Here is a 104,170-nt window from a genome sequence, read left to right as displayed (position 1 = left end):
ATGGTTTCTCCATGGACCTCCAAACCAGAGCAGAATCAGAACCTGGCACAGGTGGGTAGCTGGCATGTAGAGGACAGTGAATGGCGTGGCTAGAGCTGCTACGGCAGTTCCTGGGGCAGACCTGGGAAGTCTGGGGCCAGACAGAAGAAACAGAGACACCTTCGCTGTGATTTGGCATAGAATTGGTTTCTTTACATTACAAACGTTCAGACTCATTTAACTCAGACACTGAAATTCTCCTTAAAACAACAAGTATTGTAACATTCACACACCTCAAAATTGTTCAACATTGTTCACAGGATGAATTCACAACTCATTCAGCGATTCTCTTGTCTGCTGTCCAAACACTTAAAGTGAAAAAGTTAAGGAAGAAAAAAAAATTAAATACAGAAATATCTATCCATTAAATTTAGAGTTTGTTTTTGTTTGTTTTTTTAAAGATTTTATTTGTTTATTTGACACACAGAGAGAGAGCACGAGTAGGCAGAGCGGCATGCAGAGGGAGAGGGAGAAGCAGGCTCTCCGTTGAGCAGGGAGCCTGACGCGGGGCTCGATCCCAGGACCCTGGGATCATGACCTGAGCCGAAGGCAGTCGCTTAACCAACTGAGCCACCCAGGCGCCCCAAATTTAGAGTTCTTTTATTGCTGTTATTGGTAGTGTTTTTGGTCTCGTTTTGTTGTTTTGTTTTGTTTGTGTAATTTTACCTACGGAACATCCCTGGTCTATTGGAGCTCATAATCTACAAAACTGAATTTAGAGAAAGCCTTCTGTAAAATGATTTTCAAATGTCAAGCTTGCTCAAAGTAACAGGCCCTAGAAGATTTTACTCATTCTCCCTAGTCTTTCCAGATCCGACTATCTTCTATCCTTACCCACTGGAGGAGGAGCTGGGGATGCCCAGCCCACTCTTGCTCATTTATTCTCCAAAAATTGCAACACCACATTCTGCCAACACCACAAAGACAAGCCATGATCCACCACTGACACAACCTGTATAAACAAAGATTGGTGCCTCTGCCTTCTGACTGAGCAACCCCTACCCTGTGCCACCTCCATCAGATTGGACTCCATTTCTATCTAAGTCCCTCAAAGTGGGGATGAGTATGCTCAATGTTGGAGGAGCCAACACTGTTGGCCTCCATGTTGAGGGGACCTCCATGTTGAGGGGGCTAGAAGAGAGCTCCTTTTTCAAGCCCCCTTGTGGCAGGAATGTTAGAAACTCTATCCTGGTATAAAGCCCATAAAACCCCTGACAGAGACTCTCCTCCTGTCATCACTCCCGGACCCCCTGCCCAAGAGCCAATGCCACCTCAGGGTGAGGCAGAGAAAGAAGGAGGAAAGGCAGGGATCACACCCACCCACATAGCCCAATCCATCCTGCACCTGGAAAGCCTCATTAGTTCTATCACTCAGCCCTGCACTGTGGCCTGGGCTTGAAACTCTGAGCATGGCAGCTCAGGGCTTGTCCCAGGGTCAGACACATCTTGGGATGAGCCCAGGCCCTGCCACCTCTAAGCTGGGTGATCTGGCAGGAGTCACGCCATATCTCTGAGCCTCCATGTCCTTGATTGTAAAATAATCATAACATATCTGCCGCAATGGGGGAGGAGGGATTCCATGAGCCATTAATCAATGTGAGAGCTTGATATTGAGCTGCCACTTAACACATTTGACATTTTACTATGACCTCAGTCACATCATATACCTCCTCTGCTCCAACCATCTAGCTGCTACCTCTCTGCTTCTGCTCCCTCCTCTCTCTCCTGGGCTGCCTTGGCTCCAGCCACGTTGGCCTTCTTGCCATTCCTTGAATAAGAATGTGCCGGGCACCCTCCTATCTCAGGGCTTTTGCACTGGCTGTTGTCCCTGTGTGCATTTGGCTCAACCTATCACTCCCATCAGGACTTTGTTCATATGTCACCTTCTCAGTGTGGCTTTCCCTGGCCACCCCAGTTAAAATGCCAACCCGCCTTCCCTCTCCCGTCTTTATGTTTCCCCAGTGACTTTGCCATCTGACACACGGGACTTCCTGGGTTGTTATCTTCTCCCCTCTTAGAACATCAGCTCCAGGGAAAGGCTGTGACTGTATTCCTGCACCCTGCACAAGGCCCAGACAGAGTGGGCCCACAGTAAATATTTGCCAATGAAATAGATGAATCATGACAAGATTGCTCAGAGATGGTTACAGAGCCTGTGAAGGGCAGGACTTGTTCTCAGTGGGAGAGAAGGGGAAGGGATTAGGGTAATCAGGAAAAGCTTCTCTGTGGGGGCAGGGAAATCTGAGCTTTAGAGCACAAATGGGGCTTAGGGGGGCAGGGGACGGACGCAGAGGACAATTTCAGGGCAGGGAGCAGACTAGGCAAAGGTCTGGTGGCAGGATTGAATGTGGAATATCTGGAGAGCAGGGATAAAGCAGGTGGGCTCAGAAGTAAGGCTAGACTATAGGGTCACAAACATTGACAAGAATCGTGGGGATCGGGCTCAATGGGTCAGGGGGCCAGCCTCATGTCCCCTCCCAGGGCTGAGGGGAGCCAAAAGATACCCGCTCACAGAGGTGGCTATGATATCAGGACTGCCTGTGGTGGGAGTGGTGCCTGCAGGAGGGAAGTCCCATTGCGATTCTGGGCCTCAGTCATACCCACTGTAGAAACGGTATGCCCCTGCAGGTCAAACTTCTCTGAAGACAGGCCATACCCCAAGCAGGGAGGAGTCTAAGGGGCCTCAAGCCTTCATCCTTGCTCATACCTGCTCCTCCATCTGACAGCATTGGCCACTCTGCTAAGAAGCCCACACTGGTGGGAACACTAGGGAATCCCTCTGGGTGAGCGTCCGCCTTGGGTCTGTCCTTCCATATTGCAAACAGTGAATGGCGTGGCTAGAGCTGCTACGGCAGTTCCCGGGGCAGTGACGTCAATGAACCTGGGACCAGTTTTCAGGAGGCGTGAAGAAACAGAGCTTGTTGGTAGCCACACCACACCATCCACTCAAGTCAGATGGGGAAGCCTCTGTATGCTGAGTCCTTCTACCCACATCCCATGACCAGTGCCCTCCCTCCCATAACCCCAAGCAACCCCTTGGGAGATGCTGGGCCTCCGTTTCACATTGTCCAGGAAAAACAGAAGAGGCCAGAAAAGCCCAGTGGGATAGAACAAATCCCACAAAGCTGAGGCCCCCTGACCTTGGCTCTATACAGGAGGGCTGGGGTGGGGTGCAAATGCCATAAAAGGTCTGAACTCAAACCTGAGAAGCTTCCTGGTAGATAATGCAGACAGGGCTTCAGAGCAGCAATATTCAGCCCCAGCTGCTGTTTAGAACCTCTGCAGGTGGAACCAGCACCAGTGGCTTAAGAGTTCCCCAAGTGAGTCCATTGGGCCAAGGCTGCTCTAAACCAGGGGCACCAAGAGAACTTTCTATGATGATGAGAATGTTCTGTATCTACACTGTCTAATACAGTAACCCTTGGTTACATGTGACTATCAAACACTTGAAACGTGGCTACTGTGCCTAAAGAACTGAATTTTAAGTTGCATTTAATTTTCATTAATTTAAACGTAAAAGCTGTATGTGCCTACTGGTCATCGTATTGAACAGCACAGCCCTAGACTATGAATTGGCTCTGTGGTCTTAGGCAAGTCACTGGGACTCTTGGACTTTAGTCTTCTGGTGAGGCCGTGAGAAATATAGGCCCAGTCCACAGTAGCCAAGGTAACTCTTTGTCCCTATGCCCCATTGCCCGGCTGCAGGGGAGAAGGGGGAGAAGCCGGCAGGGTGGGTGGAGATACCAGTCCAACCCCAGGGACAAGGAGCAAGACCGTAGGATGCAGGCCATAGCCCCTCGGGCCCCATAGCAGGACTTCGCTGGCTGGCCCCAGAGCATTTGGAGTGAGAAGACGGGGCCAGGGGCCTGAGAATCAGAGGATAATTGGATTTCCCTCCTCCAGGGAATCCTGAATTGTGGTGCAGTGAACCGGCCTAGAAGGGGGTCAGCAATAAAGTAACTGACAACTTTGATTTACCACAGAGTCACTCTACACCAAATGTCACATGAAATCTCAGCCCTGAACCCAGGAGTGATGTAGCATTTTGCCCATTTTATTGATGGAAAAACTGAGGCACAGAGTTAATAAGTGGGGAGCCAGGATTAGAACCCAAGAACTAAGAACTCTTAAATAGTTCAGGCCCCAGTAGAACTAAAAAGGGCCTCAAGACTTTCACCCCCAGGGCACCTGGGTGGCTCAATTGGATGTGTCTGACTTGATTTCGGCTCAGCTCAGGATCTCAGGACCCCGCGTCAGGCTCCCTGCTGGGCATGAGTCGGCTTGAGAGTCTCTCCATCTCCCTCTGCCCTTCCCTCACTCCCCCTCTGCGGCAAAAAAAAAAAAAGACTTTCACTACCAGCAGTGGAGATGGGACCCAGAGTATCCCAAAGTGGCCAACCCCCACATTAGAAGGTCCCTTGTTGTCTTATAGTTCATCTTAAATAGGCAAGTAAGTTTAGCATCTACTTCTCTTTTAATAACTTTTTAATATAAAATTAATGTTTTGATGATGGACCAGTTAACTCCAAGTCATGCTGATACTCAGGAGTGTGCCCTGCGGTTTCATGTCCCCCCTCTACCAGCCATCAGTGTGAGAAGCAGGCTGTAGAAGAGTCTCTCAGCTGGTCGTCCAATGAGGTGAGCCTGTTCCTAGGGCCTAGAGCTCAGGGCTTCCAGAATCCAGGGTGCAGCTGGTTTAAATACCTATTCCTAGGTCAGCTATAGAGCCTGACTCCATGGGTCTGGGTGACTCTTATGTGATGGTCCTCGTACCTTGCCAAGAAGCCCCAGGCACAGTGGGGGCCTGGACAGCCCTGCCCTGCCCTCAGGGGGAGCTCTCACCCATCTCTGATCCTCTGGGACCCAAGACTAGACAAGTCTCAACTCTGACCCTAACTTGCTCTGTGATCCCATCTCAGGCCTCAGTTTCCCCATTGTCCAATAAGGACATCCATAGGGGACCTCAAAAGCCCTTTTGGTCTCAATGGGTATATGTGGTTGGGCAGACTTCCTGAGGCAAGGGGCTAGAGGCACACCTAGTGAGGCCTCCTTTGTTTCCTCTTCCTCATTGTGCCACTCTGGCCTCCCACACTCCAAGCTCAGGCCCTCCTGGGCCTTTGCACTGGCTGTTTCCTCTGCCTGACCTGCCCTTCCCTGAGATCATGGCTTGCCTCAGGCCTGGACCTTCAGGCCTCAGCCTGAACATTAACTCCTCAGAGACACCTCTACTGGCTCTCGCCTGCCTCCATCCTCCTCATGGTTATATGCCATTGCTTTCTCACGCACCTTCCCTGGACTATGAGCTCCAGGAGAGCAGGAAACCGCCCCCCCCCCACCCTGCTGGTCACATTGGGGGTGCTGGGCACTCATCCCTGGCCTGACACAGGGAAAGGTCACCCAGACTTTGACAGTTCAGTCCCGGGAGTCACAGGATCTGAGGAACACCAGGAATTCCCTTCAAGGGCCCCAGTGATGCTCGGACTCAGGGACGGCCTTTCTATCGGGTTGGGAAGCAAGCAATTCAATTCTACAAGCATCGGTGCAGTGCCTGCTATGTGCCCAGCCCTATTCTGGCACCACCGCCTTATGGAGAGTCAGATGTATAGCTGCCCTCGTGCCCGGCTCCTCCGGGGAGGAGGAGCTCCATGAGTGTCCTCCTAGGGGTTCCAGCTCAACACTGGGGTGTCCCTCTGTTGACAAGATGGGGGGGCTTCCAGGAGGAGGTAAGTGGGGAAGGGGCCTTGAAGAACAAGCAGGTCTTCCACAGAGAAATGGCATCCTAGGCCCCAGAAGGGGACGGTATGGGTTGGAAGAAAGACACAGCCCGTCCAGGCTAAGGTGGGCAGTGACAGGCCTGCGTGGTGTGGACTCACCTCCACCGCCTAATTGACCACCCGACTGCTCCCATGCTCCTTGAGGAGCTCCCATCCCAGCTGCCAGGAGCCAAGAGGTTCATCCAGGTGACAAAGGCCTCCTGTGGTGAGTCATCCTTGGACCCCAGGTAGGTTCACCCCCCCCCCCCCCAGATTACTCAGATGCTCAGGGCCAGAACAGCCACCCTGTGCAGGGGAGACACTGAGTTCCAGAGAGGACGGGGCTTGTCTTCTGTTCCTGGTGGCGGGGGAGAAGGGGTTTGGCGTAGATGTGGGACCATTGCACTTGTCAGTCAGTATTCCCTGGGGCTTTCCCTGTGGTCCCTCACTTAAAACACTTCCATGGTTCCCCACTCTCAGAAGAAGGCCAGGTTCCCCATAGCCCCTCTGCCCTCCCCTGCTCCAGGCTTTCCTCACACCCCACCCCACCCCATAGACCAGACCTTCCCACCCTTGCACCTGGTCTACACTGTTCCCTCTGCCTGGGAGGCCCCTATGTTCAGCCCCTCAGGGAAATCCTATCCTCTACCCTTGGTTCAAATGCCCCCATCCTCCATGAACAGAACGAACGGCGGCCTCTCCTCAGGCCCCCACAGGGCTCAGGCTGCTCAGACTCCCTCAGGCCAGACCCTCCACTTTTATGGCTCCTGGAAGGAAGGTCTTGTCAGTGGATTCTGGTCCCCTCTCTAGCACACCTGGGTACAGGTGTGTGCAGAGCTGTGTGTGCACATGTCTGCATTGTGATTGAGGGTGCATGCGTGTGTCTGTGTGTGGGGGTGCATCTGTGTGCATGTCTGCGTGTGGCTGACCGTGTGTGCCTGGCTGTGTCACCGGGCCTGACAGAGTATGGTGGCAGGTGTCTGTTGCTTGCGTGTGTGCCTGCATATCTCAGTGCAGGTTCTTCCAGAAACTGACCCTGAGAACAGATTCAGGGATAACTCATTTACTTGGGAGGTGATTCTGGAAAACAGCCGTAGGGAGAAGGAAAGAGAGACAGAGAAGGGAGGGCGGCCAGTGAAGGGTGTGTTATGAAGCACGTGACCACTGTGGGTGACTGGGGCCCAGTCACACTGGAGCACTTGGGGACACAACACAGAACAGGCCTCGGGGCCATCCCTCTTGAGGATTGGGGAGACGGGGTTTATCCACACGTTTCTGACAGCCATGGTGGAGGCCTGGCATTTCCAGGCTCTCCTAGGCCAGGCCTAGGGCCTTCTGGGGGAAGAAAGCCCTCAGCACGGGGTCTTGGGTGCCAGCAAGGAAGTCAGTCTTGTGTGCGTGACAGGGGTCAGTGGCGGGGGGGGGGGGGACCAGGGAGAGCGCCCACACAAACTGTTACACCATGTTTGTGCTGGTGCCCTGTTATGCCACATAGACACAGGGACTCCAATCACCTCTCTGTGCAAACTTCTGCGGGTTCAGGAGAGGTCAGCACATCGGGCAACAATTGGCCTTGCCCTCCTTCCCTCTCCCAACCGATTGGCTCAGAATTTGCCAAATCATGCCAGGCCTGTGCCAAACATGGCCAAACAGATGCGCACTTGGTTTGGGCAGTGGCAATTTCTACCCTTGGGCCAGGGTAGGGAAGGGAAGTTGCTGCCCACGGGACCCTGGACAGTAGCGGGAAAGGCCATGAAGGCCACACAGGGGAACTTGGCCTCCATCCTATAGGCAGTGGGGAGTACTAGAGCCTTGGTGTGCCAGCAAGGGATACAGTCGGTGTTCCCCTTTAGGAGGATCACTCTGTGAGCCTGGAAGCCTGAGCACTCAGAGGAGGTGCTTAACTGGGCAGATTGGACAAAGTCCCAGGTGTGACAGGTGACTGGGCCAGGGCTCAAGGGAATGTGGATGGGGTGATACTGGCCAGCAAGCTGCTTCTCTTTGGGGAGGGCTGGTATCCAGTTACTGTTTCAGCAAAGGCAGTTACTGTCTCAGCAAAGTTTAGGAATTCAGGAGCTGCAGGACAGAGCTGGGGTTAGGGGACCGTGGGAATGGGGAAAGGGGAACTACCTGGTCTCATTGGCTTGGTCTGATGGCCATTGGTGAGGACCCGTGGGGTAAGACAGGAGTCTGAGTGACCCAGGGGAATTGTCCTTGGCGAAGAGAGAGCGTGGAGGTCCCAACAGGAACAGCCCTGAAGAAGCCCCTTCACAAAAGGGAGAGAGGTCTGGGAACAGAGAGGCCTGGGTCATTCAGATCTAGGGAGCAGCAGGAATAAGGGGTCCAGCTGCAGGGAGATGGGGACAGCACAGGGATGCAGCAGGAAGAGCGGTGGGGTGCTGGGCTGTGGGGCAACCAGAATTCCCACATGGGCTGGGGCCATTGTGGGGCCCGGGGGATAGGGAGGCGTGTCCCTGAGGCCTGCTGGGGAAGAGAAGGAGAGAGGTAGGGCTGGAGCTTGGGGAAGCCAGGACACTGGAACAGTCTGGGAGCTAGCAAAGAAGATGGGAGGCCACCAGCAGGGAGGGCATGGGATCTCCCCGGGGGCTGGGGGGTGGTGTGCTTTAGTGGGTCAGGGGATGGGGGCAAGGAAGGCGGTGACAGTTCTGGGGTCCATAAGGGAAAGCCTGGAGCTGTGCAGATCTGTGTTCTAATCCCAGGTACAACACTGACTTGCTGTGTAACTGTGAGTAAGAGCTTAACCTCTCTGAGCCTTGTTTCCTCATGTAAGGGAGATCCCGTGGAGACCATAACAGAAACTAGGTGAACCAGGTTCCTAGGGCTGCCATAACAAAGTAGTACAAATTGGGTGGCTTAAAACAACAAAAATTGATTGTGTCATAGTTCAGGAGGCCTGAAGTCAGAAGCTGAGGCATTGACATCATCATTCTCCTTCTGAAGACTTTAGCAGAAGACATTCTCTGGCCCCTTCTAGCTTCTGGTAGCCCCTGAGTTCCTCAGCGTAGGGCCACATGACTCCACTCTCTGCTTCCTTCTTCAAGTGGCTGTCTTCTCCATGTGTCCAAATTTCCCTCTCTTTGTAAGGACACCAGTCATGGGATTAGGGCCCGTCCTCATCCGGTATGATCTCATTTCAACGTGATTATATTTGCAAAGACCCTATTTCCAAATAAAGTCACATTCACAGGTACAGGGGGGAGGGGGTGGTTAGGACTTCAACCTATCCCTTTGGGGAACACAACCCTAGGGCATAGGGTTGCCGTAAGGGTTAACTATAGGCCTGGCACACAGTAGGTTCTCAATAAATGGTGGTTTAAAAAAGCAGGGTGGGGCAGGACGATTATGGGAGCTCAGACTGGCAGACTTCCCCTGCGGGTACCCACGTACTCACACATGAACACTTGTGTGTGCCTGGGCAGATACGAGTGCACAGGAAGCAAACCACTGCTCAGGGAGTGACACCCAGCCAGGAAGGCCAGGACAGGTGGCCCAGGGACCTCAGCCCTCAGTCTACCCACCAGGCAGAGCCATTCAGGGCAAGGCTCAGGGCCTACTGTCAGCTCACTGGGCAGGAGGCCCAAAGCCAAAGCCTTGTTTGTCAGAAAATTCCTTGGGAATCCTGAACAAGGCCACCACTGACATCATGTGCAAGTTCACCCTGTCCCTGTGGGGGGCTACTCAAGGCTACCCAAACACAGCCTTGGCATGACAGAGGGGGCCACAGGGGTACTGCCTGCAAAGCCTTTTGTGGGCAAGGCGAGACACAGAATCAGACCGGCCCCAGGGACCCCAGCGAAAATGCTGGGCAGCCACCCCCCACCCTACACCCTACACCCCCATCCAAGAGGAGGTGAGAGGAGAGTCCGCCACTCCCCCACGCCCTCCCCACAACTCCTCTGCACCTGTCAGACAGACCTGGCTAACCCCCAGCTGGGGTCGCCAGAGCCAGTGGACGGTGCAGTGGGGAGAACACCTGGCCCCAGTTCCTCAGAACCTTCTGGTCTCTGCCCCAGGACACCCTCTGAGCTCATCAGGATCACTGCGGGCAGCGGAGTTCATCAGCACTGCCATGACCTCTGGGGAGAAGCACCACGAACACCGAGTACTCCAAGGATAGGCATTGATAAGGCTCATTGAGCCAGTGACAGAGCCTGGCTGCCACAGGGCCACTCCCCACCACCTCAGCCTGGACACCTCTGTCCTCCTCCCCAGCCCCTCCCAGGGCACCAGACCTGACCTCGGACCAGAGAGCCCCATGCAAAGTCCACCTGTGAGAGAGTTCCCAGCTGCTCAGGCCTGCCCGGCCTGGGAGGCCCAAGCTTTAGTCCTGCTGGGGCTCTGGGCTGCTCTGGCTCCATTCACTTAACAGTCCTCCCCCTCCCCCGCGCCTCCCGCCCCCAACCTTTGCTGAGCACTGTGCTTGGTGCTGGGAACGGTCATGAGACAGCACGGCCTGGCTTCATGGAGCCAACACGCAGGGCTGTGGAAACTGCCGTGGTCCCCAGGGGGCCTCTTGGAAGGCCAGCGGTACAAGGCTGGGTTGCGGGGTGAGAATGAAGGGGTGGGGGGAGGGTTGCCCCCAGCAAGATCTGGGGAAGGAGCATCACAGGGCAAAAGGAACAACCACAGCAAAGGCCCCACGTGGAGACTTGCTGGGTAGGGTTAAGGGACAGAGAAACAAGTAGAGGGACGGTGTCAGTGAGGTGGGTGGGCCTTATAGACTCCATGAGGACTTGGCTTCTCCTGAGCGAGAGGGAGCCACAGGAGAGCTTTGCGCAGAGGAGGCCCTCTGGGGTTTTGCTTTAAAAAGATCCCTCTGGCTGCTCTGAGAGAAGATCAGTGGTTTTCCCAGTGATGTCCTGGCAGAACTTGCAGAAATGCAGATTCCCTCGCACGCTGCTGAATCTGGAATCCCTGTGTCCCTCAAGCAGCATTGCTCAAGGTCTCCCACCCCACCAGAGGCTTGGAGAAGAGCGCAGGGTGGGAAAGGAGACCCACGCCATCTCCCCACCCACTCCCTGAAAACCCTGTTGCGGCACACAGCCTGAGAGAGGCTCTGCTAAAACCCACAAGCACGAAACCGGTTTGCCTTCGTTCAGCCCAGCTGAATTATATAATAGGCTTTCCTAACTTATGTGACCACAGCATTTTCCCCCCCCCCCCAGAGAACACTGTTAAATGTCCTGCACAAATGCTACTCCGGGCGCACTTTGGTTTATTTTCTCTGGGTTCCTGCACCCACTCAACAACTGCCCTTTGGAAAGTACACAAATCTCTCCATGGTGACCCTGACTAGACTTGGGTGATTTACAAACCCACTGACCTTTCCCGAGCTCCAGGGAGACGTACTGACTTCTGTGTTGCCCTGGAATCCCGGGGATCTGAGAAGATCAGGAACAAGAAGGGGAAGAGGGAGGGGCTGCCACTTGGCCCTTCCAGAACAATGACCCGTCTCTGGTGCTGAGACACCCTGCCTGAGCTCGTGGCTGAGTTACACGGCAGCTTTTCTAGAAGGTTCTTTTTGCCAACGTGTTGCTCGTAGAAGGCTTGCGTGAGTCCCCACAGGTCAGTCTTGACGGCCCCCTAGCTCCAAGCCGGGTGCCTCCTCCTCAGGCTCTGGCAGACAGCCAGGTGTCAGGCCTGCGTGAGGGGCCCCTTTGAGGCCTCAAGCATAGCCGGCCTCTCCTTTGTTTCCAAGGAAACTTCACTAGGGGCCCATTCATTAGTGAGAGGCATCTGCCTTAAAGTTTGAGTAGAGACTCGAGTGCCAGATGGTTCCAAGGAGCGCACGGCCCAGGAAATGCCAGAGGGGCCATAGGATCATAGCTGTCCCTATCACGAGTGCCAGAAAAGACTTGGAGCCACCAGGTCCATGCCCCCGTTAAACAGGTGAAGAAATTGAGGCCCCAAAAGAAGAAACTGTTATTGTCACCCAACTTGACTGTGATGCCCCAGGGAGCTCCCTGAGGCCACACAGGTTAGTTGGGGACTTCTCAGAGTTGTGCAGGGCCATCTGGGCATCCATGAGTAGGAGGGCCACCAAAAAGGCAGGCTGAGGGAGGGACAGTCAGGGCTCATGATAGCTTTGACCTCATCAGGGATGCGGGTGGGGAAAGCGATGGTGATGCCCCATCCCAGGGAACTAGTAAGCACTTGGGGGGGGTTGGATAGCGGCAGGAGGAAGGGGTGAAGCAGTGTGGACCACCCCGTGACCCTGTGCGACACCATGTATGACAATGTCACAGCAGTGGTGTATTGCTGCTGCCTGGGTGTTTGCCTGTAACAGTGTGACTTCGTGCGGATGGCTGTGAGCACGGGTCTGCCATCCCTCTGATCAGAGTGGCTGGGCCTGTGGCCAGGCACAGGGGTGTGGGTGACTCTGGTGCCCATGGGCCTGGGACCGCTGGAGAGATATCCAGCGTGTGCACCTCTGAATGTGACTGGCGGGTTGCTCCGGCAGGAACTTGGCCCTAAGAACTCACAAACCTGATTTGTCACTTCAGAACTATCCGCAAAGACAATGGGCCGACTGTGGAAAGCCTATTTTGTAAATGTAGCTCCCCGGGGGTAAAGGGAGAGCCTTCCTGCGGCACGGCCACGGCCATCCGCCACGGCCATCCTCTGACCCTCTGACGTGCTGGCCACAGAAGGCAGCAGGAGAAAGACCAAGAGAAGGGGTGAAGGCCTGGGATGGGGAAGACCGGCCACCTGCCCCGTGGTTTGTCCTGCAATCCCCACCCCAGCTCTGCCCCATGGGGCTCAGGGGGCTCCTGGCCACACACACAGTCCACAGACCGGGCCCAGGATCAGAGATGGCCTGACCAAGGACGAGCGCAGGCATGGAGGAGGACTGCAGGGACACCCGTGAGGGCCCATGTGTGCTTGTATCTGGATGAGAGGAGGTGTGGTGGCAGGATGCTCAGGACGGAGGCGCTCACAGGTCTCCCCAGGGCAGGCTCCTGCGAATGCCCAAGCAAGCAGGTGCCTGGTCAATGACCTTGCGATTTCCCCTGCCCATCTCTGGGCTATCTCCCGACCAGCCATCTGCTTCTTGCTTTCCACACTTGCCTCTTTGCTGACACAACCTGCCTGCAAACTGCCCCATCTCTGGGTCCTGAGAACCCACCCACACACATGCATTCACACACAGTCCACAGGGAATCCTCGTTTATTTACCCATTCGATTTATTCATTCATGCATGCATTTGTTCGTCCATCCATCCATCCATTCAACAAATGTTCATTGAGGAGCTCTTGTGAGACACCCCCTGAAGCCACCCCCCCCAAGTCAGAGCAATGAAGGCAAAATCCCAACGAACCTCGATGTGAGTAGCTCAGAAAAGAGGAACCTCAGGGCTAGACACCATGGCCGTTAGCTGGAGGGAAGCACTGAGTCGGTGTCACAACCCAGCGGCCGCATCAAGCCGGATGGGCTCTGGAGGTTGGGTAAATGTCATGGGGTGGCATCCTCCCATGCCAGGCCCCCCTAGCTGGGTCCTGCCACTTTACCTGAAGCCCAGGGTCTGTCTCAGCTGAGGTTGAGCCCCAAGGCTTCAGAGCCGTCCCTCAATCTCAAACCCCACACAAGGTTCATCTCCAGGCTGGCTCTCAGGGCCCCTCCGTTGGGCCCAGGCAGCCTTGGCTGCCCTTCACGCCCCTTCCTACCAGCTGCACCAGCCTCCGCGCCTTCACGGAGGGTTCAGAGGACCTGGAGTCCTCCCAGCTTCTCCCTACTCTCCCTCCTCAGGGTCCTCAAAGGTCTAGAGAGCCCATCTAAGTGCTACCCACCTCCCCCAGACTTCTCGCCCAGGCCTCCTTGCTCACATCTTTGACATAATAATAGTAATATAATGAAATATACCCACACCTCCTTGGTCCAGGGCCTGATGGCTGGTGTTCCCAGCTTCCCATGTTATAAAGCGCACTGGCCAGAGCTGGAGGTGCCAAGAGCATGGATTCCCCGGCCTGGCCTGCTCCACCCCTAGTCATCACCAGGTTGGCTCCTTCCCATCCATCAGGACTCACCTTGAACATCCCCTTCTCAGAGAGGCCTCTTCAAGCCCCCAAATAATGCAGTCTCTGTCCTTGTCACTCAGACCACCCATGTGAACACTCACTCTGTGATCACGTTTGCATGGGCTCGTATTTAATATATAAACACACACACACACACACACACACACACACACACACACACACACACACACACAGTCTCCCCCACTAGACCATCCATCCCATGAGAATAGGACTACATCTGCCTTGTTCTCTCTTAAAACATAGTGGGTACACAGTAAATATTTGCTGAATAAATAAGCCTATTTATCCATTTCGTGAAAGCTACCTCACTTCATCAACGGTCTGAGGCTGCTTATTACAAGAACACATACAATTCAATATGAGAGGAAAAAACAATGTTGGAATCAAAGATTTTGACCTGTGACCTAGTGATTTCCTTTCTAAATATCCCACACCCCAATGGAAGGAAGCATGTGATTTCCTTTCTAAATATCCCACATCCCCACAAGGAAGCATGTTCAAGAATTTGTAGGGGAAACCTACTAGAAACCACCAAAGGACTGGTGAGGAGCTAGGCCAGTGAACTAGGAACTTCAGGGCAGTGGAGTACTATGTAGCCATCAAAAGGCTCCCTGCTCACAATGGGGCCCTCTCCAAGCCATAGTGTTAAAAACAAAAAGCATGGAACAAAGAGGAATATGTTTTACATACGGAGCTCATTTATAATAGGCAATCAACTGATAAATGTTGAATGAATGAGCAGGCTCTTTCTGGAAGGACCCATGAGAACTTGGGAACAGTAGCTGTGTCTGGGGACAGACCTGGATGAGGGAAATTTCTTTGTTTACCATGTCATACTATTTGCATTTTAGCCATATGCAAATATTATCTACCTGAATAAGGGTGAGCGCTGTGAATTGTGTAAGACTGTTGAATCATAGACCTGTACCTCCGAAACAAATAATACATCACATGTTAAAAAAGAAGAAGAAGAAGAAGAAGAAGAAGATAGCAGGAGGGGAAGAGTGAAGGGGGGAAATCGGAGGGGGAGAGGAACCATGAGAGACTATGGACTCTTGAGAAACAAACTGAGGGTTCTAGAGGGGAGGGTGTGGGGGGATGGGTTAGCCTGGTGACGGGTATTAAAGAGGGCACGTTCTGCATGGAGCACTGGGTGTTATGCGCAAACAATGAATCATGGAACACTGCATCAAAAACTAATGATGTAATGTATGGTGATTAACATAACATAATAATAAAAAAATACATAAGAATTCCAAGTGCTCACATAAAAATCTGGATGTGAGGTTTTTCTTGAGAAAGGGGAAGAAGGCCTGGCCACACTAGGCTGTGTTCCTGGGGATTGACAGTGAGCAAGGCTGAGATGTAGGAGGGCCCAGGGTGCCCGCTGCCCTCCCCCAGCTGGCCCCCGTGGGCCCCGGTGCTGCAAACCCCAGGTGCATACGCAAAGGAACTAGCTTGCTAGGTCTGCAGGGTGGAAGCCAGGCTAAGAAGACTTCCCCAGAGCGAAGCGGTGGTTATTTGCCCATCACTCCTGTGCTGATCTCATTCCAACACTCCAAAGGCCACTGCAGGGCCACAGCAGTTGGGGGGCTGGTGAATGTCACCCTGTCACAAGCCTGCTAGTCTTGCACAAGAACCTGTTAACTCAGTCCCAGCCAGGCCCCAACAGTGCCTCTGGTCTTACCTCCCCCACCAGGGCCTGAGGGCTTTCGCTCAACCCCAAGGGAAACCCTGGAGAGAGAGGGAGCCACAAGTGGCCCCTTGGGCACCCTCCCCAAGGTTTTTGGCAAGGAGGAGGGTGACAGGGCAAAGACACAATGAGAGAGGTAGGAAGGCAGGACTGGCTCGAATACTGACTCCAGCTCTGACACTTGGGACAAGTCACTTTTCCAAGCCTCAGTTCCCTCATCTGTAGCCAGCAGTTACGACGAACTGCGTGCTATTGCAGGGGCTGATCCCCGCCCCCCACCACGGAGGCTGTGTCCCAGTGAACCCCTGTGTCAGCCTTGCATGCAGGAGCTGTATCAGTCAGGCTTCTCCAGAGAGACAGAGGCAGTAGACAGATATAGATACATGAAGAGGGAAATTTATTTCATTTTAAGGAATTGGCTCACATGACGGTGGAGGCTTGCAAATCTGAAATATGCAGGGCAGGCCGGCAAGCCAGAAACTCAGGTAAGGCTTCCTATGTCACAGCCCACAGCAAAAGCCCTTCTCCAGAAAACCCCGGTTGTTATTCTTTAAGGCCTTCAGCTGATTCTATGAGGCCTACCTACATTATCACGGCCTGGTCAAGGGGACACATAATATTCAACCATCCCAGAAAGGACCACTCCCTTTTTGTGCATGAGGGAACAGAAGCTCAGAGAGGCTGTGCCATCTCTGAGGGCCGGGGAGAACACAGAGAACGGAGCTGGGAGCCGAACACCAGCAGGAGCCTGCCTCCACTCCCTAAGAATGGGGCTGCTCATTGCCACTTTGAGGGCACGTGTGGGAATTAGATGCCAAGACACGCACAGGGGCCAGGCAGAGAGGCAGAACTCAACAAGGCAGGAGCTGTTCTTAGGGGTTGCTGTTAGCACTGACGAAGGTTGGAAGGGCTGAAGGGGGTCTGGGAGAGGAGGCAGAAAGGAGGTGAGTTCTAGAGTATGGGACAGAAAACCTGTAGGCAGGGCCCCCTTTCCTCCTTCCAAGGGCCCCAGGGAGAGAGGAGGGCAGTAGGAGGCCTCTGCCAGGCTGTGAGCCCTGGTGCAATGCTCTGGGTGCAGAGCCATTCACCCAGGTATAGGGGATAGAGAGGGAACGCAGTGTCCACCAGGGTGTGGGTTCTGGAAGGGCCCTGAGGCCATGGCTGGCTGCCCAGAGGTCCCTGAAAATAGGTGACTCCCACTAAGAGTCAGGCTGGCTGGCTCCTTGGCTGGGCACTCCCAATGCCTACCCAAACTAGACCTATGTCCTGGAAGTAGAGAAGAGCTTCCACTCAGACCTTGACCCTTGATGCAGCCCCAGTCTCCACCCAGCCTCCTCATCCTCCTCGGGGTGGAGCACTAGACCGGAAAGCACAAGGCCAACAGGTGAGCCATGCTCTCCACTTGCTGGCTGTGTGAACTTGGGCAGGCTGCTTAACCATTCTAGGCTTCTGCCCCGTGTATGGGGCTCATCATTCCACTGACCTATGGGGTTGCTCCAAGGGGACCTGAGGTTGTGCATATCATCACGGCACCAGGCCAAAACGTTGAATAGAGCTGTCCTTGCTGCCGTATTTGTTCACCGTATTGTTATCTTCCCTGGCCTTCTCCTGGTTACCCCTGCCCACCCAGTACCACTTCGCTGAGCCTCACTCACTCTTTCCCACTCCTCCTTTGTTCCAGCTCCTCAACATCTGGACAGAAGGGGTGTGGGGCAGGCCTTTAAATGCCTCCGGGGCCAGCGAGAAACTAAGGGCCTTGCCTTGGTTGATCATCACATTGTTGATAACGGGGAGATCCTGGTAGTAGTTGGTTGGGACTCCATTCTCCCCCCAGCCTCCACCACACACCTTCTCTTTCTCCTGCTGAGCCCCGGCCTCCCTGGCCCCCAGTGTCCCTCCTCCATACCAGCCTCCTCGAGCCTTCACTGGGCACCCCTCAGCCTAGCTGCCTGTCCGAGGAGGCATCTCTTTGATACCAGGCTCCAGTTTTGAGGTGGGTCTCCCTCCCTGCCATTCTCTGTCCCAGCACCCTTGCTCACACTGGTCATAGCCTTGAAAATAGCTACTTTCCTAGCATCTGTCTGTACAGCAGCCCAGGAGGGCAGGGAAGGAGGCTCCTCCATGCTGTGCATCCGACATGGGCCAGAGGGGCAGGGGCTCAGCCTGCTCTATTCAACACCAGCCCATCACCTTACGGGGCTTGCCCTGGCCTGATCCACATGCAGCAGCTGAGGGTGGGGCATGAAGGAGGACAGCACCAGGGAACCCACCTCTTGGTCAGTCCCTTCCAGAAAGTCCCTCACAGCCAGCCTGATCTTTCCTCTAAGCCCCTGCCTCAGACCGTCCCCTAGAGGCTGTGAGGGCAGAAGAGCCTAGCGTGTGGCCTAGAAAGCAGGACACCCGTGTCCCCTCACAGCCCAAACCTCACTTGCTACGTGATCTTGAGTCTTCCCCCCTCTCCGGGTCTTAGTCACCCTAGCTCTAAAATGGGTTAGGGCTGCAGACACACACTTGGGTGCCTAGAGAGCAAACGTATGTCATTGCCTAGACATCACATGTCCTAGGGTTGGGACCCACTGACGGGAGGGCTGGTAGAGAACTGGAGAGAACACATCCTGCCTGGGCTGGCTCAGGGGCTCCAGGCCTGCTGATCCCTCAAGAGAAGTTGGAAATCTTTGAATTTAACAATCTCCTGACTGTTGAATGTTGACAACTAATTCACATTTTTAAAAAGCCATGTGTGGGTCAAAGAGAACATGTCTGGACCACAGTCTGTGGGTTCTGTCCTGGAGGACTAGGTTCAGGGGTCCTCTGGGGCTTTCTGGGAGAATAGTGTTTGCTCTTTGCGGGGTGATGTTATTTCCTGTGTACAATCCGCCCACCCCTGACACACACACCTGGAGCATTTGATGGCTTTGCCCCAACCCAGCCCCTCTCTCCCCTAAGCTGGTCAGAGCCCACCCCTTGCTCCAAAGCTGGCTTTACCAAACCCAGGCCCAGGCCTGTCCCTGGTGGGGGCCTAAGGAAGGGCCAGCACAAGGCAGGTGTTGGGGACTTCAGGACCCTCCTACCCTGCCCAACCCTTAAATTCCATTTCCTATGGTAATTCTTGGACCCTATTACTGTAAATCCTGGAGCTCACATTTCCAACCCTCCAGGGCAGAACTGAGCTGTTTCCAGAATCTCTAGCCATTTTGCAAGGCTGGTCTCCCGCTCATTGCCAGCCACCCCAAGGAGAACAGCTGACTCACAGCCAGGGCTACACGGAGTGAAGCAGCACCAGGCTGGAGGTTTTGCCCATCTTCAAAACTGTCCAGGGAAGCCTGGGTGGCTCAGTCAGTTAAGCAGTTAAGCGTATGCCCTGGGCTCTGCTCGGGTCATAATCTCATGATCTCAGGGTCCTGGGATCCAGCCCCCCCCAGCGCCCAGCGGGACAGGCTCCCTGCTCAGCGGGGAGTCTGCTTCTCCCTCTGCCTCTGCGCCACCCCCCTCCCTGCCCCACGCGCTGGTGCATGCTTTTCTCTCTCTCAAATGGATAAATAAAATCTTTAAAAAATATTTTAAAAATTAAAAAAAAAAAACTGTCCCATGTCCATGTGGATCTCCTTGAGGTGGGGGGCTGGGGGGATTTTTTTGCCTGACAGATAGAGGTTGAAACTGAGGCCCAGAGGAAAGCAGTAAGCTTGTCTAAGGTCCCTTGTCGGCTCCTTGACCTTCACAGAGGGGCACTACTACAAGTAGCTTCTGGGGCCCAGAGTGGAAAAGGCTGAGTTCTGGGGCTGGGGTTGACATTTTCTTTCTGCCTTGACTGCTGGATGAGTGCTGTGTGTAGCAGCCCCTGACGGTGACCGTGACGACAATGATGATGACGCACACTGGGGTGGAGGGAAGAAATGGGGGAGGCCAGGCCCCAGCATGGGGTCTGACCTTGCCTGAACTCCAGCAGCCTGGGCTCCACTGCCCAGAAGCAGGGTGATGAGATGAATTTGTACTGCAGCTCTGAGGGAGGCAAGCCAGCAGTGAGGGAGAAAAGGGAGGGAGGAGCGGAGGGAAGAAAGGAAAAAGAAGGGGGGAGGGAGAGGAGCGGAAGAAGGCTGAACCCAGGAGAGGGGTCACAACTCCGCCAGAATGGGGCCCACCCAGACTCCTCAGCGAGGCAGATGGGCTACTTTCACTTCCCAGATGCAAAAACTGATGTTGCAAGGCAGAGCCAGGATTAGAACCCGTGGCTTTAGCACTTGGCCTTCAAAGTCTCAAACTGGAAACCGCTTGGCAAGCATTTCCCAAAATGTGGCCCTAAGATATGCCACCCCCACATTACCAAGAGAGAGCCCTGGTGAAAATGTAGATTCCTGGGTCAGGATCAAAGGGGCATTGTCTGGGAACATGTACTTGACCAGTGCCCTGGGTGGAGGTTCTTGAGCCCTGACACCAGAATCTCTGTGGTGCTTCTATGGCCTCTGTCTGACCTCCTGACCTCACATTCTGGCTGCATCCCTGAAGCCCAGCTATCCGGGCTGACTCATACTACCCACCCCAGGACAGGCCTGGGACCTTCCCACTCAAGACTTCAGTTACCAGTCTCCCGGTCCCATGTAGACCCACCCTTCCGGCTGGCACCTCTTTTCCGGAAGCCTTCCTGGTGGCTGGGATCCCCCCTCCTTCAGCGTCTGCAGAGTAATAGCCTGCTCCATCTGGAATTGTTTACAACATTTCTATTTCACTTTCCATGAGAGTTTCTTTATTTCTTAACCTTTCCCTCTACTAAAGAGGAAACTCCCAGAGAGCTGGAGACGTGCTGGTTTAAACAATAAGCCTCTGAAATCCATGACTTCACCTAACGCTCCTGCCAGCCACAAGTGGCAGGGCTGACAGAGCTTTACAATGAGGACAACGAGCCTCAGAGAGATTGAGACCTGCCCAAAGCCAAGTAAGATTCAGAGCCAGGGTTGGAACCCATAGTTAGTTCCAACATCCAGTTCTTTCTGCTTCTGTTTTGTCTCTGAACACTCAAACAGATCTGTGAGGCAGTTAGAACAGAGATTATGATCCCATTGCCCAGATAAGGAAACTGAAGCTCGAGATGGACAAAGCACCCAACACCATCTTTACTATGTTTTCACTTCTAGCTGCACTTGGGTATGAGTCCAACTGCTGACCTTTCCTCATGCCTCCTCTTGGGCTAATGGGCACTTCCCAGGGCCCCTCAGCAGGATGGAGCAGAGCTGGGCCCCAGACTCCCAGGCCAGAGCCCTCTTCCCGGCCCTGGACTGGTCCCAGTGCCAATCTGGACCCAGCTGCCTCCTCAGCATGTGGAGACTCACCTTAACTTCCCTCTCAGCTGGCTGGAGACTCGAAAGGGAATTGAGAAGTAACTGTCCCTTTTATTAATGCCCAGCTGGGGAAGGAGCAACCTGGATGGCCCCTTCTTCAAGAGTGGAGGAGGGTGGGCGCCTGGGTGGCTCAGCCAGTTAAGCGGCTGCCTTCGGCTCAGGTCATGATCCCAGGGTCCTGGGATCAAGTCCCGCATCGGGCTCCCTGCTCAGCAGGGAGCCTGCTTCTGCCTCTCCCTCTGCCTGCCTCTCTGCCTACTTGTTCTCTCTCTCTCTCTGTCAAATAAATAAATAAAATCTTTAAAAAAAAAAAAAAGAGTGGAGGAGGGTAGCTCTGAGCCTGGCACAGGCCCAGGCCAACCCAGCTCAAGTTAAGCTGGGAAGGGTGTTGGAGCAAGGAGGCCAGACAGGCATTCCTGAGAGGGGTTTGCCTAACCCTACCCTGCAGGTGTGGACTGGGGGAGACCCAAAGGAGGCATGGCCCAACTCTGAACTTTGGGTTGGAGTCCTGAGCCACCCAGTTGGTGCCCAGGGTGGCCGGCAAGGGACCTTGGACAGCCAGCAATGGAAAATAAAAATAATAGCGGTGTGGTTTTGGAATATAGGTGAGGTTCAGTGGGGTGGACTCCAGAGCCGACAACCAAGAAAGAATTCTTCAGATGTCTTTGGTGCAAAATAGTGGTTTTATCAGGACCTGTGGGCAGAAAGAGCTGCTGCACCCGGGTCTTGTGGAGTGGTGATTATATACTCAGGAGCTGGGGGGAAGTAATGAAAAGGGAGGTTTCAAACGAACTTTCATATGCTAAAGAGGACCGACCTACAAGGTACAGGAGGCCTTGCCATCCTCGAGTTAAGGTTGTTGTCCCCTCTAGCAAGTTGTTAACATTAAGATACTTAGGAGATTCCCGGAAGAATGTCACACTCGTCCCACCCAGGAGTGGGGGGTGGAGGGAGGTTGCAGGGTGTCAGCTTATGCTTTGTCTTCAGCTAACCTTCTGCTCCCTCTTCAATAGTATGTGTCAAACCCTAACCATGTGTCAGGCCCTGTGCCTCCAGACCACCCTCAGGTTCTCAGAGCTGTGTAGTCCACAGGTTCCATCCAGCCCTGCCCCTCCTGCCCCTTCTCTGCCTCAGGTTACGTCCCTTCATCTCAGACTAAAAGTGCCACAGGTGGGTCTCCTTCTGCTTCCGCGCCTCCTCACTCCAAGAACTCCCCCTTCAGCTGCCCCCCCCCCATCACTCCCAGAACCACTCCAGCCTTGGGTAACTACACACCCACCTCTTCCGGGAAGCCCTTAGTCACAGACGGGGCAGATCCTGCTTTAGACCATGGCCCGGAACCCCCTTCTTTACTCTTCTTCTTCTATATCCAAGGGACCCGTTTCTACAGCCCCATGACCCTCGAGTTGTCTCCACTGGCACTTCCCCTCTGACCCTGCCCTTTTATGCCCTACACGGAGGCGTAGGGTTCTAAAGTATAGGGCAGTTAGTAGGGAAACGAGAAGGGCGGGGTGGGTAGGATAAAGTCGTTGATCAACTGCCGTGCCCCTACTCCTCCGGGCAGGCGCTCGGGGAAACCCGGTCCCACACTCCCCGCCCTGCCCTGCCCTTTCTACTCTGGGAGCGCGACGCAGGGCGCCTGCGTGAAGGAAGTCCGCGCCCACAGCGCATGCGCAGCGCTCCCTCCGGCTGTATATTAGGAAGACGGCGCTCGCGGCCTGAGGCTTTTCGCCGACAAGGGCACCGGTTTGATTGGAGTTCGTTTGGGTGCCTGCCGCCGCCGCCGTCGCCGCCGCCGCCGCCTCCTCCTCCTCTGCAGTCCTCCGCGCAGGTGAGGGCCCGCGCTCTGGGTGCGGCGCCGGCCAGGGAAGCCCCCGCGTGTCCTGCCAGCCCGCGCGCCGCTTGCCCGGTCGTCGGGACCCCATCCCCCACTGCTCCCGTCACTCGCCTCCTTGGGGTCAGCGTTCCTCTCCAGACCCTGAGCCCACTGGGTTGCCTCAGTTTCCCCCATTCGGCCCCCTTCTTACATTCCCTTTTAACCGGCTGCTTCTTTAGAATTACTTTTTCCCCGTTATTCTTGAGCCCTTGACCCCGGATAACCTCTGATCTTCCCCTGTCCAGGGCCACCACCTAACTCCAGACCTAATGCCCTCGACTTTATAGCTCCTGCCTCTCTGCAGTTAGCCCCAGCCGCGTCCCTTCCTACCCCTGCCTTTCTTTATGTCTCCTCCTCTCTGAGTTTTGTCCTGTTGGGGCTGTGGGGGATGACCTCAGGGAAATCCTTGCCTCAGGGACCCGGAGCCCAGCTGGGTGCCTTCCTCAGGTTTGGGGATGTGAGGACCAGGAGCAGTTCAGGATCCCTGCGAGTCCTCTCTGCCTGGATGGATGACAGTGGCTTCTTCCCTAGCCTCACTTCACTCGGGTGTATGCCAAGGTGTCTTATCTGCACCGTGCATCTCCCTGTCCTCCCAAACCTGTTCCCGACTTGTCTGTCCTTCGTTGTTCCAGCCCCTTGGTTGTTAATCATCGGCATTTACTTCACTTGGTAAAGTTGCTTTGCAGGTGCTTTTGTGTAGAGCTGGGGAATGAAAGAAGAAGTTGGTGACCTGGGTAGAGTATGGTTACCACTCCTTAGTTGAGTCCCACATGAGTGCGGTCCTTAGACATTTTTGAGTGAGACTTGTTATAAGGGTACCCTTGCTATAAACTGCAGGTGACACCTGAACCCAGTGACCTTGCTGTGGTATTTGCCTGATTATTAACAAGTGTTGATGTCACTCATTGTCTTTCTATAGGATCAGTGTACCCTCTCGGACATGGAGACTGTTGTTCGCCGCTGCCCATTCTTATCCCGAGTGCCTCAGGCCTTTCTGCAGAAGGCAGGAAAATCTCTGTTGTTCTATGCCCAAAACTGCCCTAAGATGATGGAAGTTGGGGCCAAGCCAGCCCCTCGGGCCCTGTCCACTTCCACAGTACACTGTCAGCAGGTCAAAGAAACCCCTCCGGCTAATGAGAGTAAGTGTCATTGGCAATAACGTAGGAGGTGGCAGTGTTTGCATTCATCACTAGACTAGAAGCATTTCTAGTCCACAGCGGTGACGAGGGGCACAGTAACCGAGGGCGGTACTCTGTGCCAGGCTTGGTTCTTTGCATGGAGTATCTCATCCTAACCCTGCAAGTAGGCACTTTTAGTTTTCCCATCTTTAAAAGTGAGACGGTGGCCAGTGTGTACCTTATAGGTTTCTGGATTGCATGTTGGTGTCTTTTGGAGTTTTAGCGTTCATCACTACCTCATTTGTGTAAATATAAAGTTGGAATGTTCTGAAGCGCCTGGGTGGCTCAGTCAGTTTATTCTCAGTCAAGAATCATCCGACTCTTGATTTCAGCTCAGGTCTTGATCTCAGGGTCATGAGTTCAGGCCTGCTCCACACTAAAAAAAAAAGTTGGAATGTTCTGTTTCAACCTTTTCTTCATTAAATATTTGGGCCTTTGGCTTTTTTTATTATTATTATTACTAATAGACTTTACTTTCTGGAGCAGTTTTAGGTTTGCAGCAAAATTGAGTGGAAGCTTTTGGCTTTTAAAGCTCTGACTTAAAAAAAAGTGGTGACTTTTTTCTCCTTTTTTCTTTTTAAGATATTTTTTTATTGTGGTAAAATGCACCTAACATAAAACTTACCACCTCTTACCAATTGTACAGTTCAGTGTTATTAAGTACATTCATATTATTGTGCAACTGTCACCACCGTCCAATTTCCAGAGTCTTCCAACATCCCAAACTGAAACTCTGCTCCTTCAACTCTAACTTCCCCTCCCCCACCCCCTGGCAGACACCATTCTACTTTCTGTCTCTGTGAATTTGACTGCTGTAGGAACCTCAATAAATGGAATCATACAGAATTTGTTAGTGATTTTTTTTAACACATGTATCTTTATTTTGTATGTGAATTTTTAAATTTTGTTTTTAACAAAGAGATCAGAGTTGGCTTTTGTTTTGGTCTGGCTCTACCAGGAAAGGATGAGGCTTTTCAGGTTTCACTTAATCCTAGAGAATAATTTACCTTACAGGCTCTTTTAGGTGTATTCTCTGGATGTGTTCCTTGTAAGAAAGGAGTGTTTTATTTTGTTTTGTTCTGTAAGCAGAAGGGATTTAATCCTTTGTAGGATTTCTTTTCCTCTTTTAGGGGTTATTTTTTTTTTACTGAACAATCAAAATACTCTTTTACAATTCTGTCCCAGCTATAGAGGATTTTGAGTAGAACATGACTTGTTCACTTGGTAGACTCTCAGGAAACCATTGCAAATGATATTCACAAACTATTTACTAGCTTAGATCTTTATAATGGAAAGGGGAAAATAAGCAAGCACATGCAGAATAAGTAAAACTTTTTTTAAACTTGTACATAGGGAAAAAAGATAACTACCAAGATGCCTGTAATGGTTCTTTTTTGAGAGATAGAACACTATTATTCTAGGTTTCCCACAGTGAATGTATATTACTTTTATAACGAATGAAATGAACTTCAAAGCAGTTTTTTTTACTTTGTAGAAGATTTTAATAAAAACTGTACTGAGACATCTTACCCAAGTTGTAGGCAAGGTTAGCCTCTGACTCACAGTATTCCAGGAGGATGCAGAATAAGGCTTTACGAGAAGAAAGGAGAATGAATTTGCTCCAGGGGAGAAGAAAGTCATTGTGACTAAAAGCATAATTACCAGCCAGCTTTGTTAAGTCAGTGCACTTTGATGCATTTAGATGAGCGAGTAGATGAAGTGTGTGAATGTGATCTTTCTGTGGTTTTTTTCTCAGCGTACTAGTAATTTGAACTCTATTAGACAACAATCGAAAGACCTCAATTTTAGCCCAATTTCTTTCTTTTTTTTTGTTTAAGATTTTATTTATTTGAGAGAGAGCAAGGGAGCACGAGCAGGGGGAGGAGCAGGACAGAGGGAGAAGCAGGCTCCCCACCAAGCAGGGAGCCCGATGTGGGACTCAATCCCAGGACCCTGGGATCATGACCTGAGCGGAAGGCAGACGCTCAGTGACTGAGCCACCCAGGCGTCCCGCCAATTTCTTTTGTTAGGAAGAAAATCAGTAGTTTATGTGTTAAGCAACAACAAAATTCTTCTTCTTTTTTTTTTTTTTTAAGATTTTATTTATTTGAGAGAGAGAGAATGAGAGATAGAGAGCATGAGAGGGAAGAGGGTCAGAGGGAGAAGCAGACTCCCTGCTGAGCAGGGAGCCCGATGCGGGACTGGATCCCGGGACTCCAGGATCATGGCCTGAGCCGAAGGCAGTCGCTTAACCAACTGAGCCACCCAGGCGCCTGCAACAGCAAGCTTCTTTGTCAAGAATCTGTTTCAAAAATATTAGCAGAGGAAACAATTGTATAAACGCTTCTATTTATCTTCAAGAGTGTGTCCTCTCATGAAATACGCTATGTGTCCTTCGGGTAGTTTTACTGGAAGTCCTCCAACTCAAGAACTCTAGGCAATCTGAAACTAGAAAATACTACTTTTTGGTGGATTTATAAGGGAGAAATAATGGGTTTAAGAGATAGCTGGATTGTGCCAGTTAACTCCTCACAGAAACATTGTTTCCACTGAGGCAGATGAGAAAACAGTTCAATTAGCAGAACCTAATAAAAATAAACTTGTGCCTGAAATGTGGGTGTAGAGTAAGTATAAAGCTTGTCTTTGAGGCAATAGGAGAAACAAGGGGCTTTCTTGTGTATTGTGCAACTAGATCTGATGCATCGGTTTTTCCATTTCACCCCCCAGAGGACAAAACTGCCAAAGCTGAGGTTGAGCAAGCTGCTGATGGATCCCAGCAGACTCCAGATGGCACGCAGCTTTCGTCTGGACATCCCTCCCTTGCCACGAGCCAGGGCACTGCAAGCAAATGCCCTTTCCTGGCAGCCCAGATGAGCCAGAAGGGCAGCAGTGTCTTCTGCAAAGCCAGTCTCGAGCTTCAGGAGGATGTGCAGGAAATGCATGCCGTGAGGAAAGGTAAACACATGACTGGAACCATTAGGAAGAACCAAGAGGTCCCTTTGGTTCTTTTGATCCTTCAGATTTATGTATGAGCTATTATTAGGGTAGCATTTGTATAAAAAACGTCCTCATTTAGGGCCAAGGAGGAAGGTCATCAAGATAGTCAAAGGACTGCTTGAGAAAATGTGGGACTTTCTTTCTTGGGTGTGTGGGTAGGATGTGACCACTTTTTTTTTTCAAGATTTTATTTATTCATGAGAGACAGAGAGAGAGAGGCAGAGGGAGAAGCAGGCTCCAAGGAGCAGGGAGCCCGATGTGGGACTCGATCCCAGGACTCTGGGATCATGACCTGAGCTGAAGGCAGACGCTTAACCATATGAGCCACCCAGGCACCCAGGATGTGACCACTTTTTGTAGTAATTGCTTCATTTCTGAAAATACCCTGCTGGCATAAGCTGTTAACCAACTGCCCTTTGTTTCTTTCCTGCCATCGGTGGGATAAAAGGTAAAAAATAGTGTTCCTGCAGTAACAGATGGTCTTCGGACTCCCAAGCTGTGTGTCTTACTGATGGTCATTAGGAGGCAACTTTAATTCCAGTTGCGGCTATAGCCACAGAGCACCAAAAGTCCCCAGAAAACCGCACCAGCGGAAATGATGCGTATGGCTGGAATTGTCTTCCATGAAGAAAATTGAGATTAGGGTTGGGTGGAGCGGGAAGGTGGGGAAGACCTGCCAACCAGCTAGAAAGCTTTGGACTCTAATATTCATTAAAGCTGTCTGGTAGCTCTGAAAACAAAACAACACCAGGCATTGGCCATTAAAATAGAAGGGGAGAAGAAAAGCCTCATACATTCAGTTACTACTAACTTTGGTTATGATCAGCTTTTTTTGGTGAACTAGGCAGTAATTCATTTCTGACAATATTTCTGGAAAGTATTATGAACTCAGAATAGAATTGTTTGTCCTCTTTTCTTGTTACTTTTGTTACAGAGGTTGCCCAAACCTCAGTGAACCCCAGTGTGATTAGTGTGAAGGCCGACGAAGGGGAGACAAGTGGATTGCTGAAGAACTTCCAGGATATCATGCGAAAGCAAAGACCGGAAAGAGTGTCCCATCTTCTTCAAGATAACTTGCCAAAATGTAGGTCTCATGGTTACTTGTCTGATGCATGAGAGGGTTTTTAACTTAAACATATGTTAGATTAAACACAAAATTGCATGGTGAGTTGAGGATTAAAAGCCATGTCTCTTGCTTGATGCAGGAAGGTGTTCTCGGCCATAGTAAATACAAACCCTGTTGGTAACCTGCCTTTTCTCCCTTAATACCTACTTTTTATGCCCTGGCCCTGTGCTAAACAATTGACATACACAGTCTCATTTGAGACCTTCACGGTCTCAAAATGAGGATGTCCTATAACTGGCTCACGTGAGTACTTCATTAATTTGTCCAGAATTGCCCTGCTGTTGGATGCCCAAGCTGGGGTTGGAACCCAGGTCTCTTGCCAAAACCCAGATGTGCCTTCCTAACCATCAGTTTGTCCTGTTTTTTGGGTTTTAGCTGTTTCCACTTTTCAGTATGATCGTTTCTTTGAGAAGAAAATTGATGAGAAAAAAAATGACCATACCTATCGAGTTTTTAAAACTGTGAACCGGAGGGCTCACATCTTCCCCATGGCAGATGACTATTCGGACTCTTTGATCACCAAAAAGCAGGTGTCAGTCTGGTGTAGCAATGACTACCTAGGAATGAGTCGCCACCCACGAGTGTGTGGGGCAGTCATGTAAGTAGCCCTCAGCTTTCAGATACCACTGACTTTATTTGGCAAGACATTGATGATTTAGAGGGATTGGATCTTTTATGGGGGCAATATTCAGCAGCTGAAAGTGTGCCATAACAAATACTATCTTAGCCTTCAAAAATATCTATAGATGGGGCGCCTGGGTGGCTCAGTCGTTAAGCATCTGCCTTCGGCTCAGGTCATGATCCCGGGGTCCTGGGATCGAGCCCCGCATCGGGCTCCCTTCTCCATGGGAAGCCTGCTTCTCCCTCTCCCACTCCCCCTGCTTGTGTTCCCTCTCTCGCTATCTCTCTCTCTCTGTCAAGTAAGTAAATAAAATCTTTTTTTTTTTAAGATTTTATTTATTTATTTGACAGAGAGAGACCGCGAGAGAGGGAACACAAGCAGGGGGAGTGGGAGCGGGAGAAGCAGGCTCCCCACTGAACAAGGAGCCTGATGCGGGGCTCGATCCCAGGACCCCGGGATCATGACCTGAGCCGAAGGCAGACGCTTAACGACTGAGCCACCCAGGCGCCCCAGTAAATAAAATCTTAAAAAGAAAATACCGACAGGTGACTTTTAGACTGGAATTGACAAGTAGGTGGTGGAGCCCCTTTGTGTGTGAGGGTTCAAGTGTATGGGCTCATTGACTACTCGTGTCCATTCACTTCCTACTGCTCCTCCAGTGGTAGGCCACTTTGCACAGGCAGATGGAGAGATACAAATGTAGCAGCACTGGAGGAAAGACATTAACAAGGATGGTAGATCCCCTCATTCATGTGCTTCTGGGAGGTTCACCATGGCTAGAGACACTTGAGAGAGTTGCTTCCCAAAATCTATAAGGAGGCTTGCTAAAGAGAGTCCAGTCTGAGGTGTAATAATAGATCTCTCCTAACATTATGTGGCTGGTAGAGACTGAGGTTGTGTTTGGAGAGAAGGATGTTTGTCAGAGAAAAGACGCCTTAGTAAATTAACTCAACTAATACTAAGTACCTAGTGATAAACACTTGTTCTTGATGATCCCTAGAAGTATTCAGGATATCCTCACCCTAGTGTTGACACCTGCCACCTAGTCTAAAGATGAAGGCAGTTGAAACTTGTGGCCCCTGGTTTCACCGTGAGAGACTTGCTACATGAATATAAGATTCAGTGTCCCAGCTCCTGGGGAGAGGAATGATTCACAGAGTATTTGGAACCATGAGATTTATTTTCTGTCTGCCCTTTTTTTTTTTTTTTTTTTTTTTTAAATAAAAGGGACACTTTGAAACAGCATGGTGCTGGAGCCGGTGGTACCAGAAATATTTCTGGAACTAGTAAATTCCATGTGGACCTGGAGCAGGAGCTGGCTGATTTACATGGGAAAGATGCAGCACTCTTGTTTTCCTCGTGCTTTGTGGCCAACGACTCAACCCTCTTCACTCTGGCTAGGATGATGCCGGGTAGGTTAAGGAGGCCTGTCCTGGTGCCTTAGAGGTTTTTGGATTTCTCAGGAATAGCAGGGACAGTGACAATACAGAGGGCTTACCAGAAACAGTTAAGAGCAATGAAAGTGTCTGGGAGCACTTTTTCTTTCTTTCTTTTTGTTTTTTTGTTTTTAAAGAGTTTATTTTTTCACAGAGACACGGCGAGAGAGGGAACACAAGCAGGGGGAGTGGGCGAGGGAGAAGCAGGCTTCCCACTGAGCAGGGAGCCCGATGCGGGGCTCGATCCCAGGACCCTGGGATCATGACCTGAGCCGAAGGCAGACGCTCAACGACTGAGCCACGCAGGTGCCCCTGGGAGCATTTTTTCTTGAATTGAGACATGAAGTGCTCATTGCACATGAGAAGATGCAGTAGAAAAAGATAATAATAAGGGGCTTGTCCTTAAGCTAATTGCTTCAAATGTGCTTTGTATTCGAGGAAAATCCTTTGGAGAATTCTCTTAATCATTCGTAGTTATCTTTTGATGGAGTTTGGAATGAGGTGGCCGGATGTAAAAGCAGATTGGTTGTCTGCCATTGGGTTATTCTACACCTATGGGCCTTCTCAAAGGAGAAGCACTACTCAGGATTTTCCTAGGAAGAAACTGGCCGGGAGTGTCTTTCCTACTGGGCAAAGCAGCACTTTCAGGGCAAAGTCTGTTGCCCCTGTCTAGGAAATAATTTGTCTTTGGTGCAGATGGCAATAAGTAGTGTTTTGTTTTTGTTTTTATCACGTTAGGCTGTGAGATTTACTCCGATTCTGGGAACCATGCCTCCATGATCCAAGGGATTCGGAACAGCCGGGTGCCAAAGTACATCTTCCGCCACAATGACGTCAGCCACCTCAGAGAACTGCTGCAAAGATCTGACCCTGCCGTCCCCAAGATTGTCGCATTTGAAACCGTCCACTCAATGGATGGTAAGTCTAAGTAGAGGCCAGTCTGAAACCTTGGATGAGAAACTAGGCCTGGACTCTTTGAAAGTGTGATGTTTATTTTGTTTTTGCAATTTCTTCTTACTCTGCTAGGATTTTGTATTTGGTGGACATTGTGTAGGTTTGGGTGAATGTAGACTTTCTATTCTGGCTCTTACTAGGCTCTGAGACCCCAAGATGACCTAGAAACTGGGGGAAGTTCATTATTTTTCCCAATATTAAAATAATGCCTTTAGAACAGAAGTTATTTTGTTCTGACTCTTACCGAAACAGAAATTTGTGAAGTAGCAAGCTCTTCAGAGGAGTGTGTGCTCTTTCTTCAGGAGCAGTGTGCCCGCTAGAGGAGCTGTGTGATGTGGCGCATGAGTTTGGAGCAATCACCTTTGTGGATGAGGTCCACGCAGTGGGACTGTACGGGGCTCAAGGTGGAGGGATTGGCGATCGGGATGGAGTTATGCCTAAAATGGACATCATTTCTGGAACGCTTGGTATGTATACTCCTGCACATTCTGCAATCTGCATTAAAATTTTATTTTCCTAACAAGACCAAGGACTAGCTAGGATCGGGTGAGGAGACAGGGTGGTGGCCTACAAAGCCTGGGCCACTTTCTGGATCAGTTTGTATCTGCTCAGTGGTGGTACAGCTTAGCAGAATCCCTTCAATCATAGAGGCATGGCTCCCAGAACCAAAGGAAATCTCACAGCCTCACCTGACAGAAATACTCTCTGTTGCCATTCGAGCTCATTGCAAATGTACTTGTGGTTCTAGCTACACGCCATGGCGACAGCCTTTACTCTCTCTACTTCAGATTGTTCCATTATATTAAAAAAAAAAAAAAAAAAAAAAAAGATGGAGTGCTGTTCTCCTAGAGCATTCGTGAGGACCTGTAGGTTCAGGTGGCGTGAAGCACTGAGCTCTACTTTGTATTTGCTGCTCCTGGGTGAGAAGCATTGTGTCACGGAGCTGGGCGCTGTTGCCGTGCTGCCTGCTGGCTGTGAATCCTGGCTGCCTAACTCCCACCTCTGTGACCTTGGGCTGGTAGTTCATCTCTCTGCCCCTCCGCGTCCTCACCGATATAGGTTTCCCCACGACCCAAAAGTGGAGTGTGTTCCTTTGAAACCTTTTGTAAGCCAAAGTGGCGTAAAGCAGAGACACAGGTGCTCACAGACCGAGGTCAAAGCTGTGGTGGCCTGCTGCTGGGGTGCCGAGTGGTTCCCGGAGCCGGGGCTCAGTGGGGCCACTCTCGCTGCTTGGGGTGCACACTGCCTCTCTCATGGCTCGCTGCCACACACCAAAGGCTATTTTCACTTTTCACCTTTCATCGTAAAAGTGAAAATTGGAGTTGGAGACCCAGGTAGCACTTAGCTAAAATGCCAGTTCACAGCCTGCACTTGGTGAAGGAAGGCCAGGCCAAAAAGAGTGCCCTTCGGCACTGTCGGGGCTGAGAACCTTGGGGAGACCAGGAAGGCCCAGGGGTTGCAGGGCAGAGCCTTGTCAGGAAGAAAGCACTCGTTCACGTGTCTTACTTCCAGCAACGCTTTTCTTTCAGCAGGCTCTGGTGACGTGGGCCTTGGGAAGGTGTAGTCGCTGTGCACTGGGGCGGGCTGCAGAGAGAGACTGGCCGCTGTAAGAGCTTATGCCAGCCCAGCCCCGCATGGGGTTCAAGCAGGGGTGTTCCTTACAGAACACAGCGTTGACATCTAGAAGGGTTCTTTTGCAGTCCTTAACCCTGGAACTTGAGATACAGATTATACAGAGGGATTTAAGGAGAATTGAGAAAGGAGGTTGGCCCTAAATCAGCCCTAACAGGTTCCGAGTTTTCATGTTTCTCCGGGTAGTGCTGCTTGTCAGTTTTGTGTTTACTTTGGAAGGAAATAATACTGGTCACACCAAAACAGCTCATGTCTTAGCTGGGTTACCTTCTGGCCCCAGGGTGATACTCATGGTGAGAGGACACATGCACCAGGCCCGCCGTGGGACATGGCACCTTACCTGCTGGCGGAACAGCGAGTCTAGGTGGGAAAGGCAGGGGGGACGAGAGGCTGCCGCTCGCTGTTGGGACACACGGGGACAGGTCCCCCAGCGTCAGGACTGGTGTGGAGACCTGTTCTTTGGTCCTCGTCAGACACCAGCTTGGTCCTGTGATTTAGGGGAGGACCCTAACCTCCACTTTCTCCCTTTCAGAAATGGGTGGACATCCCTTGACTTGAGTCTTAGGGCACACAGAGAGGATAAAGACAAAAGGGTTCTGAGGCTCTGCAGCATCCTGCTGGGCACATATAGGGGCCATTGCCGGAATAAATGAAGCTTTCTCCTCACAGGCAAAGCCTTTGGCTGTGTCGGAGGGTACATCGCCAGCACGAGTTCTCTGATCGACACTGTGCGGTCCTATGCGGCCGGCTTCATCTTCACCACCTCCCTGCCGCCCATGCTGCTGGCCGGAGCCCTGGAGTCTGTGCGGGTTCTGAAGAGTGCGGAGGGGCGGGCGCTTCGCCGCCAGCACCAGCGCAACGTCAAGCTCATGAGGCAGATGCTCATGGACGCAGGCCTCCCGGTTGTCCACTGCCCCAGTCACATCATCCCTGTCCGGGTAATGACCCATCTGGGACTGGACTTGCTGGGGGCCGTGCCTCCGCACGTGACCTGGGATGTTCTGGTTCACGCCTTCCTGAAGTTGGGCTGGCGCAGGGTGACTGCTGGGGCAGGGGGCTATATAGTCAGTGGCCCTCTGCTCTGTTCCTGCCTTGGGCTGACTTCACAGTGAGAATGAAGCCTTTGAACCCAGCAGGCTAGAGCAGAGGTTCCTTCTCCAGAGCACTAGCCTTAAAAGAGCTTCTGTGTAAAAAGTTCCAGAAGCCTCCACATGGTTAGCTTTGAAGTCTAGCTTTTTATTCAGTTAATTTCAAAATAGGTCTTGCCCTTTCCACTGTAAACGGTAGCCCTGTTGGTGTCACAGTTGAATTAGTAGAATTAATATAGCTAGTATAATCAAAGCTGCTTCATTCCCACAGTTACACACATCCCTGGGTAGGAGGATCAGCTGGTGGCACCTGGAGTTGAAGCCTGGGAGGGAGATCAGTGTGTGATCTCCTTCTAATGTGCTTTCAGTTCTCTGGTCTGTACTAAGCACTCCTGGGCCCTTTAAGTGGCAGCTTGCATCGCTGCTCGAGCCTGAGCCTCCCTCCTGAGTGCCGTGTTCATTAGAATCGCTGCTAAGGGGTGGTCCGTCCTGCGGTGACCTTACCTTCTGTTACAAACTTAGGTTGCAGATGCTGCTAAAAACACCGAAGTCTGTGATGAACTAATGAGCAGGCATAACATCTACGTCCAAGCCATCAACTACCCCACGGTGCCCCGCGGGGAGGAGCTCCTGCGGATCGCCCCCACCCCTCACCACACACCACAGATGATGAACTACTTCCTCGGTGAGTACTACAGAGCTCGCTAGAAAGTTGCACCAAGCTGTCCTTGCAGTCTGTGTGATTAGAGCCCTTCAAAGGCATTCAGATCCGTTTCTTCTCTCCAAGAAATTAAGAATGCTCTCAGATGATATAAAACTGTAAAAGACATTTAGTTGTTGGATTCGCTTGAGGGGGTGTAGACACGACTTAGAAGCTCTGAGGGCTCATCCCTGCTCATCCATCCACTCTTTCCAGTGCCCCCTTGTCGGGATGACTCAAAGATGCACAGGAATGGCTAGTGCAGGGAAGGAGAGAGAGGCCCCTGAAGGCCTCAGTCAGCCCTGGCCCTCTGGAGGTCAGCTCTGTGCTTCTCTCCATTTCTCTGGTGTATGGTCCCTGAGGCAACCCCCCACCTAACCTCTTCTCATAAGAGTAATTATTCTCAATGTTTTATAAGGCTTGCAGCTATGTTCAACCGTCCCAGCACCCTCTATGTCCAACCTAAAGGCAAAGATTGAGGTGCTGCTTTCAGCCACAGGTCACTTTTGCCTCCTGAGCGCCCCCAAGGTGGTCTTGCTGCCTTGCAGGCTTTGGGGCCATTCTGCCAGGAATGCTCAGTTTCAATGTAGTGGAATGATGTTGGAGCAACTTCTTCCCTGAAGCTGTGTGAAACAAAACCAGACTTGGGTTTTGTTTCTCGATTTTTGCTTATTTTTATAATAGCTTTATTGAGAGATAATTCACATATCACAGATTTCACTCTTTTGGTTTTTTTAAAGAGTCATTTAGAGAGCAAGAGAGAGTATGTGAGTGCGAAGAGGGGAAGGGGGACGGGCAGAGGGAGAGAGAAGGAAGAGAATCCCAAGCAGACTCCCCACTGAGCACAGAGCCTGATGACATGGGGCTCGATCTCTTGACTCTAAGATCATGACTGAGCCAAAATCAAGAGGGAGTCAGCTGTTTAACCGACTGAGCCACACAGGCACCCCTAATTTCACCCTTTTTTTTTTCTTAAAGATTTTATTTATTTATTTGACAGAGAGTGATACAGCGAGAGAGAGAACACAAGCAGGGGGAGTGGGAGAGGGAGAAGCTGACTCTCCGCCGAGCAGGGAGCCCAGTGTGGGTCTTGATCCCAGGACCCTGGGGCCATGACCTGAGCTGAAGGCAGACGCTTAACAACTGAGCCACCCAGGTGCCCCCTTAATTTCACCCTTTTAAAGTATACAGTTCCAGGACGCCTGGGTGGCTCAGTTGGTTAAACGGCTGCCTTGGGCTCAGGTCATGATCCCAGAGTCCTGGGATCGAATCCTGCATTGGGCTCCTTGCTCAGCAGGGAGCCTGCTTCTCCCTCTGCCTGCCACTCCCCCTGCTTGTGCTCTCGCGCACGCTCTCTCTCACGTGTGCGTGCAAATTAATAAATAAAATCTTTAAAAATATATACACAAAGTACACAGTTCCATGGGTTCTAAGTATGTCGTGATGTTGGGCAACCGTCACCACTATCTGATTCCAGAACATTTTCATCAGCCCAGAGAGAAACCGCATACCCACAAGCAGCCACTGCGTATTTCCCCATCCCCAGCCCCTATCAGCTGCTGACCCCCCTTCTGCCCCTGTGGAGGTGCCCAGGCTTTACTTTCCATGTAACACTGCATGGGTCCTGTGTGCTTGGCTTCTTTGACAGCACAGTGTTTTCGGGGCCCATCCACGTTGTAGCATGAATCCTCTCTTTCTTCCTAGTACCAACTAATCTTCTTTGGTGTGGATATACCACATGGTGTTTGTCCATCAGTCCGTGGACATTTAGGTTGTTTCTGCTTTTTGACTGTTAGGAAGATAACAGTGCTGCCAATGTTTGTGTTCGACTTTTTGCGTGGGCCTATGTTTGCACTTCTCTTGGATACATACTCCCTTCAATTTTTAAAAACTCCTCACAGAGAATCTGCTGGCCACGTGGAAGCGAGTGGGGCTGGAACTCAAGCCACATTCTTCAGCCGAGTGCAACTTCTGCAGGAGGCCACTGCATTTCGAAGTGATGAGTGAAAGAGAGAAATCCTACTTCTCCGGCATGAGCAAGTTGGTATCTGCCCAGGCCTGAGTGTGTCATGACCTCAGTTACTTAACCCCAGGCCATGTCATATCCAGATAGTCTCCAGAGCTGTCTTTATATGTGAATTAAATTATATTAAATTTTAATCTATAGTAAAAGCACAGTCCTGGAAATAAATTCTTGTGTGATGGGTCCTCCTGTTATTGGCCACTGAATCAAAGAAATCATTTTTTCCTCCCTTTCAATGCGGTCTATGTGGTGGCACTCTGTGAAGTGATGAGGAACATACACTGGCCCCTCTGGTAATAGCCTCAGCCCCTGCTGGAGCGGCAGGGCTTCCTCCTCGGCTTGAACGCAGCTACCTCTCGGCTGCCCGCCACGCCAGCCACCTGGCGGCGCCCCCCATCACTCGGCTTCTGATCTCTGTCACCCTCCCTGCTGTCCCTCCCCCGCCACCGCCTTGGCCTCAGGCTTCGCTCTGAAGGTAGGACAGTAGGAGGGAACGCTTGTCTGTCGCCACCTAGTCCTCCAGCCCATCTGCCCCTGCCACCTGTGATGGTGTTCCTTCCAGGGACGGTGCAGGTGTTCGCGCTCCTCTCTGACTCCTTCCGCGTGTGTTCTGTGTCCCCTGGTTCCTAGTGCCTTCCTACAGCCCTCTCTAAGCCCCTCGGTCATGGATTTGCCACCCTCGGCCTGCAGCAGGCTTTGTTGTCCACCTTAAAAATAAACAGGCTCTCCCTCCGCCTAGACCCCCTGCTGGCTGCTACCACACCCCTCTCTTCTGCCTGTTTTCTGCTTTGCTGCCCCACTTGCTCCCTCATCCTGTTCCCTGTGGAGGCTGCTCTTTTCTTACCATGTCTTGCCTCTACCTCGCCAAATCCAGTGGTTCTGGTTTCCTCTCACTGACCCCCCCCCCCCCAGGGGTCTTTGAGGTGGCTGGCTGTCCTTGGCCTTCACAGGTTCCTCCTCTAGCTTCTGTGTCACTAACCTTTCCTGAACACGGCCCTCCTGCTTCATGAGCTGGTCCTCCTTTGAAGGCCGAGCCCCCCCAGTTTCACAGTAACTGCCCGCGGCGCTCCCCCTCACGCCATGCGACCTCCCCAGCCTGGGTTCCCGTTCCCAGCTGTTGGCCGCTGACGGCCGGCAGACAAGCCTCTTGAGCCACACAGGCCCGGGGCAGCTGGTCCGCCCGCCTCCCCGGCCTCTACCAGCTTGTGCTGGCTCCTCACGGAGAAGAAGTCTGCTCTCTTTCCTCACTTGAGACTCACTTGAGTCCTCTTAAGTTCTACCTGTAAGCTCCATCTCAGGCCGGGCCAATTCTCGTCAGCCCTGCTGCTGTGATCCCGGGGGTGCCGCCATCATCCTGGCATCTGCCCCAGCCTCGACCCCACGTGGCAGCCTGAGAGAGCTTTTTAAAATTCTAAAGCGGATTGTGTTCCTCCCCTGCAGAAAACTTTCCTGGGCCTTCCAGTGGCACTCAGGTTAAGTTCTAGCTTCCTCACACAGGCTGACCGCATTCTCCGAGGTGGGGAGCCCATCCCACCTCCCATCTGCTCCCTGTTGGCGCACACTCCCAGGCCTCAGCTCCCCCAGGTGCTTCCCGGCTTCCAGGCCTTGGTGTTAGCCATTGTTTCTTCCCTGGGGTTCGCTACTCTGGATCCTGGCGCAGCTGCCCATCTTTCCACAGGGCAAGGGTCCTGAGGAGACCTTCCCTGAGCCCCCAGGATGAGGCAGCCCAGCCCCTCTGTTCTTCCCGTCACTTGACTTCCTCCTGTGCTGCCCTTCAGAGCACTGGTCACCACCCGCAATGACTTTGCCCCCGTTGGTCATCCGCCCTGTCCTCCCCCTTCTGTATCCCCTTTCTGTATCGGCCAGCAACAGCACCTGACGCAGCACACACTGAGCAAATGCGTGCTGAATGAAGGAGAGGGGGCTTTCTTTGCTCGGCCGCCCTAACCACTGCAGGCACCAGACACCCGGAGACCTCCATTTCTCACAGTTACAGAGGCCGGGAAGGTCAACACCAAGGTGCTAGCAGATTCATTTCTGGGCGAGAGCTCTCTTCCTGGCTTGCAGACCAGTCTCTCCTCGCTATAAATTCACATGACCTTTCCTCAGAACGGGGGTGGAGAGAGAGCACTGCTTTTTTCTTTCTCCTAAGGCCAGTAATCCCATCACAAGGGCCACACCTCCAAAGGTCACCACGTCGGGGTTAGGACTGTAATACGTGAATTTGGGACGTACGCATTGAGCCCATAACAGGGACCAGGGGAAACATCCAAGTCTACGTCACCGGAAAGCAGAAGTGAGCTGAGGAAACCACAAGCCGCTGGAGGACAGAGAACGCTTGGCCTTGCCCCCCTGCTCTTATCTCTAGGTGGCTGTGCTTTCTCCTCCCTGGACACAGTTGTCCTGGCACGCCTTCCCGGGGCGCCCCCTTCTCTGGACTGGGCCTGGAGAGAGCGGCCGAGTCCTGGTCCCATCAAAGCCACCAATCTAGGCAGGCCCCTGGGCCTGATGCAAGTCCCGTCACCTTGCAACCAGCACACGGTTCGTTTCTGCTCGGGAAACACGCCTCACTTGCTTTCCCAGCCCCGGTCCCTCCAGGGCACTGGCCGGGCTTTCCCATCGTCCCCTACACTCCTACACCTGGCAGGAACTCCCTCCGCCCCCTTCCTCCCAGGGTGACTTGTTCCCTCTAGTGCAAGTCCTGTTTCTCTCTGAACACTTAGCAAGATCCCCCCACTTCCTTCTCATAAGACCCAGAGTTTGCTGGGTCAAGGGGGTTGGTCACGCCCCTTTGCTCCTCACTGCTACTCATGGTTATGAGAACACAGGATGATGGAGCCGTCTGCAGGAAGTGGACAGGATTTGTGAACTGCTTCAAAATAAGGCGCTGGGCTTCTAATTGATTTGGTTTTAGAATATAGGTGAGGTTTGGTGGGGTGAAGTCCAGAGCCAACGACCAAGAAAGTATTCTTGATACATCTTTGGTGCAAAAAGGTGGTTTTATTAAAGCCCGGGGACAGAACCCGTGGGTGGAAACACCTGCTCCCCTAGGGATCTTGAGAACTGGCTGATTATATACTCAGCAGTTGGGGGAAGTAAGGAAAGGGGAGGTTTCTTTTTTTTTTTTTTAAGATTTTATTTACTTATTTGACAGAGAGAGACACAGCGAGAGAGGGAACACAAGCAGGGGGAGTGGGAGAGGGAGAAGCAGGCTTCCCGCAGAGCAAGGGTGCCAGTTGCGGGGCTGGATCCCAGATCCCAGGACCCCTTGAGCCAAAGGCAGAAGCCCAATGACTGAGCCACCCAGGTGCCCCGGAAAAGGGAGGTTTCAAAAGGATTTTCATATGTTAAAGAAGACCCTTAGGATACTAGAGGCCTGGCTATCGTCAAGCTAAGGTTGTTTTTCCCTCTGGCAAGGCATTAAGATAGTTGGGAGATTGCTGGAAGAGTGTCACACACCTGTCCTGCCAGGAGTGGGGGTGCAGGGAGGTTGCAGGGTATCAGCTTGTGCTTTGTCTTCAGCTAGCCTTCTGCTCCCTCATCATAATAAGGACTTGAGTATGGAAATGTATGATGTGATAGAAGTTTTCCAAGAATGTATAGATGCCCGGAGCATGAGAGTATCCTTGAGGGAAAAGAGAGAGTTGTCGTTTCTAATCTTAGCAGGGAGAATTTTCTTACATTTACGTTTTCCTCCTATCAGGCTTTCCTAAGTCTTGTGCCCAGACGTCTGTCTAGTACTCACTGCCCCCATGACAGCAAAAAGCACAGGAGGCAACCCCAGGGGCCCGCTCGCAGCTTCACGTGCCTCTAATTCAACCACATCTGCCTCTGAACCCCATTCAGTGCTCTGGGTGGAGGATCAGTCTCTGGGTTACAGAGATAAAATACCGAAGCCGCATCAGCTAGCTGTCCTCCGCAGAAGCCCCTTACCTAATAATGACGGCTGAGGGCTGCTAGTTTCTCAGACCTTCACATGCATTAGCATCAAGCCTTCTTAATAGCCGGCAGAGTAACCCTGGCCACCCCCATTTATAGATGAGCAAACTGAGGCTCCAAACAGGAGGTCGCCTGCCCGAGATAATCCAAATGGCAGAGCCAATAGTTAGCCCAGGTAGCCTGACCTGAGTCCCACTCTTCCCCAGCCTTGAGGGGCGAGGTCGCAGCTAGTGCTCATGGTCAAGGGTGTCCAGCAGCGCGGAGGAGAGGGCCTGGAGTCAACCACAAGCGCCCTTCCTGAGCACAGTGCAGGGGCAGCCGCCTCTCCCCCAGCCCCACCTGAGCCTAACACCCAGGATAATGGAGGTCTGCCCCTTCTGATCCTGTAGACAGCAGATCTTTTTTCTGCAGGTTGAACCAAGGACCATGGACCCTCAGACTCACTTAGGCCAAGCCAACTGTCCTACCATAACTCCGAGCTCCAATTCAAACATTCGGAAAATGCTCTTCTGAATCCGAAGCCCCAAAAGAACCAGGAGTGTGAGCATGAGTGGGTGGGTGGGTACATGAGGATTCTATCTGAGAACTGCCTGAAGGCAGACTCAGCTGTCCTGAGAGACAGGCAGATGGTGCTCCCCACATGCAAACTGTGGGGCCCTGGATAAGGCCCTGCTTCCTGCTCCTAGACGCGGCCAGATCAGCCCACGAGCCGTGCGGCCGGGGCTTCCCCTAGACTCCAGCCTGGCCGAAAGACAGTTCTTGTTTTCTTTTCTCCCCAGGCACAGGCCAAGGGAGTATGCGGGGCCATGCCGAGCCTCGGTCCTCTCCTCCAGAATCTAACAGGCCTCTCAAGACAGGACAGAGCCCATGTGGGACTTCCAGTTGGTGGATCAGACCTGTCTTTCTTCCTTTTTTTTTTTTTTTTTTAAAGATTCTATTTATTTATTTGTCAGAGAGAGTACAAGCAGGGGGAGCAGCAGAGGGAGAAGCAGACTCCCCGCTGAGCAAGGACCCTGACACGGGACTTGATCCCAGGACCCTGGGATCATGACCTGAGCTGAAGGCAGACGCTTAACCGACTGAGCCACCCAGGCGCCCCTCTTTCTGTCAGGCAAGCAGATAACAGGGGCCACCAGCCTAGCACAGGATTCCCTGTGCCCAAGTCAGAAAGAGGAAGTTGGCCTACATTTCTCTCCCAGCTATGCTCCCCCTCAAACCCCAGGGCTGCCCACAGTCAGGCTGTGTAAGGTTATAGCCAAGTCTTCGGCCAGCACCCACCTTCCACCGCAGAGACCTGAAGTGGCTGGGCCGGCCCCCAGCTGTCCTGAGCCAGCCGAGCTGGTTCCACTCTCCGGCCACCCCGGGCCCCAGCGTCAGCTGTCCGGCTGCACACGTCTCCTCTGCTCCTCAGAGGGCAGGTTCACTTGTGGGGACAGTGAGGCAGTAGTCCAGGACAAAGCAACCGCCAAGGCTCCGGGCCTGACGTGACCCACAACTCCCCACACACTCGGCTGTCTCCAAACACCAGTCATTGGTGCTCCAAGCAGTGTCTGGAACCCTACGCTGGATATCAGAACTAGAAATGTACACGCGTGCTCCACCCTCATCAGATGAGGCTCTCTCCCACCTAAGGGCAATCCGCGGTGAAATGCAGGGGCCGGGAAGGCAGGCCCCACCTTTGTAGCCAGGTGGTGGCTCACCCAGGTGTCCCTTTGATGTCAGTACAGAGAGACCCAGTATCCATTCTAGGTGAAAACGGAAAGGGACGGATTGTGAGCCCACTCTAGCATCTCTGTGGCTCCCAGCTCCCTGCTGCCGGGAGCTACTTAGAGGCTTCGCCCCAACCCCGGGCCCGCCTCCTGGGCACAGCACAGGCATGACCACCAGATGGCGCAAACGGCCCCCTGAACTCCGCACAACGCTTTCCCCCGCCGGAATGAACACTCACCAGGGCCGCTGCCCCTCAGGATTTTGCTGGGGGCCAGGAATGAAGCAGGCCTGCCAGTTCTCTGCCCTCAAGGCATTTTCAGGCGTGCGGGTGTGGGAGGCAGATCCTGAGGCGGGTATACGACCCAGCCTGCCCTGGGCTGCCTGGAGCGGCGGGGGATGGGGAGGGGAGGGCGTGTGAGGAGGGGCCTGGATGGGACAGGAGACCCAGCCTGCTCTCTGCGAAGGACCGAGACCACATTCAGGGACCTTCCTCAGACTCCCCTGAGAAGATGCTCGTCAACACAACTGTCCTCAGCAGCTTCCCTGCCCTGCAGACCTGCGGTGTCTGGGCCCCCGCTTCTCCTGCTTGGCAATTTCTCCCAAATCACCTCTTGTCCCTCCTCACTGCAGGCAGGAAAGCCTGGCGCAGTCCCCCTTCTGGCCTCCCGCTCACGCCTCCAGTGAGCTCAGGGTTAGCCGTTGGGCCTCCGAGGGGCGTCTGCTTATTGAGCGCCTGCTACATGCCCGGTGGGGAGCAGGGGAGGCCGGGCAGTGGCATGGCGGGGTGGCCTGGGCCGTCCCCGGGCTATTCGGCCGTTGTGGGGCCACGGCAGAAGTTCCGGTTGTAGAAGTGGCGGTTGTCCCTGGTCAGGGCGGTGCCCAGCTGGGCCCAGAAGGCGCGCTGGCCGCTGGGCTGCCGGGGCCACAGGAGGACGCTCTGGCGGCACAGGCGCTGACGCAGGCGCACGTAGCGGGAGCGGTGCGCATCGGGGCGCAGGATCACCAGCACCACCACGTCCTTGCGGTCCTCCAGCAGGCGCTGCTGGGCCAGCAGGAAGCTGGCACGCAGGAGGCCGCTGAGGCGGTCCGTGTGGGCCAGCACGAACACCGTCTTGCAGCTGCTGTAGACCGAGGCCCACAGGTTCTCGAAGAGCGTTTTGCCGGGCAGCCAGTCACGTTCCTCCAGGCACAGGCGCAGCGCCCGGCGCCCGCGGCGCTCCTCCAGCTGGACCCGCAGCTCGTTGTACACCCAGTCGGCCACCGAGCTCTGCTCCTTGTCGAAGACCACGAAGGCATCGTAGGGCAGGGCGGCAGCACCCCGCTGTCGCCCGCGCCACGGCAGCCAGGCCAGGCACAGGTGGAAGCAGTACCAGAGGTCCCAGCCACACAGGTGGTGCAGCATGGGCACAGCCAGGCTCAGGGCCACAGCCAGCAGCGAGAGGCCGAAGCAGTCCCAGGAGAGGGCCTCGTCCAGGCAGAGGCGCAGGTCCTGCTCGAAGATGCTGTGGCCCTGGAGCTGGCCGGGGCTGCCACACCGGACGTGGCTGGGCAGCCTGGGCACTGCGGCCTGCACCTCCAGCAAGAAGTCCACGAAGGCCGCCCCACAGGCGCAGTGCAACGGGTTGGCGGTCACGTCTAGGACTTTCAGGGCGCCTGCCACGGAGCCAAACCAGGAGGGCTCCACCGTCTTGAGGGCATTGGCGCTGAGGTTGAGCTCTCTCAGCCTCGTGGCCAGGGCGAAAAAGCCGGGGACCACGAAGCCGATGCTGTTGCTGCTGAGGTCCAGCCTCTGGAGCCGGGTGCCGTTCGGCAAGCTGCCGTTGCTCAGGGCCTTCAGCTGGTTCCCCGCCAGGTCCAGGGCCTCCAGCATGGGGAGGAGGGCCAGGCTGCTCCAGTTGAAGAAAGCCAGGTAGTTGTCACGAAGACGCAGCAGCCGCAGGCCCTTGGGGAGGTTGTCCAGGTTGCGGGGCAGGAGGGTGTGCAGGCGATTCTGGGACAGGTCCAGCCGGACCAGGTTCCTCAGGCCTTGGAAGAAGTGCAGGTAGAGGTCCCCCTCTGCCCACATCTGGCTCAGGGCATTGCCACTGAAGTCCAGGGCCCACAGCGAGGCGCTGCGGAGCTGCTGGGACACGCGGCTGTGGATGGCGTTGTGCGCCAGGCTGAGGAAGCGCAGGGCCGGCAGCTGCGCCACAAAGCTGAGGTTGTGGCCCACGCCGCGCATGCCGAAGGGCTGGCTGTTGTAGCTGAGGTCCAGGGCCTCCAGCCGCGGCAGCTCGGTGAAGGAGCGCCCGTGGTACAGGTCCAGCTTGTTGTGGGACAGGTCCAGCACCCGCAGGCTGCTCAGCGGCACGAACTGTGAGCCGTTGACCGCCTGAGAGATGCTGTTGTGGCTCAGGCACAGGCACTGCAGGTGCGAGAGCTGGGCAAACATCTCCGGCTGGATCGTCACTACGTTGTTCCGCGACAGGTCCAAGGTGAAGTTGAGGGTCCTGCAGCTTGGCATGAAGTCCTCAGAGCTCGGGGTGCCCGGTGGGCCCGCAGCCAGGTCCCTGGACAGCCACCAGACTTTCTCCACCCCGCCCGCCTCCCCCGTGGCCCCCGCCGCCCGCCCTGCAGCTCCGCTAATGCGGTTGTCTGACAGGTCCACGTAGCGCAGGCCCGGGAAGGCCCCGAAGATGCCAAGCTGGGCCTGGTTGATGAAGTTCAACTGCAGATGCAGACGCTGGAGCATGGGCAGGTGGGCCAACGGCCGGAGCGTGGTCTCGCTGAGCGAGCGGAAGAAGATGCCATGCATGTCCAGCTCCTGCAGGGACAGCAGGCTCCCGAAGGAGGGCGCCAGATGCAGGTGGGCGAAGGACACCTTCTTGTGGTAATTGAAGGACAGGTTGAGTCTGCGCAGCCGGGCCAGGCCATGGAAGGCTTTGGTTTTGGTGATGCAGCTGTACAGGAAGTTCTCGCTCAGGTCCAGCACCAGGAGGTTGCCCAGGCCGAGGAACCACCTGGGGTTCAGGCTGTGGAGAGAGCTGTCCTTCAACACCAGGCCTTCAAGGCGGCTCAGGTGGCTGAAGGTGTCAGGGTGCAGCTTGGGGAAGCCGTGGGGGCACTCCCTGCAGGGGTTGCGGGCGTGGTCACAGCGGCGACAGTTCCCCCCCACGTCAAGCACGCGCAGGGCCGTCAGATTGGCCAGGTCATCGGGGGCCAGGGTGATGATGTGGTTGTAGGACAAGAGCAGGTACTCCAGGCTGGGGGGCAGAAGGCGGGGCACCACGGTCAGGTTGTTGTACTTGAGCGACAGGTGTGTGAGGTTGCCCAGGCCCAGGAGGGCGCCTGGGGCCACGTGCAGGGCCTGTCGGCAGGGGTTCTTGTAGTAGCAGTTGCCATCCAGGAAGAGGAAGCGCAGGGCGTGCAGGCCTGCAAGGTGGGCAGGGTCCAGCACCAGGATGTTGGTGCGGCTCAGGGACAGGGACACGAGGGAACTGGGCAGGGCGGGCACAGTGGTGATGCCGTTGTAGCTCAGGTTCAGGTCCTCCAGGGTGGGCACGGCCAGGAAGGTGTTGGGCTCGATGGTCATGTGGCAGGGGAAGTGCATGGGGCTGAGGCCGGCGGGGGGGCAGTTCCACTTGAGGTTGAGACGCCGCAGGCTGGACAGGTGGACAAAGTCGGAGTCGTGGAGGTGGTGGATGCGGTTGGAGTAGAGGGAGAGGCTGGTGATGTTCCCGCGGGGCGCTGCCGCCGAGAAGCGGGGCACAGACTTGAGGAACAGCCAGTTGCAGTCCACCAGGCCGTGGGGCTGGAGCTCACAGGGCAGGAAGGGAGGCAGGGCGCCCGGGGCCAGAACCACGGCCAGCACGGCAGCCTGCACCAGGAGAGACAGGGGGTGCAGGGCGCCACAGCAGGGGCCCTGCGGGCCTGTGAGAGTACAGCTGCAGCCCCGCCTCCACCTGCCCCCACTTCCTGGGGGCTCCCAGCAGGGCTCCCAAAACCCTCTCTCCAAGCCCTCCCCGGGGAGGCTCCTGCCTCTGCTCAGCACCCACCCCGGTCTAAGGCTCACGGAGAACGTAGACTCGGGTCTCAGAACCAGCCTTCAAGTCAGAGCTGCGTCTGAGACCTGGAATCCAGACTCATGATCTAGAACTTTCACGCAAAACCAAACCCCAGCCAGACAGGAGAGCCAGGCTGGCAGTCAGCAGGCCCACCGGGTTCTCCCTCACCTTCCCTTTTCCTTCCTCAGGGGCCACTTCTCTTTCTTCCTGAGCCAGGGGACCCCTGGCTCCCTTCCACCCAGCTGCCCTGAAAAGCCCTCCATGTTCTCCACCGGCCTCCCCCAACCCCTCCCTCTGCTTCTGGCGAAGTCCCAGGCAGGCACGAGAGTCTTCTGCTAGGGTCTGGGCTGAGTACCACACGGGGCCCCGGCTGGGGCCGGGGGTGGGGGGTGGGGGGTGGGGGAGAGGGCACTGCCCAGCTCTTCCCCCTCCCCCACCTCTCCCAGACCAAGCACCCAACCCACTGCAGGTCAGAACAGATCAGATAGGGAGGGCAGCACAGGGCCAGACAGCGTCTAGTCCCGGGCGTCCACCTGGCTTGCTGCCCCAGCGCCACCACTGAGCAAAGCCCCAGGCCTCAGGATCCCCAGCCACACAATGGGTTCTGGTCTTTTTGCTCAGAGAAAGTCTTCTGCTTTGATGTCTTCGGGGTTCAGTGAGTGTCCTCAGGGCCACGTCAGGGACAGCCCTTTCACTATTGTCTGCAGCCACCAAACCACCCCCCCACCACCACCACTTCCCGCTGCCCCCTTCCCTGGAGGGCTAATAAGGGCTGCTGTCTTACCATGACAGGGAGCGGGGGCTTCTCCAGAGGGCCTGGCTGGCAGACTGGGCAGCGGCTGCAGGAAAGGATGCTTAGGGCTCACAGCCCCTTCCCGCATCGGCTCAGAGAACAGAGGAAGTGAGAATTAAGAAAAAACCTGGTAGCCCCCTCCCTCGCCCCCACCAGGCCTGGAGTGAGGGTTGGGGGGGTGCACGGGACAGAGGCCTCTGAGTCAGAGGCCATTTGCATAGGCAGTTTGCAGACCGCCCCTTCAATCCTTCCTCTTTCCATTCCCCCACCACCCCCACCCCACCACTGCCCTGGAGGCCTCACACCTGTCATCAGGGAAAGTCTGGGGAGAAACAGTCACAGAGCCCAGTTTCAGGTCAGTGAGAGACTGGGATTGGGGGCAGTACCAGATGTGGGCTAGGCATGCTGACACCCCTGCCAGGGTACTCCCTGTCCCAAGAGGACTGGCACTCTCACACCTCAGCCCCTTGGCCCCTGCCCCAAAGGGAGCTCTCTTGGGCCAGTGGCTCCCACACCTGCCCGTTCCTGCCCCCTTGGTCCTGTCCCCAGAGCTCTGGGGGGGGGCCTGGCACACCCGGGGGTGCAGCAGCATGGGCCTCACCTTGGCTGCACCTGCCTCCACCGCAGCCTGCCACTTCCTCCTGGGGCAGGGCTTCCTCTTCTGCGTGCCCAGTGTGCCAGGGGGGGCCCCCGTCAGAGCACCTGCCCCATGGCCAGGCCAGCTGGGATGGCTCTTGCCACGCTCCCTCTGACCCAGCTGATCCTAACAGATGACTCAGGCCCAAAGCCTCAGGGTGACCTGGGCCCACGGCAAGTCCCGTTGGCTCCAGCTTCAGAATCTGCCCGTTGCCCACCACCTTCACATTCACCAGGCTAGCCTGAGCCATCCTCAATCTCTCGCCTAGACCAGTGCAGTCACTGCCGCCCCACGGATTGCCCTGCTTCTGTGCTCACACCCCACAGCCTATTCACATTCCGCCCCTAAATCACACTAGGCCCTTCCTCGGCTCAGACTCCTTCCTGGCCCTTTCTGGAATCCAAGGCACAGTCCACATCATGGCCAACAAGGTCCTATGAGATCTGCCCTCCCATGGCCCCCCTGACCAATCTCCAGCCACACTGGCCTCCTTGGCTGGGGCTTGAATACTTCCATGCAGTCTCCTGCCCCAGGGCCTTTGGACTTACTGTTTGCTCTGCCTGGAAACTCTTTTCCTATTCACTTGGCCCCCTCCATTGCCTCCTTTGTATCTTGGCTCACACATGACCCTCTGGAGGCCTTCCCTGACCTCCTTTTAAACCTCTCACCCTAGATCTGATACCACTCAGCCCCTTTACCTGCTGCTTTTCATTGTCGTAACTTTTTACCTGCTAACATATCATTGATTTTCCATGGTCTATTGTATATTGTCCTATTCTCCTACTGGAATGTCTGCTTCTTTTCTTAAGATTTTTATTTCTTCATTTGAGACAGAGAGAAAGAGAGAGCACAAGCAGGGAGAGGGGCAGAGGGAGAGGGAGAGGGAGAAGCAGACTCCTCACTGGGCAGGGAGCCCAATGCAGGGCTCGATCCCATGACCTGAGCTGAAGGCAGACGCTTAACGACTGGGCCACCCAGGCGCCCTGGAATTTCTGCTTCTCAATGGCAAGAGTTTTTTGTCTGTATACGCAGGGTCCAGCACAGTGCCCAGGACATCATAGGTGCTCAATATTTACTGAGTCCATGAGTCTCCAGCACTCAGCTCTGGGCAGAGAAAATGTCTCTGAATGATGGCTGAATGAATTAATGAATGAACAAATAGAGCTTCTGCTGGGAGGACGCAGGGCTGGACACCTGCCCACCCCTGCTTCTCCATGCCCACTTCTGGGTGGCTGTCATGGCAGGCAGGCTCCCGGCTGCCGGGCATCCAGCTGGTACCTAGGCCCAGGGCTTCAGCAGTGGTGAGGGGGGCAATGCCACTGTCTTCCTGCCCACCTGGGAGCCAGTGTTTGGGGTGGGCAAGGGTAGGCCTCCTTCTCTGGGTCCTAGCTAGGGTTCCAGCTCTCCTTTGTATAATTCTAGGGTCTTGAGTAGGGGCTGCGAAAGGCCCTGGGGATGGGACACTCTCCGGAGCCCCAGCCCAAGACATGCTCCCAAGAGAAAGACGGTGCCCACTCAGCAGCTGAATCCTAGCCAATGACCCCTCATGCCCCCACCCCCGCACACCTCCCACCTGGGATAGGAGGGGCCTCTCACCCCCTTCTCAGAGGCATGGGCTGAAGTTCTGGCTCCTGCTGAATCCCCGAGCCTAAAGGAGACTCTCCCAGAGTCCCAGGGACCAGGGAGCCAGACCCTCGGGGGCAGGAACAAAAGTAGCAGAGAGGACCAACAAACTGACAGAGCTCAGGTCTGCACACATGCGCACAGATTAGAGGTCCAAGGTCTACACCTCAGCCCCAAAGGGTCCAGGAGGCAGAGCAGACCCAGTGTGGCAGGCTGAAGAATGCCCCAAGGAGATCCGTGGCCTAATCCCCAAACATGTGGATACGTTCCTATACAGGACAAAAGGGCCCTTGCAGGTGGGATTAAGTGAAGGATCCTGAGGTGGGGAGAGTATCTGGAAAGTGGGGAAGTGAAAATAATCCTTAGAAGACAGAGGCAGAGGAGGATCTGACTACAGAAGGAGGCCATGTGACCGGGAAGCCGAAGGAAGCAGAATCACAGAGAAGATGCTACCTCTCCAGCTTTGAGGAGGGAGTCGGGGCCATGAGCAAAGGAATGTGGGCAGCCTTTCAAGCTGGAGAAGGTCACAGACTCGCCCCGGAGGCCTCCAGAAGGAACAAGTCCTGCCAACAGCTGGATGTCAGCCCTGTCAGACTTCAGCCTTAGATTTACAAGAACTACTAGGGCAGCAAATCTGTGTGGGTTTAAGCCGCTATGTTTGGTACTTTGTTACAGCGGCCATAGGAAATGAATATGCCCAGATGCCCCCTATCATGGCGAAGGTGTGCCTGCCTCTCGGGCTGAGCTCCCATCAACAAGGCAACCAGTGTGAGGCTTGTGTCCACACACACACACACACACACACTCTCTCTCTCTCTCTCTCTCTCTCTCTCTCCCATATACCTGTAGCCGGGGTGCTGCAGCCCCACCTAGCAGGCTGACAGGCCCCTTCCGAGTTGAGGGAGGGCAGTTAGACACACAGTTTCCCAATTCCCAGTGCCAGAGGTGATTCCTCAGGGCCAGACTCAGGTGTTGATTTAAAAATATTTTATTCTTTAAAAAATACAGCATTCAACCATCTTATCCTTCAGTGACCCCCTATGCCAGCCCTGACTGAACCCACCCCTGTGGCCAAAGGCTTTGGGGCTGTGCTAGGACCCTAGTTCCCCTGGAGGCCAAGCTCATTCTTCCAGGCTCCCTACCCAGCCCCCTTGAGCCAGCCAGGCAGGATCCCCGGACCCCTGGGGCACATAGGTGAGAGGCAGGGACAGCAACAGGGGGAAGGTCACAAAACGCCAGCCCGGTGGCCCTCGGAAGCTGCAAGAATGTTCCATCACCAGCCCTCCTGCCCCACAGGAAGCAACCCTCCCCTGGAGCCCAGGCTGGGAAGGAGGCAGGTGGCTGGGAGCAGTGGAGTGCAGAGCCCCACGGTCCACGTGCCGGCACGGCTCAGGTCCGGCCACCTAGCTGTCATCCCCATTCTCGCCGGGGCCACGGATGAGGCGCTTGTGGCCCCGCTTGCCCCCTGGGCCCTTGGGCTTGGCGAAGGCCTGCTTGAAGGCATGTTGTTTGGGGTGCACCTCATCGTAGAGGAACTCGGCTGTCAGCTCTGCCCCATCGCCAATCTCAATCTGCATGGGGCAAGGCAGTGGTCTGGTGGGGGGCCCTGACAAAAACCACCCCGGGTCACCCCCACTCCCGGGGCACCCCCTCGACCTCTCATACTCTAGCCCTGGGGTCTTCTCCCAGACCCCCACCTGGAATGCCACCCCCAGGAACACAGGGTTGGGTCTGCTGCCCTGCACGCTTTGGTGACCCCTACCTGCCTTCAGAGCCAGGGAGAGGAGGATCATGGGTGGCCAAGGCTGGGGCTTGTCCACGCCACCAGTCAGCTGGCCCCATGCCCATCCATGTGACACGGCACCAATAACCCCTGCCTCACCCCTGCCTCGGACTCCAGGGCCCCAGCTGGGGCGGGGGGGTGGTCCTGGCCCCTGGGCAGTGAGGCTCTGGGGAATGGGCACCCACCTTCTTGGAGATCTCCAGCTGGAAGTCCTGCTCCACTGAGTCTAGGAGGCGACTCTTGCAGCTGGAATAGAGCATGCGCTCCTTGATGCTGCACTTGTACCCCGGCATCGAGTAGATGAACACTGGTCGGGGGGGGGGGCGGTGAGCTGAGGCTGGGAGACCTGCTGACCCACGCCCCCTGTAGCAAGGCTACCCAGCTCCTGTGTCCAGACACAGGCGTGGGAGCCCTGCTATGGCCACTCACCCACAGACTCGAGGGGGTCACCCTCATGGGTGTGCTTGTAGAGGAAGAAGTGGTAGCGGGCAGCATCTCGGGGAACCCTTGAAGGCAACTGGGCCACCTCCGTGGGCTCTGTGTGCACCAGCTCGATCGTCTCCCGCTCCAGGTCCAGCTTCTGCCCAGGGCAAGGGGAGACACGAGAACATGAGCGGGGGGAGGGCCTGGGCCCACCTGGCAAACAAGAAGTCCCCGAGGGGACAGGCAGGAGCCAGGGTGGAGCCTGTGTGTGGTCTCCCTCTCTCAGGACTCCCCACCCCAGTGGCCAATCCACCACAGGGGTCCCTATGAAGAGGTCACACGTGGGCCCCGACCTCTGCCCCTTTGAAGCTCCGCTAGAGGAGGAAGCCCCACCAAGGGCAGTGGACAGGACAGCGGGGAGAGCCTCGACCTGAGGCAGGCCCCACTGTCAGGCTGGCCTGTCCTCAAGGATGAGGCTTCTGGGGGGGGGGACCCGCCTCAGAAGGAAGGAGCCATTCTCCTTGGCAGGGGGAGGCACGGGGCGCCCGGCTGGCTCAGTCAGTGGAGCATGTGACTCTTGATCTGAGGGTCTTGAGTTTAAGCCCCACGTTGGGTGTAGAGCTTAGTTAAAAAAAAAAAAAAAAAAAAAAAGGAAGAACAGAAGAAAGGGCAGGGGTGTGTTAAGCATCTAACTTCTGATTTCGGCTCAGGTCATGATCTCAGGGTCGTAGGATCGAGCCCCGGGTCAGGCTCCACACTCAGTGGGGAGTCTGCTTGAGATTCTCTCTCTCCCTCTTCCTCTGCCCCTCCTCACCAGCTCGTGCTCTTTCTCTAATAAACAAGTAAATCTTAAAAAAAAAGAAAGAAAGAACCAAAGAAAGGGGGAAGCCTGGCCACCGGGCCAAGAGGCCCTGCCTGAGGAGAAGGGGCAGCCCAGGGGGCTGCAGAGGGCATCTCGGACAGATAGGGCCTCAGGTCTGAGGGTCAGCGTGGATCTCACAGATGTCCCTGCACATGAGCAAGGACTGGGCAAGACAGGGGAACCCTGTGCGTCCCCTGCACGCGGCAAACAGGACCGGGTAGGGACGGGGAGGGGGCAGGGGCCAGTCCGATCCACGAGTACATGCGGGAGCTGAAGTGCACAGACCGGGGGCCAGGCGCACACCCGTCCCCGGGCTTGAGCGGGAGCAGGGCAGCGGCACAGTGTGCTGGGGGGTTGGGGGGGACACGGCCACTCACCAGCTGGATGTAGTTGATGGTCTTCTGTCTGAGCTGCTGTAGCGCCCTCTGGGCTGCAGGCTGCAGTGGGAAGGTGAGGCCCTGCAGGGTCTGGTGCTTGCTCTCCACACTGATCTCCGTCTTCACCTGGGTGCGGGTAAAGAGTGAGGGAGGCCCTGACCTGCCTGACCAGAGCCCTCGGAGCACAGGCAGGCCGGCCGCTGGGCCTCACGGGACCCGGAGGGCCTCAGGGCAAGACTCCCGCCCACCCGGTCTGGCGCACCTACCTCATTAATACGGATCTGCTGAAGCTCTCTCTCGGCCGAGGTCAGCGGGGCAGGTGCCGCACAGGACGACAGGTGCTTCTGGTACCCAGCAAAGGAGAGGTCGTCCTGGCCGGTGAATGCAGAAGCATAAATGGGCACCGTGGGGTGAGCTGGCAGAAGCCCACTGAGCACCCCAGCTGGAAGCCCCTGGACTCTCCCAGCCCTCCCCACGCCTCCCCACCCCTGGCACCCACTTCCTGTGGGACCCTGCATAACATCCCACCCTCTGTGGGCCTGTGATCCCGGCCTGGTGGAGTCTGGCCTAGGGGGCCTACCTTCACTGTCCCAAAGAGCTCATCCTTGATGTGGCCACCCCCAAACTCCTTCTTCACTGTGGCCCGTGTGGCCGCATACAGCATCTTCAGCCGCACCTGGAGGGTAGGAGCTAAGCCGTGAGACCCCTCCAGGCAGGGCTGTCTCTCCAGGAGCAGGCAGGAGGCTCCGGGTGGGGACCGGGCTGTGGCTTTGTGCCCATATACCCAGCAGAGGGCGCAGCACAGGGCCAGGATGCGATGGGGTGGAACCCTCTCCACCCTGACCTCTGGGCCTCCCAGAACCAGGCTGAGGTGGCTGGGAGGCCTCTGGGAGAAGCCAGGCTCCAAGCTCAGGGCCTTGCCCTCTCTCAGACTCTGGGGCAGGACCTGGTGTCTCTCCCCTCAGAATCCCCAAGGCAGGGCCTTGGTCTCTTGCTCAGACCCAGCTTCCCCTCTCCCCTGATCTGGGGGGCTGGGCAGGGGTCCCCAGGACTCACGGGAGAATTGTCGGGTGACCAGGCGAGGAAGAGCCACTCAAAGCCCTGGGCGTTCTGCGAGTCCAGGCGGTAGAGCAGATAGCAAGGCTCCTGGGCATCCAGCAGAGGCAGCACGGCCCTGTCGTAGTCCTGGTCCCAGCAGCCCAGCAGCTCCCGCGAGGCGCCCAGCACGAGCTGCTCTGGGGGCAGAGGCCGGGTGAGCCGAGGAGTAGCCATCTCCTGTCCCCACCTTGGACTGCGGACCTCCTCGGCGGGGGCTCAGATCTGCGGGCCACTCCACCACCTTCCCCGGGAGCTCGCAAGTCCCTGAAGGATGAGGCGATGTGACTGAATCCGTGAGTGAGTACATGAATGAACGAGGGCACACCACCACCAGCTATACGAATGCATACACATGCACGCACAGAAGCGGCCTCGAGAATGCGCCCGCAGATGACCGAACACCGACAAGCACGAGGAGACACGCAGCTGTGTTGCCCACGGCCACCAACAATGTGGTCCCCTCACAAACACCCACACGCTCAGAGCCATCCGGCGGGCACAGCTCCTCGGCACACTGTACCACCTCCTGCCCCCCTCCTCCCTTAGCCTGAGGCTCCAGCAGAAGCCCCAACGCACCCTTCTCAGAACAACTGTGCTGAGGGAGCTGGGGGGTCCAGCCTCAGGCCACAGGGAGCTGCGGGAGCAAAGAGGGAGAACAGGGGCTCCTCCCAGACACTGTACAAACCTGTACCCTGCTGCCACCAGCCAGTTGTAGTCCCCTCCCCAAAAAGTCACAAACTTCTTAGCGCCTGGGGCCAATAGGCCGGCCACCTCCCTGGCTGGTGCACATTGGCCGAATGGCCCATTGAGGCTGGACATACATTTGACCTATCCACCCACAGGGCCTTAGCGGGGCACCAAACACCAGCCCAGGTGTGCACAGGCATAGGGTGATCACTGCCTGGCCAGGGGGTACGTGACCACCAGGCCCTCGTCATGAGGGCAAGGGGCCCAGCTGTCTGGAGCCCAAACATGTCAGGCCCACCAGCCCAGAAGCTTCTTTGCAGGTCTTGGCCTCCTCACCGATCCTCTCAGAATTCAGGCGGGATCAAGGGTGAAAACCAGCAGGCACAGTCGGCCCAACAGCACTGCCAACACTGTTTAATTTGTTGCCAACATTTTCAAAATGGGAAGTTTACATAAGAAGTGGGATGGACAGATTCTCTAGAAGGTGCTCAAGCCGCACTCGGTAGGAGGTGGGCAGTGGCCGTCTGTCAGGGAGCCTAAACCTTCCTGGGGACGCCCAGGTGCCCCAACAACCACAATGCATAACGGAGCTAAGAGCCCACGCAGAGATCCCTCCTGCTAAATACCTGCACGTATGTCCTGTCTGGGAGGCAACAGGGAGGCTGAGGACCAGGGCCAATGAGTCTATCTCTTTGGGGAGCAGGGGGGCTTGTGGCCTATCACCCCAGGAAGCCTTTACTCATGACCTACCATAGTGACCCTGACCCAGCCTCTGAGGGCATCTGAACTTGGGGACCCCACACAAAACCCAGCACAGCGCTGGCACTGAAGCCTGGGGTGAATTCTGGGTCTGGGCAGACCCTGCTTTGCACCAATTCATTGAGAGAAAAGTGGGAACCAAGCCCATTTAGGGGGCCCTCCAAAAGGCCCACAACTGCTGGCTACCAAGGACTGGAAGGATTCGTGGGGGGCCCAGCCCACTCCCAGTGTCTCTCCCCCTCACCTCCAGGGACAACACCTCAGCATGAAGGGAAGGCAGAGGTATTGCCACCAGGCCTCAGTCTAGTCCTCTACCTCCTCAAACTCTCCCCCCACTTCAGGCCTCAGCTCAAGCTCACCCACCCGCAACCCCTCTATGCTGAGCACCCACCCTCTGCAAGCCTCAGGTTCCCAGCGTCCAGGCCAAGGCCTGGCCAACCCTGGAATCCCCCAGTCATGCTCTCAAAGCAAGCTGGGCACGAGGCCCCTTGCCCTGTTGCAGGGGCACTTCCCAAGGGCAGGGCCCCGGGCTTCTCCCTGGGACTCCCCCCGGCCAGGAGCCAAGCCAGGCCAGCCTGCCGATCACAGAGGGAGGAGGTGAGTGGCACTCGCCACATGCGGCAGTGCCTGGCCTCACTGGTCCCCTGCCCCCACGCCCAGCCCAGCATCCCGACTGGGCCTCTGACCCCTTCATAGCCTCTGGGGAGCTGGACAGGACCCCTGGGCAGGGCTCTCCTTGCTGTCTCCCCAGCTTTTGACTCCTGCTCTGTGTAACAGGGCTAATGATCATGCCCACCTCCGCTGCTCTCCTACAACGCCCCTCCCGTCCCCAGATGGAGAAAGTGAGGTCCTGAAGGGGCTGGAGGCCAAGGTCTAAGCAGCTCCCAGAGAAGCAGCATGGTCCAGCTGCCGGCCTATGCCCTAGCTCATCAAAGGGGGCAGTAGGGGGCACTCACCATCCTCAATGACAACTTTGATGAGCCGGACAGAGCCGGCCCGTGCCTTGGCGAAGAATTCCTTCAGCTCCTCGGTGGCTATGAGAACAAGAAACATGGTGAGGGATGAGCGGGCAGGGTGAGCAGGGTGGACTGGGACACGTTCAGGGCCCGCTCTGTCCTGTGGGGTCTGCTGGTGGAGCTGGGAGCCGGGTTAAATAGGGCCCCCCATGTGACTGGGAACCTGACACGGCCCATGAACAGAAGCTCCCAAATTTAGCCAGCAGTGTGGCCTGCTGGCTGAGATAGCTCTGGTGACAGGGGAGGCGGGGATGGGCCAGCCCACTCAAGGAAGGGGGGGGGCTCTGGACAGGCCAGGCCCACCAGAGCGAATGGCCCCCACCTGTCCCTTGCCCCCTAGGAAGGCCCAGCACTGAACTGGCCCATGACACTGTCTGTCATATCCACAAACACAGAAATAAGTGAGCAAATGCCCCCACTGTGCACTGACCACTATGTCCATGAACACACACACACACAGGCACACGTGCGTCACTGTTGCGTATGCCATCGGATACCTACTCAGTCCAGCATGTCAATGTAACAAATAAGCCCGTATGTGACAGAGTGGAGTAGAAATGCAAACACCCTCACATGTGAAAACCCACTCATTTGGTCAAACATAAGTGGACACACACATTAGACACGCCAACATACACACAGACACGGTCCCCGGAGTAACAAACACACAGGCTGGGGCGCCTGGGTGGCTCAGTTGGTTAAGCGACTGCCTTCAGCTCGGGTCATGATCCTGGAGTCCCGGGATCGAGTCCCATATCGGGCTCCCTGCTCGGCGGGGAGTCTGCTTCTCCCTCTGACCCTCTTCCCTCTCGTGCTCTCTATCTCTCATTCTCTTTCTCTCAAATAAATAAATAAAATCTTTAAAAAAAAAAAAAACAAAACACACAGGCCTGTACACCCGGCCCCAGCCTGTCAACCAGGCTGCCTCACCCTGAGAGGCCAGGAGCCCAGCCCACGCCTAGCCCATACCCAGCCCTGCCAGGAGCAACAAGGCCTCAGCCCTGAGGCCGTCCAGAAGGCTTCCAGGCGAGGAGTGGCAATCAGGAACTCTTCAGTACAGACCCTGTCTTGGTCTTTGTGTCACAGAGCTGGAAGGTGACATCCAATGACCCAGGATCCCAAGGGCAGAGGTGAGGACCAGGGACGTCACAGATCTAGCAGTGGTTTAGACGCAGAAACCAAAGTCCAAGTGGGGAAGGGCCTGACTTGGGTCTCTGGGTGTGCAGAGCCAGGCCAGCATGACCTTGAGGTTACCCAGGGGTCAGGAGAATTCTGCAGGAACACAGCTGGAGGGCTGAGGTCAGAGAATATTTATAGGGCCCAGACTGGGCAGCTTGGGGGTGGGGGAGGCTTTAGGAAAACAAACTCAGGTCATGTCCTCAGGGGCCCGTCAGGCAGGGTGACCCTGAGCCTGAGACCTCAGGCTGTATACCACCCTCCATGGCTGCTGGGTGAGCAGGGTCCCAACCGAGTGACCATGGTATGGAGACACAACCCCACTGGGCCAGGACAGAACTGCCTATCAGCAGACCCCACAAGCAGGTCGCCGAGGTAAAGCCTGGCCTCTGGGTCTCCATCTTTCCCACAGCTGTGTGTGACCTCTGACCTTGCTGAGCCTCAGGCTCATCTATACTGTGGAGCTAATACTCCCAAGCTGTAGAGAGCCATGCTGAGGAGTAAATGGGAAAAAATGCTCAGTAATGGGGCCTCTATGAATAACAATTGTTAAATTTTATTACTTTAATGATGGCATCTTTCCACCTGCTCAGACCTTCCGGGAGGTAAAGCCAAGAAGCTCCCCTAAGGGAGGCTGCCACGCCCCTTCTAGAGTTACTAGGACAGAGTGACACCCCAGTAGTGGAAGAGACATCCCCCTCCATGACTCCTCAGCCACCATCAATAATCCAGAGGCCAGGCCTGGGACACCTGAGCCTCTATCATCAAAGATTCATGCTCTCCCACCTCCCTGCCCCCGCTTCTGCTGCCCTGCCCACCCTCCACCCTGGTAAGCCTCAAGTTACAAGTCCCCCCCCCCCCCCCGCCACCGCTTCCCTGCTCTGAGGTCAACAGATCCACACTTATGGCCACGACTGGGAGGGCATCTGGGCATCCAGGGCATTCAATCTCACCTGCCACCTCCCCAGGCCAGAAATGGGAAGGAGTGGGCTGCTCATAGGCAGGAGGGCTGAGGACGGCCCAGTCCCCAGTGATCCCCTAGGCAGGTCTGTCTCACCACATGGGAAATGAAGGTGTGAAGCAGGTCCTTGGCCACAGGACCTGTCAGTCCTGAGCAGGGAGGAGGGGCCCTGACTTCCGATCCACTCTCAGATGGAGGCAGCAGCAGTGACCAGACAAAGGGGAAGGAAGGGGCAGGTCCAGGGGGCATCTGTTCCCTTCTGTGGGGCTGAGTCACGAAGCCACCCTCCAGCCCCTCCAGCAGAGGCTGGCCCACTGGCAGGAGGTTGGCCCTGACCCAGACCCCTGCCTTCTCTGGTCCTGTGGGGCGGGGCCAGGGAAACCCTCTAGCTGGTCTGGCCACCAAGCAGCCACTACGACCACAAGCCAAGTTGAGATCCAGGCAGTCGGGCTGGTCGATGGTGGTGGTGTCTCCGGGCTGGGGATCCTGGTGTGGTGGGAGGAGTGGCTGATGGCCAAACCACCAGGCTGTCGGCTGTCTGGGCAAGCAGCCTGGGCCTTTCCCACAGGCCAGGCAGTCCTCCCAAGCCAGTGACAGAAGGGGGACACTCAGACCGGGGTAGGGTTAGGACACCTGGCTCCTGGGGAGGGGGTGATGCTCTAGGCTGGAGAAGCTTAGGGTAGGGGGTATTGGCCTGGAGTCTCTAAAGCCAGGACCCTCCCTCACAAACCCTGTATGTGGACCCTCTTTTTTCCTCTATCCTGGAGCTGGGACCTTCCAACCCTGGCTGGAGCAGACTCAGGAGATCAGAGTGGAAAATGGTAGGGAGGTCAGAGGTCAAGGTCAGATTGGCAACTCTCCCGATCCCACTGTGAGGGTCCTGGCCCCGGTTTTCCCTAGTCTAGCTTGCTCAAATGTGTGAGGGTCCTGGGAGGAGCCAAAGGTCAGGGACCACTCCTCACACAGCCACAAACCCATAGAAGCCAAACACAGACACATCTGACACATGCATTCGTGGTAACAAATGCACACTGAGATGTACCCAAACTGCACACACACACAGACACCCACAGACATGTGCACAGAGTCACAAAACACTGATGCCTGAAGATGGTTCCATGCGACAGTGGTCATTCAATCAGCTATTAGTGCATGTGCATGAATGACCCTAGACATACACAAGCAGTCACATCCAGATGTGCAAACACAGGACTGTACACACAAGTGCACATCCCCCAGATGTGCACATCCGGTACCCCCACCCCCAGAAAGGCACAAAAATATATAGAAGGGTGCACACAGGCACATCCACCCCTAGATGGGCACACAGATATTTTCACTCCAACTGTGTACCTACATGTACACCCACTCCTAACCATGCACAGTAAGTCGCACGCCCCCAGATGTGCCCACCCCAGGCGACCCGCGGCTGCAAAAGAGAACAGGAAGCTTCCCCAGGCTGCTGCCAGGGAGGAGAGAGGGGCTGAGCGCCAGGGAGGGGGCACAGCCGCGAGCGGAGACCCTCGGCCCCCTGCCCGCCCACCATCCGCCCTCACCGTGGATGCCCGTCTGGTGCGCCATGGCTCCGTGCCCCGCTCCGCCCGCGCCCTTGGAGCCCTCGGCTCGGCCCTGGACCCGCTCTGCTCGCCCGGCCCGGGAGGAGGAGGAGGATGTGGCGGCGACCGCCCAGCCTCGCGCAGCTTCCCGGGCGGTGCCGCAGGACCCGGCCCAGCGCGCCCCGCCCCCGACGGGCGAGGCCAGGAGGGGGCGGGAACTCGGGGCCGCGCGTGCGCGCACCGTGCGCCTTGTTCCGGGTGCGCCTATCGCGGGGAGTTGATCGGTGTGTCCGCGCGCCTGCGCGTGCCTGTTTGTGGCGGAGAACAGGGCCTGCGTGTGGCCGGGCGTGCGTGGGCGCACGCGGGCGTGTGTGTCTGTGCGCCCTGAGCGAAGGGGTCTGTGGCTGCGGCGCGTCCGGGAGTGCGCGCGCGAGTCTGTGTGCCCCAGGATAGGCGGGTTTCCAAGTGGGGTGGGATGCGCGCCCCATTTATGGCCATTTATGGCCGGGAAGAGGGTTCGTGTGCGGATGTGCGCGCGTGTGTTTGTGCCGCATCCCTTTTCCTAGAGGCGTTTCCTGAGCGCCTCCTGCGAAGCACTGGCCCCTCGAGGCTGGCCTGGCTGCAGGCCCTATCCTGAGAGTAGGAGTCAGACTGACATACCAAGTAGTTAGCAGATGAACCTGTGGCAGTGAGGGCCCAGCCCCGAGAGCAGGGGCCACCAAGAGGTGAAGTTTGGGTGGAGACCTGGAGGTCAGCCTAGGAGAACAGAAGGAACAGTTTTCGGAGAAGAGGAAACTACATGTGCAAAGGCCCAGAGGTTGAAGGAGGGCCAGAGCTTGGCGAGTGAGGAACTTCTCAACTCCTAATCAACTTCTGGCTCCATACCCAGCGGCTTTGCCTTCTCTGGCAATCAGCCCTGCTGTGACTGGCCGATCAGATCAACAGAACGTATCTTCCAGGCCCCGGTGAGTCAGGGGTGAACAGGTGACCCCAGTCAGTCCAATCAGAGCCTGTCCCGGACTTTGGCTGGGAAGATTGGGAGGGAGGCCACGTTTTGGGGCTGGGGTTGCTGAGAATTAATGATGGAGTGGGGGCCTGCCTACCGTCTGGCCCTAGCTTGAGCTCTCTGCTCACTGTTCCACTACCCAACGCTGAGCAGGGAGCATTGCGCCCTCCTCTGTGTGCCCCAAGCCCTGGTTTCTCATTTCCTGAGAGTCCAGCAAACACAAAACTGAAGGATTTTCTTTTCTCTTCTTTTTTTTTTTTTTAAGAGAGAGAGGGAGCGCGGGGTGGGGGGATGGGGGGAGAGAGAGAATCTTAAGCAGTCTCACCGCCCAGTGCAGAGCCCAACGCCAGGCTTAAGATTCCACAACCCTGAGATCATGACCTGCTCGGAAATCAGGAGTTCGTTGCTTAACCCACTGAGCCACCCAGGCGGCCTGAAGAATTTTCTTTTTCAAGATTTTATTTATTTGAGAGGGAGAAGCAGACTTGCTGCTGAGCGGAAAGCCAGATGTGGGGTGGGATCCCAGAACCCCGAGATCACCACCTGAGCCACCCAGGTGGCTCAGCCACCCCTGAAGGATTTTTCTCTTTATCTTCCTGTGCACACCCTGAGGACTGAACCTGTGTAGTGTGCTCACGTTGGCCACCTCAGAACTCACAATGTAAAATAAAGACTCTGAGGCCTCATGGCCTGCCCTTGAAAGAAGAGTTCATAGGCAAGTCCCCGACTCAGCCCTGCCACATCGCAGATGGCACGAGCCACGCAGAGCCAACAGTTCCATCAGCTCTCAGACCTGGCCACCTCCACGGGAGCACTTGGCAATTCCACAGAAGCAGAAGAGCCTCCACTTCTTGGAAACGGGAATTAGCCAAGAAAACAGGTTCATGAAATAATAATGTTATGTTCCCTGTAGAAATGTCCATCACTGGATGAACTGTGAGTACCTTAACTGCACGGTCTCCCCTGTTGCCTGACTAACCCCTGCCTGCAGCACTCTCTTTGTTTTTATTCCTTCCTGATACCTATATTTACCTGCTTACTTATTTTCCTTCTACCGGTAGTTAAGTTTTTGCCCCTGCCACATCCCCAACACCTAGAACAGTGCCCAGCATTGGTAAGTGTTCAGTAATATTTGCCAAATAAATAAATGAATGAACAATTAGAGTCTTGGGGCACTTGTCTGGCTCAGTCAGTAGAGCACGAGACTCTGGATCTCAGGGTCTTGAGTTTGAGCCCCATGTTGGGTGTTTACTTAAGAAAACAAAACAAAAACAAATTAGTCTTTCTGTTGCACACTTACTATGTACTGGGCACATTTATTTAATCCTCATGACAGCCCTATGAGGGAGGTGTTACTGTATTTTACAGTTGAAGAATCTGAGGTTTGGAGAGATGAAGTGATTTGATGCAGGTTATGAGGTAGTGAGTGTCCCCAGGAACTTAGTTTCCTTTACTCAAGACAATGGAACAATCAAAGGATGAGAAATCCTACTGGGCAGTGGTCCTCGCGCCCTCCATCAGTATCTCACACCTCAGTGGTGAGGGTTTGACCAGGGAAGGAAACTCCTTGGGAGGTGGGTTTGAGTCGTGCTCAGCTTCACAGCCTGGGATGCAGGCAAGGAGCCCGAGGGTCAGCAGAGTGCCCAGACTCCATCCCTGGCTGAGATCTGGTTTCAGGTGGAAAGATGAGAAAGCCGCACACAGTTCCTCCTCACATGAGTCCAGGCTGAACACAGTATCCAGGAACAGGTTGGTTGCTCCTTTCTGATGTTTCTCAATACAGAGTCAGCCATTGAAATTATTAGAACATACTGTTTTTTTTTTCAGGTGGATCCAAGGTTTAATTAAATGTTTTAGAAAAAAAAGTGAGCTATAAAAATACTGAAGAAACAAAGGGAAAATTTTGTAGAATCTTGGAATGAAGGAGGCCTTCTGAGTATGTCACCAAACTCAGCAACCATAAAAGAAAAAAAAATTGATAAATTCATTTACATTAAAAATTGAAAGTCTGTATGGAAAAAGCCACCATCAAAGTGAAAACACAAACAACAAACTGTAATTGGCTACAAACAACATACCTGTAACTCACTTCAAAATAAAGAGCTCTAGCCACCTGAGTGGCTCAGTCAGTTAGGTGTCCAACTCTTGATTTTGGCTCAGGTCACAGTCTCAGGGTCAGGGGTCAAGTCCCGAGGTGGGCTCCCTGTTCAGTGGGGAGTCTGCTGGAGATTCTCTCTCCCTTTCTCTCTCTCTCTCTCTCAATAAATAAATCTTAATAAATAAATAAAGAGCTCTCAAATCAATATGAAAAAACCCAATGGCTCACTAAGAAACTGGGCAAAGGATACAGACTATCCACAGAAAAAGAAATACAAATAGGTCTCCCAGAACTATAGAAAATTGATTATCCTTTCTTACTAAGTTAAAGGGAAATCAAACTAGACTTGCATATCTTTATAGGGAAGATTAAAAACTTTAATGAAAAACTATGATGGTCAAATGAGAAAATAGGCTGATGGGAGAGTAAATCGGTGCAACCTTCATGTAGGACAATATCTACAAAATTGTAAATGTGTATGCTCCCCTCCTTTCATGAATTGAGGTGAAATTCACATAACATAAAATTAACCAGGGCGCCTGTGCAGCCCAGTCAGTTGAGCGTCTGCTCAGGTCATGATCCCAGGATCCTGGGATGGAGCCCCATGTCTGGCTCCCTGCTCAATGGGGAGCCTGCTTCTCCCTCTCCCTTTGCCTCTCCCCCTGCTTGTGCACTGTCAAATAAATAAATAAAATCTTTAAAAAAAATTAACCATCTTAAAGTGATCAAGTCAGTATATTCACTATGTTGTGCAACCACCATCTCTAGTTCTAAAACATTTTCATCACTCCAAAAGAATACTGTACTCGTTAAGCAGTTATTCCCCATTCCTCCCTCCTCCAGCCCCTGGCCACCTGCAGTCTGCTTTCTGTTTCCACAGATTGACCTATTCTGGATATTTCATATGAATGGAAGCATAAAACGCGTGACCTTTCATATCTGGCTTTTTTCACTTAGCATAATGCTTTGGAGGCTCATCCACATTGTGGCATGTGACAGTACTTCGTTCTTTTATGGCTGAAGAATATTCCATTGCACGTGTATACCACAATTTGTTCATCCATTCATCCAGATGATGGACGTTTGTGTCATTTCCACCTCTGGGCTATTGTGAATAGGGCTGCTATGAGAACAACAAATGCCTTTGCCCCAACAGTTCCATTACTAGGAACTGATCCTACCAATACGCCCCCACAAAAAACTGTAAAGCCGATAACTGAAAACAAGCTAAATGTCCATCACTGAGAGACTAGCTACATAAAATCTGCATTTTTGCAAACTACTCTGTAGCCTTAACAATAAGGCAGCTCTTCAAGGACTAATACTGAAAGATAGAGGTATCTTCTATGAAAATGTCAGGTGTAGGCTATCATTCATGTAAAGAAAAGGAGGAGAAGAGGAAAGATTTTACATATATTTAATTTTTAAAGTATTTAATTTAAATTGAGATATAGACATATCACATTGTATCAATTTTAGGTGTACAACATGATTTATTATTTGTATATTTTGTGAAACGACCATGATAAGTTTAGTTAACATCCATTACCACATAGCTACAATGATTTTTCTTGTGATGAGAACTTTTAAGTTCTACTCTCTTAGCAACTTTCAAATGTGCAATACATCAGGTTAATATAGTTACCATGTTACAGATTACATCCCAGAATTTACTTACCTTATAACTGGGAGTTCATACCTTTTGACCAACTTCCCCTCATTTTGCCCAACCCTACCCCCCGCCTCTGACAGCCAGCAATCTTTTCTCTGTGTCTATCAATTTGGGATTTGTTTGTTTAGATTCCACATATAAGTGAGATCATACAGTGTTTAATCTTTCTCTTATTTCATGTAGCTTAATGCACTCAAGGTCTATTTGTGTTGTTGCAAATGGCATAATTTCCTTCTTTTTTATGGCTGAGTAATATTCCTGTGTGTGTGTGTGTGTGTGTGTGTGTGTGTGTGTGTGTGTGTGTGTGTGTGTGTGTACCACACTGTCTTCATCCATTCATCTGTCAGTGGACACTTTGGTTGTTTCCATGTCTTACCTATTGTAAATAATGCTGCAGTGAACATGAGGGTGCACATGCTTTCGAGATGTTGATTTCATTTCCTTCAGATAAATACCCAGAAGTGGAATTGCTGGATCATATGGTGGCTCTATTTTTAATTTTTGAGGAACCTCCATACTGTTTTCCACAGTGGCTGCAACCCATTTACGGTCCTACCAACAGTGCAAAAGAGTTTCCTCTTCCCCACATCCTTGCCAACACTCATTATTTCTTGTCTTATAGGTAATTTTTTTTTTTTGCTTGAATTTGCACAGAATACCTGGCATCTCTGGAAGGATCTGCAAGAAACTAGTAATGTCTCCAGGGAGAGGAACTGCGTGGCCAGGGAGGGGATGGGGTTGTGGGCGGAGACTTGTTACTAAATATACTTTTACTTTTTAAAAGGCTTCTTTTTGGGTTCTTTTTTTTTTAAGTAATCTCTATGACCAACGTGGGGTTTGAATTCATGACCCCGAGATCAAGTTCTGCATGTTCTACTGACTTAGCCAGTCAGGCACCCCACCTTTGAAATTTTGAGTCATGGGACTCAACAATAGCTATTCTCATTGTGAGTGAAAAAAATGTAGCATAAAAATCTTTTTTTTTTTTTCTAAACTGCTCCTCCCCACCCCCATCCCTCACACACTGGCTGAGTTAGCTGAGGAGAGGTGTCTGGCCAGGAGCGGGGCAAGCTTGGGTTCACTTGAACAGTCGGGAGAAGGGTGTCACTGGAGGGTGAGGAGTGCATGACCCCCAGGGAGGGCTCAGCCCAGAAATGAAGAGAGACCCACCCCAAGGAACCTCACCTACAATTTCAGACAACAGAGACAGAAGTGCCTGGAAACTTCTGGCAAAAGAAAAAGGCAAATGGCCAATCCAAAGGTCTGGGAATGAGAGGGGCACTGGATTGCAGAAGCAGGAATAGTCAAAAGACAATGAACAGAGAAGTCAGAATTCTGAACCAAAATATCCAGCAAAAGCAAAGGCTTTTGCCCCATGTTGGGTGTAGAGCTTACTTTAAGGGGGGGGGGGGCGGTGCTTTTGAGAAAACCCCTTTCAGACTTGGAAGGACTCAGGGAATTACCTTCTGTCTTCCTTCCTTGAAGAGTTGTTAGAGGATGTGTTTCAGCAAAATGAGATAGAAAACTAAGAGAGTCGGGCTTGGGATCCAAACAAGAGTGGAGGCTCCCAGGAATCTAGAGGCCAGAGGAGCCTCTGTGGCACTGAAGGAACGCTCAGGCTGCCTTGGGACAGGGAGGATGGGGCTGTCATAGGGCTCCACAGCTACGCTGAGCAAGAGACCACCTGTGACACCTCAGGAGCTTCTCTGAATAGACTTGATAGGACAGGAGTCATCCCAGGGGAGTCCAAGACAGTGGGTTGGAGGAATAGACTGTGTGTTGTTTCCTCTCATTTTAGACTTTAAAACCCTCTGAGCCATTGGCTGGTAGGGATGACGAGGTGACCCCACAGACTGAATTGGGCCTGCCTCACCCTGGGTCCCTGGTCCATTTCTGTTCCAATGATAGGGCACAGCTCAGGGAGGGGTCCTTTAGGAAGCTTTTGCTGACTTAGCCCCCACCCCCTTGCCAGCTGGATCCAGCACCATCCACCAGGACTTCACCATCAGAGCAGGGAGCCCATCTCCATTAGTGCTGTGCTTCTGTCCCCAGCCTGGGGCCTGGTGCACCCAGTGGGGTCAGTAAGTTAGCCCCCAGGCTGCTCTGGACTGGAGTCGTCTGAGGGAGCGGACATGGAGCACACCTTCCCATCTCGAGAAAAATTCTCCTTGGGCAGGGGGACCTCCCAATGGGGCAGGGCTGGCAGCCCAGAGGAAGTAGGGTCTCGTGAGCATGTGCTAGGCTTGGGCAGTGGAGGAAAAGGTAGGGACTCCTCCTGCAACTCTCCCCAGGGACCCTGGGCTAAGGGCCTTTGAGTTGGCAAGACTGCGTTTTTGGAGGAGGAAAGGGGAAGAGAAATCCCCTGTGGGGGCTCTGCGTCAGCTGAACTGTCGTAATGGAAACAGCACACCCTGGGCAGCAGGACACTTCCCCTCTGTGGGCCTCAGAGACCCCCTTATGAGGGAGAAAGAACACTCCTGCACCAGGAGTTGGGCTTAAGTGACAGAAGGGTGACAAAGCAGATGCGAAGGGAGACACTGCTGCGGACCCCACTGTGACAGCTGGTCAGGGGTGAAGAGACTGCAACACCCTGCCTCCAGAGAAGATCAAAGTCTTTCACTTCCCTTAGTTCCAGGTCTGAACTCTGGTTGGAGCTTCTTGGGGACCATGAATTCCTCTTGTCCACCAGGCAGGAACACTCTGGTGTAAAGATCCTGCTGTCTATCCAGAGAGGACATCTTGACGGGGGGTGGGGGGGTCGTTTGGGAGGTTGTCCCCGAAATGGGGAGCGGCCTCCCACGATGAGGAAGGCCGGGGTGACCACCAAGCCCCGTGTGGGGGCGGAGGGAGACAGACTGCGGGGGTGGGGAATGAAGGCCACCTGGGGGAACCCTGTGCCCTGAGACTTACTCAACGCGTCAGCCTGACACCTCCAAGCACATCCTGTTCTCATCTTCCCCTTGCGCAAGGCTGGGGCCCAGCAGGAGGAGGCCGGGGGCTCTGCGGCGGACGGGGCGTGCCCAGCCTCCGAACGACCCCGTCACCTCGCTGGGTGGCCGGGAGGGCCTTTTTCCTCGCCCAGGCCAGCGCCCCCCGCCCCCGCGTGTGCAGCAGCACCCGGCCTGCTCGGGCGGCTGGCTGTGTGACGCGGGCGAGCCGCTTCGCTTCTCGAGGCCTCAGTTTTCTTGCCTGTGAAGTGGGCTTGACAACAGCCTCGGCCTCTCGGGGTCGTGACGAGGCTCGGCAGGCCCGAGGGCGCCCAGGCGGCGCGCGCACTCCCCGCGGGAGGCCGGGGTTTGGGGGCGTCGGCGCCCCGCCCCGGCCCCGCCCCGGCCCCGCCCCCCGGCCCGCTTCCTCCTCCCGCCCGGCGCCCCGCGGGCAGCCCCCTGCCGCCGCGCCATGTCCGCCGGCTGGTTCCGGCGCCGCTTCCTGCCGGGGGGTCCGCTCCCCGCGCCGCGGCCCCCCCGACCGCGCGCCAGCCCGGTGCCCTACCGGCGGCCCCGCTTCCTGCGCGGCTCGGGCTCGGGCCCCGGCACCGCCGACGCCCCGCGCCGCCCGGACGCCCGGCCCGTGCGCAGCCCGGCGCGGGGCCGCGCGCTGCCCTGGAACGCAGGCTACGCCGAGTGAGTGCCCCGCTCCCCGGGTTCCCCCGCTCCCCGGCCCTGCTGGGCCGTCCCGGCGCCGGGACCAACCTGGAAAACAGCCTAAGCTGAGCGAGTGCCCCCGGCCCCCAGTCTTGTGGCTCTACCTCCCTCCGGTCCGCACCTGGGACTCTGACAGCTTACCCCCCACCCCGACTCCCAGTCCCACCGCGGCCTTTTCTTGGGGACTCCAGCCTCCCTCAGAGAGGCTTGCGAGTTGGGAAGGACCTGCACCTCTGGGGCTTCCAAGATGAGGCAGGGACCCTGGGTAGAGTTCCAGCATCGTGGGCCTCGGAGCTACCTTCCACCCCCGCACGCACGCACCTCACCCGGGGTTGTGGCCTGTGCTGTATGGGACAGGAAATCTGGCTGAGATGGGATGGAGGATAGGCAAAGGAGCCCAGATCTCCCCAGGCAGCCCCACCCTCACCTCCCAGCCTAGGTCAGCGGGTAGGCTCCAGGGGGGCTGGGCCCTGAGTTTTGCCTTAGCCTGAGGTTTGTCCAGATGTGTGTCAGGGGCAGCATGGGGGCTGCTGCCTCAGGGGTATGGCTCCTCCTTCTGTGTACCAATTCTGGTCTCTGCCCGTGGGGACATGGGTGTGTCCCTGAAGGGTCACTGACCCCTTACCGGTCTCAGGATCATCAATGCAGAGAAGTCTGAGTTCAATGAGGATCAGGCGGCCTGTGGGCAGCTGTGCATAGGGAGATGTGAGTTTGGGGCCGAAGAGGACCGGGAGTGGCTGACCTTGTGCCCAGAGGAGGTGAGTACAGCTGGGTCCGAGCCCAGCTTTCAGGCTGGGACCAGGACTGTAGGTTGAGGTTCTTGCTCTAGTGTCCCACTCTGGGCCAGGGCAGAGCTGGGGAAGCCAGGCAGAGCCTGACGCCAAGCCCTTCCTGCACAGTTCCTGACAGGTCATTACTGGGCCCTGTTCGATGGGCACGGCGGTCCAGCTGCAGCCATTCTGGCCGCCAACACCCTGCACTCCTGCCTGCGCCGGCAGCTGGAGGCCGTGGTAGAGGGCATGGTGGCCACTCGGCCCCCCATGCACCTCAGCGGCCATTGCGTCTGCCCCAGTGATCCCCAGTTTGTGGAAGAAAAGGGCATTAGGGCGGAAGACTTGGTGATCGGGGCTCTGGAGAGTGCCTTCCAGGAATGTGTGAGTGTGGCCTTTGGCTGGGGAAGGGACCAGGGACCCGAGGGGCACCCCTACCCACAGCGGTGGTCTCCTTGGATCTTTGCATTGGGAGGACAGGATGGGGTTGGCTTGTTAGTAACGGCCATCGCTGTCATCATAAGCCCTCCCGTTTACCCAGCGCCTGGGACGTGCTAGGTGCTTTTACGTGCCGCCTACCTCGTGCGCCCTGCCGGTCCCTGGTCCCTGGTGCGGGGGCTGCTTTCCCTTCCTCAGTTCTGGATGGGACTTCCCTCCCTCCCAGGGGATACGTCTAGCTCCTCTGACCACAGGGATCCTGGAGTCAGAACTAGATTCTGGGTGGGGACCGCCAGGCTGGCTGGTGGGGAAGTGAACGGTGGGGTGGGGACCGGGGACAGAGTGGTGTGGTGGCGCTACTGGCAGCAGCTCAGGTGGCTTCGGTTTGCCCCAGGATGAGGTGATCGGGCGGGAGCTGGAGGCCTCAGGCCAAGTGGGCGGCTGCACAGCCCTGGTGGCTGTGTCCCTGCAGGGCAAGCTGTATGTGGCCAATGCTGGGGACAGCAGGTAAGAGCTGGAGGGTATGTGGGGTGGTGCGGGCAGGCGGGCACCAGGGGCGGGGGGGACAGTGAAAGGGGGCTGGAAGTGAAGGGATGGAAATGGGGATTGACTGGCTGGGTGTACCTGGCGTGTCAGGTGTGAGTGGACAGCAGATGCCAGGGAGGGCAGACATCTCGAGCGCCAAGTCCAAGGGCTGAGCCTTTACTTTGCAGGCTGTAGGTAGTCACGGGGTGTCGGGGGGCGGGCAGAGCTGGTCCCTGGTGGCTGGAGGAGGGGCCGACAGGAGTGAGGCCATGAATGAGGGGGGAATCTGCCCCACAGACCTCTCCCTCTCTTCGGCAACCCCGTCCAGGGCCATATTGGTACGGAAAGATGAGGTTCGGCCCCTGAGCTCTGAGTTCACCCCGGAGACTGAGCGGCAGCGGATCCAGCAGCTGGTAGGTGCCTTTAGCGGAGGGAGGCTGTGGGGCCCCAACTTGTGAGTCCAGAGTCACCAGAGGCCACCAGAGAGAGCCTGGTCTGTGCCTGTCCCCCCTACCCCAGGCCTTCGTCTACCCCGAGCTCCTGGCAGGTGAGTTCACCCGACTGGAGTTCCCTCGGCGACTGAAGGGGGATGACTTGGGGCAGAAGGTTTTGTTCCGGGATCACCACATGAGAGGCTGGTGAGTGAGGTGGGGTTGGAGACGGTGGGGAGAGCCCTGGCATCCAGGCCCGGTGGGTGCCCTCCTCCACCTGGGCGGGGTGGGCTCCCTGGTGCGGGGGGGGCGAGGGGGTGGGTGGGGCCGGCGTTGATGCTGGGTCTGCTCCTGGTAGGAGCTACAAGTGCGTGGAGAAGTCGGATCTCAAGTACCCACTGATCCATGGGCAGGGTAGACAGGTCAGTGGATGGCCTCCTCTAAGAACCCCTCTTAAATTGTCCCCTGCAGAGGTGGGAGCTCCTTTCTTCCTTGTTGGGGGCTGTGGCTGGGGTCACGGGGTTTGCTCCAAGGCTACAGGATGTTTGTCCCTCAACCCAGGGCACCTGAGGGCCACAGTACGCGTCTGTGTTATTTTTTTGCACATTGGCTGGGGCTGTTTGCCGTCACCTCACGTCTCCCTTGTCCCCAGGCTCGGTTACTGGGAACACTGGCTGTCTCCCGGGGCCTGGGAGACCATCAGCTCAGAGTCCTGGACACAAACATTCAGCTCAAGCCCTTCTTGCTCTCTGTCCCACAGGTGAGTGGGCAAAGCCCACACCAGCTTCCATCTGCCCAGAAAAGCAGTTGATGAGGCTGGCGGGAGCCGGGAAGGGAGCGCTGAGGGATCCTCGGGCTTAACTTGCAGGTGACTGTACTGGATGTGGACCAACTGGAGCTGCAGGAGGAGGATGTGGTTGTCATGGCAACTGATGGTCTCTGGGATGTCCTGTCCAATGAGCAGGTGGCACGGCTGGTACGGAGCTTCCTCCCTGGCAACCGAGAGGACCCGCACAGGTACTGTAGCTTCTGGGGACCTGCCTGTTGCCAGCAGCGACACCAGGATGTAGTTGTGGCTGAGCAGACAGCGCTAATGCGCCTGGCTCGGGGCATGTGGTCAGGAGTGGAGCTCTTTACAGCAATTCACTTCTGGGGGGGTGACTGTGGGTCCCCCAAATCTCCGGGTTCAGAAATCCCCAGGACCAAAAATCTCCATGGTCCAGCCTGTGGCCCTCCCATGCTTATGGCTTGCCTGGCTCCACAGCTGGACTGCATTGTTTGGGTCCCCACGTGTCCAGCCCTATGCAGCAAGTTCTCCCTGAGGGGGGCCGTTGCCTCTTTGCTGTGGCTCCAAAGTGCATCTGTAGGATGACCCCCACAGGTTCTCGGAGCTGGCCCAAACGCTGATACACAGCACGCAGGGAAAGGACGACGGTCCCACAGGGGACGGGCAGGTGTCCTACGACGACATCTCGGTGTTCGTGATTCCGTTGCACAGCCAGGGCCAGAGGAGCGGTGGCCACTGAGGATTCAGACACTATATCCCAGAACCATTCTGGGGCCAGGTGTAGTCCGGGCATCCCTCCACCATGGTCAACAGCAGGCCTACCTGCCCTGCCCCAGACACAATGGGGTGATCCCCCACCCCAGCCTATTTCAAGGAGAGCATTTATACCAGGCAGCTGAAACAGGAAGAGTATGGAGAGCCCAGCTCCCCAGGTCCGCCCTTTGGCAGGCAGGGCAAGAGTGCAGTATTAATAACCTCCCTTTGCAACGTAGGAAACCCAGGGCGGTGGGGGGGGTGGGGTGCTTCTCTGACAGGGTCTTAGCAGCCCAGCGTTATTCCCAGATGGGGACAGTGGGACTAAGGGCATTGGCCACGAATGCCAGGAGGGGCAGAAGAGCCTGTTTGGATCCAGGTCTCCAACCCATGAATGTCAGGATAGTTACTCAGTAACCCCCAAAGCCCATGCAAGGTGCCTTATGGGAAACTATGGGTAGCCTCCTATCTGCTCAACAGCCGATTTGAATCAGCCCCTTGGGAGAGATCAGCCCAGGTCCTGCCCTGTCCCCCTCTGCCACTGGAGATGAGGCACAGGCTCGGGGGCCTAAAGTTGGGGCAGAACAGAAAGAGGCAAGAGGAGCCCAAGAGCCGGGACTCTTTGCTGAGCCGGGAATGTCCCCCGATCACTCCCTCCTGGCCCCCAGCCCTGCCATAGGCTGATGTGTCAGCAATGCGTTTGGTTTTGTTACTCCCCATCACCTCCCTATTATTAAATGTGTGCTGAAGAGCCCTTGTGAATCATGAATTGCTGTAAAGCTTGGCATTATAGTACACTTTTTTGCTCTTTCTTGTTACTTTCCAAAGAATCGGTCTCCGCTCCCCCTTGCAAATTTGCCTATAGTCAGGACTGCATTTTCTCCGAGGGCCTCCCTAGTCCCCAGCGTGGGGTGAGCCCCAGTGAGAACTGTGGTCTAGGACACAAAAAAGTCTCTACCACCATCCGTGAGCTCTGGGCTTGATGTAGCAGGAGTGCCTTTAACTTGGTTTTGCACGCCTACTTCGATAAACCAAGAATTAGCTGGAGACAAATCAGTGTTCCAGGGCTTACTGTCTGATGAACAGCTTAGTTCTTCACCTTCCCCACAAGACTGTCATCACCTGGGCGCCTGGGTGGCTCAGTTGGTTAAGCGACTGCCTTCGGTTCAGGTCATGATCCTGGAGTCCCGGGATTGAGTCCCGCATCAGGCTCCCTGCTCAGCAGAGTCTGCTTCTCCCTCTGACCTCCCCTCTTTCATGCTCTCTCTCTCAAATAAATAAATAAAATCTTTAAAAAAAAAAAGACTGTCATCACCTAGCATTTGCCAAGGCCCAGTGCTCGGAAGCATTTGTTGAATTACAAGGCGACCACCTTTATGATCTCAGCCTCACACTCCTACTTTAGTTTACAACTGGGATAAATTCTATTCAGGCAACCCACAACCCTAGATGGGGGCCAGGAGGGACATGGGCTAAGACGCACCAGAACTGATGGTAAAACTTACATGTTTAGATTACTGGGGAGGCTCTCAGGCCCCCTTTCCTGCCCATTAACTCATTTTACTTTTATTTTTTAATTTGCTCATTTATTTTTTTAAAGTAAGCTCCATGCCCAGTGTGGAGCTTGAACTCACAACCCTGAGATCAAGAGTCACATGCGCTACTGAGCCAGCCAGGTGCCCCTCATTAACTCATTTTAGACTCCCATTTCCTATACATTCTCCAGGGAAGGGACAGGGAAAACTACCATATTTCTCAGGCACTTCTGGGCCTCCGTCTGGCCACAGCTAGGCCCTGACATCCTGGGGGCCCCCGAAGTGCTGGCAGCCTCTCCAGGCCTGCTCTATAGTTAGGTGGCTAGTCAACGCAAGAGTGTGCCTTAGCAGCCTGCAGTTTGACTTCCTCTCTTCAGCGAACACCCCTGCCCCCCAGCAGTGTGGGCAACATCCTGTGCCTGCCTCTAACCCCCATCAACTGCGGAGGCAGCTCACCCTGGCAGCCCGCTGTCTCTGCTCTTGCTCCTCACACAAGGCCAAAGCCCAAGGGGTGGGCATGGTGCTCTCAACTGCAAGCACGTCAAACTGGCGGGAGTGACCGCTGCAGGGTCAGCCATGCTGACCTGCGTGTTCATGTGTCTCAGCAGAGCCAAAGGCTGCAGCAGGCCTCCCACTGGGCTCCTTTCTCCTTGAGCCGTCTGCCAGGAGAACCTATGCATGGCCTACCATCACTCACAAGCTGGGATGTTCCCTCTGCGGCTCTTCATAATCCTTGGCCAACCTCCAATGACCACGGGCAAGGTGGCAGGCCCAAGGGTGTCTTCCCTGGTTCAGAGGTGGCCAAGAAGAGGCAGGCAGTTCTGAGGATACTGAGTTAGTGCATGGGCTCTAGGAGTTGCCAACTCACCAGCCAGGCAATGGGTTATCAAGCTATTGGCCAGGCCCTCTGCCAGAACTAGTGCAGGAGCCAAAGAAGAGGCCCCATTCTCCCTGCCCCACAGAAGCCAGGGCCTAGCCGGCCAAACTTTATTCCAGCTAGAGGCTGCCAATCTGATCAAGTGTTGAGGTAACAATGGGGGATGAAAGGCAACCTAAGGTACACGCCAGGTAGTCTGAAATGCTACTTCAGTGCTGGCTCGGGTTGGCTCTTCCCACTCATTTCTGGTCCTGTGGCTGCTTATTAGCACCTGTGGTTGAGACCCAGGCTGCGATGCGTTGAGGTCTGGGTCCAGGGGGTCTTCCCACCAGCCCCCAGGCTTTGGCCACCAGGGACAGGCAGGGGACAGTCCCAAGGAGCCCAACAATCCATCCACACAGCATTATCATGAGTCCCAGGGTGAGTCAGGATGACTGACAGGAGACGACCCACCCCTCCCTCCAACTCTGGGAACCAGGCAAACAAGGCTATGGAAACTCAACAAGAGAGAGGCTACAGCCATAAAATTCTGTTTAAGACTGTTAACATGGAAAAAATGTTTATATGTTAAGTACAAAAGGGACATAAAATTGTATATACAGTAGAATAACAACTATGTAAACACACCAAAAATCTATGCACAGAAATGTCTAGAGGAACATTTAACACCAAAAGATTAACAGTGGTAAGCATTTGGGTGGCAAACTGATTCATTTTAAAATTCCCCAAATTTCCTCAATAAGGATTAATTATGATTGCAACAGGGAAGTTTTTTTTTTTTTCTAAAAAAAAAAAAATAAAAAAACAAACAAAAAAAACACCCCACTGGCTGGTGGTTGAGCAGTGCAGTGTCACATACAAATCGGTGGCTTTGGCCTAGACTCTCGAGAGTTTGGTTTGCGCCCCCTCCCACCCTGGAGAGCTAGGGTACCCCTGGCTCCATGGAGAGCATCCCTGCAGGCCCAGCCCCTCTGCTCCCTTTGTTCTGCCTTATTCCCACACATCGTCCCCAGTCACTTCCAGCCCTATCTTTCCTCTCCTTGCACACTCAGGAGCCAGCTCTGTAGCCATGGGTCCCTAGAAAGACAGGCAGTGCCGTGCATATTTCAAAGGACATGGTACCTTAGCTTTGGACACCAGAAACTCAACAGAAATCATCTTCCTTGCTGACAGCCAAGTGGCTGCTGTGGTTGCAGGTATGTTCATCATGCAGCTCTTCTGGTAAACCCCCAGTCTCAAGCACTCTGAACAGTTATTCCTACCATGAATTCTCTACCCTGGAGAGCCAGAAGTGGGCAGTAATAGCTCAGATCACCTGCTTTCTAAAAATCCCTCCACTCTTGAGAAGGCAGAGCTATAGATAGTGGGTGGCACTGGAGAAAAGCTGCAGATTCGAGTCTATGTTTTGGAAAGATGTATGCCCCTTGGCCTTTAAGTTTGAGGAACAAGTCAAAAGTAACTGCTAACAAAACAGAACTGTAACTGCTAGCAATTCACAGCGTGTTCCTGCTGCTGAATGAAGGCAGTTAATGGCTTGCTTCCCCTTAGCAGCTATGTACTCGTGGGCAAGTCATAACCTTGTTGAGCCCGTTTCTGTATCTGCAGGGAATACGTGACCTGCTTACATGTTTGGGAACTTAGTGAACTAATATGCCACTGGTCCTGCTCTAAGAAGGCCATGCAGGGGAAGGAAAGGCCATGAGCCAGCCTTAGCTCATCGCAACCCTGACCAAGACCTCTCCCCCTTCCAAGAGAAGGCAAGGAAAAGCAGCAGACATACCAGGTAAACAGGAATGACCTGTAATTGGAAAAGAAGCTTCAGACAAACTGAAAATGCTCTGGTTCCAGCATCGTGTCCCCAAACGCCAGAAGCCAGACACAAAAGGCATGCAGGAGTGACTGTCACACATGTATAGGCGCAAACAGAGCATCATCGAGCAAAAAGGGGCTAATACTGCAGAAAGGGCCCCAAAGTGCGGCTTGAGGAACACAAGGGAAGTTATCCCAAGACCCTCGTTTAGCTGCCATGGGAACAGCAAACACTTGAAGCTTTGCTTCGTTCTGTCTCCCAAAGGAATAAAGGTAATAAAGAAACTCACTAACACTTGTGGCAAACACTATTAGCAAAGATTCAGTCTTTCTCCTGGGCTGCCGGACTCCACCGCCTTCTGCTGAACTGTGAGAAATGACATATTCTATATACATATATATCTGCATACATACATATACATATATATGTACGCACGCACGGATATATTTAAAGGAAGGTGTACACACTGTGCTAAAATACAAACAACAGAAACCCCATGTCATATATAAAAAGGCTAAATATAACATATAACACAGGCCTAGAGCCAGCTCTTGCTTGGGAGCTGGGAAGGGGTGCTATCATCTGGAGACTCTGTACACAATTTGTGGTGGGCAGGGAAGGCATCAGTGTAAACAACTCAGACTCACTCCACAATACTGGCCCACAGGAAAGCGTGATGTAGCTCATGTACAAAAATAGACTCCCACCTTGCTTTTGTACAAAACCAAGCTTGGCAGGCACCCAGAAAGACCGCAGGTTTGTCTTGATGACGGGGGATCACACTAGGCTACCGCTAAACCTCCCAGCCATAGAAACTACCTGCAACCCCTACTTCCTCCCTTTCAGGCTCTTGGGCCATTTCCCACCCAACACTCGGAGCCCTGAGGCATGCCCAGATCACCCACCCTCACATGACTTAACTCACAAGGCTTCCTGGCAAGCAAGGTCCTTCTTTCTGTATCTATCCCTTTCTTACCCCAAGATATATGAAGACTTACTTCTGTAAATGTTTGGCACCTAAGTAACATGATGGCTGTGGAAAAATGCCACAATGACACAGGGAGACCCAGTAACAAGACATGCAGGGTGAGGGCAAGGGGTGCTGAGCTGCCCTTAGCATCTCAAAACCAGAACTGTGGCTTCCCATGCATTTATGGGGGTGGGAGATGGGATGTGCAGAATTAACAACTTCACCGGCTCCTCAGCAGCAAATACATTCAAAATTGAAGGCGTCTTGAGGGCCCCAGTATACCCTAATCATGAATCTGGTCACTCCTCTGGAGGAGCTCAGTGCAGTGACAGCTGTAAAATCTAAGTCCTGATAGAATCTGCCACACCAAGAGTCTTTTTGAAGAAGCTCGGCAAAGTACTTTTTTTCTTTTGAGCAGATGTACAGCACATCCATGGGAAGGCCATGTGGAAGGATGCTCTCCAGCCCAGTCAAATGATCCAATCCATTATCTCAGTCCCCTCTGAGTTCTTTCCTGCTGGCCACCCTCACTGTACACAAACAGCCGAGCAGCACCAAGGTCAGTCATCAATGGTGGGCAACCAGAAGGCCTGGAAGGAGAAAAAGAAGTCAACTTTTAAAAGCCAAGCCTCTCTCCTCACTGCTGAGGATTCTTACCCCTCCCCATAGCATCAAGGTGCCCAACCCCAACGGTGGAGGAATTTTGGCTGGTGGCCTTCCCTCATGACCAATCAATTCTGGCAATCTAGGGAGAAACACCCCCTCCATGCGAAAGCAAGCTGGTCTTGTCTCCAACACTGTCTACCTTCCATGCCAGTGGCCCAGTGGTAAGGAAAAACAGGAAAGCCGTCTGGGAGGTGGGTGTCTGGGTAACCTGGACTCACTGCTAATCTGCCAGGTGACCACCAACAGGCCCTCTCCTTCCTGAGCTGTAAAAAAGTGAGAGGAATTGAACTAGATGGTTTTGTTGCATTTCTTTCTGACGCAGTTTCCTTAGTTGGAAAAAAAAGGGAAAAAAAAAAAGAGCCAAGGGGGCAATGTGTTCTGGGTAGGCTAGAAACGAAATCCCTCATCCTCAAATACCCAGGTAGATTTAAGAGATGCCAAAAAGAAACTTGAGACTGAGACACACTTTGCTTTGTTCTGCTAGCGTTGCCTAGGAAGAGACAGGGGCCTAGAGGAAATTCTAAGTAGTGAGTTATGATCAACTGTATGATTTTCTGAGGAATTCAGCATAAACTGAAAGAAACAGCACACTGAGAGTTTGCAGCCACAAGAGGCTGGTTCAAAGTATTTTTTAAAAAGGCCAAAAAATGGGATGCCTGCATGGCTTAGTTGGTTAGTTAAGCATCTGCCTTCGGCTCAGGTCATGATCCTGGGGTCCCAGGATTGAGTCCCACATCAGGCTCCCTGCTCAGCAGGGAGTCTGCTTTTCCCTCTCCCTCTGCCCCTCCCCCTTGCTTGTGCGAACGTGCTCTCTCTCAAATAAATAAAATCTTAAAAGGAAAAAAAAAAGGCCAAAAAACTATGAGGTGTAGTCCCAAGTAGTTTGGGCATAAAACCAGGGGCCACAGCAAAAACTGGCCTGAGATCTCCCAGCAGAACAGAGGTGATCTCAGATCAGGAAAAGAAGGGTAAAAGTAAAAGTCAAAGATCAGTCCATAAGCGTCTGACTCTTGATTTCAGTTCAGGTCGTGATCTCAGGGTCCTGGGATCAAGCCCTGAGCCAGGCTCCCTGCTCAGCAGGGAGTCTGCTTCTCCCTCTCCCCTCCCCCCAAAAATAAAATAAATAAATCTTAAAAAGGACGGGGGGGAAGACTAGTCCAACCAGAGATCAGATAATAGGTGAGAACCAGAGACTCCACCAGTTGAGGAGTAAGAAGCTGGAGGCTTGTCACATACCTATATAGAACACAACTTGCTGTGCTCACTGAAGCACCCACCACCCCAACTAGAAAGGGCCCCTAAATGGAAGACATCTCCCATGTTCACATACCATGTTGGAACATGCACTGGCAAAGGTCATGAACTTGGGGTTGAACTGCAAACATGTAATGGGGCCTGTATGTTTGCCATCCAACACAGCTACTTTTATACCACTCTCTCCATTCCAGACATGGATCTTGCCATCCTCTGAACCTAAAGGGAATGATAAGGGAAAATACAACAACTCAAGGTGCAATGCAAAGACAAATGGGAAAGACACAGATTGACATCTGGAGAAAAGCCAAGCTTCAGGACCCAGCCCCTCATCAGAAACTGAGGGAGGAGAGGCAGTGAAGAAAGGAAACTGATCTTAACTCTCAGTTATTTGTTCCTGAGCATGTCATTTCCCCCCTAACTTCAGTTTTCTCAACAGGGCTGAATACCATCATACTCTACCAACATCGGGCCACTGACAACCGAATGCAGGGTTAAACCAGGAAGTTAGTATTACTAATAAGATCGTGATTGTAGAGTTTAATTCTTATGCTGGTCGAGGGAAGACCAACATTATTAATGCCAGTTCCCAGTAAGGAACTGCAAAATCAGGATAAAGACACTACAACTTTGGCATAATGTGCTGTTATACGAAATCTGAGAACGTCTATCAAAAGGATAACAGATAGTATCTTAATTAGTTAAAACTAATAGAAAAAATAAAATAAAAATAAATGCACAGTACCAGAGAAATAACCCCTAAGGCGGATAAAGAAAGCTTACCGATCATAATAAACTGGGAGTCTGGAGTAAACGAGGCCTCCAGAGTGACAGCTTTGCTGTTGGCATAACCCTAAAAACAAGAACAGTTCTCTTATCACAGCCCTGTTAACATAAAATAATTACCTGCAAACACTGAGCCAGCACACACATCACCTTCGTTTCCATGAAACCCTCTCCTCTTCATGCATCGCATCACCACTGTTCCACACAAGGCTGCCACCCTTTACAATTCAACCCCAACTCCAATTCCATATTCAATGCGGTAAGAAAATTATTTTGGTCAAGAATTATTTTGTATCTAAACTCCAAACTTGGGTCACTATGTGAGAAGTGAATGTCTCAGAATCCAAGAGAAGTTCATGTTCAGAATGAAAATGCAAGCCGTGCCTGCATTGGTGAGTCCAGGATAACTGCTGGTCTCCATCAACCAGCTAACATAAATCTCAGCCCAGGAGGTAGAAGCATGGAAATAGCCATGCTCAAAGGTTGTCAGCTCACCCCAAAGGTGTGCATCACCACTCCCTTGAATGCATCGATGAGACGGATGAAGCTGCCATTGGTGGAGATGAGGATGAGTTTACCATCATTGCTGAACTTAAGTCCTGTCCACTCACAAGTCCGATCGTACTGCATCTTAAAAGTCGCAAATGGCCCCTGAAATGATAAAGACAGTAGCCCCAGCCCAAGGCCCATCAGTGTTCCTCCTGGCAGAGCCAACTCTCATTCTATCCCTTTAGATTCCTTTTTGACAGGGCGCCTGGGTGGCTCAGTTGTTGAGCGCCTGCCTTCGGCTCGGGTCATGATCCCAGAGTCCTGGAATCAAGCCCCGCATCGGGTTTCCTGCTCAGGGTGAAGCCTGCTTCTCCGTCTCCCACTCCCCCTGCTTGTGTTCCCTCTCTCACTGTCCGTCTCTCTGTCAAATAAATAAATAAAATCTTTAAATTAAAAGAAAGGTTCCTTTTTGACTAGGAAAAGGAGACGAAGAATACTGCTCCGACATTCTCTAATATTAGTCTACCACACACCTCCTCTACCATGGAAAAGGCTCTCACCTTACCCTTCAAAACTTCCATAACACCCAGATAGCTCAAAGACTCAAAGATTTTACCTTATCAAAAGAGCGAAGGTCATAAAGTTTGACCATTTCAGAATTGACACCTGCAGCAAAAATTAACCCTTCTGGATCAAAGGAACAAACTGGCTTGCCTTGTAGATGCATGAGGCCCTAAGAAAAAATAAGAAAAAAAAGTTAATGAACCCAGGATCCTACCACTATATAATTTACTTTTTCCAATGAAAACTTAAGAAAGGGACACAAATAGACACCTGCCTACCTAGGGAACAGAAAAAGCAAACAAAACTAAGTAAAATGGGGCTTTCTACAAATAGGTCTCCATACAACTGGCTTCATCAACCCTAAATGTACAATTCTATAGACACTGAATGCAAATAAAAACAAATTCCTTGAGGATAAAAGCTATAGCTCACAGGTTTCAGGAAAATGGTTTTGAAAGCAAAAAGCCACAGAGCATAATGCAATATGCACTGGATTAGGGTATTTGCTTAATTACCAGCTACCTACCAGGAAGATAGATTTTCTCCAAAGTTTAGAAAGACTCTGGGATCTCAGAATGGAACCATTACTTTCTCCCTTGTTTGAGAGGAAGACCTGATGACATTGCCTACCATAGGAAACACTCAAAGTGTAACTGTGAGGTACCATTACCTGGCAGTTAGGAGACCGGAGATCCCAGAGTCGAATGGTCTTATCAAGAGACCCAGAAATGAAAGTGTCATCCACAGGTGACATGGACAAGGCCACCACCCTGCAATGCATCAAGATAAATAGGAGTTGAAGCAAAATATTTGCAAAAATTGGATGTGAACTCTAAACCACAGGTACTTTCCTACCTACATACACCTGTTCTCTCAAAACTGCTATTTTAAGAAACATCCATATACAAGCAATTTGGAATAACCAAAGGCAACTAATATAATGAAAAGCCCTATGAATGAAACTAATAGCAATGAAAAGAGAAACTTAAAACTACAGCATAAAAACATAAGATTCCAGTGTAAATCAAACCACAAGGAGATCCCACCTCACAAGAGAGAGAACAAGTGCTGGTGAGGATATGGAGAAATCGGAACCCTCCTGCATTATTGACTGGAATGTAAAACGGTACAGCTGCTTTTTAGGCTTTACAGTTCTTCAAAAAGTTAAAGACAGATAATCACTATATGACCCAGAAATTGCGCTTCTAGGTATATACCCAAGAAAAATGAAAATGTATGTCTACGCAAAAAGATACACATACGTCCAGAGCAGCATTATTCATATTAGCCAAAAAGTGGAAACAACCCAAATACCCATCATCTAATGAACGGATAAGCAAAATGTTATTATTATTTGCTAATGAAAAGAAATGAAGCACTGATTCCTGCTACAACATGTATGCACCTTGGAAACATGCTAAGTGAAAAGAACTGGACTTTTAAAGGCCACACACTGTCTCATTTCATTTACACAAAATGTCCAGAATAAGCAAAGCTATAAAGAGAAAGTGGATTAGTGGTTACTGGGATTGTGGAGGAGGGGGGATAGGGAGCGACTGCTGAGGGGTGCAAGGTTTCTATTTGGGAGTGATGAAAATGTTCTGGATTAGGGGTGATGGTTTGCCCAACTCTGTGAATATACTAAAAACCTAAATTGCGTACTTTAAGAGGGTGAATTTATGGTACTAAACTATATCTCAATCAAAAAACAAAACAAAAAATCCTCATGATTCCTTAACTACAGTTTCGTGGACTATACTAAGTCTCAAATCCGAGTACCATCAGCATCACCTGAGGGTGGATTGAAACTCAGACTACTGGGATCCACTCCCAGAACTTCTAATCCAGTCGGTCTGTGGTAAAGACAGAACCTGCACTTCTAACAGGCTCCTAGGTGATGGTGAGACTGTTGGTTTGGGCACCACACTTACTAAGCCACAGGCCTGCGCTAACAGCAACTGTATTTCTGATATGGGTCCGCTCCTATGGTTATAGCATTAAGAGTCGCTCACTCTGGGACGCCTGGGTGGCTCAGTCATTAAGTGTCTGCCTTCGGCTCGGGTCATGATCCTGGGGTCCTGGGATCGAGTCCCACATCGGGCTCCTTGCTCAGTGAGGAGCCTGCCTCTCCCTCTCCCTCTACTGCTCCCCCTGCTTGTGCTCTCTCTCTCTCTGACAAATAAATAAATAAAAATCTTAAAAAAAAAAAAAAAAAAAGTCGCTTGCTCAAAGACATTTCTTCCAAAGGCTCACTCCGAGCTCTCCTGTCCCCTCTGCTCATGTTCGCACTTTGCCATGCCCTGCTCTGAAGACACCTACCACCTCCAAGCATTTGGGCCTGGCCTGCAAGGAAGGACAGCATGTGGCTCTACTTCACTTGCTCTCAGAGCCCATCACAGCCCCAAATGAGGGGAGCTATGACCTGTACAATGTCTACGATTCCAGTCAGTACCACCTATAGACAAAGCCCTTGTGAAAACAGACATCTGGGTAACTCTTCTTCGGGATTATGGAAGAGTAGTTCCACATTTGTGTTGGCTGTAAAACACTTCATAGATATAGGAGCTGATGTCATAGATGAAGATTATAAAGGAAATGTTGTTGTGCTACTTCATTTTGACAGAAGTCTGAAGTAAAAAAGATGACCAAATTGCACAGCTCATTTGTGAATGCATTTTTTTTTTAATCTAGAAATAGAGAAAGTTCAAGTTTTAGATGACACTGAAAGCGGTTCAGGAAGTTTTGGTTCCACTGGAAAGAATTAAAATTTATGCCATGAATAGAAAATAAGAAAATGTACTTTTTTCTTAAACCTTTTACCTAAAGAAAAATTTCTTGCACTATAACTCAACTAGCGTTCATACTAGTTTCTCAACCTAAACATTTAAAGATACTGTAAGCCAAATTTCCTGGGAATGCTGGGGTGGTAATAAAACAGAGTGAGCAGAATGCATATGGACATGTAATTTTAATGCTGCGGTATTCAGGTGAAAAACTCAGAGGAAGTCTATCTTGGCACAAGGCTCTATGCTGAGAGGTAAAGGGAATGCAATGAGGAGCAAAATCTCAACTCTCAGGAAGCTTGTCTAGTTCAGAGAACTCCAAGAGAGGGTCAGAGAAGGCCTTCTCAAAGAAGCAGCACATGTAGTGGACAGTATTTCAATGGGAGATGCCTTTATGAAAAAGGCGCCACATAGGAAAGCATGAGGCCCATATTCAGGAAGCAGCGCAGAGTTTACCTCAACTCAAGTGGCAGGAGATAATGCTGAGAAAATGAGTCAGAGCTGGATAGAGGTGAGCCTGACTCCAAGGGGAAGGAGCAGACAGATGAAGAGAACCATTAAAGCTTTCGGACACAGACTGTGAAGGGGTCAGAGCTGTAATACAGGATGCTAAAGCAGGATGATGAGGGATGGGGAGATTAAAAAGGATTTGCCAATAATTCACTTGACAGAGCATGAGCCGGGGCAGACGAAAAGGAAAGAGTACAGAGCTGAGTGACACACGAGGTTAAACCTAGGCAGAACCAACAGGATTAACAGCTCATGAGATGTGAAAGCAGGGGAAAGAAAACAAACAGGTAAAAGAGGCTTTGAGTCAAGATAATCAGGAGGGACAGTTATGAAGAAATACGAGGCAAACAGAGGAGCTGGCCCAAGGCATATAACAACGAGGGATGGCGTGCTGGACCTGTCAGGTGGGGGCATGAAAGAAACACCTATGTAGATGAATAGAAAATCTGGAGGTGGAAACTGAGTCTGGAAATCAGGATAGACATGAGCTAAAAATACTGATTTGGGAAGCCATTCATCACTGAATGAACTTAGTGATGGAGATATCTGAAAAAATATCAAGAGAGGAAGAAAAACGAGGGTAGAATTTTGTTTATTTTAAAGTCAAAAGGAGAAAGAGAGGCCAAGAATAGCAAGAGTAGAACCAAGATGGGAAAAGTTAAGATGCCAAAGGAAAAAAAAAAGTTACCGAGAAGTTGAGCATCCAAAAAAAGCCAAAAAAAACCCAAAAACAAACAAACCAAACCCCAAGGCAGTAGATTTTAACTGAAGGCAGCAGGGAAAGGGAAATAAAACAGCGTGGAAAAAGCTCCATAAATGATTCTAGGACTAGACCGAGTGATTTATTTTTTTTTTAAGATTTTATTTATTCATGAGAGACAGAGAGAGAGAGAGGCAGAGGGAGAAGCAGGCTCCCAAGGAACAGGGAGCCCGATGTGGGACTCGATCCCAGGACTCTGGGATCATGACCTGAGCCAAAGGCAGACGCTTAACTGTCTGAGCCACCCAGGCGCCCTAGACCGAGTGATTTAAACAGTGAATGAGTGAGTGTAAGCAGGTGGAGATGGGAGTATGCAGATTATTCTTTCACGTTGGACAGTTAAAAGGAGTGGGAGAATTAAAATAAGGAAGACCAAGTAAGTCTGTAGGCAGCAAGGAAGGGTCTAGTTAAGAAGACGGAAGCAAGCAGGAAAAGGGAGGTTGGTTTTATCAAGGAAGAAAGGCTATTTCTTTTTAAGGAAAGGGTTCCAAGAAAGAGACAGATGAAATAGAAGTTGAAAAGAACTCGTTTGGGATGGCCTTGATTTTCTCAAAACAACAAAAGAGGCACAAAGTCATCTATGAATCAGATCATCAGGAGGATGGATAATCGGGAAGATTGGAAAGAATTTTAAACAACTGCAATCAACTTATAATTACAGACAGTACATTTGTGAACATTAATTTGACTAACAAGCAAAAACATCTACTTGTCACAAGCCATTCTTTGTTTGGAACTACAGAGTAACCAACAGCTGCCACCTTTCATCTTCAGCAACACAGATTTGCCCTGCCCAATCAGAAGCACAGCCGAAAACAGGGTGCTCTTGGTCCACCTCCTGTTCTGTACCACTCCAAGTTGTACTAGGTTAATGTATATTTGCAAACAAAAGGCCGAGGAAATACCCTCAATGATTAAGTATCATCCAAAGGAAAATGTTCAACATTCAATCCAAACTTGAAAAATTGGGAGGAAAAAACACTGGGGGAACTGGGGTAGGAGACAGAGAAACAAAATGCATTACAAAGAATAGGAAACAAGCTTTTGGACTTTCAAAAGTAACAAAGGACAATTTTATTAATATTTTTTCATCCTCATTAAGATCTTCCCATGGAACATATTTATGTAAAGCAAAGGCCTGCTGAAAAGGGGCTGCCAATACTGGAAGAGGCCTCATACACATAAATGGTCCTTTCATGAAGGGACATCTGCTTGTTTGGGGTTTCTAAATGATGAACATAATTTGTATTACCTAGGTTTCCACTGAGTATCTTTAATCCTCTTTTTCCCTAATTATGTTTTAACTGAGATCCTGATTTAGTCTACAAAATCCCACCCCTGCTTCCACAACCTCAGTCAACCAAGTGTTGACTACTTTAGGGAGGGTTAACAAGAGAAGACTAAGAAGGATGCCAAGCAGCAGTGAGGAACTAGCTTCAGTTCACTAATAAAATCTCTCTAGTCTCCTGGTCTCTGGATAACCTCAGGGATAAAAGAACTATCTACTTCTGTAACACTTGGTTCTTACCTTTTGCTATGTCCAGGAAAGTATCTGATGTATTTGTTGTCATGCAAGGACAGGTAACGAATAGTATCTGCAAGAAGACAAATAAGGCATGATGATATCCTATTATTTTTAAAGGAATTACTTTGTATTTTCATCTTGAAAACAAGGCCAAAGATTTCATTGTTTTTCATAACTCAAGAAAGGTGTGAATAAATAAGGTTAGGTAATTCCTCTCCACAGCTGAAGAATGAGCACTACAGATTTCACATAATTCAAAAGCAGAGTTCTCAAGTCAACGTCATAAAGAGCAATGTTTAAAATCACTGTTACCACCATCTTTGGCTTCTGCATAGTTACAGTGCAACCTGCCCTGCAAAATTACCCTGCTTGCACCACCCCCCAAAACACAATAGTTTTAGTACCCACAGAATAGCAAGCCTTAAAGGAGAATATTTAGCTGCTGAGAAACAGGCTCAAAGAATTAAGCAGCCATGCTAAACTGAGGATCAGGCTGAACTCTGGCATAATATTTTCGCCCAGGGTTCTTCAACAGTGTGTTGACCCAACCCTGACCTAAATGTTAACTGGATATACAATTTACAACAAAACTGAACAGATGGAAAGAGAAATAATGTCCTACTACTTTTTAAATTAACCAACTATCCACTGGTCCTTTGTGCATCAAAGAAGTCAGTTAAAATAATAACCAAAAGAACAAATGAGAAAATTTGGGTTAAAAAGACCTTAAAACATTTAAAAATCAAACTCATGAATATACCAACAAGTCACAGCAGTGAGATTTTGTCAATACCAAAGAAAGGAATAATTCATAGAGGCTTGTATTTGGGGAGAAAAAGACAAACACTCTTAAAAACCAAGGGGTTTTATCTGAAAAAGTAAGCAAACAAAAAAGATGGTGGTGGGAAAGGAATGAAGTGCCACAAAGAATAGAACTGGAAAGTGCTATGCCCCCAAAAAGACTAGGAATAAGAAGCAATTGTTGAGAAAGAGGCAGTAAGAAACAGTGCCAAAACACAAACAGAAAAGCACAAAAAGAACATTCTAGAGGCAAAAAGAACACAGAAACAAAGAGGCTGAAAGCACCAAGTCATTTCAGTGGTTCACAGGGGTACTTTCTAATAACAGGGCATTTGACCTGGGAGAGGGAAAATCACACTCTTTGTATGTTCCAAAACGGAACTCTAACATAGCTTTCTTTGAAAATCTTCAAAGTTCTAGAATGACAACTACAAAGTCTTCCTGGTTGTTCTACTTCTAAAAACGACTCACCTGCCCTAAGCAGAAAAAGACTTCCTCCCCATTACCTGTGCTCCCCGGGATGAGCAGGGCGTCGCCATCCTCTCTGCCCCACTCAGTAGCTGGTGCGCTGTTCCTGGCAAGGCAGTGGCCTGTACAGTTATCTCCTGTACCGGGTGGTATCACAGACCCTCAAACTGTACAAACTACTACCTCAGCCTGGAATCAGGCAAAAGGAAACGGAGCGTTGGAGGAACTCTTCAGGATGCACTCGAGACAGGAAAGGCAACAACATCCTCACAGCAGAGGCCTGGCAGCAAAGCTGCAAGTGCCACACGTTTGCCTCATTTTGCACCATATTTGGAGAATCCTCACATTTATTCACCCAGAAAAATACCCCAACAGAAGAAGTATACCAGTCATTCAGATGATCACATAGATATGTTTCCTCAGGATCCTAATGATTTATATTCTTGTCCAAAAGCATCAACTGCACTGCTTACTTAGAAAACCACTTCTGAAATAGAGGCATGAAAAGTAGAAATGATATACTTACTAAAAATCAAGTACAGGCAGAAAAGTCCCATAAAAAAAATAAAAAGACTTCTGCCCATCTGCCCTGAGATAGGCATGGCCAAAATACAGTCTAAGTGATCTTTGTTGGATGCCATTAGGAAAATCTTACTGTAGGGGCACCTGAGAGGCTCAGTCAGTAAAGTGTCCATCTCCTTATTTCAAAAGCTCAGGTCACGATCTCAGGGTTGTGAGATCGAGCCCCAAGTTGGATCTGCAATGGGCTCTGTGCTGGGTGTGGAGCCTGCTTAAGATTTTCTCTCTCTCCCTCCCCCCACCCTCATCACGCTTTCTAAAAATAAACAAATAAATAAATAATCTTACTGCAAAAAGCGAATCAATAAATCCAGTGAGATTAAAAAAAAAAAAAAGAGTCCTGACATGAAAGTAAGTGTTACATAGCTCAATTACCAAGATGAACTGTCAACTGAGAATGACTTATTCCAGGGGAAATACAGGTAAAAACGGCGATCATTTATTAGAGAAAAAAATTCACTAGTTTAATTTCTAAAAATAACTCTTTACTCTTCAAAGACATTAGTTTTATTTAAAAATTAAAAGAGGAGGGCACGCCTGGTCGGCTCAGTCAGTATAGCATGCAACTCTTGATCTCAGGTCATGAGTTTGAGCCCCACGTTAGGTGTAGAGATGACTTAAAAATAAAATCTTTAAAAATAAATAAATTAAAGTAAAAAGAGAAAAGGGACAAATTCAGATTTCAAAAGAAGGCCCTGAAATCAAAGGTAATTAAGGTCAATACACTGTCCTTTATGACACAGACCATAAAAGGTAGGCATACACCAGAAACTCTTCTAAGGTCCCTAAATTACCATGGTTCAAGCATTTGTGGTTATTTACCACTTGCTATATGTCAAGTATCCTTTCCTTTTATTTATTCTAAAAGTATTCAAGTTTAAAGAAGTACAAACTATAAATATAATTCATTGCTTCCTATACCACTCTAATCTGGAGACCTTTCAGAGTCCGTTTCAAGTCCTTCAAAAGTACTAGTGGATTGCTTCCAGCATCCCTTGAGTCATAACAATGTTGGCACTGCTAACATTATAGGAAAATATTTAAATTAAAGGAACTCTAACCAAAGCAGAAGTAGTCACAAAGATTCCAAGAACTATTTAACAAAAGAAACCATGACCACAACTTCCTAAAAAGAAGGCTTGCTTACCGTCTATTTTGTTAGAGCTGTACACGACTGTGTTTGCTGCATGGGTATATCTGATGAGGTCCACGCCATATTTCTTACTGTACAGGGTTCTCTTTGGTCTGACGAGGAAATGGGACAGAGAAAGAAAACCATCAAAATCCTCCATCACCAAAATCTGGGATCTTCATATAAAGAGAAGCACTTGAATGATGTGGTAAGGATGAGCATTCTTGGGAAACTCTAACACTGGAAAGAAACAGAAATTCTTCCAAAAGGGAGGAAACAAATGGAATCAATCAAGTACAACTTTCACCTCTGAACACCAAATGCTGAGGTTAAGAAGTGGAAGTAAATCCGAGGGCTCAAATGAGTCTTTACTACAATGTTCAGAAGTTAAGTTTTGAGAAAAAGTACATCTATTTGGGAAGAAAGGCACATAAAACACAAGTCACAACTTATAACAAAGAGAGATATGGGAATACGTCATACCAATGAGGCCATAACTTTTCTTAAGCCATTCACTTAAGAAATAAGATCCTTTCTTCAAGAAGAAATGATTTATCAAAACTGAAACTAGATGCAAAACTGCTTGCCTTTCCTAACATAACCTGCTGTTACAGAAGCTATCCATCCTCCCTATCCTACAAGTCTGAAGTCCTTACTGAGCCTTATAGAAGGCAAGACTAACTCTCCCTAGGAAAAAAACTAGTCATTACTTTTCTTTTTTTTTATTTTTCTTATTGTTATGTTAATCACCATACATTATACATCATTAGTTTTTGATGTAGTGTTCCATGATTCATTGTTTGTGTATAACACCCAGGGCTCCACGCAGAACGTGCCCTCTTTAATACCCATCACCGGGCTAACCCATCCCCCACCCCCTACTTCTTTTCTTTTTTAAAGCAAAATCACGTATTTCCAAGCTACAGGTTACCAATCCATTTGAAGTTCCTTCAATGTTTCCCTCTATAGAACCTTGAAAATCAAAGATCAAGCTAAAGCGGATCTCAGCAAAATCTTTAACCAAAAACTTCACCATGTTCTAAGTTTAGGTATAGAATTTCATAAATCCTATACCATTGTTTACAAAGAGTTCCAATTTTGAAAAAGAAAGTTCACCCTCTCGATGGAACCTAGATGCTAAACAGATTACTCAGGCAGCTTTAAGAAGTCAAATATTTGCTTCTGCGTGGAGCACTGGGTGTTATGCACAAACAATGAATCATGGAACACTACATCAAAAACTAATGATGTAATGTATGGTGATTAACATAACAATAAAAATTATTAAAAAAAAGAAGTCAAATATTTGCACTTTCAATTTTTGTTAATGTCAGGGAGGGTCAAGAGTTTCGATAGATAAAACCTATTTCCAAACAAGACTTCTCACTCCATATGCACTGAGTTTTCCACTTTCTCACCTTTAACTGAAAGCTCAGCTAAAAAGATCAGCCCAAAGGCTACCCTGCCGAGTCCACCATCCTGAGTTCTGCTGTGGGGTTACTGTGTGGTAAACAGTGAGTGAGCACATGCATGCACAGGCACATGTTCTTGGTCTCAAAAAAGTTGATTTTGTTTCTGCAAGTGGAAAAAGCTTACTTATCCCAATAATTCGATCTGTCTAAAATACTGAAGATATATCCTGAAGAGCCAATGTTAAAGGGTGTGGTATAAGGAAAATTTTCAGTTCCACTTATATATGGTCTATTTGTCTCAAATTTATCTCAAATTTACTAATCGAAGATTTGTCCTTAATAACAGAAAATTTTACTTATCACTTCCTAGTTTGAAAGCAAGAGCCTAATTTTTACATTCATTTCACAGGATCTTTACCAAGCCCATGCACTACATTTTTCCATGAATATTTTGGGAAGTTTCTTTCCACAAACTATGATTCTTGTGATCAAGTATGAGTAAGTAATATTAAAGCCTTCTCTATGAATAATTTGCATCACCTAGCAGATAATATCTTTCATATTCTTTCAAGATGAAAAATCACTCAGTGGATGTTAACAAAACACAGACAAAATGAACAAAAAACTGGAAAATATTAAGCATAAGGAACGCTGTTTTAGCCATTTTCAAGCTCCCAAATTCTAACATTAGTACCATCTAGTAGAGATATTATGCCTTCCAAAAAAACACTACTCTTCTACCAATGTTCATCATTTGACTTACACTAGTGGCAAATTTTTTCTTCACATTACCACTTAGGATTATGGACTCTTAAAGGTGAAAGAAGTCGTCTAAAGTGATCTGACCACTGTCACATACCTGGTCACAAGACCAAACTAGAACCCAGGTCTAACTACCAGGCTTGCCACAGACCACAATGTCACAATTCACTGGTAAGAGAAAACTTAAAAAAGTGTGCCTTATACTATTATATCAATGCTAAATTTTCTAATTTGGATAATTGTACTCTGGTTATGTAAAAGAATGTCCTTGCACTTAGGAAATCCATGTTCAAGTGTTTAGAGATAAGGGGCTTGATACCTCCAAATCATTCCCTAATGGTTCAGAGAAAAATGCGTACCTAAATACTTACATACAGAGTAATAAAGCAAAAGGGGTAAAATGTAAAAGATTACTAGATGATATGGGATATATGAAAGACTGTTCTAATTTTGCTGCAAGTTTGTAATTATGTAAAACTGCTACATGAGTGAACAAACTGCATTAGGTCATTATATTAACATTTTACTTCTAACAAGACAGGACTTCCAAGTCATTGCTCCCCAAAAGTAGAAATTATGCCACATTTGGAGACAAACTGCTAAGGAATGCTGCCACATGTCACAACCTTCATTTCCTTTGAATGAGAATATACATATCTATCCTCAGGTTACAGGAAGAAGTTCTAATCTGTGCACAAGCACCAAACATTTGAAGCCAGTCAGCTTCAAATTACTTCTAGCTCCAGGACCCAGCAACCCTGATGCCCACTCCAGTTCTATGTCACTTTCTCTTCCAATCTGATTCAAATGGCCAGACCTGGACAGAAATCCACCTACTAAATGAATAACGGTCCAGCTAACAATTCTCTCCTCCCCCAGGACCACCACTATAGGCCTCTCTTCCGCATACTGCAGGCGGAATCAGAGCGAGTTACATAATATTTTTTCATAGCCCCCGTGGGGAAAAAACTGGGGAGAAGATACAGCTTAGACCAAAACAGAATTACTTTAGATAACCAAATTCACAAATGAAGAGACAAGTTCCAAAAGAAAGTTTATAGAAGACATCGGTTTTAAAACAAAATGCAAAAGGAACAGTTGGAGAAAATAGAGAAAACTCCGAGAATTCAAAAAATATTACCTGGAGCTAGGTAACAAAATGAAATCTGACAAAACCAGTAGCCACCGAATTAAACCAAACATCCACAACCCTACTGTGGCTGAGGAAAATCAGTGGCTGAGGAAAATCAAATCTAGCCTAAACCAGTTTCTCCTCCAAAGGAGCTCACAATTTAGCAAGGAGAAAGCAAAGCAGGTCTACAAAGGGTGAGGTGAAGCTGACAAGGGCCCAGAGAAAAAGGCAAAATGTGCTTTTAAGACTTTACAGAATGAGATGAGATGCAAAGCAGTCGGTCTCCAAAGGACTTAGGGCAACATAGAAATTTCAGGATCAGACCCTGAATTCTGATAATTCCAAGTGGACCATGTAATAATAATAAAAAAAAAAAGTATAAGAGGAAACACGAAATTGTTATAGGATGCCTTTTTGTTTTCATAGCAGGTTCCCATTCAGGTCGGGATGGGACAGCCAAGTTCGTTTTCTTCTGGCAAAAAGGAAGTTTCTGATGTTGTTCAAAAGTTAACTACAAATGCGGGCATCGGGTCTCAGGGAGTAAGAGAATGATTCAGAACAGAAAGGAAAAGACAGGGGGCCCAAAGAGGCAAAACAAATAAATCCTGACAGCTAAGAAATGCAACCCACGCGGCCTTCCGGCAGAAGGCCGCGGGAAGCTGAGGGGCAGGGGATGGGCGGGGTGCCAGGGCTGAATCGAGGTCACCGAGGAGGGCAGGGAGAGCGAGCTATGACGCTGTTGACTGAGGTAGGAGAGCAGCCTTTGCGGTTGTGCGCGGGGGCTAGAACTGACGGGCACCTCTGACAGAGTCGGAGGAGCGCAAAAGCTACCTGCTGGGGCTCAAGTGGGCGGACCGGGCGTTTAAAGGTCAAGGTCAAGGTGGGGTTTGGCAAGCAATGCAGAAGCGCTTTTCCAGGAGGCCGAAGGCATACGAAATAACGATGTTATTATCACTCTCATTATTTTTAAAAAGAAAATTAAAGGTCTCCTGGGCAGTTAGGAGTGGAAGCGGCCCTGGCAGTAGCGAATGCAAAACAGGCCGGGGGAGGGCGGCGGGGGCGAGCGCTGGGCCACGGGAGGGAAGGAGGGTGGGACGGACCGACGACGGACTCGGGCCCGGGCCCAGGGCCACCGCCGCACTCACTTGCCCTCCTGGCAGTCATAGAGCACGATGGAGTCGTCGTCGCTGCTCGAGATGACCGTCTCGCCGTTGGGGCTGAAGTCGAAGCAGTTAATCTTGTCCGAGTTCTCGCGGAACACCTTGGCGACGCGGAAACTCCGCAGCACGCTGTCGGTCAGCTTCATGGCGGCGGCTGCTGGAGGCGGCGGCGGCGGCGCAGGGCTGGGGCGGGGCCCGGCGGCGAGCGAGCGGGCGGGCGGGCTGGCTGCCGAGGGGCCGACCCGGGCGGGGCGGGCGCCGCGCCGGCGGCGAGCGCAAAGGCGGCCGACAGTCGGGCCACCTCCTCCCTTTCTTCCTCCTGCACGTGCGACGCTCTAATGCCCGGACTGCGAGGGCTCGCGGACCGTTCCTCCTCACAGTCGCCTCAGGGCCAACCGGCGCGGCGCCGGCTCATTGTGTCCGCCATCTTGGGACGACAGGCAGAAGCCGAGGGCGAGGAGCCTCACCGCGGCGCACGCCGGGAAAGGGGGCGGGGCGGAACGGCGGCGCGAGGCGGGGCGGCGAGGCGGTGACGTCAGTGCGGCCGCCCAAGAGTGGAGTGGTGGGGTGGCCGGAGGCGGCGATTTCCGGACCAGCAGTGGGGCCGAGGGGCGGGGATGTCCACGGCCTGCCCGGGTGGGCCCGAAGGCCGCTGGTGCCGGGGAGCCGTGGGTCTTTGTGCGGGGTTGCAGCCTCCCTAGAGGTTCCCTCCTACCGCAGGCCACGGGGAGCAGGTACTGTGGGGGTCGGCTGCGCCACTGGAGGCTTGTTCTGGGGGTGAGTCAGTGCACCGATCGCTGGCGGGCTTTGACTGCTCGTGCACCACAGCGCCAGCGTAGTTTCAATTTCAGGGGTTTTTTTTGGTTTGTTTTTTGTTTTTTTGAGGTAGAATATACGGTAGACTGCTCACATTTTAAATGTTTTTTTTTTTTCCATTTGGATAGATACCCTTGTGACTACTACCCAGAAGTTTTCTTTAAGCCTTCTTTAAAAACTTTTTAATTGACACGTAACATGAAGTGCATAAAGTGAACTAATTTCAAGTGTACAGCTCGACACATTTTTGTAAAAACTTACCTTTAAGTTTTAAGACGTATTTATAGCCTCGAAACTCATAGCACCGATTACAAAGAAATTTTTAGAAGGGAAAGTTATCTCCTTATTCAACAAAATACAGTTTTAAGTTCTCCGGATTTCCTCCTCCTTTTTCACATATCAACATAAACTTTATAAATGCTACCATCTTTTTTCCTAGGTCAGTATTATGTTACACATTTTTCCATGTTAGTAAACCGAATTGGTGGTGGTGTTCTTAATAGAGGTATAATTTATGTACAGTAAAAACTGGCCTTTTAAATTGATAGTTTTGTAAGTTTTAACACCCATATTCAGTCGTGCAACCACCACCACGTTTAAAATATAAAACAGTTGCCTTACCCTCTTTGTAGTCAATGGGATTGTCTCAGTGGTTTGTTTAAGGATTCTTTGCCTTAAAAGGAAGGAAAGTTGATCTCTATCAAAGGGAAGTGGTATCTGATCACAAAATAGGTACTGGGCACCTTGGCTTTAACTTTGTGCAAGGGGTCAGACTCAGAGTTCATAGATCTCCAACTTGTGGGCAACTCCTCAAAGATTAATTGCCTGCGGTCTCTAACAATGGAAACAGGCCTGTTTATTTTGCTTCACTAAACTGCAGTGGCTAAAGAGGATGAAAAACATAGAGGAAAGGCTTAAACATTAAAATCACTGATATTAGGAAGATGTGATATCCAGAGATCTAGATAAAACCCGGACAACGGTAAAAGCAAAACAGAAACCCTGGGACAGTCGAGTCTTTCTAGAAAGAAAGGATGTCCCTGGGTAAAAGGAGAGCCAGGATCCCCACACAGAAAGAGAAGTTGTTCTTTGAAGGGAGAGGGCAAGATCCTGGCTAAGTCTGGACTGCAATTGCCTCCTGACAAAGAGCAGAACTTCTGGCTACAATTTGTTCTGGGATCTGGCAAAAGTTGTTTGAGTGAAACCCGAATGGATGGCAACTTTCCCAAACTGCGAAGCAATGGAAGAAAAGTCCTCTGTGCCCTGAAGCACTCACTTCCCTGCAATTCCTCCTTTATTAGAGTCGGCTTTGAATGGTTAGTTAAATGGCAATAAGAACAGATCTGGTGCCATGTCCTGGAACTTTTGGGAAGTGAATATACCCAATGAAATACCATTTTTTAGATCCCTCTTACGAAACAACTAAATGTTGTCAGCTAAAAGAAATCTCTGTAGGGTATCTTTTGAGTTTTGTACTTCCTGTACCGTTCCCAGATTTAACTGTTAAGACCGAAATTCCCTCCCAAGACTTTACTCCCTGAATTATTTTTGGGATGGAAAAAGTCATTTTTTCATATTTTAAGAGTGTCCTGAAATGGCTCAGCTTGTTTCACATTCCTCGTCTGGCTCCCTGCCCTATTAGAGTGGGACTCTCCTAGCTTCCAGTCCAACAGTGCCTTAAAGGCTGGACTTTAAAAGGTGACCCAGAAAGGCTGGCTCCAGTGGGGGATGGGTAGAGGGGAAAGCTGCAGTCAGAAATGCATCAGGCTTTTTGAAGAGCATCAGACTTATTTTTTTTATTTTTCCTTTTCTTTTAAACCATTATTTCATTTATTTACTTAGTTTTCATACAAATAATACACACCCATTGCAAAAAAAAAAACTAAAAAAATACAAATTAGTAGTAAAAAACATAGCATCCAGAAGTAACTACTGTTATATTTGTTTTTATTAGGGTACAATATACATAACATAAATTTTACCATTTTGATGTAGAGCTTTTCAGACTTTTCCCCTGAAATATATTTTTAATAGGCTCATAATATATTTATAACCTACCCTTTTCATGTAATGCTATGAACATCTTCCAGGTCAGTAAGTACAGAACTACAAAACCATTTTGAATGGCTACATACTATTCCATCATGTGTTTGTAAAGTAATTTTGCTTCTCATTTTATCTAGGGTCCAACCAAGGTCTGGCTCAATTTGTATTTTTTTCTTAAAGATTTTATTTTTATTTATTTGAGAGAGAGAATGAGATAGAGAGCGTGAGAGGGGAGAGGGTCAGAGGGAGAAGCAGACTCCCTGCTGAGCAGGGAGCTCGATGTGGGACTCGATCCCAGGACTCCAGGATCATGACCTGAGCCGAAGGCAGTCACTTAACCAACTGAGCCACCCAGGCGCCCTGTATTTTTTTTTTTTAAGATTTAATTTATTTGGCTAAGATCAAGTGAAGATTTAATTTATTTGTCAGAGACAGAGAGAGAGCGGCAGGCAGAGGGAGAAGTAGGCTCCCTGCTGAACAGGCAGCCCGATGTGGGGCTCGATCCCAGGACCCTGAGATCATGACCTGAGCTGAAGGCAGACGCTTAACCGACTGAGCCACCCAGGCGCCCCTCAATTTGTATTTTTAATTGAAAAAATGAATTTAGCCAAAGGATTTCAGATATTCAATTGGCCTGTTTATCTTTTTTCCATTTTTCTCTCTCTCTCTCTTTCTTTTTTTTTTTAAGATTTTATTTATTTATTTGAGAGAGAGAGACACAGTGAGAGAGGGAACACAAGCAGAAGGGAGTGAGAGGGAGAAGCAGGCTTCCCACTGAGCAGGGAGCCCGATGCAGGGCTCGATCCCAGGACCCTGGGATCATGACCTGAGCCGAAGGCAGACGCTTAACGACAGAGCCACCCAGGCGCCCCTCTTTTCTTTTTTTTTTTTTAAGATTTTATTTATTTGACAGAGAGACAGTGAGAGAGGGGACACAAGCAGGGGGAGTGGGAGTGGGAGAAGCAGGCCTTCCGCGGAGCAGGGAGCCCGATGTGGGGCTCGATCCCAGGCCCCTGAGATCATGACCTGAGCCGAAGGCAGACGCTTAACGACTGAGCCACCCAGGCACCCCTCTCTCTCTTTCTTCTTTCTAAGACTTAAATTTTTTTTAGATTGATTGATTTTAGGGAGAGGGAGAGAGACCAACAGAGAGAGAGAGAGAGACTGAGAGCAGGGGGAGGGGCAAAGGGAGAGGGAGAGAGAGAATCTCAAGCCGACTCCATGCTGCAGCATGGAGCCCACCATGGGGCTCGACCTCACCATTCCGAGACCATGACCTGAGCTGAAATCAAGGGTCGGATGCTTAACCAACTGAGCCACCCAGGTGCCCCAAGACTTAATTTTTTTAGAGCAGTTGTAGGTTCATGTCAAGATTAAGAGGAAGATACAGAAATGTCCTGTATACTCTCTGCCCCCACACATTTTATGGACCCCTGTGCATGCCCTATCTTCTGTAACATCTGGTCTACGGGAGCCTGCATAAAGGGAGGAATTTGTCAGTTGTTCACCCAATGGAAAAGTCATTTCAAAGGAACTGAAATGCCCACTTGCATTATCTGCTCAGATTATGTTCAGAGCAGTAATACCACCATTAAATAAGAATTGTTTCTAATTGTGCCTCATTATTTTGAATCTGCAACAAAATATAATGGACCAGAAATCCGCACATGTGTGTATCTGATTCTGTCTGGAAATTGAGATATTGGCCATCACTATGTGACAAAAGTAACTGAAAAAGGAAATGTCTGCTACTTTAATAATTGAATTAATTTTGCCCAATTGATTTCAAAACTCATTTCAAAAGAGGCTCCCATAGAAGTACATTCCAGAGCCAAAGTAAAAGGAAAACAAAGCAAACAGAAAAGGGAGGGGGAGAACAAGCAAAAATGTCAAAGAGAAATGTATAATACCAAGTTCAATTCACCAGAAAATAATGTCATGTCATGCAAGACAAAAGTAAACTGATTGTTTCAGGTTGATTACAACAAAAGTTTGATTGGTTTGGCTTTTAAGGAAAGAGGACAGGACCATCAGAAGTTTTGGCCAAGAGAGGATTTATGTACTTTAAACAATTAAACTGAATTTGTGAAATAATCATGATGAAACGAAAATGAACCTTAATAATAATTCCAGCTAGAAAATTTTATTAGGATTTAAAAGTTAACTTTTTTTTTTTTTTTTTTTTTTTTAAGATTTTATTTATTTGACACAGAGAAAGAGACAGCGAGAGAGGGAACACAAGCAGGGGGAGTGGGCGAGGGAGAAGCAGGCTTTCTGTGGAGCAGGGAGCCCGATGTGGGGCTGGATCCCAGGACCCTGGGATCATGACCTGAGCCAAAGGCAGACACTTAACGACTGAGCCACCCAGGCACCCCAAAAAGTTAACCTTTTTTTTTTGAACTCAGTATTTTATTTTATTTTTTAAAAGTTTTGTTCACATTCTAGTTAACATACAATGTAATATTAGTTTCAGGTGTACAATATAGTGATTCAACACTTCATTACAACAGCTGGTTGTCATCATAAGTGCCCTTCTTAATCCCCATCACGTATTTAATCCATCCCCCCACCCACCTCCCCTCTGGTAACCATCAGTTTGTTCTCTATAGTTAAGAAGAGTCTGTTTCTTGGTTTGCCTCTCTCTCTTTTTCCCCTAGGATCATTTGTTTTGTTTCTTAAATTCCACCTATGAGTGAAATCAGATGGTATTTGTCTTGCTCTGACTGACATGTCACTTACAATATACTCTCTAGTTTCATCCATGTCCTTGCAAAAGGCAAGATTTCATTCTTTTTATGGCTGAGTATTATTCCATTTTTATTGTCTATATATACTCCCTTATCCATTCATCAGTTGATGAACACTTGGGCTGTTCCATATTTTTGCTATTGTAGATAATGCTGCTACAAACATGGAGGTGCAGGTAGCCTTTTGAATCAGTATTTTTGTATCCTTTGAGGAACTACCTAGTAGTACAATTGATGGAACATTGGGTAGTTCTATTTTTAACTTTTTGAAGAACTTCCATACTGTTTTTCAGAGTGGCTGCACCACTTTGCATTCCCACCAACAGTGCAAGGGAGTTAATTTCTGTATTTCCTATAACTCTTCCTATGTGGTGTCTTCAAAATAACACTGCTTTTGCTAAGATCAACAAAGATCTTCTAGTGGTCCAATCCATTGGTCACTTTTCAGTGCTTACACTTCTGTTCCTGTGACATTAAAGGGGTTGACCATTCCCCAGTCTCTTCTCCATGGCTCCCTTGACATCATTCTGTTCTGACTCTCTTCTCACCTGTCTGGACACACTCCTGGTCTCTTCCTAGCTGCTCTTTGGCCACTGTATGGCAGACACTACTGGTTACCTACCCAACAGTTTCCTCTTGGCTCTTTTCTGATGGAATCCTGATTCTTTTTTTTTTTTTTTCAGGTATTCCTCCCTCCTCTGGATAGCAGTGTATTTTCCAAGAGTTGACCCCAGTCCTCTGAGATAAATCCTGATTAGTTTAAACCACTGGTTCTCAAAGTGTGGTCTCAGCACCAGCAGCATCAGCCTCGCCTGAGAACTCATATCCTCAGAACTCACAGCAGACCTACTGAACCAGAACCTTGGGGGGGTGGGGTGGAGCCCAGCAATCTGTTTCAACAACCCCTCCAGGTGATCATGATACTTTTTCAAATTTGAGAACCTCTGATCTAAGCCAGTCATGATGAGTGGTCTTGTTTCCCTTCCCAGTGATGGGATTAGGCTTACATGTATGATGATATTTTTGCCAAAGAGAAATGAGAGGAAGTCTCCTGGGGAAGGGGTCTCTGAAGGTTTCTTTGCTTCTAAAAGAGATACAAGGGGGACGCCTGGGTGGCTCAATCGTTAAGTGTCTGCCTTCGGCTCAGGTCATGATCCCGGGGTCCTGGGATCGAGCCCCGCATCAGGCTCCCTGCTCCGCGGGAGGCCTGCTTCTCCCTCTCCCACTCCCCCTGCTTGTGTTCCCTCTCTCGCTGTGTCTCTCACTGTCGGATAAATAAAATCTTTTAAAAATAAATAAATAAATAAAAGAGATACAAGGAAGGGATGATCTCTCTTCATCTGGTAGACACTGCTGTGCTGCATGTGATGCCTGGGACTGCTGTAGCCAAGCTTGACCATGAGGAAGGCAGCCAGCAGGATGAGAATGGCAGAGCAGAAAGATGGGAAAGGTCTGTTACGGGTTGAATTGTGTCCCTCCAAAAGGCATACTGAAGTCCTCACCCCCAGTACACCAGAATGTGACCAAATTTGGAAACAGATTAGTAGTAGATGTAATTAGTAAAGATACGGTCATATGGAGTAGGGTGGACCCTAAATCCAATATGACTGGTGTCCTTATAAGAAGAGACAGAAAGAAGATAGCAATGTGACACTAGAGGTAGAAATGGGAGTCTCCTGTAGGTTTCAGAGGGAACATGACTCTGCTAACAGCTTGATTTTGGACTACTGGCCTCTAGAACTGAGAAAATAAAATCCTATTGTTTTAAGTCACCCACCTTGTGTGACTGTTAGGGTAGCTCTAGGACACTGACCCACAGTCTTTGTGACCCACACACCAACCCTACAGCCATCCTACCTTGAGATCACTTGTTACATGAAATAACAATTATTCCTTATTGTTTAGACTAGGTGGAAAGGTTTTCTCCCCCCAGCTGTAGTGAGATATCATTGACATGTAACATTATATAAGGTGTACAAGGTGATGATGATTTAATACACTTACATATTGTGAAATTAGTACCACAGTTGGGTTAGGATTGGCCCATTTATTAAATTTTTAAATTTCATGTTACAATTTAAAGTGGAACCTCTCCTAAACAATATAGCTTCTAAAACTGAGGGTTCCTTATGAACTCCAATTCTTTGAGATAAATTTCTGAGCTAGAATGCCTTGTGGGGCTTCCCTGGAGCTTGACTAAGATGGTTTTGGAGGAAAAATTTTCCATTCTTTCCTTCTAGGTTTGCTGGCTGGTCTAATAATTAAATTGAAATAAGACAGGGGCATCTGGGTGGCTCAGTCGGTTAAGCTTGGTTTTGGCTCAGGTCATGATCTCAGGATCGTGAATTTGAACCCTGCTCAGTGTGGAGTCAGCTTGGGATTCTCTCCCTTTCCCTCTTCCCCCCCCTTCTCCTCCCCTCTGTGCCTCCCCTTGCTTGCTCCCAAGCCTGTGCTCTCTCTGTCTCTTAAATAAGTGAATAAATAAAATCTTTGAAATAAGGCAGGTCAACAGGAGACAAATTTAATTGCATATGTAGGTTTGGGAACCCCACAAAGACAGATTCAAAGGCATGAGGGTAAGGAAAATTTCTCTACTCTCAAGATCTTCCAGATAGACTAAGATTAAGTTGACATGAGACAGATTAACAGGAGAAAAAAATGAAGTTTTATTATATGTGCACAGAAGCCCAGTTATGAAATTGAGACCAAGAAATGACCAAGGTGAGCATTTTTATACATTATACAAAGAGAATAAATCTGCGAGTAATTGACAGACCAAAAGGAAACTTCACTTTGGGAGCTTCAATTAGTAAAGAATTCTAAACAGAATTTGGGCTGGGGTCATAAATTAGTAAAAAGTAAGTGTTGTTCAGGGCACCTGGGTGGCTCAGTTGGTTAAGCAACTGCCTTCGGCTCAGGTCATGATCTCAGGGTCCTGGGTTCGAGCCCCGCATCGGGCTCCCTGGCTTGGCGGGAAGCCTGCTTCTCCCTTTCCCGCTCCCCCTGCTTGTGTTTCCTCTCTCTGTCTCTCTCTGTCAAATAAATAAATAAAATCCTAAAAAATAAATAAATAAAATAAAAAGTAAGTGTTGTTTATACAGCCTTCTCTGCTCTAAATTTCCCATCTCTGGTGATAAAGATATCTCTTTAGCTCCTGGTACAGGGAGGTACCTTTCGCCTGGGAGATTTATTTCCAGCTTTCAGGGGGAGAGAGGAGGGGTCTGAGTGTCCTTCCTGCATAGGTTGTCTCTTCAGTAACTTTTATTTAAAATAAGCAATATGTCAAAGTGGCATATTTTGGGGTAGCCTGCCCTCAGCCTCACAGTTCCCTCCTTTGAAACTTCCCTGGAAATTTCACACATTCAAAGTTGAGCTGGTAGATTGTTCCATCTTGTTGAATCGGTCTGTTAGTCTTGACAATAGTTAGTTCAGCTAAACTCATTTCAGGAGGCAATGATGCAGGTATGTTTTTAAAATTAGGCCTATGATTCAGATAAGGTATTAAATAAGAGGCATTCCTATAAAACAAAAGAAAAATAATGGTTAATGATTAGATCAAACTGTAAACCAGTTTTTGAGTTTTTAGGCCAGCCAGTCAAGATTTCTAGATGTCAGGCTCAAAGCATCTTCAGATAGAAAACAGTGGCAGTCTGACAAATTTTCCTGGTTAGTAGTTCCAATGTCTCTGACTATCTTTGAGTGGCCCAGAGAGCAACAGGCAGAAAGATTGTCTATATTTGAGCTGTTGTGGTGATTTCTCTGAGGTTTACATCAAGTTGTTCATATTTAGTTTTCACGGCTTCAGGAAAATGGGCGGTGTTAATTATCAAATAATTCCAAGTCAAAAGGATGGGAAAAAATAAAAAACATTAGTTTGGAGAGTTGGAGCCAGGCATTGGAAGAAACTAGAAGAAAGCAGATCTAGTCCAGTTTATAATAAGCTGTATTAGAATCTAGCATTTACACAGGTGTATTATTGGAACATAATTTTGCTCTCTACAATCACCCTCATTTTTTTTTTAAAGATTTTATTTATTTGACAGAGAGAGACAGCGAGAGCAGGAACACAAGCAGGGGGAGTGGGAGAGGGAGAAGCAGGCTTCCCGCTGAGCAGGGAGCCCGACGTGGGGCTCGATCCCCGGACCCCAGGATCATGACCTGAGCCGAAGGCAGACGCTTAACGACTGAGCCACCTAGGCGCCCACCCTCATTTTTTTTTTTTACAAAAGACCATCAAATTAAGACTAATTTGTTTGCAAAATAAGTCTAGTATCAAAAAACTTGGCCTGATTCTTTGTAAATGCAGCAAGAATAGTGATTGGTCATATAGGATTTTAAACTTGCTTTGCTGGAATTTTTTTTTTTAAGATTTTATTTATTTGAGAGAGAGTGTGCACGCATGCTCATGAGGGAGAGAGAGAGAGCACAAACGGGGAGGAACAGAGGGGGGAGTAGCAGACTCCCCACTGATGCTCAAGACCATGACCTGAGCTGAAGGCAGATGCTTAACC

At 51.4% G+C, this 104,170-nt stretch overlaps 5 protein-coding genes across 7 annotated transcripts; 2 read left to right on the top strand and 3 right to left on the bottom strand.

Annotated features, from left to right (window-relative positions):
* Positions 1-22,530: 22,530 nt before the first annotated feature.
* Positions 22,531-36,693, top strand: ALAS1 (5'-aminolevulinate synthase 1). Its single transcript, XM_028124390.2, has 11 exons — positions 22,531-22,707; positions 23,672-23,891; positions 26,658-26,885; positions 27,862-28,011; positions 28,429-28,651; positions 29,903-30,087; positions 30,850-31,029; positions 31,368-31,532; positions 33,367-33,635; positions 34,308-34,470; positions 36,387-36,693. The coding sequence occupies exons 1-11, from the start codon at positions 22,546-22,548 to the stop codon at positions 36,545-36,547; spliced, it is 2,106 nt and encodes a 701-aa protein (XP_027980191.2). The 5' UTR covers positions 22,531-22,545; the 3' UTR covers positions 36,548-36,693.
* On the bottom strand, positions 33,466-50,130 carry TLR9 (toll like receptor 9). Of its 3 annotated transcripts, XR_015769311.1 has the most exons (3): positions 46,985-50,130; positions 41,726-46,058; positions 33,466-40,133 (listed from the first exon to the last, which is right to left on the bottom strand). XR_015769311.1 is itself a non-coding variant. In XM_028124239.2 (2 exons), the coding sequence occupies exons 1-2, from the start codon at positions 46,985-46,987 to the stop codon at positions 42,963-42,965; spliced, it is 3,099 nt and encodes a 1,032-aa protein (XP_027980040.1). In that variant the 5' UTR covers positions 46,988-50,130; the 3' UTR covers positions 41,357-42,962. The 3 variants fall into 3 exon arrangements, 2 of the variants coding, with proteins under 2 accessions (XP_027980040.1, XP_087884289.1); XM_028124239.2 differs by lacking the exon at positions 33,466-40,133 and having other exon boundaries at positions 41,357-46,058; XM_088028163.1 differs by lacking the exon at positions 33,466-40,133 and having other exon boundaries at positions 41,357-46,013.
* Positions 50,131-50,225: 95 nt separating this feature from the next.
* On the bottom strand, positions 50,226-60,101 carry TWF2 (twinfilin actin binding protein 2). Its single transcript, XM_028124242.1, has 9 exons — positions 59,952-60,101; positions 56,199-56,276; positions 53,755-53,933; positions 53,279-53,374; positions 52,965-53,069; positions 52,699-52,824; positions 51,466-51,616; positions 51,222-51,343; positions 50,226-50,824 (listed from the first exon to the last, which is right to left on the bottom strand). Exons 1-9 carry the CDS (start codon positions 59,974-59,976, stop codon positions 50,657-50,659), a joined length of 1,050 nt encoding a protein of 349 aa, XP_027980043.1. The 5' UTR covers positions 59,977-60,101; the 3' UTR covers positions 50,226-50,656.
* An 8,010-nt stretch (positions 60,102-68,111) lies between these two features.
* PPM1M (protein phosphatase, Mg2+/Mn2+ dependent 1M) lies at positions 68,112-72,872 on the top strand. Its single transcript, XM_028124494.2, has 10 exons — positions 68,112-68,350; positions 69,006-69,129; positions 69,271-69,525; positions 69,974-70,086; positions 70,433-70,517; positions 70,624-70,742; positions 70,894-70,957; positions 71,188-71,295; positions 71,404-71,552; positions 71,917-72,872. The coding sequence occupies exons 1-10, from the start codon at positions 68,127-68,129 to the stop codon at positions 72,059-72,061; spliced, it is 1,386 nt and encodes a 461-aa protein (XP_027980295.1). The 5' UTR covers positions 68,112-68,126; the 3' UTR covers positions 72,062-72,872.
* Positions 72,873-75,014: 2,142 nt separating this feature from the next.
* WDR82 (WD repeat domain 82) lies at positions 75,015-94,507 on the bottom strand. The gene is made up of 9 exons (XM_028124291.2): positions 94,036-94,507; positions 89,600-89,697; positions 86,608-86,674; positions 81,697-81,796; positions 81,079-81,195; positions 80,469-80,624; positions 79,971-80,040; positions 79,264-79,406; positions 75,015-77,857 (listed from the first exon to the last, which is right to left on the bottom strand). The coding sequence occupies exons 1-9, from the start codon at positions 94,194-94,196 to the stop codon at positions 77,828-77,830; spliced, it is 942 nt and encodes a 313-aa protein (XP_027980092.1). The 5' UTR covers positions 94,197-94,507; the 3' UTR covers positions 75,015-77,827.
* Between the last annotated feature and the right edge of the window lie 9,663 nt (positions 94,508-104,170).

Source organism: Eumetopias jubatus, unplaced genomic scaffold (genome assembly GCF_037043125.1).
Source record: "Eumetopias jubatus isolate StellerSeaLion01/CBP00866 unplaced genomic scaffold, mEumJub1_p1.0 scaffold_1, whole genome shotgun sequence".
Lineage (NCBI taxonomy): Eukaryota > Metazoa > Chordata > Mammalia > Carnivora > Otariidae > Eumetopias > Eumetopias jubatus.
This window is presented reverse-complemented; position numbering and strand designations above follow the sequence as displayed.

Bases quoted from the DNA above. Each gene is read 5' to 3' on its own strand.
- ALAS1 (XM_028124390.2), top strand. From the start codon at position 22,546: ATGCGCAGCGCTCCCTCCGGCTGTATATTAGGAAGACGGCGCTCGCGG. The intron at 30,088-30,849 runs GTAGGTTAAGGA...TTATCACGTTAG, and splicing joins TCTGGCTAGGATGATGCCGG to GCTGTGAGATTTACTCCGAT. The intron at 33,636-34,307 runs GTAATGACCCAT...TTACAAACTTAG, and splicing joins GTCACATCATCCCTGTCCGG to GTTGCAGATGCTGCTAAAAA.
- TWF2 (XM_028124242.1), bottom strand. From the start codon at position 59,976: ATGGCGCACCAGACGGGCATCCACG. The intron at 53,070-53,278 runs GTAGGCCCCCTA...TTCACCGGCCAG, and splicing joins AGCTCTTTGGGACAGTGAAG to GACGACCTCTCCTTTGCTGG. The intron at 50,825-51,221 runs GTGGGTGCCCAT...TGCCCCATGCAG, and splicing joins AGCTGGAGATCTCCAAGAAG to ATTGAGATTGGCGATGGGGC.
- PPM1M (XM_028124494.2), top strand. From the start codon at position 68,127: ATGTCCGCCGGCTGGTTCCGGCGCCGCTTCCTGCCGGGGGGTCCGCTC. The intron at 70,518-70,623 runs GTAGGTGCCTTT...CCCCTACCCCAG, and splicing joins GGCAGCGGATCCAGCAGCTG to GCCTTCGTCTACCCCGAGCT. The intron at 70,958-71,187 runs GTCAGTGGATGG...CCTTGTCCCCAG, and splicing joins TCCATGGGCAGGGTAGACAG to GCTCGGTTACTGGGAACACT.
- WDR82 (XM_028124291.2), bottom strand. From the start codon at position 94,196: ATGAAGCTGACCGACAGCGTGCTGCGGAGTTTCCGCGTCGCCAAGGTG. The intron at 81,797-86,607 runs GTAAGAACCAAG...GATGCATTGCAG, and splicing joins TTTCCTGGACATAGCAAAAG to GGTGGTGGCCTTGTCCATGT. The intron at 81,196-81,696 runs GTAATGGTACCT...ATTTTTTCTTAG, and splicing joins TCCGGTCTCCTAACTGCCAG to GGCCTCATGCATCTACAAGG.